The 137,381-nt window shown below is 35.9% G+C and overlaps 5 protein-coding genes and 1 non-coding gene across 8 annotated transcripts; 3 read left to right on the top strand and 3 right to left on the bottom strand.

Annotated features, from left to right (window-relative positions):
• Nucleotides 1-16,811: 16,811 nt before the first annotated feature.
• LOC104599368 (PPR superfamily protein) lies at nucleotides 16,812-18,680 on the top strand. Its single transcript, XM_010261878.1, has one exon. The coding sequence runs from the start codon at nucleotides 16,812-16,814 to the stop codon at nucleotides 18,678-18,680; it is 1,869 nt and encodes a 622-aa protein (XP_010260180.1).
• Nucleotides 18,681-27,812: 9,132 nt separating this feature from the next.
• Nucleotides 27,813-52,734, bottom strand: LOC104599175 (glycosyltransferase BC10). Of its 3 annotated transcripts, XM_010261595.3 has the most exons (11): nucleotides 52,380-52,734; nucleotides 50,792-51,328; nucleotides 44,822-44,920; nucleotides 42,778-42,878; nucleotides 42,605-42,676; nucleotides 42,245-42,335; nucleotides 30,635-30,715; nucleotides 28,755-28,817; nucleotides 28,546-28,668; nucleotides 28,411-28,449; nucleotides 27,813-28,318 (listed from the first exon to the last, which is right to left on the bottom strand). In XM_010261595.3, exons 2-11 carry the CDS (start codon nucleotides 51,173-51,175, stop codon nucleotides 28,190-28,192), a joined length of 1,182 nt encoding a protein of 393 aa, XP_010259897.1. In that variant the 5' UTR covers nucleotides 51,176-51,328; nucleotides 52,380-52,734; the 3' UTR covers nucleotides 27,813-28,189. The 3 variants fall into 3 exon arrangements, with proteins under 3 accessions (XP_010259897.1, XP_010259898.1, XP_088754424.1); XM_010261596.3 differs by lacking the exon at nucleotides 28,411-28,449; XM_088898298.1 differs by lacking the exon at nucleotides 30,635-30,715.
• An 8,267-nt stretch (nucleotides 52,735-61,001) lies between these two features.
• On the top strand, nucleotides 61,002-69,369 carry LOC104599174 (NAC domain-containing protein 92-like). The gene is made up of 3 exons (XM_010261594.3): nucleotides 61,002-61,731; nucleotides 62,887-63,158; nucleotides 68,541-69,369. Exons 1-3 carry the CDS (start codon nucleotides 61,563-61,565, stop codon nucleotides 69,045-69,047), a joined length of 948 nt encoding a protein of 315 aa, XP_010259896.1. The 5' UTR covers nucleotides 61,002-61,562; the 3' UTR covers nucleotides 69,048-69,369.
• A 4,184-nt stretch (nucleotides 69,370-73,553) lies between these two features.
• LOC104599172 (uncharacterized) lies at nucleotides 73,554-111,777 on the bottom strand. Its single transcript, XM_010261592.3, has 15 exons — nucleotides 111,504-111,777; nucleotides 110,434-110,561; nucleotides 109,981-110,052; nucleotides 109,790-109,903; nucleotides 100,048-100,116; nucleotides 99,898-99,954; nucleotides 99,361-99,414; nucleotides 99,174-99,236; nucleotides 98,967-99,029; nucleotides 93,259-93,423; nucleotides 93,030-93,185; nucleotides 91,800-91,880; nucleotides 91,630-91,691; nucleotides 91,353-91,477; nucleotides 73,554-73,905 (listed from the first exon to the last, which is right to left on the bottom strand). Exons 1-14 carry the CDS (start codon nucleotides 111,661-111,663, stop codon nucleotides 91,378-91,380), a joined length of 1,344 nt encoding a protein of 447 aa, XP_010259894.1. The 5' UTR covers nucleotides 111,664-111,777; the 3' UTR covers nucleotides 73,554-73,905; nucleotides 91,353-91,377.
• LOC148802125 (U6 spliceosomal RNA) lies at nucleotides 88,901-89,000 on the bottom strand. The gene has a single exon (XR_016083343.1). It is a non-coding gene; the product is annotated as a U6 spliceosomal RNA (small nuclear RNA).
• A 13,751-nt stretch (nucleotides 111,778-125,528) lies between the features above and the next one.
• Nucleotides 125,529-127,022, top strand: LOC104599171 (sufE-like protein 1, chloroplastic/mitochondrial). Its single transcript, XM_010261591.3, has one exon. The coding sequence runs from the start codon at nucleotides 125,653-125,655 to the stop codon at nucleotides 126,769-126,771; it is 1,119 nt and encodes a 372-aa protein (XP_010259893.1). The 5' UTR covers nucleotides 125,529-125,652; the 3' UTR covers nucleotides 126,772-127,022.
• Nucleotides 127,023-137,381: the final 10,359 nt, after the last annotated feature.

Raw genomic sequence — 137,381 nt, 5'->3', positions numbered from 1 at the left:
GTCAATTTTGTTTTCTATACGAAAAAAGTGTTAAAGGTATTTTTTGAATAAAAAATCATAAGACTAATGGCAAAACAAACACTCCTTAATGAAATGTTAATTAAGTAAATAAATTGTAAAATATATGAGATGTTTTAATAAAATGAAAACTATAAGGTAGGTTTAAGTAAATATGTAAAACTATAAGATGTGTAGGAATGGCAACGGGGCGGAGATCATATTCCCTGTTCCCGACTCCAATTTTGAAATTAACCCCCCCAATCCCCGACGGGGATGCGTCCCCCACAGGGACCCGAATCCCCAAAATGTTTTCAGATAATAGTATTTTTTAAAATAAATAAAAATTTTAAATTATAAATAATGTTTTAAATATGTTTTGATATACATATATAAATAATATAATAGTATGTTTAATATAAATAGCATTTAAGGTATATATATATATATATACAAACACAATTAGGGTTGGGGCAAGGCGGGGACTTCAATCCCCATCCTCGACCCCGACCCCAACCGAGGATTCCTATTAATCCTCGCCCTCACCCTTGCCTCGCCAAAATAATCCCCACCCTTGGCCCTATCAAGTTGGGGAAGTTAGGTCCTCGTCGGGGATGGGGAAATTACCATCCCTAAAGGTGTGTTTTAGTAAATGACCTTAACAGAAACACACAAGAGTAGGCAATTGTTTTATATTTTCAAGTTTTTAAATATTTAATAATTATTCATATTTTATACACTACTTTTAATAAAAAATTTATAATACAAAAATAACAATAATTAATTTAAGTTAGGTTTATTCAAAAACTTTCCAATTCGACCAAATTGGATCAGTTTCACTTTGGTCATTTGTAAACCGACCAAAACCAAATGACCTAACCGTGGGTATATACTAATATTCTATATTTTAAATATAATTGTTAATATGAACAAGTGAGAAATTTCCCATATTTCTTAGTCTAAAATATTTTATATCATAAATCTAATTTTTAAATTTATTTTTAATAAATTCATTGTAATTTTTTAAAGTTCGGTTAACTTTTTAAGTTTAAATCTTTTGAACAAATTGACTAAACCAAAAAATCGACCCAAACCGATACAACTTGAGTGGGTCAACTTTCACAAAAGGTTAGTCAGTTTCAGCTGACCAACTCCCTAACCTAACCAAATCAATTTGGTTGGCCAAATAGTCTACGACTAAACTGAACCAACTCATGAACACTCATAATTTCAACTAAATTAATAGTCTCATATATGATAAATAACAATAGTTTAGTATCCAATAATTATTAAAAATTTATAGTGGAAACACACAATTATTGAAAATATATCGATAATAAAAAATACAATGATTACATAAATTACAAAAATACAATAAGTACTAAAAATATATTAACTTAGTCAATAAATAGAGTAATTTTAAATAATAGTTTAATCTCTAATAAATATTAATTAGTAACTTATAACAAAAATAAAATAAGTACAATAAATTGAATTTAAAGTTTAAATCATAGTAATTTAATCTCCAATAATTATTGAAAGTTTTCTGTTAAATAACAAAACAAAATAAATTTATACATAATTATTGAAAATACATTTGTCACAAAAACAATAAATAATTACTGAAATACAATAAATATTAATTTTAGTATATATAATTATATAATAAATACAGATTAAAAGTTTAAACTTATTATTAATAAATATTATTTTTTTGAAAGTTATTTTCTTGAATTATTACTTGATATGAGTGAAATTAAATATTTACATTATTATGTAAAAATATTAAATTATTATTAATTTCAATATTATGTTATAATTACTTTTTTTACTTTTTAGATTTTTTTAGATTTAGTAAATAATTTATTTATTTTAACTATTTAAAATCTAGTTATGTTAAATATTTTTTATTTAAACATTTAGTTATTTAAATACTCAAATAATATGTAAAATATTTACATTTTAAAATATTAATTATTTATTGAATTTAATTATCCATAAAATCATAATTTATACTATTATTACATAATTTCATTATTAATTTTGTAATATATTAAATTGTTATTAATTTCAATATTATGTTATAATTATTTGTCTACTTTGAAGATTTTTTTTTAAATTTATTACATAATTTTGTTATTTTAACTATTTAAAATCTAGTTATGATAAATATTTAGTTATTTATATATTTAAATAATCTATAAAATATTTTAAATATTTTATTATTTATTTAAAGCTATTATATATTATTAAATATTTGAAAAAAAAATAAATTGATAATCCGGAAAAACATAATTTTAATTGTTAGAACATAATTTCGTGATATATTTTTGTAAAAATATAAATTTATGTTTTGTGTTTTAATAAATATATTAAAGTTATTATATAATTGAATATTTAAATAATTCTTAAATTTTTTAATCCAAACTTTCTTCAGATATATATAGATAAAAAGTAGGGGAGAGGATAAATAGGAACTAGAGATAATTTAGGAGATAAACTCTCTACTAAATTAATGATAAATTTGGAGATAAAAAGGAATTAGAGATAATTTAGAAGATAAATAGGAATTAGAGATAATTTTAGAGAAAGTGGGGGAGCTAGTTTAGGAGAAATTTTAGGAGAAGACATTATTTAAGTTATTGGGGAAGTGCATCTCATTGATTGTTTAAAAAATGACATGGAATAAAAAAACAAAAAAAAAGAGAAAAAGGAGAAAATTTCTTGACTGCTTTGTTTTAATATATTATCCGATATCTCCGACTCTTAAAACCCTAAACACCCGATGGTCCTGATCGACCATTATCAACACCTCGACCACTAGATCTGACACCACCATCAGACCTAGGACCTCCCAAAATACCTATCCATAAAATTTTAGCTCGAAATTCCTTTATTTACCCCTTCATCGAGCAAAAATTCCATTTTGATGCCTCACATTAGCCTAAACACTCATAACCCATATTCCCTTGATCTTGACACATCTGAAATGATCAAACCACACCGTTGAACTCCGGGTACATCAAAACACCTGCCCATAAAGTTTCAACCCCAGACTCCCCCATTTGCCCTTTTATCGAACCAAGATTATGTTCTAAAACATCCCATTGACCCAAATTTTTATGACCTTAGCCCCCTGAACTGATCAAACACCATCATTAGACTTCGAACACATTAAAACACCTGCCCATAAAATTTCATTTATGAGAGATGCACCACTATGAGATGTTCTTATAATGCTAGGATGATGATCTATATTTGAACAAACATTATAGCATCTCAACACGTTAACAAATGGGAGCTCTTGGCTAGGCGGTGGATCATGTCTTAGGCAAGCGGGTTGAGTAATTAATTTAATTAACAAATTTAAGGAGTGGTTTTTAACAATATGTTTTAATTAACCATAGATTTAATAAAATTTAATTAATAATAAGTTTTAATTGGTCACTTCCATTGTTTTAGTACTCTCACTTAACACCAAATTTTGGTTAACACTTAGGCTCAGTTTGGAAGGAGTATAAATGCAAATATGTAGAGTGCAAAATCTTATATTTTGTATGTATTTGCATTGTACATATTTGCATTTGTACTCATTCCAAACTGAGCCTTATGAAAATTAATTGGTTATTTGTACATTACCAATTAATATAATTAATAAACTTTTCAATTTTCTTGTGCATTGCAACGGGCGCTGCTAATATATATATTTAAACCAAACTTCTTCATTTGATCGAATAGAGAACACTGTTCATCTTATTCCTCCCAACAGCAAAACTAAACCTAGCGGCAACGACTCTCCCTCTCTCTCTCTCTCTCTCTTGTCTCTCTTGTTCTTTCTTTTTCTTTATTTCCTTTTTCATTTTCTTCTTCTTCTTCTTCCCGTTTTTATAGTCGCCATCACACCAACCCTTCTCTTTCCTCCTCTTATTTCTTATCTTATATTATCTTCTTTTGCTTCTTTATTTCCTTCTTTCTCTCGTTCATTTTCTTCTTCTTCTCTGCCCTCCCTGGTTTACATTGAATAGAGCACCTCTGCCATCCTCTCTCCTTTCCCGCCTCTCTCTCTCTTTCACACACACACTCCCTCGTGTTTTCTCTCTTTTCCTCTCCCCATTTTCTCTTCACTGAACCAGCAACGACGAATAGAGCATCATTTGTCTCGTTTCTCTTCCCTTCATTTTACTCTATGCTTCTCTGTTCAATTATCACCCCATCATACCCAAACGTTGTCACTGCTAATAGCTTTTTCGCTGATCTAGTCAACCTCCAAGGTATTGCTTATCGTCTTCATATTCTTGCATTATTGGAATTAATCCTCCATTTTACTCCATTCCCTATATCGTGACATGGACCTACGAACCATCACACTCGGCTTTGAAGCTCTTGTGCATTCTTCCAATAAATTTGACTCATCCTTGTAGCGTCATCTCTTGTTTGATGGCCATACCAACAAATCACATAGTTATTATGTCTTCTTGCTTGTAGGAATCATCTTAGATTTATGGAATTTTGTCTCTTATGTTAGAATAATTGATAATTAGCATTTCCCTTTTATTTCCAGACATTACTTCTTTAGGATTTAATAAGTTTTTCCTACTTACTATCAATTTGTTTTTATCTAGTGTTTATGGAATCTCACATGATAGTCACAACCTTGTTACAATTATGATGGTGTTTGGTATAGACTAGTGATTAAGCACATGCGTTGCACGTGAGAATTTTTTTTCATATTAATTACTTGAATTTTAGATATATTATAGTTAAGATAGAAATTGAAAATTAATAAAAATAACAATATGATTAAAAATAAACTTAAATATTTATTATTCAATTATGACATCATGGGTTTCTTTGAAATGTTGGATCACTGACCCACCATCTATATAAGAAAATAGCTTTTCTTTTGGATTAGTTTTAAATTAGGGAAAATTATAGTTGAAGCCGATTGTAAATTTAAAATTAGGCTAGGGGTTCGTCTATAAACCAACACAACTTTGACAATCGGCTCTACATTTCAAATTATAAAAACCCTCGCCATGTCATCGGAGGCATATGTGGCTATTGCCAACATGGGACTCTTAATCCATGTTGGACATAACAAAAAGCTTATACTGAAATTGCCCTTTAATATTGAGTGATTGGAAAATAAAAAAAGGGTTTTTAGTTTATCTCTCTCTCTCTCTCTCTCTCTCTATATATATATACCTCACACTTTCTCACTCAAAGTCATCTTTAACTACTCAACGACTATGTGATTTGAAAATAAATAAGAATGGTTTTTGGTTTCTGTATTTACGTTCTCTATATCAATTTCTCTTATTCTCTCTATCTACCTATCGTTCTCCCTCAATCTCTCTCATTCTCTTTCTCGGTCGATCTCTCATTCTCCTTTAATTTCTAACGTTCTCCCTCAATTTCTCTCCCGCTCCCTCTCTCTTTTCTTTTTTAATTTTCTTACACACTTATATGGTATTAATCATACCATATAAAAGAGCATGATACCAACTTGGTATGGTTCAAAAATTATTACACCAATTTAATAAAAATTCACAAGAAGCTCTTGGCTATAAAATTTACACCAACTAGAGAACGATAGAGACTGAGGGAGAAGGAGATATTGACCAAGAGGGAGAATAATATAGAGAAAAAGAGAGAGAGAGAGAGAGAGAGAGAGATGCTTTGATTTGGCTATAGATCGAATATGAGAGAGTGGGAGAGACAAAGGGAGTAAGAGAGAAACTAAAAACCTATTTTTGGTATATGTTTTTTGCTGTGTTCAACATGGACTAAGAGTCCCATGTTGGCTAGGGGTGAGCATACTTCGGTTTAAACAGAATAACCGAACCAGAATTTTGGGTTTGATGTTTTTAGGTTGGTTAGTTCGGGGATTCGGTTTCGGTTTTAAACACCAATTTATTAAAGTTCAGTTTTTGGTTTCGGTTATGGCATTTAGCAATTTAGTTAACCGAAAAACCGAACTTACAGGGGTAAGTAGGTAAAATAGTTTCCCTCTTAAGTCTTAACCTTAACTCCTAAATTCCCAAATCCTATTCCTAATAGAAATAACAATTTCGAAAAAAAAAATGCAAAACCCCTTCCTACTTCCCCTTCGAGACTTTGTCTTCCCACCCAGGCGTTGGCGACCTTTTGGCTAGGCTTCATCTTCTATCATCTACCACCGACAAGTGGCGAGCGACGACATCAGTTAATCTAGCAGCGGGCGACAACAACGAGAACGCAAAACCCCTTCCTGCTTCCCCTTCGAGACTTTGTCTTCCCACCCATGTGTTGGTGACCTTTTGGTTGGGCTTCATTTTCTGTCATCTACCACTGGCAAGCGATAAGTGGCGACATCAGTTAATCCAGTAGTAGGCAGCAACGGTGAGTTCCTGTTTAACTTCTCTAGTGAAGACTGAAGAGTGAACTCTGCTATCTCTACAAATGTATGCACCCAGTAAACATCTACAAATGTACGCACCCAGTAAACATCTACAAATGTACGCACCCTGTTTAACTTCTTTTTTTTTCGCTTCTCAGGAGTTATCAAGTCAAGTTTTTTGAAGTTATGATGTTTTGCATTTTGGTGGGATCAGTGAATGACCCACCTATTTGAAGTTCAATTTAATCAAAACAACCAAATTAACCAAAAAAAAAAAATCGGTTTGGTTTGATCAAACTTCGGTTTTAGTCCAGTTTTCAATTCCACTAGTTCGGTTTTGAAAAGTTTGGTTTGTTCAGTTCGGTTTTAAACCGAACAAACTGTTTGCTCACCCTTAATGTTGGCAATAGCCACATACATGGCGAGGGTTTTTATAATTTGAAATGTAGAGCCGACTATCAAAGTTTTGTTGGTTTTTAAATATACAACTAACTTTGACTATAATTTTCCCTTTAAATTATATAATTCATTTACATTATATCAAATATATTTTTTGACTTATCACACTTAATTTTTGTTTGTTAATGGCATCATTTGACTCAAACTACTAACCAACCATCTAAAAATAAAATTGTTTGATTTTTAGGTTAAATTAAATTTTGTATTACATTTCCATCATTGATAAAATTATTTCTTATGTATAAAACTTATTTTTATTCAATATAATGAATGCACAATATTAGAGATGTACCCAGTAATTTAGTTTTTATAAATATATAACATTAGATATGTGCACAAAATTTTTTCTATCTTTTTTTTATTATTTTTGTGATTCTTTGTATTTTCTATTCTTACAAATTTTATTATTTGAATATGACATCATTTCATTTCGAGGTATATTTTGAATTTGACATTCCATTTTCATCGTTAATAAAAATACTTATTGCATTTTATAGTTATTTATTTTAATTTTTATTATTTAATTATGGATTATTTATTAATCCATTTGACCCCCAATGGTCGAATTGCTTACCCACCACTGGAAGGGAAGAAAATGGTTTTGTTTTCAAAATATTTATTTTTATACTATTAAAATTAATATTGTGGATTTAATTACAAGAATTTAATGATGAGAAAAATATATCTTAAATATAGGTTTTAATTAGAGAGAATAAGAAAATATTTTTATTTCCAATTGGTTTTAAATTTTATATTCCATTTCTGTCATTAATAAAAACATTTCTTATTTATCATACTTATTATTGTTTAATATGTATGTTAAAATTGTTCAATTTTTTTAATTTCTATTTTTCCATTTTATCTATTTTTTAATTTTATTATTTAATCGTGGCACATGGATTAACTCATTTGACCCAAAATGATTTAATTTTTTACCACCTAGATGAAAACATTATTTTTTCTAGGTAGATTTTAAAAGTATAAGCTTTTATGTTATTTGAATTATTAATTTATTATGAATTTAATTGATAGAACTTAATGATGAGAAGAAACAAAAAGGACTTAAATATATGATTCAATGAACATGAATGCAAGTTAATAACTTAAATATTGGATTTAATGAGAGATAATTGAATGCATTGAATATCTTTAAATTACCTCTTTTCAACTCATTTATTATCAAGAACAGATTACCCTATTTGCCCTCATTTTTTTATCAATAAATTTAAACATAGAGGGGTAAATTTTGCCCTTATAAATTCCAGAAATATTCTTAAGGCCATTCATGCTTTTTAAAGTAGTATAGATGTAGCTTTTGGAAGAAACGATGCCAACTCAGTGCGTTTAACAAAAAAAGGCCTAAAAAGTTATTTGGTTGAGCCTTTTATTTGATAAATGGCTCTCTCGAAAATCGTGTGAATAATTTATTAAAAAAAATACCAATTTTGATGTTTTCCATTTTCAAGACCGATTTTTCACTATTTGGCTTATATGGCACCTAATGGCGTCTAGTGGCGCTAAGGTGTAAAAAAATCATACAAAATATTTAAAGCAAATTTTGTTTCATTTTTCAAGACAAAACCGTACAAAATGTTTATCTTATAAACGCCATCTACCAAACAACCTCTATATCATCCTGAGTTGCAAGTAGTTGGTATCTTCTCCTTAATTAATAGTTTATATTGCTATAGTTAATTAGAATAAATTCTACTTCAATGATTAACCATTCAGGTTTAAGTTAGTTACCTAACAACTTTGATGTGCGTCTGAATTATTCAATCAAGCTTTCTTTTTCTACTTCCCCATGTTAGTTACTTCAATGATTAACCATTCGTTTAGACTTCCCCATGTGGACCCACCTTAGTCAATCAAGCTTTCTTTTTCTAATTTATTTTCTTGAAAAAAATAAAAATAAAAAGTGAAAAATAAAACTAAAAAGTAAAAATAAGTAAATGAAAAAAATAAAAAATAAAAGTAAGTATAATTAAAGATAAACCCTTATATATAATAGTAATTAAGTAGATAAATAAACCAATAATAACAATGCATTTTTTATGTTTAAGCTTGCTTTGGAACCCTCATGTAGGCCCCACCTAATGGGAATGGAAGAGGGATGCCTAACCCCTTCCCTCTCCCATATGAGTCTTACATTAATTCAACTGGTGCCTCAGGTTTGGAGTCATTGGACCAAAACAATTATGAGTATAATTCTTGAGAGGCCCATCACTCCTAGTTCAATCAAATGGTGAGTGACAACTCTAAATTAGCTCAAGTTAGCCATTTCCTGATGCTCACAATGGCTATTTATATAAGTGGAGAAGGGTTCATTCGTGCATGGAATGAGAAATTCCAGAATATTCTCAATCTTGTTAACTTACACATCCAAGTTGATTCCATGGGGACATGCGTTAGATCCCAAGGTGTGGGAATTGAATATGAATCTGGGAAAAGTATAATGGCCTTTATTGATGTTATCCTACCACGTGTCGCATGCAAAACACCTTTGTATTTTTGCACACTTGTATGACATTTTTGTTGCTTGTGGGCCTTACTTTTGTGTTGTGGTTTAGTAGCTTACTTTATATTATGGCTTGGTGTTTGTTTTCACATAATGTTTGGGAATTGTGGTCAATTCCTGGATAGGTTCTATTTTAGGTTGCTTGAAGTTCTAAGAACTTGAGGAACTTTCATTCCCAGCTTCTTCTAGATTGGAATAAAGAGGTAAAGAGGTGAGGGTCTTAGGAAAATTAATATACAAGGCCCAATAACATTTCCTCAAGCCAACTTATAGAGAAGTTGGAAGCATTTTTCACAAGCTTTTAGAAATTCTTAGCAATCTTTCTTATTAGTTTTTTGTTAAAAAGTAGAGTTTGGATCTATCGGCCACAACCCATTGCTGACCATGCTCATCCAACTGCACATTAAGAATATCAGTGACTATAATACAACTGATGTTTCGTACGTACAACTAGGTGAGTGTGACCAACAATGTGTTGCAGTAAGCAGATTCAGACTCTAGAAGTTAAGCCTAAACAACTCTCCCATTGGTCTACTATAGTAGCTTGGAGAAAGGGGTGCCTAACAACTTTCCTCTCTCAATCCATTTTAATCCTAATTTCTGGGTTGGTTGTCTTTCCTAAGTAGAAATGAAGTCACTATTCTATAAATAAGATTGTATTATTTAAATTGAAATGAATGCCCATTTCCTCTTAAAAATGGGTGGCAACTCCTTCTCTTTGAGTTGGCCATGAGCTTCCTAAAGTTAAAAATTGGTGATTCCACTAGGAAAGCAAGTTTTGAACCACTATTGAATCTTGTTGAGGTCAACTTTTTATCTAAGTCATGTGTGCGATTAAGGTTTAGTCTTGCCTGGTAAGTATTGGTAGTTTTGCAATTTGGAGTAGCAAGTTTGTCTACCGCAAGGCAATCTCATGCAACTTTGCTTACCATGAGGTAACCTTGCCCAACCTTGCCTATCGCTAGGTAGCCTCACCTTCCATCTTTCAACAAGGTAGCCTTATCCAACCCTTGCTTCACCTATCCTAACCTTGCCTCACCTTGTCCAATCTTGCCTCAGCCATCCAAACCTCGCCTCACCCAACTTCACCTTACCTGGCACAACCTTTCCTCGCCCAATCTCACCTTGCCTAGCTTTGCCTCGCCTAACCTCACCTTACCCAACTTCGCCCAACCCAACCTCCTCTTGCCCAACCTTGTCTCACTAGCTCAACTTCGCTTATCCAACTCTACCTTACCCTTGAAAAATTTTGCTCTTGGTCCCTCCTTATTTTGGTTTTTTGCGGTATTGGTTCCTCCTCACTCTTTTTTTTTCTTTTGGTGGCCTTTTTGAAAAAAAATTGCAAACTATTTTTTTGTGTGTAGGTGGTTGGTTATCTCTTTTCTCTTTATTAGCCTTTAACAAGCATCAAAAGAACTTAGTTGCTTCTAGATTCCCAAATATGGCCACCTAGAAACTTGTAGAATTACTTGCAAATTTAAACATGTAGCTGTGTTCCCCCTTTTTTCTTTGTCTCTTGTTTTTTATCTTTTTTTTTCTTGCATGATTGAACACTGACAACGTCGCATACTTTCATGGAATTAGAATTATAACTCCTACTTACCTATTAGAAGAATGATAGTAGGTGTGTGCCTATTTGGACATTGGTCCATACATGCTCCACCAAAACCCTTCAAACCAACCACCAACCAAAGAAGTCCATTTTTCCATTGGTGGAAGTTTAAATGCTAGTTATCTTGTTGGAGCCTTTGAGTCTAAAACCCTCTTGATAACCTTAGGCATTGCACCTAGAAAATTCATGCATAGCAGACTTAGATGGAAGTAGAATAGAAGATCCTTAGTGTAAGTAGGGCTAGGACACCAAGAGTGTTGCATTATGTGGTTGCCATTCTTAGAAGTAAAATAAAGTAAAACTCAAATCCTTTTAGTCTATTTAGAAACCAACCATTGATTTTCCCCTAAAAGATAACAAAACACCTTTTAAATTTTCAAAAGGTTTCACCCAAGGCCAAGCTTTAAATAATAATCCATTAAAAAAAAGAAAACCTTTAATTAAATGTAGAACTCGAAGTAAATGAAAACCAATCTCAAAGCTCAAAATCAAGTTTATAACCCTCATCTAAGACCAATATCCAACAAAAAAAATCATGGGATTAGGACCAAAATCCAATCCAAAGCTCTTAACTAAAAACTTCAAATTAAAACTCTCATTTAAAATGCTTAAAGGGATCATCTTTTTACTCCAAGATGTCATTTCCTACCAAGGGTAAGTAGATGCACAAGTCTATGAGTTCACTCTTTAAGAAGTAGAATTAAAAAGCCACTTTGACCTTCTTCTATGCCTTCAAAAGTCCTGGAGTATCTTGATTAGTATCAAAAGATACTTCTTTCCTTGCTTGTTTAGTGGAGCCCAAGACTAAGTAGATGCATGTCTTTATGATTTCACTATTGAGAAGTAGCATCAAAAGGCTAGTTTGACCCTCTTCTATGCCTTCAAAAGTCTTGAAGTATCTAATGGTACACGTATAGTAAAGGGTCTAACCTTTCCTTGACCGAAATCAAAAGATATTTTATCCCTTACCTATTTAGTTAGATTCAAGGCTAAATAGATGCATGATTTTATGAGTTCGCTACTAGGGAGTAGCATCAAAAGGCCACCTTGACCCTTTTCTATGCCTTTAAAAGTCCTAAAGCATTTATTAGGTATGCATATGGTAAAGGGTCTAACCTTCCCTTAACTAGTATGAAAAGATACTTCACCCCTTGCTTGTTGTAGCGTCAAAGACTATTTTGATCATGAAATCCAGAGGTATTTGGTAAGTACACATACGACTAATCATCCTTTAACCAATATTAAAAGATATTTCTATATGCTCCAATAGTGCACATGTCTTTTCAAATATGGTTTTAAAATGTATCTTGTAATTACTTACTATTTGATTGGGTTCTAAGTAGGCCATGGGGTCTAAAAGCTCTTAAGTGGTGCTCAAGCAGCAAACGATGGATATCTCGGCCCCTCAACCTCTCTTTTTATAAGAAATTCAATGGCTATGGTTAATCTCATTCAAGTGGAGTTGAACAAACTATCAAGAGTTGAACCAAGACTAAGAATCCCAAAAAAAAACAAGAATCAAAATAAATGATGGTCAAAATTTAATTGATAAGTGGAGACTGGATTCAGTGAACCTTCGGTTCATGGGGTGCGTGAACCCTTCAATGAGAGAGAGACGACCACGTCGTCTAGGCGAAATCAAGCTAATGTTAACGGGCGTTTGGACGTTAGTTAAATGAACCTGGTTGAACCGGATAGAAAAAGACAAAAGAAACCAAAAATCATTCATTCTTTTGAATTATTTAGGATTGGGATGTGAGAATTCATTCTTACTCCATGCCATTTTCTCCTCGGAGCCCTAACACAGAAAGCAATCCATCAGCGATTTCACTACACAACTGATGTCTGTGAACGGGGAATCCACTGACAACAAGAAAGCAACCAACAATAAGCATGCTTGTCTTCTTTCTATTCTTCTTCGAATCTTCTTATGGGGAATTCTTTTTCTTCTTCTCCTCCTCCTTCTTCCCTGCAAACTTAATTTTTTTTTCCTTTTTAATACTTCTAAAGTCGGTGTTACCCCTAAACTCTTTCCTATTTGAAACAAACATCTGCATCCCCAAGTCAGTGCTACCCTGATCGAAGGCAACCTATCAAAACCCCAAAAACGGAACTGGATCCAATTCTCTATTGCTTTGGTGCCTTTTGTCTAATGCAGAACAACTGAATTCCTTGTCCATTTAATGCAGTTCTATGAGACTTACGAGAGATGAAAACCTAGAATTTGGAACACAGAAATGAAATCTATAAAAGCAATTCTCTTACTAGAATTCCAAGATTGAATGCTATATGAGTTCATCTCACTGTAAAAATTCCAAAATGATTTTTATATTCTTAATGCATGGTTGTTCACCGTACATGAGTTATGCATGTACAGGTTTTTTATGAAACTAATACAACATTTTACCTTAACCTTAGAATAAAAAAAGGAGTTCCGATGAGAAAAAGGGTTCAGGTACCACCAACTTCAGAAGCATTCACAAACAACAAAATAAATAATAGTATAAAGAAGTGATATCGACATTAACTAGAAACCCCTTGCAATTTCTTGCGTTGAGGAACACCAGAGCTTTGAATCTGTCGTCATACAGTGACAGGTACTAGTGTTCCGGCGAGAGACGGTAGTTGACGGAGATGGATGACAACGGAGACAGTACGTGCTAGTGGCAAACAAAGCTGTAGTCATTGAAAATGGGAGGAAGACTGAAAAATTCCTTGTAATTAAAATGTTTATAACTTTTAAAGTATTTTTGTCCTTTTGTGTCTGGTTCGACCGGATTTTTTCGATTAACATTTAAAGGTCCATTAACGTTAATCTATAGTACTTTAAAAAGCACAAATAGCCTCAAGAATATTTATGGAGTTTTTCAATGACAAAATTTACCCCTCCGTATTTAAATTTATTGATAAAGGATGAAGGCAAGTAGGATAATTTGTTATTGATATTAAATGAGTTGAAAAGAGGTTATTTTAAGATACTCAAATGCATTTCAATTCCCTCTCATTCAATCCAACATTTAAGGTATTAACTTGCATTCACCTTCATTTAATCATATATTTAAGGCATTTTTATTTCTTCTCATCATTAAATTCTATTAATTAAATCCATACATAATAAACTAATAATTCCAAAAACATAAAAACTTATACTTTAAAATCAACATTGGAAAAATAATAAATGTAAAATTTAATATCATATATTTGACATATTAAACAATAATAAGTATGAAAAATAATAAATGTTTTTACATTGATTCATGGCGTTTGATGAGGTTTTACATTGAAAAATAATTCCAATGTTTTTACATTGAAAAATAATAAAATTTAATATCATATATTCGACATATTAAACTTTACGTTTGATGAGGTTTTACATTGATTCACGACGTAAAACTCCACTCTATTCAAACACACACAACACTAAACCGGAGTGGAGTTTTACATCGATCATGATTACACACTCCTTCCAAATATTGACAAAATAGAAACGATGTAAACTTTTACATCTTTCTTGATTTGCACCGATTCCAAACGCAACCTAATTAAATCTTATATTTAAGATATATTCTCTCATTAAATCCTATATTTAAGACATATTTTTCTTATCATTAAGTTCTACTAGTTACAACCAAATTAAATCTCATATCTAAGGTATATTCTCTCATTAAATCCTATATTTAGGATATATTTTTCTTATCATTAAATTCTATTAATTAAATCTACAATATTAATTTTGATAGTATGAAAATAAATATTTTGGAAAATAATTTGAAAACAAAACTATTTCTTCCCTCCCATTGGTGGATAAGCAATACAAGTATTCGACCATTTGGGGTTAAATGAGTTAATAAATAATGTTATAATTAAATAATAAAAATAAAACAAATAAAATATATAATAGAAAAAAATTGGGCATATCTCTAATATTGTATATTTATTATGCTAAACAAAAATAAGTATGAAATGTAAGAAGTATTTTTATCGATTATGAAAAGGGGATTCCAAATTTAAAATCAACCTAGAAATAAAATGATGTCATAGTCAAATAATAAAATTTTTAAAAACAAAAAATACAAATAATCACTAAAATAAAAAAAATATTGAAAAATTCGGGCACATAGCTAATGTTATATATTTATAAAAAATAAAAAATTTTCTACATCTATAATATTATGCATTCATTATTTGAACAAAAAATAAGTATTATAATAATTCTATCAATGATGAAGATGTAATACAAAAGTTAATGTCAAGATAGAAATCAAACTATTTTTCTTTTTGGGTGGTGGGTTAGCGTTTTGAGTCAAATATATTAATTGATGATATGATAGTTAAATTATAAATTTTTAAAAAGTAAAAAAAATACAAGTAATCAAAAGAATATATAAAAAATATATATTAATTATGACAAACAAAAATCAAGTGTGATAAGTAATAAATTATATAATATAGATGAAATATATAATTTAAAATTTATAAGTAATAAAGTGGTATTAAATAAAAATAATTGTCACAATAAAAATTAATTTTATTTATACTAGAAATGGAATACACAATTTAATAATAATAATAATAATAATAATAATGATGATGATGATAATGATGATAATAATAATAATAATTGTTTTTATAATTTAAAATTCCACATACAAATGCATGTGCTTATTTACTAGTAACTTTTAAATATGCCTACGTGATCGTCTCTCATTGGTGGGTTCATTGAATCCGAACTCTCAATATTGCACTATAACCTCCAAAGATAAAACCTCTTATATTGCATTTAATAATGGGAAAAGTATGGATTTGCCCAATGCAGATTTTGATTTACTATAAACATTTAAATTCCCGTGAACATCGATTCCGAAATGACACCTATCCCACTGTACATTCAACCTATAAATTATGACACTGAGGGTATAGTCATTCTCCCTTTAATAATCATTATTTGAATCAATCAATCAATCACACAAAATACTCACTATCAAACCAATAGAATTCTTCACTATACAGTGTAACAAGTAAATATATAAAGAATATCAAGTACATATAAACTCATACAAGCATGATCATATAGAAACATAAATATTTGATATCTTCGTCTTCCATCGACAAAAAATCATCTGATACTTTATATTCAAAAATTGAATTCACCAAGAAAAACAAAAGTATAGCTGCTGATATGCTATCAGACATAAGGGAAGAATATCAAGAGCTTCTCAGGCACAAGATCAAAGGTACGATTCAATATTTTTAGGTAATACCAGAAACAAGGAGTTCTAAAGTAAATCAGGAACATTAAAATTCAAACTACACCGTCAAAAACTCGTGAGCATGATGTTGGAGATGCTGAACCATATATCAAAAGCTCCTATTGCCTACTAAAGAAAACGGGATAATGGCGAGCACATCCTGAACTCTAGATTTGATTCACTCACCCAATCTCTTAATAAAGAAGTGTTGCAGAAGTCATTCAGAAATCTGGGGTACAACGACTATAAGACATCTCTCGCCCTTCACATATTTATGACAGTAATTACAGAGATATCAAGCACAGGGATCACATTTGCAGATTGGAATGAGATTACAACGGTAATAGCAGTATAGCCATTACCAAAACGAAACAGAAAATGATTTTGTATGATAATGGAGAGAGGAAAGAAAGAGTAAAGAGATACTCCTTTCTGAACTGATGCTCGTTTTGAAGTTATAAATCAAGAAAACAGAGAAATTAGAGTGAAGAAACATGAAAAAATCTGGGCATCATAAATGTAAAGAAGGGGTAGGGTTGTCTTAACAAATTATATAAGCATCCGACCACACTGATTTTAATGGCTTTATATGCGACAATGCATCAACTGATCAGACGGATCCACCTGCTTACACAGGGCGAAAGAATCAAATTCTCCATTTCAAATGCAGGACCCACATTATCGGTCTCAGTGACTCATGCCAGAGTTCGGGATCTGGTCTCGGAAGGCCTATTTTACCAGACCCTTAAATTCTACAAAGAAGAAATTCATCCCTCTGGACTCCATGGGAACGCCTCCATTCTTCCTACAATTATCAAAGCCTGCGCTTGTGCTGAATCTTTGCACTTTGGCCTTCAAATCCACTCTATTGTCATCAAAACTGGGTCTGATTCAGAACCCATTACCGCCAACTCTCTTCTCAGCATGTATGCAAGGTGTTCAAACGTTGAATCCGCACGTCAATTGTTTGATACAATGCTCATAAGAGACACCATCACATGGAATTCAATGATTACTTGCTATATCCGAAATGGGTATCACCATGAAGCGATTGAGGTATTCAGACAAATGGGTTTGGCAGGTCTTGAACCAAAGCCCGAGTTGGTCGCTGGCATTTTGTCGGTTTGCGCCCGGATGGGAAACTTAAGATTAGGAAGACAAATTCATGCTAGTCTCGTCCGTGGTGGAACAGTTAAGTCATCTATTTTCTTATCGACGGCTCTTTTGGATATTTATTCCAAGTGTTTTCACTTGGATGTTGCTTTCAATGTATTCCATCAGATGACAGAGAGGAACGAGGTTTCTTGGACAGCTATGATTGCTGGGTGCACTTCAAATGAAAACTGTAATTTGTCAGTTGAGGTCTTTCGAGCAATGCAAGTTGAAGGAGTTAGACAAAACCGAGTGACGCTGCTTGCAGTTTTACCAGCTTGTGCTGAATTAGGAGCACTAAAGCATGGAAAAGAGATTCATGGGTATGCAATCCATCAGGGGTTTGAGTCAGAACCGCATTTTGAAGCAGCTTTGCTAGACATGTACTGCAAATGCGGTGCAGCACAGGGCCCTGGCTGGCTTGTTTTTGAAAGATCAAAAGGAAGAGATGTTGTGATGTGGAGTTCTGTGATTAGAGCCTATTCCCAGATTGGGAATATCTCTAGAGCAGTTGAACTTTTCCGTGAAATGCAGATGGAGGGTATCAAGCCTAACTCTGTAACCCTGCTGGCCATTATAGCTGCCTGTACCACCCACCTGTCTACAATGCACGGCCGTGAAGTTCATGGCTACAGTTTAAAATCTGGCTTGAGTTTTGACATCTTTGTTGGCAATTCCCTTATAGATATGTATGCCAAATGTGGATATCTTGATGATGCTCACCAGATTTTCAGAGAGATGGACACAAAAGATTCCGTGTCATGGAGTGTTCTAATTCGGGGTTATGGATTTCATGGTTGTGGTAAAAAAGCTTTGGAGCTGTTTCATGAGATGGAGCAGAGATCAGTTGTTCCTGATGCAGTCACACTCCTTGCTGTTTTGTCTGCATGCAATCATGCTGGCCTCATTGTAGAGGGACAGGATCTCATTGATCATGTGGCACGACATAACAATGTTCCCTTGACTTTGGAGCATTATACATGCTACATTGATCTTCTTGCTCGATCAGGGAAGATTGAAGAAGCCTGTGAGGTTTTGAGCCATATGCCCATGAAACCAAGCTCAACCACTGTTAGCTGTTTGGCATCAGCTTGCAGAGCCCATGGTCGATTAGACATTGCAGAAATGTTGGCCCATCAGCTCATCAAACTGGAACCTGAAAATGCTGCAAACTATACTTTGTTGTGTACAGTTTATGCGGAATCCAGTAACTGGGTTGGGGTGGAAAAAATAAGGCGGATAATGAGAATAAGAGGCATAAGGAAAGGCACTGGATTCAGCAAAATAGAGACTGGAAATGGAGATTCTTTCTAGCAATAATATGGTTATTCTCGGTGAGATCAAATGAGGAATTAGTATCTTCCAAGCTGTTTTATTTAACGAAAGAGAAATGTCTTTTGCCTCAAGTTGTTCTTCCCTTTGCATGAGGATAAATGCATTTCTTTCCACATAGTTTCTTCAAGAAAAGGTGAGATCAGAAGACTATTGTCATGCCCTTTAAACTAACAAACTTTACCAACAGGTGATGAACCTTTCATTGTTCCTACTATATATGGTCCACTGGTTGCTACTTACACATTTCTGATGATTACTAGTCCTCGTATTTTTCTTTCTGTACTTGCCATGTACTGTGCCTGGACGTTCTGGTCACCTTCAAGGGTTAGGTCTGTATCCAGTCCTTCCCTCCCAAGACCCTGGATAGCCAGGAATAACATTTGGTAGTGGGCCTTTTAAAACCTAACTCTCAAATGTGGCTATTTAGGCTTTTCTGTTTCTTTTGATGATTCACTTCCTCTTACAAATGTAAAGAAAAATTAATTCAGGGTTTCAAATTTCTTTATTATATTGTTTTAGAGATAAGTAGGGTAACAAATTGTATTCATTATATGAAGTACTTTGCTCTGCTTGACCACCATGGTGGTATGGAATGGTTAATTCACATAGTTAGCTCAAAGAGCATATTCATCAACCAGAGACTGTTGCAGGCATCTTAGGGTTCTTCTCAAATGTAAAATGATGTCATGGACAAGTGCTTCATAGATGTTCCTCAAGCAAGTGCTTCATAGATGTTCCTCAAGCAAGTGCTTCATAGATGTTCCTCAAGCAAGTGCTTCTATTTGAGAGAAGTATGTTGCTATTTTAACAATATTACCAAAACAACTTAAAACATGCACCAATAGATTTTTTTTTTGGGACTCGTTTCATCGGGCTCTTCTCCGCTCAAAACTCTTTCATTTTTTTTTCATCTCCCTCGCCTTTCCTCTTGTCTTCTAATTTTCAATGTTCATTGTGAATTTGTGACTAACCCTAAAACTGCTCTGAAGCACTTGTACTATCTCTTTTGTTGTTCAGAAAACCTATCCAAGGAGGAGGTGAATTGGGTGTTTGGATCTCCTACCCACACATGGCTACAGCTGCACATTGAGAACATCTCAAGTATAGCTGTAGTATCCTTTGGGTAGGTATGGGTAGGATTCTTGTAGGCAAGAGATTTGGATTGGTGAATTGGGTTCTAAAAGGATTTCCTCCAACTAAAACCTTCTAAAGCTAATGAATGCAAAACTAATGAGAATAGAAGGTTGTGTGTGTAATTCAATGTAAAGCAATTAACAAGATAAATAAACAAATAAAGGAACCAACTGTAGAAAATAAAACATAAAGAGATTTATAGAGGTTCAACTAAACCCAGGCCTACGTTTCTCCTCAAGTAACTACCTGAGAATTTTCACTAAACAACTGGACCTTTGAGTGCTAGTAAAATCTTATAAATAATTAGACTTATGGGTGCCAACTAGACCTGACTAGTTGAACTTCTAGATGTCATCCATGTTGAGAAGATGGAGGTTAATATTGTGATTTTACCTTTATTGTACTTTATCATTCTTGTAATATATATATAGATCAATTTCTTGCTTGCTTGATACTCTCTCTCTATATAGTAATCACATCTCGCTACTAAGATTCACTACGTCCTTCGATCGGTAGAAGAGTGTAGGGATGTTTTGATCAACTCTACCTTCTGTGAGAGCAACTAGCAAGGGATATTTCATTAGATCTCACTTGGGAGACTTTAGATCAAGGCCAAACTTCAAATCTGGTGTCACCTAGACCTGACCTCTCTTCCCTATAAACACGTCTTGCTTTGGTGAAGATTTGAAGGAGTTTTGATTTTCTTCCTTTGACAACTGCTACTTACAATTTCCTTTTTTGGATTGTCACTCATCTAGACTCAAGTTTTAGGATTAGCTTGCTTTTTCTAAGATCTTTGATGATTCTTGGTGTAAGCTCGATGGGGTTTGGCACTATGGAGTCTGACTCCAAAGGTTCGAGGAAAACAACGATTGGGGAGTGATCTTTACATATGGGGAGGCTAATTGCCTCTTCTCCCCTCTTTCAAGGAACCCTATTCATAGACTCCTTTGTAGGTTTTCCCTTTTGGAAAATCCCTTTTCAATTTGTTATGCCATTACTGGATTTGCATCACTTGGATTGATTAGGATTTTGCCATGTGTCCATGCGATTACTTCAACACTTGTGTATGTGTGAGGGTTTACACTGCTATAGTCTTCAGGTCCTTGAGGGAAACATGATGGAGGGATTGAGTGTTAGGTTGTGATGGGGGACGTGAGATTGAGGAGTCAATTTGTGGGGCTACAACGGTTTTGTGTTGTGTAGTTGAGGTGCTCGCATTACATGAATTATATTGTGACATGAAATATATTAGGACTCTTCTGCGATATGAAGTACATTAAGGTAGTGTGATGAGAGATTGCAATATGATAGAACATTACCAAGTCTCCATGCATTAAAAGTTGGAGAGGACAGGACGCATACATGTGGGTGACAACTGCGCTGGGGCATGGTGCCATTATCCCCATGTCCCAATGCATTGCTATTATTTGTGCAATAGCTACTTGTGAAGTTTTACAATGGGTCACTCATCGCAGGTAGTGCGATGTCTAATTCTATCTACTTACATCTAGTGATTATTTGACTTTTCTTTGAGGTATTCTTCTTGATTTTTGGTGGCTATTATCAGTTATTTTTGTTGTTTTCTTAGTTTCTTGGCTGAATATGGGATCCGAAAGGAGTGATTTCATCTCTGTGAAATTCCATGGAACAAATTATGTTCTTTAGAAATTCCATTTCTAAATTTTTGTTTAAGGAAAGGGTATGTTAAGTTATTTGGATGGTACCACAACCATCCCTAATGTTACGAATGCTAAAGGGCTTCTGCAATAGTGGAAAGTCAATAGTGCCTAGATAATTTTTTTTTTGGATATTGAGTTAGATTACTATGGATGTAGCTATTCCTATGAGGGGTCTGAAAATTGCTAAGGAAATTTGTAACTACATAGAGAAGTTTTATCATTAGTCAAATATGTCTAGACAATATCAGATTTAAATGGACATATTTTGTGATCTCTTGTTTTTTTCTTGAATGCTTGACAAATGTTTAAATTTATGTTGATGTACATTTCTTATATTGAAAATAACAGTTTTTGGTGTCATGAATAGATCTATGAAAACTTCATGAAGAAATTTGGGAAAAATATAAAATAACAAAAAAGTTGAAAAATGTATTTCTTTTATCTACCTATAAAGACTTAATAGCTTAAGATCTATAGATGATCTATCATATCTATAGAGCATTTAACTTCTTTTATAATATATTTTTATTTTTGTAGTTTTAGAATAAATAATAAATATTAATTATTTATGTTGCTTATTTAAAAATAAATAATAATTAATTATAATTTTATGATCTAATCATAAGTACTTTTTATTTTGTAGATCTATGAATGATCTCTCATATCCATAGAGTAATTGAAATTTCTTCTTGAATAATTATCTTTTTGAATTTATTATACAATGTTTATTTACTTTTTATTTTTTGTAATTTCCAAAACTAAATGATAGATAGTAATTATTTAAATAAGAAATATTATTAATATTATTTTCACATGGGAAGTTGTGTCAATGCATGTTTTCTCGTTGGATACAAAAGTTGGGCTTTTCCCATCGCTTAAAACATAAGAATTGTAATTTATAAATTACAATTAAGCATAGGGTTTTTGAATGAAAATTACAATTGACTATGATGTATTTCTTCATAAAAACATTATAATACATTATTTTAATGCATGCATACCTCATCAAGGCCTTATATTTATAGTGTTATTAATGCATTTTTGTGATATATTGAAGTATTTATAGTGTTTCCATAGGTATCCATGTGTATCTTAATTTTTCTTCAATGTAGTAAGTGAAGATATTTCGTCTGTCAGCAAAAATATATCATTGATCTTGTCACACTAACTGTTATATCAACAACTTGTGGAATTGCTCATTTAAAGTTTAATATAAAAACTTTTAATAGTTTATATTCATATACATTTGTTATACATATATACCTTAAAAATAGTTAGTTTTTCAAAACTTTTTAATTTTTGGGTCATTTTAAACACAATAAAATGGTTATAGATTAAATTCGAATCCAATCCAAAGTCCAACATAATAATCTGATGTCAGTGTGGATCTAGAGATTTCATAATTGAATGTGGATGCAGCTAGACCTGATCTGAACTCGATCTATTTAGAGCCATACTACGTACATTATATGTGCACTTGGTGTAGATCCAAGGTAGGCCTGGCTCAAAAGAAAATAGTTGCTTGAGTATGGAAATTTGTAGGTCTAACCAAGTTATGCTAAGTTATAAATCATCATCCCTAAGTAAAATGAGTTTTATGACATTTTTAATTGGGCCATTATTAGTTTTATTATTTTAGCTAACTTTTATATGGAATGAAAATGGTTTGTTTTATTACTCTTAATAATTTTTTACCTTTTCTTATTAATTTTAATTATCGTATTAATATTAGTTATTTTTAAATAGAATTCAAATGTATTTTAATTTTAAATTTATGAACTACCATTTTTATTAATTTCTTAATTTTTAATATTTTGTAGATAAAAAGTGCTAAATTTTAATATTGTTTATAAGATTTAGTAAATTTTTATTAATTTTAGTTATTAGGTTTCAAATTATAATTTTCTGATAATTAATCATTTAAATAAAATTTGAATATGAAACAAATAAATGGAATTCAGATGATAGTAAAATTATCTCTTTGAAATAGAATAGGCTAATAATGGAATTTTTAGGTGATTTAATTAATTATGATAATTTTATTAACTAATTTTTAAGCTATTATTTGTTTACAGGCTAGGATGGGCCTACATCAGCCTTGAAGTATTAGGCCCAAGCTTGGCCTTAAAATTTGTGGACCTGATGCACTCTCGGGCTTGAACTAGAATAAAATAATTACCCCAAGAAAATTTTTTTTGGTTTATTAGATTAATGAAGAGAGGAGAGAGAATAAAATAAAAAAAGAAAGAGCGAATGAATTTTAGGCAATTTAATGGAGTAAGAGGAGAGAGAATTAGTTGAATGACATATTGGGGGAGAGAATTAATGGAATGATGAATGAGGAGAGATAATCCAAGGAGTTAATGATAAAGAGAAAAAATAGTTAATGAGAAGAGATAACTTAAAGTTGATTGGCTACTTGAGTTATTTTGTTCAATTTTAAAATTAACATGACAGGCCTAATTTTAATATATACTAGTGGGGACCCGTGTGATACACGGGATTTGTTAAGGAAAAGTGAAATAACAGAAACTAATAATTATTACAAGGAAGGAATGTAATGTTGTTTAAACTAATTAATCTTTATTTTAGTAATTTGTTACAAAATAATTTAGTAATTTAGTAATTACTTAATACAATTATTGCTAATTACCTAATAAAATAATAAAATTTTCATATTATTTGTTACAGTTCTATTAATTATTAATTATTAAATGTTACAATGTTTTGTAAATATTAGTTAAATATTTAAAATACTTTAATATTAGTAAATATATAAAATTAGGTTGTAATCATAATTAAATTTATCTATATATTAACTTTCTTAGTCATAAAATTAATCTAAGCACGAGCATGAAGTTTAAAGCTGTAGGTTGGGCTTGGATGGATCCTTAACCTAACCCAACCCAACCCGTCCAAGTTGTACGCCTAAGAGCAATGTGACATTTGTAATTGGACTGAACCAAACTAAGTCCAATTTGTATTTTTTAGATAAAAAATATTGATAATGAACCAAAAAATAAAGATCTTTGACCAAATTTTGATAATGTATTTATAGTTTTTAAGGCTACCTGGTTTAACCCGAACCACACCCCAAAGTGTAATAATATTTGTTTGGGCTTGGAACAGAGACATACTTGCCCGCGTAAATTATAAAACTATGATTTTTTACAAATTATTATTTTTATTTAATTTTAGTCTTGTATAAAAAACATAGTGGTTTCTTAGCTCAGGCCTTTCCCGCTAGGGTTGTCAATAGACTCCAAAGGTATGATACCTGATTCGGCTCTGAATCTAATTATCCCATATTTGGATGTTAGACCTTGCATCTAACTAATAATTGGATTAGATGTAAATTTAACCTTATCCGATTTGATTAAAATCCAAGTCCAATAAAAATTATTATTTTATTATTTTATGTATACATATAGATATTATGTACAATTATATACAATTTATAATTGATAAATTAAATACTTTATATTCATATACATTCGTTATACATATATACTTTAAAAATAATTAGTTTTTAAAACTTTTTAAAATTTTTGGTTATTTCAAACACAATAAGATGGTTGTGGATTAAATCCAAATCCGATCCAAAATTTGACATAATAATCGGATGTGGATGTAGATCTAGAGATTTCATAATCAAATCTAGATGCAACTGGACCCGATTTGAATTCGATTTGTTTATAGCCCTATTTCCCACATTACGTATGGTGTGGGCATTATGAGTGAGCAAATGGGTAGGTTGTACCCGAAACCAACTCTGAATCGGCTTTGAACTAACCCTACCCAATCTAACCCCTACCTAGGTCGGTTCTAGAGTCTAGGGGTTTACCCTACTCGAACCAGCCTTGGTTGGCCTTAGTGGAACCGGCTTTGGAACCGAACTTGCCTTGAAATAAGCTCCAAAATATTTTTAAGAATGTGAAGATTTGAACCCAATCACTCATTGTTACGAAAACCCTGATCTCACTTCACCATTGAGTTACTTAAGTAATTTGATCACATTTTAATATTTGAATGTGTATAATAAATAATGTAAAGGGTAACATTTATAAAATTTAAACCATATGTTAATATATCATAATAATCTACATATTAAGTTACTCAATTTAATCAATAAACATAATACAAGTTTTAAATTATATATTATCATTATTGAAAATCAACTTTTTAAATGGCGTGTTTCATTTTTTTAAGAGGGAGCGTAAATAAAGAACAAGTTTCACGTGTAGATCTTAGAACAGGCCTTGGAACCACCAAGGCCAGAACCAACCCTAGAACTGATCTTTACAAGTAGGTTTTAGTTCAAAAAACTTGGAATTAACCCCTATAGGGTAGGTTCTAGGTTCTGCCATGAAACCGAACTTAATGGACCCATGCTCACCCCTAGTGGGCATTGTACAGATTCAAGCTAGACCTAGCTCAGAAGAAAACAATTGCTTGATTCTGAAAATTTGGAGGTCTAACCAAGTTGGGCTAAGTTATAAATGATTATCCTTGAGTAGGAGTTTTATGAAATTTCTAATTGGGTCATTATTAATTTTATTATTTTAATTAATTTTGTAATTTTTATATAGAATGCAAATGGTTTGTTAATTATTATTAGTTATTTTTAAATAGAATTCAAATGTATTTTAATTTGTAATTTATGAACTACTTTTTTATTAATTTCTTAATGTCTAATAGTTGTTAGATAAAAACTTGCTAAAATTTAATATTTTTTATAAACTTTAGTAATTTTTATTTATTAGGTTTCAAGTTATAATTTTTAACAATTTAAATAAAATTTGATTATAAAACAAATAAATGGAATTTAGATGAAAATAAAATTCTCTCTTTGGAATTCAATAGGCTAATAATAGAAGACACTTGTAGAAATATGCTAAAATAGGTTAATGATGGAAGGGGTGGGACCCATTTCTTAGAATTCTCTTCCCCCCATTATTTTATGTGATTTAACTATTTACAATAATTTTTCTAACTAAATTTTAAGTTGTTAGGATTCGTTTAGTTCAAAGTTGGAATCAGAATTGGGATCAAAATCCCTATTCCGACAAACCAAATGGACCCTTATTTGCTTACGGGCTGGGTTGGGCCTGAATAAGCTTTGAAGTAAGGCCTAGCTTGGCTTTGAAATTTGTAGGCCTGATGCAAGTCCAAGCTCAAACTAGATTGAAATAATCACCCCTAAGCAAATTGCTTTTGGTTTATTAGATTAATGAAGAGAGAAGAGAGAAGAGAGAAGAGAGAATAAAATAAAAATAAAAAAGAAACAAAAAATAAAAAAGGAAAAAAGAGATAATGAATTTTAAGCAATTTAATGGACTTATTGAGAGATAATTAAAGGAAGTTAATAAAAAAAAAAAAAGATATTAAAGGAGTTAATGAGAGAGATGAGAGGGTTAATGGTGAGTTAATGAGGAGAGATGAAAGTCTTGAAGACATAAAATCGATTGGCTACTTGAATTATTTTGTTCGATTTCAAAAAAATGCAAAAGAACACAAAATAGATAAATAATAGGGGAAAAAGGAGAGACAGGATGATAGGTATAAATATGTATGTATATATGTATTAATATATACATAGGTAGGTATAAATATATATTATATAAATAAAATAATATATAATTATATTATACATATAATATATGTGTTATATATTTTATGTTCATGATTTTTATCAAACCCCAAATTTTATAAACATCAGACACAAAATCATGTCTGGATGACAATTCAAATGTTGAAAACATTATTTTAAAGTAAAATATGTATTAATATGTAGATAGGTAGGTAGGTATAAATATGAATTATATCAATAAAATAATATATAATTATATTGTACATATAATATATATGTATTAAATATGTTATGTTTATGATTTTTTATCAAACCCCAAGTTTTATAAAAATTGGACCCGAAATCATGTCTGGATGATAGTTCAAATGATTCCATCATCCAGATCAACAACAGGTTGAAAACATTAATTTAAATTAAAGTTAAATATGTATTAATATGTAGATAAGTAGGCAGGTATAAATATGAATTATATCAATAAAATAATATATATTATATTGTACATATAATATATATGTATTAAATATGTTACGTTCATGATTTTTTTATCAAACCCCAAGTTTTATAAAAATTGGACCCGAAATCATGTTTGGATGATAGTTCAAATGATTCCATCATCCAGATCAACATTTGACTTTTAGTTTGGATCTAGTTAATGAAAACTATGAGAGAGAGAGAGAGAGGGGGGGGGGGGGTCACATATTTAGCTTTTACAAATAAAATAAAAAATTTTGCATAAATCCCCAAAATTTTCTATTTCCAAAATAATTTAACATAAGCAACACAAATGGAAAAAAAAAAGAGAAAGAAATGGACAACAGAGAAACAGCAAATCATTTACCCTAGAGGAAGCGACACCACCAGGCAAGTTGGCAGTAACATCAAGCCTCCGAGTCAATTAACCCTATTTGCTCTGACAATCGCCCTTCTATTCTATGAATCTGAATCCGGGTCCGAGGCATCCAAGCAATCTACAGCGTGTCATTTTACAACATTGCAATATATACGGTTGAAGCAGCGACAGACAGTAGGATGGGTCGGCAGTCGTTGATCCAACCAAAGAATAAAAATCATTAAGATGTGCATCATGTCAGCGTATAGTTGGAGAATAATTGCATCAAGTTATCCAGTGCTTCTGGGTAGAATTTCCTCGCAAATAGATAGCATGGCCGCTGCATACCATTCCACAAACAAGGTCTTATCTGCACCTCCCTCTGCAGAAGCTCATGAGAGACAACAATTGCTTTTAGAAGTTGATAATAAAGCATTCAAAGCACATTAAACTTACTAGTAATATTATTATTACCCTTCTATCACTTGTAACATGCAGAGTCTCATCGATAGACTGTAAATGACAATAACACCAAAGAATCGCATAAATCAACCATGAAGTAGATCAAATGTACCAGTGGGATTATAAAACCAAGGAACAAAACCATACCGTAATATTCTTCAGGAGCTCGTAGGTAACATCCCGTGCCCTGTAAGATTTTGGATGCCACTTTGCTTCAGACCAGTCAACATGTGTCACAGACCAATTTGCAATCCCCTGTGGATCAATCATCTGCAAAGTACACAGTAAGTTCCTTAAGTTTAGCCAAATAGGAAATATTGAGTGAAGATTACAGTAAAAAAGTCTACTGTGCGCACATAGAAGAAGGTTGGCAGGTAGTGCTCATCTGCATAACAATTGCGCCCCTCCTCCATGCCTGGCTGTGAAAATAAAATATATTAGAATCAGCACACTTGTTAATACAAGAAGGTATAAACCATCCATACTTTCCAAGTCAAGATAAATTGATAAAGCACAGTATACGTATTGAACAGCATTGAAATTCATTACACATTTCAAGGTAAAAAGGAATCGAAGGAAAAACTACAGATGTCCCCATGCACCACAAAAATTATGTCTTTTTTTTTTTTCTTTGGGCTTTGTGGATCGTGTATGAGACTCAAACTATCATAAGATGAACACTTTAAATAGAAAATGCCCCTTGGGCACTCAGACATTTTATTAAAGAAGTGTAATTATTGGCTTTATATTAAATACCCTGTTCGGATAGGTCCAAAATTAGCAAGCTTCTTACCTATTGGTTTACTAGGGAAGTGGGCAGGAGTCTGTTTTGGGAAGCTTTGGCAGGGAAGTGTGATTTCAGTGGTCTTACTCTACAATGATTAAGGCATATCCACTGTTTATTCCCCCTTCCCAAATCCCGCTGCAACTACATATACTCCAACAGTTTTCTCTTTAAAGCTTTGCGAGTCACCTTTCTTGTCATCATGTAGTCAGTAGTCAGTACTTAATAGCACAAGAGAAATGGGGATATCTTTGAAAACAAGTATAGCATAATAATGTCCAAAGATCCATAGAGCCTGTTATGGACGCATTCCTCGGGAAGACGTACCGTCGCCACCGGCAGCAACAGGCACCTGACCCACCAGCAGCAGCAGCAGTGATTCAATGATTCTCATCCTACCCAGTTCGGCAACAGCAGCCTTATCTAGATTAGATTAGATCATCTTGCTTGTTCTTATCTTATTCTATTGCTCTATTCTTATCTTGTTAGTAGCTTATCAGATTAGGATTAGCTCATCTTATCCTTAGCAAGATAGAACTGGAAGTCTCCCTATTCAGCAAGGAGACTCCCTTTGATTAGGACTCTTGTAATCTCCTATTTAAGGAGACCCCATTATTGAATGAGGATATCAAATTTCCAGTCAAGAAAGAGAGTAAAAGGAGAGTTCGGTGATCTCTTGGACAAATCACCCTCTAGGACGCCAAGATAGGTTCAGCTAGGAAGGGGAGGAACAAGGGAAAACAGGAGCTTTTCCCCATGGACTGACCCGTGACGCGATCCTATTCCGGGTCCATAACAGAGCCATTCACAAGGAGTTAAGGGAGCAGGGCAACCTTCCATTTCTTATTATGTAACTCCTTTTATATGCAACTGACATGCTCTCATTTTTTGTTCTTAGGAGCCAAGTATAATCCAAGCATAGATACTTGTTACACATGGTATTCTTGCAGATGCATTTGAAATTTGCTAATGCGAAAGAATATTTATGGAGCAATTGCTCTACATTAATTGATGAAATATCTGATTAAAACATTTCGCATGGATAGATGTACTATTTTAAGAGATCATGCATCATATAGCTTCTATAGGTTCTGGGATATGGTTTAGATACTCTTTAGCTTCTGTATATGCATTTCCAGCTGAAATTTTCTGCAAATGCAATGAAAATTGTCTACTAAAAGTAAAATACAAGAGAATAGATAAGGCAGGGAAAAGGAGGAAAGCAAAAGAAAAGCAGAACTATATGCAGAATTTGCTAGAGCAGGAAGCCCTTACGAAAATGATAAAACAAAACCAGATCACTGTTAGGACCAGCCAGTGAAAAAGACAAATTCATAAGTCTAAATTGAACTCTTTATTTGAGAAAATATAAAACCTTAGAATAAAAATACATATGACAAAAATGAACTAAAATTCTCAATGACTAAAAATACACTCAAAGTATGAAGATACCTTGCAATAAAGCTTGAATTTCGAGTAGTAAAGACTGTCTGCCATAACTATCAAGGCATGTTGTCGTTTCATTGAGAACCACTGCAATACAATATTTCAGTTAAAACTTACCACATATATTTTGATAGAGTGTGTTTAGTTCATTGCTCCATTTTCACACACACACACACACACACACATGAACAGGGAGAGAGAGAGAGAGAGAGAGAGGCCTGCAAAATTTTCTGATCAAAGGGATAAACATTCTGATTGAGAGGCCTGCAAATTCCTTTCTGATAAAAAAAATGGTTTTGGATCAATGACTAGTAAGAGTGAAATTACTGAGCCCTTGACTGAATGGACCATGAATGGGGCAAATTATTCTTTTTTTATTTTTTGATTAGTAGCCATGAACTTTATGAGATATGGTAATGTTAGACAGTTTTGTATGCCCTTAGCTTCAATCAGAATGATGTACTTTATGAGTTTATTGTAAATGAATAAAGATACATATTTGATTCATGTTCCCTTGGTATGTTTCTGTGTAATACCCTTAAACTGGACACTTAATGAGACTCGTGTTAGTTTAGAATGTTCACAGCCAGTGGGTCGGTCTGGGGAGACCTATCCTGACAAGGCTGTCACTGTAGTGCCACCAAGTCGGTTGGGGTGGCTTGTCTTAGCTGCCAGGGTGAGACCCTAGGCGCATACAGTGTAGGATTAATTGAATCTTTGAACTGGACCAGATTTCCAGTATTGCCCTGGACCTTGGAGATTGATGGGCAAAACTGAAAAGTTACACCCGACCCCTAGACTCGATTATGATACTACATTAGGTGTCGGATTGGGCTGTCTTTGATGTACCAATCAGTGAGATCCTTAGCGGGGGTCAAAACCTGGGTATGTTGGGACAGTCCGAGAATTCATCTGAGTGGGTGATCATAGTGACAGGATCAGCCCCTTTGTCGGACAAAGGTAATGATCGGGGATGCACTCTCACTGATGGAAACCAAGACTGCCGGCAGCCGATTTCAACCGTTGAGATTTGTTTTGCAAAATATATTTTATATAAGATATAAAAGTATATATGTATGGTTTCTAAATTGTTTGCAAGAAGGTTTTAATTCCCGGGATCCATATAAGTGGAGAGTGCAACACTGTTCCTTGCAGCCGAGGGAGAGGTCCTCTCTTGTCGGGCAGTGTATGATCATTATGGGCTGAGAGGTCAAGTGTAAGACCATTGAGGATAATGCCTGATGGGCTAATCTTGCATTTGCCCACAGTCCCTGGGTGTTACAAGGTGGCTTGGCCCAGGGACCACTTAGTGTAAGTGTTGGGCCCATAGAGCTCATTTGATGGGTTTCAGGGGGTACACTGTCTTCAGCAGTGCATTCGGCCAGGCCTTGTAACAAAGGCTGGGCTGAACCCATGTGGCTGATGTGTAGATCAATGCTTGGGTCCCACGCCATACAAGGAAGCCCAACTGGGCAGCAATTTGGAAGGTTTTTTGAGTACATAACCTTAATGGGCCTTAAGCCCATTTCGAACTGGGCTGATTTGATTAGTCATTTAAAGGGGGCAAATTCTGAAGTGGGTCAGCTAAAAGGATTGGGCTTAGACCCTATCCACTCAGAGAGTCCAAGATCTAAATAAGATTTAGATCTGGAAACCTCCTAATTAGATTAGGAGACAACTGATCTGATTTGCAGATAAGATAAGGATTATCCCTTATCACTAAGGGACTTCTAACCCAAATATGATTTGGATTAGCAACTCCTAATCTGATTAGGAGTTGATCCCTTTGAGATTATAAAAGGGGAAGGGGGCAGCAGCCTTTTACATCATCAACAGCATTCTTCTCTTAAAGAAAGAGAGATTGAGAGATTTCCTGCATACTGTGAATTCTCTCCTGCCGCCACCTTCCTGCCATTGCCATTCCTTCAGTTCGATCTCCAGTTCTTGGGAGCAATCAAGATTGGATCTTGATTTCAATCTTTTGTGAAAAGATTGGTTGGAGCTGTACTCAAGTCGTCCAGTTGATCCTTACGAAGGATCAAGTTCTTTTGAAGAACGTTGCTGATTCTACTCCACCCTGCACTGCGCCATCTTCAGTGGGAGCAGATTTTGGATCCTTCCTTGGGCGTGAACACCTCCATTAGGAGATAGTATTTCTCCGTATCAGGTATAATCCTCTCCCACTCCTTTTGGTTCAGATCTGGTTCAGTTTATGGTTCAAGATTGATCCATGAAAATATGATTTTCTAAATGGGGAATACGATTCCCAGTTGAAGGGAGAGATAAAATTTTTGAAATTCGCCCCTTATTCCGCAATCTTTGGGCGTCCATAGGATGGATCTCTCATCCCTTCAGGTAAAAGAGTATTATTTACAATGTGTACAGAATATTTAGGTTAGGTGAGAGGGATGTTCCTAGTCACCCATACGATGATGATTGTTTTATACAGAAACTTGGTTAGCATCCCTGATTCTTTTGTTTTCTTTTAATGATAATAGCCTGTTTCCCTAGTTGAAGTATCAAACATTGGAGGTTATAATAGCATGAAGAAAGAACTAAACATTAAATGTAGAAAGCAATAAAAATTACAAAGCCTATAGAAAACAACAATATGGAGCCCCTATTCTTGTTATAGGAGAGGTAGATGCAAAGAGTATGTTATGTGCATGCGAATGTGTAGATTAAAGAATGGACAAAAATACATGAGTAAATATGGATTTTAAACCCAGATCATCTAATCAATGAACCAAATTAGCCTTCAAAGTTAGCATGTCCCATGAAATCTTCTTTTTTTTTTTTTCAGATATATGTTAAAATAGAGATTTGTGGAGAATCTCCCCCCTCCCCCCTCCCCCCTCCCCCTAAAGATTCTCCTATAAAAGCAGGTCTAAAAACCATTTTTAATGTGGAGAATTTGTGACTTGATGTATCTTATTAGTATATTCCCTGTTATACATTACATTACCTGTATTCTGTATTCTTTGTTTTCTCTTTCATCCCCCTGTATGGGCATTCTTGTAACTGTACATATCTTTTAATATATAAGAGACTCTTTGAGGTGGGGGTCGACAATTCTAGACACCTCTGAGATTATTCTTGTTCTCTTCTCTATTCGGCTAAGAGTGTTGACATGGTTTCAAAGTGGATTGCTTTCTGATCTATTTTCTCTTCTCTTGATCTTCACTGAAAGCAGTAATCATATTGTCTCGTCTATTCAGATTTACTTCCCTCTCTGTTCTGTGAAAGAGATTAGGGCTGTTTTGATCAACCCTAATTGTTGTTCAGTCTACTTTGCGCAACCAGTGGGAGAGATTTTGTTAGATCTCTCTTGGGAGATCTTGGGTTGAGGCCAAACATTGTCACCTAGACCTGATCGATTCACCCTACAAACATCTGATTTGGTGAAGTTTTTCAAGGAGTTTCTGTTACAGGCATAGCACATAAGTCAGTACTCAAGCTTCCCATCCAGGAGGATTTGATGTAAGAGAGAGGGTGATAGTGGATGGAGGAGAGAGAGTGATAGTGGAAGGAGGGGAGAGAGTGGTGGAAGGAGTAAGGGGACAAGTGAGGAGGTGGACAAAATCTAGAAATTGATTTGTACAGGGCCAGAGGAACTAAAAAAAGGAAGGAGTCAGAGAGAGCTGTTGCAGCCAAAATGAGTGCAAGCGTGGTAAAGATCTATTTCAGACATTGGATGGAAAGGATGTAGAGAAGGAAGAGGATACTTATTGTATCAGGAAGGGGGAAAAAGGAAAAAAAGAAGAAAAAAAGATCTGAAGTGGAAAGGCTAATCTCGGACATTGAGGAAGATTTAGAACATAGTGGTAAAGGGGATAGGAGGAAGGGCCTAAAATAATGAGACAAAGGCTTCTTCATGGGTGTTTAGCTATTTTTGTCCCGATGAAAATTATTAGCTGGAATGTAAGAGGTCTAGGGAGTGCAAGAAAGAGAATGGTGATCAAAGACCTACTCCAAAGGGAAAAACCCGACATTGTGCTTCTACAAGAAACCAAACTGATGGAATTAGATGGGAGATGGGTTAGGAGTTTCTAGAGGTCTAGAGGTGTAGGTTGGATTGTAACACTGTGGAGGGAGGACGTGGTGGAAGCAGTGGAAGAATTGATAGGCAGATTCTCCATTTCCATTAAGTCCAAGAATGTAGAGGATGGGTGTGTATGGGTTCTAGCCAATGTTTATGGCCCTAACTCCTATAGAGAGAGAAATGAAATGTGGGAGGTATATGCAATCAGTAATCCCCAACAGGCAATCACAACAAGCATGAGAAAATTTAATGGTTTTATTGAAGATTGTGACTTGAAGGAAATACCTCTGCTGCAAACCAATTATACTTGGTCCAACCTTTAGGAAACCCCTTTGTGTTCAAAGTTGGACGGGTTTTTATTTAATCTAGCTTGGGAGAACAGTTTGGAAAACTTGGTTGCTAGAGCATTACCTAGGATCACCTCTGATCACTGTCCTATCCAGATAGGTACCGAGTCTTTTTCTACTAGACCCAAACCTTTTAGATTTGAAAATATGTGGCTTACCCATCCAGATTTTGTGAAAAAAAAGTGAAGGAGTGGTGGGGTGAGGAGGTGAGGGGGGTAAGATGGAAGGGGGTTAAGTTTCATAAGAAGTTAAAGAGGTTGAGAGCCAAAATAAAAGAGTGGATAGAGATCAGTTTGGCAGAATTGAGGAGCAAAAAATGAGCCTAATCTCGCGAATAGAAAACTTGGATGAAAAAGAATCCCAAAATGGTTTGACCGAGGATGACAAAGTGTTAAGGAGTCAATTGAAAAAGGATCTAGAAGAGGTGTTATTGAGGGAAGAAATCAGTTGGAGACAAAAATCTAGACATAAGTGGATTAAAGGAGGTGATGAGAACACTAGATTTTTCCATGACTTGGCCAATAGGAGATGAAGAGAATTTTGTGACCAAGCTAGAGATAGAAGAGGAGGTGATTACCAACCAGGATGGCATAGCCAAAAAACTTGTGGACCACTTCAAATCAATCTATAGAAGACCTTTAAGTGAGAGAGCAATCGTGGGAGGGGTGGAATGGCCAAGACTTGAGGACAGAATGGCAAGGTGGTTGGAAAGGAATTTTGAGGAAGAAGAGATTAAGAAAGTTGTCTTTCTAATGGATAGATCCAAGGCTCTAGGTCTAGATGGCTTTACAATGGATTTTTATCAAGATTGTTGGGAGGTGCTAAAAGAGGATTTAGTTGAAGTCTTTAAGGAATTTGCAGACAATCATGTAATAAGCCTTGGAATCAAGGCCTCCAAGGCCACTTTTTTGGCCTTGATCCCTAAGAAGATTGATTCTAACCACCCAAAAGATTTAGGCATATTAGTCTGGTGACAAGCATCTATAAAATTCTGGCTAAAGTGCTTCTTTGAGGATCAAAACAGTTCTCCCTTCTATCATTAGTGAAACTCAGGGGGCCTTCATTCAAGGGCAACAAATAATAGATCAGATTTTAATAGAGAATGAGTGTGTGGAGGAAATGAAAATAAGCAAAGAGGTTTTGTTTGTAAATTGGATCTTGAAAATGCCTATGACTTGGTGGATTGGGAGTTTTTATTTGGGTGCATTAGTACCTGTCACTACTCTATTCTGGTAAATGGTGTGGTGAAGGACTTTTTTTCCTAGCTTGCAGGGGCGTCAGGCAAAGGGATCCACTCTCTCCCTTCCTTTTTACCTTAGTAGCTGATGTGATTAGTAGGATCATTACTAAGGCCGATAGAGAAGATGCAATTAGGGATTAGAGAATAGGGAGACACCAAATCCCAATCACCCACCTTCAGTTTACAGATGACCTAATGAACTTTTGTGAAGGAGGTTTTAGCGAGAAGGTAGCAAACCTAAAGGAGCTAATCAAAGGATTTGAAAGGGTTTCTAATCTTAAATAAATTTGGAGAAGAGTTGCATAGCGGATATAAACTTGGAGGTTGGGGAGATTGACGTTATTGCGGAGTGTCTTAAGTGTTCCATCTCTTCTTCTTGGCCTATGTCCTACTTAGGGCTTCCACTAGGGGCAAATCCTAGGGAGAGCTGATTTTGAACCCCAGTGCTAGAAAAGTTTGATAAGAGATTAGCTTCATGGAAGAAGAATTACATCTCTTTGGGAGGGAGAATGAGAGAATCACCTTAATAAGAGCTACTTTGGCTAACTTACCTACTTACTTTCTGTTTGTTTTTAGGATACCAACTAGGGAAGCTAGGAAACTGGAGAAGTTGATGAGAGACTTCCTGTGGGAGCCGGGGACAAGAAAAAAATGATCATTTGGTTAAATGGGAAATTGTTTGCAGTAAAGAAGAGGGGGGTTTAGGACTTGGGAGGGTGATTGAAAAAAATCAAGCTTTGTTAGGGAAATGGCATGAGGTGGTGAGAAGCATTCTTGGGAGCTCAGAGAATGGATGGGATGCTAGTGTGTCAAGGCAAGCTAACCTGGCAGCACCTTGGAAGGCCATTCACAACACCCTTCCTTAATTTCTCAATTTTATCAGGTATGGAGTTTGTTCTAGCAATGTTGTTTGCTTTTGGGAGGATATCTGGGTAGGAGACACCCCTCGAAAGGACCTTTTCCCTTTGTTATTTGTTGAGTTTTGGGCTGGTATAACATGTTTTTTATTTACATAGCATAGTTAGGGAGTTATTGGGCCTTAGGCCCATTAGTTTATTTTTTAAGTTAAGAGTGTTTTTTAAGTTCTCACAAGTAGCCTACTTACTAAGGGCATACTTGGTATCAGAGCAAGTTTAAACATTTCTTGAGCTGCTCCATCATGCATCCCTAGGTCGGCAGATTGCATGATAAGGTAAAGGGCTAATTGAAGACGTCAGGTAAGCCCAGTTTTTGGATTTTTTTTGTGGAATTGCAATCCCTTGTAGCTGGTCTAGGGTTTTACACCAAAATTAGGAAGAACTGGAGAAGGGGGGAGAGTCCTATTTTAGTAGGAGTGTAGGACTCTTCAATTTTGACCTAGGAAGTGGTGCTCTAGTCCCAACCTTTTTGGAGGTCTCTGGAGGGAGCGACAGCCTCTTCTCTCTCTTCTCCCACTCCCGCGGAAAAGTGAATCTTTGGAGGGAGGGGCTTCTAGGGCTCTAGGAGGGTGTTTGAGGTTTCTAAAGGAGATAAATGCCTTCTTTTTCATCTCAAATTGATTTCTTTGTTGTGTTTGGACTATTATTTCTTTGCTGAAATGGCCTCGAATAGAGTTGATAATGTTCCTGTGAAACTTGATGGATCGACCTATGGGATTGACACTGCTTTTATAGCACATGGGAATAAGAAATCTTCTAATAGTTGTAATTCTTCTATTAAAGGTGATTCTCTGGCATCTATGGTTGAGGAAAACATTCAACAACTGGTAACATCTACTATTGGCTTATCTAGTGAGTTCTCTGGTTATTTTTCCTCTCCTTCTCATGTTTGGATCATTGACTCTAGAGTTACCAACCATATAACAGGAGCCTACCCTAACCAACCAAGTAACCTTATTGAAGCCCATCACAAACATATTGTTACTATCAATGGTGAAAAATTAAACACCATTGGTAGCGGTGATTTGTCTCTTAAGCTTTCTTCCATTGTGTCATTCCCTCTTACTAAGATCTTTCTTGTTCCTAATCTCACTACAAATCACATTTCTATTGGCCAATTAGTTGATGAAGGTAACTAACATTCTCACCTTTTCTCATGATGGATGTTTCATTCAGGACCAGAACACTGGGAAGGTGAAAGGGAAGGGGTGCAGGTTAGGCTATCTGTTTGCTTAAGGTTGAGAAGTCTCAAACAACATCATCTTATTTCAGTTCCTCCACTTCTAGTTCCTTTCTGAGTCACAAAAATAATAATCGGGACTTGTGGCATAAATGTATAGGTCATATACATGCTAAGAAATTAAAGTTTTTGTTTGATTTGGGTTATGTTAAGAACAAAGTTCCTTCTTTGTAGACCTTTGATACATTGTGTCAAAGGATATGTCCAGTTTGGGCCGTTTGTTTGGTTGAAGTTCGAGAAGTCTCAAACAACCTTTGACACAAGATGGCTGGTCATAAGAAGGGACATATCCTTTTTTTTTTATTTGGGTTTTGTTAAGAACAAAGTTCCTTCCTTCTAGACCTTTGATACATCTTGAGTCGAAGGATGATGCTATCAAAATTCCTTTGATACATCTTCCTCTATTCTTGGTAATATGTCTTCCATTCAAAAGTTGTTTGGCCGTCCCCTGTATTTATCTATGCTTCATGTTTTTGGATGTGTGTGTGCTTTGTTCATCTACCCTTTCGTGAATGTTCTAAATTGTCTACACAGTTTTCCATGTGTACCTTTGTGGGCTACAATCCTAACCACAAACAATTTCTTTGCTATGATCCCTCTATTCATCGTATTTGTACTTCACATAATGTTGTTTTTCTTGAGCATATCCCCTTTTTTGCTAAAATTGCTAGATCACCTACACCGTCTATTTCTATTTTGCCAAACTTTCATTCACAGGATGCTCCACCTCCTTATGCTGAGAAGGACCTTCTTGTCTTCTCTTGTAAGTGGTTACGTGCTCCAGTCCCTGCGCCTGCAACTCCCCTTTCTCTCAGTTCAGTCATCATCTCACAACTACTCTTGTAATTGATACTTCTATTTCTGCTACTACTATTAAAGATACTCCTCTTACCTCTCCGCCATTCTACTCATATCTCTAGACCTCCTAACCACTATGGTTTTCCTTCAAACAATAGCTCTTTGTCTATTGTTTGGTTTTCTATAGATATTTCTCGCTCCTACTAGGAAGCCAACAGTATCCCTCATTGGAAGGAAGACATGGATGCAAAAAATCAGACTTTACATAAGAATAACACTTGGGACCTTGTGCTTATTCCTCTAAATGCCTCCATTGTTGGGAGCCATTGGGTTTACACTATTAAGCTGAAATCCAATGGATCTCTTAATCGATACAAGGCTCAATTAGTTGCCTAGGAATATAGTCAAGAGTATGGCATTGATTATGAAGCCTCCTCCTGGATACTACAATGATTCTTTTCTAGTATGTCGCTTCAAAAAAACCCCTATATGGTTTGAAATAGGCCCCCAATCATGGTTTCAATGCTTTTGAGATGTTGTAGTTGTTGTTGGATATAGCTAGAGTTCCTTTGATCACTCTCTCTTTGTTAGGCAATGGTCTCAGGGTATTACCATTCTTCTACTATATGTTGATGACATGTAGATTAGTAGATTTGATATATTCAATTTAATTTTATGTTCTTGAATATTTCGTAAACCATAGTTTTCAAGGCGCCAAGGCGAAGCTATAGGCATTGGATTTTTTTTATGTTGAAAACATAGATCCTAGGGTAGTTCCCTAGGTACCATAACCATATTTCCTTAATAATTATTCATAAGAAAAATATAAAATTCATATTAAAGTATAGAAAATCAACATATTCATGAGAAGAAAAAAGAAGGAAAATAAAATTCAAAATATATAGGGGATGAACCCTTCTTTTTGTTATAGGAAAAGAAGAAAAGAAAAAGTAGTAGTAGTAGTAGTAGTAAGAAGAAGAAGAAGAAGAAGAAGAAGAAGAATATATGGAAGAATAAAATGTTAAACATAAATATGTATTGTTTATTGCATTATTTTATACAATACTAATTTTGAATATTATTCTTTTTAATTTTTATTTGGAGTTGTTAAACATAAATATGTATTGTTTATTTGGATTGCATTTAGACAATAAAGTTAATAAAAGTTTTTTTATTTCACTTATTATCATAAAAAGCTAAGTGACTGGGTAGTTTAAGAGCTTAAGCACCAAGCGCTATTGTGCTAGTTGATTTAGGTTTGAATCACCCCATTCCCATTTTTAGTAGAAAGCCGCATGTGTGCATGTATCGTTGTGTATCGGTCTGTATTGGTGCATATCAACCAATACAATTCGACATGGACTGATATTAGGGGTGATCATGGGCCGGGCCGGGCCAGGCCTGATTCCGGGCCAATGTCACTCATATATAAAACATTACATATCTATATATTAAATGACATAACATGCATATAAACTTATTTTATACATTATATAATATAAAATATTACATATATAAATTATACATGTCATGTTATAATATTTATATATAAAATATATAATATAATGTAAAATAACATGTATACATTATACACAAAATGTGTAAGTTTAAATATATGCGGGCCGGACCGGGCTTGAAGTATTAAGCCCAAGCCCGACCCTAAAATTTGCAGGCCTGATGTGGGCCCAGGCCTGAGCCAGGCCTGAACACAAAACCCAGGCCCAAGCCCGGAATTTCCAGGTCAGGCTTGTGTGGGCCAGGCCGGGCCAGGCTGAAATGATCACCCCTAACTGATATGCACTGGTATCGGCCTGATTCGAAGAATTGGTAGGATACACCTCCAGTCATAGTGTATCTTGTGTCGGTTAATAATGATATCGATACAATACACTCCGTACCAAACACATTGTATCGATATTTCAATCCTTGGTTCAAATATCATTATCGTGTATCATATCGGTAAGCTTGGATACAAATACGTATCACAATATGCTTTGGATGCACATGGATACAATGGATGTGCTTGGATACATTAGGGAAAATCTTACAAATCCCACAAATACATCAATAATAATAAATTTAAAGTTGAAATAACTATGAATAAGGTATAAACACATAGGAAAATGAAAACCTTGATAGTTTAATATGAAGAGATACATTACAATCAACAATACCATGAGTCTAGAAAATATACATATCAGACAATACATTAATAACAATACCTCAAACAAAGTTTGAGCTTCCAATCTACTAAAAGTTCACTACAAGACACATTAAATTGTTGTTGGTTCAATGAGTTTGATAGATCCATTTTATAGTTCTTCCTTACCATGAAAACCATTTAAAATATATAAATATATATTTTTTTAATTTTCATATTTTTCCTAAAAATTAAGAAAGTTTTTGTTTTTTATATAAATTATTGTTAGATAAATGAGCTTAAAGATCATTGATAGATCCATTTATAGTTCTTTCTTTTTTTTTTAATAAAAATCATTTAAAACTATAAAGAAATCATTTATAATTTTTTATAATTTTCTATAGGTTGTTGGGACAGCCTATAGAAATTTCCAAAAAATTGGGAAGAATCAGCATTTTTTACCTATGCCAGCGGTTAGGGAGCTATGGTGGTGGTTACAACCGCTACTATAACCTTTAGTGGCAGTCATGATTGCTGGAATAGGTTGGATCATTTTCCACAAGTTCCACATACCCACACCTTTGAATACCAATATGATACGCCCTGTATTGGGCATATCATGTCAATATTTTAAACCTTGGTATCATGCAGTGTCCACTCTTGTATCAAACACATATCGTGCCTGACATGGGTATAGTAAGCAAGCAAGGGTATCTAGGAATAAAAGGTCTCAGATATCTCAGATATTAAAGAAACATAGGTCCGGGTGACTGGGTCCCTAATGTCAAGTAGAAACAGATACACATTATAGTAATAAATGCATATCAAAACGTTGAAAGATAAGCCCTGATCTGTAAGTCAAGTAAACATAGAAATACATGAAAGAGTATACCTGTGCTCCCTTTCTGAAATCCTTCTTTTCAACTTCAGGCAGCATGTGCTTTGAATATCTTCCAGAACCATGTGGGCCAGGATCCTCAAAGCTGGAAAGCAAAAGAGAATGTGCATTAATATGATAGAGATTACATATTTGAACCTTCTCATCCAAATGGGTAATTCATCTTATTTTCAATATTAAGAACTTTCATCTTATAAATAACATCTCAACAAAACTGCAGTGGAACAATTAACCAAGAATTAGATGTTAAATTGTCAAACCAAATTCAAATTGCAATTGACCAGCAATAATCAGCAGAATGATTTATGAAATATATCCAAAACACACTCCCATTTAATAATACAATAGTCTTACCAATCAATAAAGCTGATATTGGTATCCATAAGATAGTTATACACATAATCGAAATTATGCAGTGGTACACAGCTGCAATACAAATTTACAAGTAATGAGAAAACTAATCACAACAATATCAAGCACAATTAAGAAAACATTGATGGAATGTAAGCAATTTGGTAACCAATAACCTGTCAGAAAGCAAGACAAAATGTTGGTTATCAGGGTCTTTGAGTGCATTTGCCAAAAGCCTCCTCTCAGCATCGACCATAGAAACTGTTCCCCATACCACCTGCATATATTTTGTTCATATCATCAGAAAGCTACTTGGCATAAAATAAGCCTCCAGCTTTCCCACTGAATCCATAAAAAATATATTCCATTCTCATACCAAAACAATAACAACAACCACAGAGATAAATATAACTCCTTACATCGAAAGCATTGACTATTTATTTTAAAGATTTCCTTTTTCTTAATCGGTAATCAAATGTTTACAATTATGTGTAAAGAAAAAAAAAAACCCAAAAGAAGCTTTAGAGTATACCACCTTCTATACCCAAAACAACAGATCACCTAAAACTACTAGAAGATATCTACAACAATCTTATAGAGACATTTTCACATGCTCTAGATATTGCTAGAGCATAATAACTACAAGGTGAAATAAATTATTTGAAGCAAGGGGGAGAGGCGGTTTACTTTTCTAGGCTAAAGTCCTTGTGGCAGGAGATAGATCACCTTGAGGCCGACCAGTGGGAAAGTCTCACAGATACAGCTACATATCAGTATTGGGTAAGAAGGAAAAAAAAAAGTTGAGCTTTTAGCTGGTCTAAACCCTGAATGTGATACCATACAAGAAGATATTCTCACACATGAAAATATTCCACTAGCACAAGCTAATTGACTAGTTCATGGTGAAGAGAGTAGGAGATTGTAGTGCTGGTTTCAGCAAAGACCAGACCTACTGGTGCTAGGGAAAGCAATGAGGACCATACTGTTATAGGTGGATACAGGAATTTCCTGTTGTTTGTGGATGATTTTTCTTAGTTCTCCTGGTTGTTTGTGTCTAGTGCATTCTCATGATGAAACTACCTGTTGCAATTCATCAGTTCTATCAAATTGTTCTTAAGGTTCAAATAAAAGTTCTCAGATTCAATATTCCAGAAAATAGTTTGAAAAAACATTGGCTTCTTATTTGTTGGAACGTTGAGTTATCAATAAAGCACCTACATATTCTTGATGCACATACTGTGCGAGAACTGGTGTGTTTGTGATCTTTGGATTACAATGAGAAGCCATTTATGTTATATTATGATTTATGACAATCAAAATAGCATCAACATTGCTCACAACCCAATTCCGTAATGATAGAACCAAGCATATAGAGTTGATAGGCATGTTATTAAACAGAGGATCTCTTTGGATTAAGTCTGATTGCCATATGTTACTTCTAATATGCAGATAACTAATGTATTCACTAGCAGAGTGATAAAATCTGAACTAGAAACAAATTTAAACAAGTTAGGTATGATTGACATCTATACGCAGCTTGAGGGGAAGTATTTCTTTTATGGTTAACAGTAATTTTTATTAAAAGTATAAACAAATAGAGAATTTATGAAGTTGAATGACCCTCATTTAGGATGACAAACCACCCCACTCATGCAAAAAAAAAAAAAAAAAAAAAAAAAAAAAAAAAAAACACATTACATGTGCCCAAAACAACCGTTCTCTATTCACCCCCTGTTTTTCCAACCCATCCTTCTTGTCATTTGTCAACCTTCTAACCCAATGGAATGAAGAGTTTTAAGTCCTTGGCCAGCTTCCATATATCCCTCGTATTGTTGCTATTGTACCCTAATCCTTGGCTCTATTTTACCAAAATCTAGCTTGTCTTTGGGTCCACCTCTAGACTAATGTATGTATCAGTTGTTGATCATTACATCAAAGTATATAAAATACTAAATTCAGGGCAACTAGAAATCAATTATATTGGGTTTAATTCCTCGAGGGGACTTGTAATTACAGTAGGGGGCAAGCCAGGGCCAGCTGATTATTAGGGTGCTTGGTGAACTGCTTTTTACCTGTTGTATTAGTAAACTCACTGATTGCTAACAATTTCAAAAATATAAACCATTAAATCCATCGATGCAAGTTCCAGAAGAGAAAAAATAATATAGATTGGAAACAGAATGTTGATTTCCGCAATTTTTGGAGGGACTCTCACCATACCTTATCACTGTGGATGCCCCGATTAATAAAATAACGGCTTACATGCACTGGTTTTTCTCTAGATGCATGTACATAAACAGTGAACCTGTCCTCGTGCCCCTACAAGAGCAAAAACATGGCCATTCAGGTGATATAGAGGGTTCACATAACCAAGAAAACAACAATTTTAATCAAAACTAAAAAAGAATGTCACATTTAGATAAATGAAAACCAATGAATAAATGTGGTCAAGAAAAAACATATACTTCTATTATCATTGGAGGGAAAAAAATAAACAAAGGATTAAATGCAAAATTAAGTTTATGTACAAATACCTTAGGCTTAGTTTGGAAGGAGTACAAATACATACAAAATACAAGGTTTTGCACTCTACATATTTGTATTTGTACTCCTTCCAAACTGAACCTTAGAAACAAGAGGTTTTAAAATAAGTAGGACCAAAATATAATATATGCTATGTAAATTAAATAATAATAATAATAACAATAACAATAGCAATAATAATAAGGGACAAGGGATACTCAATGGAATAACAATGAAAATAACAAATAACAACAACAACAATAAGAGTGCAAATTTGGGTAGACTTAGGCTGTGTTTGGTTGTAGTGCAAATAATATGCAAAACTATGTTAGTGCAAATGATTTGGGTGCAAATTCTGATTTATTTTTGTTCCAAATAGAAGAAAGTTGAACAATAAAGGTGTTGTGATTATTAAAAGAATAAACAGCAAAAGGAAAAAGAACTGAGCAAGAAGAGGAAGAGAGAAAGATGAGGGAAGAGGGAGAAAAAGAGTTGATTCTATTGTAACTCCCTTCAGCCCTATCTTATGTGTTTTACTAAGGTTGAAAAATAATTGTAGATGGAATTACATGAATGCCCCCAATAGGGCGTCTGTGTTGGTAAACAAAATAAAAATAAATAAAAGATGGCTCACATACTCAAGGCCCAATATAAAGAAAAACAACTTAGAAATAAAACCAATAAAAGAAGCAAGTTAAGGCCCATCTGGCCCAATCCTTCTTCACTCCCCCTCAAGCTGCGCATAGATGTCGATCATGCTCAGCTTGCTTATATCATGCTGCAACTTAACCTTTGGAACCCCCTTAGTCAAAACATCTACTAATTGTTCCTCAGAGGCAATAAAAGACATGCATACTTCTCCTGAAGCAACTCTCTTCCGTATTACGTGCCTATCTACCTCAATGTGCTTTGGTTCTATCATGATGCACTAGATTATGAGCAATGCTTATAGCTGTTTGATTATCACAATACAACACCATAGGCTTATCATAAGCAACGCCCAAGTCCTATAGGAGAGATCTAAGCCACAACAACTTTGAAACTCCATGGGTCATAGCTCTATATTTTGCTTTAGTTGAAAATCTAGCCACCATAGACTGCTTCTTACTCCTTCAAGAAACAATGTTCTCATCCACCATAGCACAATAACTAGATGTAGATCTCCTATCATCAATGCATCTAGTGCAATTTGCATCTATGCATGCTTCCGGTTTCATGTGACCATGTTTAGCAAAAGGAAATCCTTTTCCGAAGGTACTCTTCAAGTAGCATAGTACTCTCTCTACAACAGCCATATGTGTATCCCGAGGAGCATGCATAAATTGACTAATAACATTGACAACATAAGATATGTTAGGTTGAGTCATGCAGAGGTACAATAGCTTCCCAACTCAATGTTTTAAAATGCGGGGGCGTGACGCGAGGCGTTCCACTACCTAGAGGCGTGAGGCGTAGTTCAAAACGCAAGAGGCATAAGCCTCCCGAACACAAAGAGGCGTAAGCCTCCTTAAGAGGAGGGGGGGGTTAGGAGGAGGATGAAGAGTAAGGGGGATCTCATTTTTTCTTTATTTTTAATAAAAATCTTTTAAATTAAGAAGAATAAAGATGCATAACATTAGTTGAAAGGGGGGGGGGGGGGGTCTTGTCGGGGGCAGGGGGTTTGGGGGGGCTTCGCCCCCCAGCTGAAGGAGTAGGGGGCAAACCACTTTCTTTCCCCTTATCTTTTCTTCCCTTCCCTTTCCTTTTCTTTTCTTTCCTTTTCTCTTTTTTTTCTTCTCTTTCTTTTTCTTTCTCTTCCTTTTCTTTTCTTTTCCTTTCTTTTTTTTTTCTTTTTTTTTTCCGTCTTTTTATATAAGATGTGCATGAGGCGCATGAGGCGTACGCCTCTAGCACGCCTCATGAAAAAAGCCTCTTGCCCTGAGGCGTACGCCTCTGAGGTGTTACCGCCTCTGGCATACGCCTCTGGGCATTTTGAGAGCGCCTCGCCTAGAGGCGCATACGCCTCCCACGCCTTTTAAAACACTATTCCCAAGTAACCTTTGAAGCACTCCCTTGTCGACTAGCAACTCACCATCAATAGCATAAATCTTATGATTTGATCAATAGGGGTAGATACAGGTTTGGCACCAAGTTTCCCTGTTTCAATGAGAAGGCCAACAATATACTTGCATTGGGAAATGAAAATGCCCTCCTTAAACCGAGCAACTTCAATTCCCAAGAAATATGTCAATTCATCCAAGTCCTTAGTTTCAAACTCTGTATTGAGGAAACCTTTAAGGTTGCTCACTTCCTCAATATCACTGTCAGTGACTACAATGTCATCCACATAAACAATAAGAAATGTCCCCAACATGTCTCTTCTCTTAACAAAGAGGGTATGGCTTGACTAAATCTAAGTATAACCAAACTGAATTAATGCATTCTGAAATTGCTCAAACCATGCCCAAGGAGACTGCTTAAGACCATATAAAAGTTTCTTTAGTTTGCATACCTTCCCTTGCATAGAGGTGTAAATCAAGCCGTGTTGGGCCTAGGATTTTAGGTCCACGGGCCGGCAAGGCACGGCACGACCGAGCGGGCCGTGCCGCCCATGGCTCGCGGGCTGGCACAACCCATATATATATTTTATATATATTATAATTATATAATAATATATAGTATATAACATATTAATAAAATAAGTATTTTTTTATTTTTATTATACTAATTTATTTAATTATTGCATATATAAGCAATTTTATACACAAAATTCATATAAAATTAAAATTTTAAGTTTTTTTTTGTCAATTTTTCTAAATAAATAGCGTTGGCCTGATACACGGCCCGACCCGACCCAAGGTTCGTCTCACGGGCCAGCCCGTCCTGTGGCACAGCACGGCACGGGCCCACATGGGCCTGGCCCAACCCCCAAAATTTTCACTGGGGAGGGCGGCACGGCCCGTGATGGCCCACGGGCCAGCACGGCACAGCCCGCAATTTGTGTGGGCCGCCCACAATACACCTCTACCCATGCATCTCTTTCCCATACATCCCAGGAGGGAGAGTATACACTTCTTCATGGAGATCCTCATTCAAAAAGGCATTCTTCATATCAAATTGATAAATGGGGCCAATTAAAACATGCTACTAAGGATAAGAGAACCCGCACTGAAGTCATCTTAGCTATAGGAGCAAAGGTCTCCAAGTAGTCTACTCCATACATCTAGGTGTATCCCTTTGCTACCAAGCAAGCCTTAAATCGCTCAATAGACCCATTGGCATGATATTTGATGGTATAGACCCACTTATATCCAACTAGTTCCTTCCCCTTAGGCAACTCAACAATATCCCACATGTCATTCTTATATAATGCTTCTATTTCAGCTTCCATAGCACCCCTTTATTCTTGTTTGGCTAATGCTACTAAAATGGATTTAGGTCTAGGCTGGGAAGAAACAAAAGCTAGGAAGGAACAATAAGATGGTGAAAGGAGTCCATAGGAAAGGTGTTTAGAGATACATTGGGTTGTACATCTCCTTTTACCCTTCCTTACTACAATAGGAAGGTCTAGGTTTGGAGAAGTGGATGGGGTGACCGAACCCGTTGTCTCTTCAAGAATTTAAAGTGTAGGAGGCTCTGTTATAGTAGTGGGAACAACTTTTTTTTTTGATAAGTAGTAGTGGGAACAACTTGCTCATCCCTGTGCCTTTGCCTTTGGTGCCATCTTTGAATGATATTAGGAGTAATGAAGGTAGGAGGAGGTGGAGGAGGAATAGATGAACTAAGTGTAGAGGATGATTGGACAAAACTGGAAGAAGACTCACCTAAAGTGAGAACTGGGAAAGGAATAGATGAACTAGGGAGGTCAAAAGCTTCAATTGATTGCTCCCCCTGAGGTGGATTATAAAAAGGGATTGACTCGGCAAATGTGACATCCATAAAAACAAAGTGGGTGCCATTAATTAGATCATAACAACAATAACCCTTCTATTTGGAAGCATATCCAAGAAAAATGCACTTTCGAGCCTTGGGTTCAAACTTGTGCCTTCAAGAACTGGGGATATGAACATAGCAAGTGCATCCAAAAACGTGAAGAGGGAGAGAAAAGACAAGGAAAGAAAGCATGAGAAAACACCACTCTTACACAACAACTGTAGCAACAAAAGACTTAGTTGCTACACACAGGTCAATCTTCCACCTCACCAAACTCTTTTTGGCCTCCCTCCTCATCCCAAATTTCTCCCCCTAACGCTCTAGCGACCTTTCTCAAGCTTTCTTCTTTATTGAGTAACAAAGAATGGTAAAAGCATCTCATCACACAACAGCTCCAAGAGCAATGGGTAGGAAGATAACCATTGGGCTGATATACCCAGTACCACTGAAAAAGAACATGAGTTAATAGTTACATATTGGCACCAAATCCTAGCTAAAATATCTGCTAAACTGATGGCAGTCCTAGGGATCCGTCTAAACAAGCAATTCAGATTGGAATATAAGGATTGAACTTCTATTTAACAGGTATCTTAGTCCACAAGGTCCCTTAAATGTAGATAGTGACCAGCTTATATGCAATGTAAATTTAATAGCAATAGGAATGCAAATCAAGGTACACTGAGGATTGGAGACCAAGAGATAACTCAATGTGACCTCTTATATTGCCTTGGTTCAATAATTCATAACAAGGGATAGATTGAGGAGGGATGTCGCCCATAGAATCGGAGTAGGATTGGTGAAATGGAGAGGTTGGAGAAACAACATGATCAGCAATGTTGTGTAGATCAGAGTGTTGGTAGTCAAGAAACAACATGTCCAAAAAATAAGTGTGGCAAAAATGCAAATGCTTAGATGGATGAGTGCAAGAACTAAAATGGGCAGGGCTAGAAATGAAGTCATTTGAAGGAACCTAGGAGTAGCTCTAGTAGGTAATAAAATGAGAGAAGATAGGGGCTAAAAGAGCTAGGAAAAGACATAAAATAACATGGGTTGACCCATTGAAGTAGTAAGAAATGATTTAAGTGCTTATAGTTTAGCAACAGATAAGCAATGAACAGAACAAAATGGCAAAATAGGATTCATGTAGCCAACCCCATATAGTTGGGACAAGGGTTACGTTTTAGACTAAGGGCCTGTTCGTTTGCCCTGAAGTCTGACATCTGAAAGTGCAATAATTACATTAAGAGGTATATTGGTATTGGTGAACTTTTCTTTCCTTTGAACTCTAAATGCAGATAATGTTGTTCTGAATTCTGAAAATTATCAAATATCCATTTTGACCCCATATATGAGAGTTTTTGTTTATCTTTTTGGGGGTACCATCGGAAAACAAAAAGTTGTATGATTGCACTTTAAGAAATAAGAGATAAGAGGAAACGAACAACCATTTTTCTCTTAAAGTTAAAAGATTCCTCTTAAGAGATAAGAGTTAAGAGGAAATGAACAAGCCCTAAGTTTGAACAAACCAAAATGGGAATGCTGACTGAATGCATGTGCCACTTTCCACAGAATCATTTCAAAATGGGAGTTCAAAATCAATGTATGTGCCACTGACAGCAGAGTAAGATAAAAATAAAGTTGTGTACAAAGTAATTACGGAAGGAAGAACTGAGAAGGAACTAATATCATATATTTGAAAGCCCATATTTAGTAGAAAGTGAAGAAGCAAAAGCATAGTAACAAAGAAAAACTTACACTGAAGAACCTATCCCACAGCCTTTCAAAAGGCAATGAACCAGGAGTCAAGAACATGAAGGCAATTTTGGCATTCTTTGTTTCAGGAAAAGTCATCCTTAAAATATCCCTAATGACAACGCGAGAAGCGATCTCATCATCAGTAAGTTCCCTAGAGAGAGAAGGTGGAAGCCATTCGACAAACGACTTGCAACCATTTGAAGAAAACATATAGCAGGCTACAAAGCCTCGTGGTGGATAAACATAAGCGCCAATTAGCAACAAGCTCACCAAAGAGACCAATACAATTATCCACATAGGCCTTTTTAAAGGAGGTCGGTGGCGCGGCACAGTCATTATTTGCAAATCTCCAATGCCTAGCCGCCACGCCTTTGATGCCTTCATTTAGACTAATGACATTATAACTTCAGAACACCTTCCTTATTTCATATAAGTCTAGGCCCACCTTGGAGTAAATATAAGCAGATCACTGTTTTCCAGTCTGCGAAGTCCACAGCTCCAACAAAATACCTTCAGCCAACTAACCTATAAAGGAATCTGAAATTGAAACCAAAAAAGAAAAAGTATTAGAAGTGCAAACATGTAGATTGCACACTTTCAAAAGCTAAATAATTCATTATGAAAGAACAATGCATAGTTGTATTTGTTTGGATTCAAACAAGTGTATGCCATTCTCTTTTTTTTTATAAGTAACAAGTGTAATCCAAGTAATTTCAGCCAGAAAAAAAAAACAGAGTACAAGAGCCTACTTACCCAATGTCATTTGTAAACCTATTGCGAGGAAAAACTTAAAAAACACTCTAAGGTTGAACCACTCAAGAAAAAACAAGCAAATCAAGCAATAAAATACCTCTAACATTTATCGCTATTCAAATCCAAAAGGAGAAAAACGGTTTCAAACCACTCAACAGAGAAAGAAGACGGCAAATAAGAAAGAAAGAACACATTAAATGCTTCCATTTCAGCTTCTTCACATGCTCAACTGCATAATCCAACTGAAAAACCAAAGAAATAATTAAGTGATAACAGTTACAAGAAAAGCCAAATCTATGTAAACGAAGAAAAATCAAGATCCATCATCCACACTTCTAAGTTACCCAACCAACTTATACCGTAATTCAAATTTGCACCAACATTCCGCTATTAACAAACCTCAAATTTTATCTCTTCCCCTGCTTTCCCAGGCTACATACTCGAAGTCAACTGAAGAATCAAAACATAACAGAAAAATACAAACAAATAAAATCGAAACGTCATTCTAATGAATCTAATCCTCAAAAAAAGTATACCCCACATTCCTGGACATCCGTAACCATCAGAACCCACCTCCAAATCTTCTCGGGCAGCAAACCAATCAAAATCAAAACCAAGGATTTACAGTTCAACATCAATCAACACAAAAACCAAATAGAACCCGATGCCACCAAAATCTACAAAACCTCCAAAAACCAACCCAAAAGTTCAGCTCAAACTCAACACTTTCCAAAAACCCAGAAATCTCTATTCACTCAACAATTCAACGTTTAAAGAAATCACCACTTCAAATTCAATAACCAACACAGCAATCAAGACAAATGAGTAGCTCTACCTGATCACTCCAGCTCAATCCAGCTCGAAAAGATTCCCAACTCCCGAACTTGAATCTTGATTTGAAGATCTAAACGGAGAATTCCTCCAAAAGATCTTAAGCTCCAATTGCTGGGATTCAAGATCTAGGGCAACAAAAGGAGACCAGAAGAGAGAGAGAACCAATATACAAATAAATTAAAGAAAGAGTTCGCGTTCTGTTTGCTGTCTTTTTTTTTCTTTTAATTTCTCGCAATCGATTCAGTCTTCTCTCTCTCTCTCTCTTCAAGTCTCACCTGTACAAGCAGCCGTTGCGCTCGGTTCCAAACAAGAACACTTCAGCCGGCGAATTATATTACAGAGTTTGTTTATTTTATTATAAATTTATTATTATTACGTGCTTCGTTTATAGAATTTTCCACGCATACGTATATCGTATCTCTTCATGCAATTGACTTTTCTTTTAACGTAAATTACGATATCACCCTTGCTCATTTTGGAAACCTCCTAAGACCGCCTTCGGTTGCGGTACAAATTTCTTCATTTACATTGGGTAAATGCACGGGAGTGCAAAAGAGATGGGTGTAAATGGGCGCCTCACATGCATATCCACCGTGCATGGGAATATCTCCCGTGTAATAATTAATAAATACGGGAGATGTTGGTAGGATGTGAGGAGCAGATCCGATTTCTACTTTTGCTTGATTGAAATTTGACTTTTTCTCTTTTGTAATGAAGTATTGCCTCCAATTAAATGAAAGAGAGTGAATCGATTAGATATTTGAACGGGACGAATACTTAGAGAAGAAACCCCTATTCTAAATTTCTAATTTGTATTCAATTCAATATAGCCTGTGACGTAGCAACAAGACTAACAACTGATAGCACACAAGAATAAGACGAATGAGAAAACTGTTGGATTTTAATCTCATAAGAGATTAAATCTAATGGATTTGATTGGTCAACTACATGAGAAATTGCACCTATACATTTGATTTAAAAATCAGTTTTTCTCTTACAAAAATCCAGTTTTGAACTTGTCCCACATTGAAAAATTATAAGTTTTGTTTTCAGTATTTCAATAGGAGCTGATTTACACTCCTTAGAATTAATAGAGGAGAGTATGGGGATTCGATACCACGCAACGCATGCGCATGCATGTGCGTGGCGCAATGAGACGCACTTTGCTCGCACCCGCGTGACTCACGATGGGTGGCTTTGGTTTTGTTGCGTTTCTGACCGTTGATCACCGTTGATGAGATCAACGGTCACGATTTGATCGGGTGTGATCAAGAGGCACAATTCAAAAGAAGGTTTCTTTGGAGACTCTTCAACTTTGTTGGTTGTAGATTCTCGCCCAAGGCTCTGTTGTATCTTGAGAACGAATTTGCCAGCAAACTCAGTAAAATTGAGTGGGGGCAAATAACGTTCTAAAGACAGTGTCTTCAGACACGCCTCAGAGCTTCTCCTCCAAAGTTATAGTGACCCCATCTTCTCCAACAAAAACTAGTGCCACAAGGAGAGAGAGAGAGAGAGAGAGAGGAAGATGATGGTCCAACCCCAAAGATCCAGAGGAAAATGGTGGTGGTTTGTAAAGGTTGGTGGTTAAGAGAGAGAGGAAGAGGGGAGAATAGAGAAAGTCGGCTTACAATGAAAAAACAACATTAAACCATTAAGCATTGGGCATTTGGAAAGAACAAACCTAGTAGTGGCACAACTATGATGGGTTTTAGATATGTTCATGGGCCGGGTTTGGGCTTGACTTTTGTCAAAATTCTAATGCACCCGGCCTGAAACCTAAGCTTGACACAGTGTAAAATTGAATCCGAAGCCCGCCCTGTGAATAAGTCTAATGGGTTTAGGAAGAAGAATCCTCTGCATCAAATGATTGAATGAAAATGAATATACAATGTTAGATGATTGGGCCTTGGGCATTTGGGAAGAACAAACCAAGTAGCAACATGGTTACAATGGGATTATGAAGAATGAAGAAGAAATGTATCTCTTATATGGCTTGGTTTGGAAGGAGTACAAATACAAATATGTAGAGTGCAAAACCATGTATTTGCATTTGTATTCCTTCCAAACTGAGCCTAAGGCTGTGTTTGGAAACGATGCATATGTGTGAATGCAAGTATGTAGAGTGTAAAATGGTTTATAAAAGGCTGAGTTTGGAAAGAGTATAAATACAAATATGTACAATACAAATGCATACAAAATAATACAAAATATAAGGTTTTGAACTCTACATATTTGTATTTGTACTCCTTCCAAACAGAGCCTATAAATTGCAAAGTTGGGTTAGCTTTGCATAGACAAATTTACCTTCTTACCAAACAGAACCACTTGAAATTTACTTATTTTTTATTGATGTACTTTTACATCTTATTATCAATGTAAATATCTATTGGAAAATGTGTTTTCTGCCATTTGTCAATGCATAAATGTAGTGTAGCCAAATACGAGCAAAAGTGAACTAAAGTGCAAATTTACACTGTCAATGCATAAATGTGTGTGTGTGTGTGTGTGTCTGTGCAAGGTTCGATGTATCAATCTATATCAATCGATACGTATCGTGTCAATGATTTCCTGATACACCCCTACAAGGATTGTATGGATTGTATCAAATCAGGCCATGATTCAGAAGATAGCCAAAACTTAAACCGACCCCTATAAACCGGTTTTGAAAAAATAAATAAAACATAAAAAAAGCATTAATATCAATGTATCAGCTTGTATCCATACTTTGAACATTGCCTAAACTCCAAAGCTTCTAAACTGCTTAATTTTTTTGCTTGATCAACATCCTTTGTTACTGAAAAATCAGTATAAGCATGCCTATTCATATGACATTAGCAAAGTCTTTGGTTTGGGGCGCATCTTATATGACTCCAACGCGTCAACAATTAAGTATTTTGTCTTGTTGAAGCAAAATAAATAAATAAATAAATTCTCTTAATAAATACCACCTCTCTTCGTAAGAGGCAACAAAACTTTGCCAAAGCTTTGAAATAAATTCGATAGGGTAGTGTTTTAAAAACCAACCAAAAGGATGAACTGTTTTTGCATGGATCAGCTCAGCTCATGGCACATCATCAATTTAAATAAAATATATAAATATACGTACATATATTTTATTAATTAAATAATTTATAATAAATTTAATTTTAGATTTTGAAAAGTTATCTAAAATTAAGAAAAAAATCATCCCAATCAAACAATCTAACATAATATAACCCGAACCCGACCACTAAGAGGGTGTTTGGGAAGTCTTTTTAAGGGGTCTTTCAGGCTTTTTCAAAGCTTGGAAGACTTTGTATTGAGCTTTTTCGTTTGACAACCACAAGATAGAAAGCCAAAAAGATAGGCCCCCTAAAAAGCTCAAGAAAGCTGAAAATTGTACGAAATCCAAAAGCTTCATTTGAGGCTTCTGGTCTTTTTGAGCTTATGAGTTCTTTCTTCATTTGAAAAAAATCCCTAGTTTCACTCTCACATTCCACCATTAGGAATCTGAACACATAGGCCTCTTAAACAAACGAACCTCCACATATTTGCATAAGCCAATGTGTAGGTGGGGCCCATAAGTGATAAATACACATTTGAATGCATTAGTGGGTCCCATACATGACATTTCCAAGGTGTATTTCCATTTAAATGCTCAACAATTATTTGTTGTGATATATGTGTTTCCAAACATTCTTTGGGCCCTTTTACTTTTAAGAAGATCTATAAAAAAATTGCAATCAAACAGTCTTTGATCTTTGAAAATTTACCCATAAAAGTTCATCAATCTTTTGAAGTCTTGAGCTTTTGGAAGATCTTCTTAAAAATACTTGCCAAACACCTCCTAAGTAGAACGAGTCAATGATTGAATGGTCAAGAAAATTGGGCGCAAAATCAAAATTGAGTGACCATTCCCATAATTTCTTTCTTTGACTTTAACGAGTTACGGAAGTGGAAACCATAGAGCTCGCATTTCCCCTCCTCCCACCGTGTTTAGTCAAAGGGTTAAAGTTGGATGAATTTGAACATAAAGAATTAGCAAAAGAAGAAACTGAGTTCTTCATTTCCAACTGGCCTATCAAGTCGATCTAGACCAAATTCTGCAAATAGCATCTCATTTTTGTGAGCTAATAAGGCATAGGTGTTCACCATTGAGAAGTTGAGCATCTTTGAGGAAAAAATAGTAGATACAAAGTTTAAAGCATCGATATGTATCGGCCGATATATATCAGCAAGTGGTTATCAGAGCCTTTCCAATACGCCCTTATAAGAGGTGTTTTGAGTCGACAAATGGTTCAGGGGTAAACCAATCTTAAACCGGCCCCTTTGAACCATATTCAAAAAAAATAAAATAAAACAAAAAAAACAAAAATGAGTACCGAGCAGGCCAATACGCCCTACCAGTGTATCGCCCTGTATCGATACTTTGAACCTTAAGATCATTCAACAGGTTGCAGTTTCTGGATACTTGCAGGAGATGTTGGGAGAAATCTTGTGTTGGCCTTTGAATTTGTGCTTTGCTGAACTTCTCTTAACTCGTCATTGTGGAGTTAAACATTCTAAATCTAATATGCATGTCAAACATGGATTCCTCTGATTACAAATTTACAATATCAATATTAAAATTATCGATCCGAAGCCTTCAAAGCTTCCCAAACAATGTCTTACTCTGTGAGATGAAAGACCCATGAACTGGTTCATTAACCACTCCAAATCCATACCACCATATCAATATTAACCATGTAAACATAAAAACATTAATCAGGGAAAAAGTATTTTTTAAAACCATCAAATTCGGTGGTGAAACCTGTCGGAGGTGTGCATTCAGGGCTTGTTGCTGACGTTCCAAGTGAGGAATGGGGTGGAGTTTAGTTCAGTTGCAGAGGACTCAATAACGGCAGTTTTGGAGTCCAAACTGCCGTTAAGTGCTCGGCTCCCGTTAATTTTGAAATGTAAAAATTGAGATGGCGTGGCCCAATGGTATTGGAGGGTTCATGTAAAAAGTGGATCCAAGGGTTCATTGGACGTGGGGGCGGAAACAGGAAATTTTTATAAGGGGCCAAAACCTAAATGAAATATAAATGGACCATAGGGAGGGCCAACCATTGAGATGGACAGTGGGGGGAGGGGAAATTTTACATAAACAACTGTATTACTATGAAGATTTTCTGAACCATAGGGGGGGCCATGGCTCCCCTGGGTCCCCTTGGCTCCGTCCCTGATAGGATGTGAGCTCGGGTTACATGGGGCATTAATTTCCTTTTTCGGGAGTGAAAATGAATGGAAAACAATCTTGAACTCAAACCAGATTTCCTGCCCACTACTCCCTACCCAATTGTGAGATGTGTGGCTGCAATTCAAGGTAGGTAGTTATGTCCCATGGTAATAAATGTGTTTGGTTCCATGACCATTTTTTGAAGGAATATTTATACTTTGGAAATAGTAAAAGCAAGGTTTTTAAAATCGAATCAGACAACTAACCGGTCAGGGGTCCAATTCCTGGGTTGAATAGTCTGATTGTTCAAACTGAGTGAACGGGCCCCCGTCCTAACAAAAAAATTAAAACCGACTAAACCGTTGAATGGTTCAAATGGTTCAACCGCCCGAATTAATGATTTACTGACCAAATCAACATTTTTGACGAAATAACGGTTCTGAGGTAAAACGGATCCGGTCACCTGACCTATTCCCGATTTTTTCAATTCAGTTTTGAAAACCATGCAGGTAATGGGCTCTTTGTATATATTTTTTTATTATTATTTAAGCCAATTAAGTGTTATTAGGCGTCATACTATTGCAAGAAGGAAACCTAATTTTGATGTTTTTTGCAATGATAGATTTCAAGTACTCGAAAATATTTAAAGGTACTTAAAATGCCTCAACCAAACAAGAAAAATTTGGGGTGAAACGGCCATGCCGTTCATGTGATGTATAAACGACAATAGTACCAAAGACTGTCGTGGCTTTTTATCCACCGTTAGCGATTCCTCCTTTTCAAAAGAACGTGGAAATTCCAACTAACTCAATTGCAAAATGAAAACCAACATATATGATATATTGCAAGGCAAACATAATGAGAATTTGATTTTTTTTTTTTTGGCTGTACGCTGTAGAGTGTAGACAGCCTTTGTTGTCTACAGCAAGGTTGTGTATCGGGTGAATGGATACTGTATTTTTATTTTATTTTTTTTTCACAATCAGTTTAGGGGGCCGGTTTAGGTCTCTTCCATCCCTTGAACCAGTTAGACCTCCGATACACTCACTGTAGGAACGTATCAGAAGGGTCCCAGAATGATACGTATTGACTGATACATATCAATACTTTGAACCTTGGTCTACATAACTCTTTTAACATGATACATTAATTGAAATGCCATGTAAATAGTGGCATTTGAGATCTTATTTCCTGTGACTGTGGTCACAGAATTTTCTTGCAACCTCCGATGGAAACTAGTGGTTCTTTTGAAAAATGCGGCAACGGTGGTAATTGAGATCACTCTAACTGTTACTACATCCTTAGCCACTGAATAAGATCGTCTTTATTTGGAACATCTTCAATAATAATAGAGATATTTCCAATACACAGTTGTAGTGTCCTATAAATAGGGATGTGAAAATAACTTGTGGGCAACAAATTCGAGCCTTTCGCAAGTTAGCATGATATCATTGAGCCAGTAGAGGACTGATCCTCTCCTCATTGGCCAGCAGGGAGAATTTGGAGGACCAGTCTTTGTCATTTATGGAGCCAACAGAGGATCAATCCTATCCTCACCGGCCAATAATATACCTATTAATTAAGGCTATATTTGGTTTGAAGGAAAAAGATAAAGAATTTTATACAAGGTTTGTATAAGATTCCCTATTTTTTCGAGTTCATGTCAGCACCCCATGGCACATCTCAACTGTGTTTCGAAAATATCTTCCAATGACAAGTAGGGAAGATATTCCCAATACACACTAACATGTGCATGTGGGACGCTAATGTGATCTATATACTTTTTCTTTCAAACCAAATACAACCTAAAAAAATTTTGATCACAATTGCTAATTTGCCCCCATGCACAAAAAGCTTCAAAACAGCCAAACTTTTCCCAAACAACAGCAATAATACTTGCTAACATTAACATTTAACTTGTGATGCCGAGGGATTCTGTAGACAGGCCAGGCTGTTATATGCGGACAGCCAAAGTAATACTAGGTTTTGCTGAGTTAATGGATGGATATCCATTGGACATCCGTAATTGTTGATAATAAAAAAGGGGGGACATGTGTCACTTATCAATTACCAATAAGTGTTATCAGGCTCGGATTAGATTTGAATGATCGGACGGCCGGCCAAATTCCAAAACGGTTTGGTTCGTGGGTTGTTGGTTCTTACAAATGTTGACTTGGTTGGTTAAACCTACATCATGTTCATAACAATATATTTATTATTTTTTTAAGCCCATTTTGATAATATAGCTAGATTTAGAAAATAATTTAAGATATTCACTATTCTTTGTAATATTTTTTCTTTCATTAATTTTTATTTGATTGAATTGAATAGATAAATTAGACAATCTATTGTATATATTAAAGAAATGTGGTCACGCAACAGCCATCCCCACTTGGTACTTCAATTTTTTAGAAAAGAGGATCTCAAAAGTGGTTAATTAATTTTACATTTAAATAGAATAATTATCTTAGAAGTGGTTTATTCAAATACATTCAATCCAGTTTGAAATGATACAAAAATGTGGCTATTTATAAAAAACACATAAAAGACCTAAAATGAATTTAGCAAATAAATAGTAAATACCAATTAAAATGGGTTATTATTTATAAATAAGACATTATTTAATCTCTTAGATCATATTAAAAACAACATAAATTAATCGTGATTTCCAAACAAAGTAGGTCTGAATAGATTGTGAATTACAAAGATGTAAGACCCGTATTAATATTTCTAATTTAATTTTTTATACTTAAATAGTAAATTTCAAATTAAATGATACTATAGTTGCCCCGTACATAGTACGGGGTCATTCTCTAATTAAATATTCAATGGAATGCATTTTATACATTCATTTTAGAATTTAGGGTTTGGATATTCGATTTACTAACAAAATAAAACCTGAACCAGTGACGAAGTAAACAAAATGGTTCATCCCAAGGTTTTTAAAATCGGACAAGACATGAAATCATTCTAGGGGACCAGTTTTCAGGTCGAACAGTCCAACCATCTGGTTCGAACGAACAACCCATTCTGACTTAAAAAAAATAATAAATAAATAAATAATGACCAAAAACCACTGTCCAAGTTGACAGTTGGACCACCAGGGTCAGAATGGTTTGCTGTGATTCACGGTTTTTAGCCCAGCGTAGGGGAACAACCATGGCATTTGAGAACGTAAGGGGCAGTAGTGTAAATGCAAGGTAGAGGGAATTGTTTAATATATAGTTCATCAAACCAGAGCCAGAGGCGGCCAAATACCTTGTATGTCACGACCATTAGTTGGTAAAAGCTTCAGGAACACACTGTCCTGTCCACACACCAAAAGCTTAAAATTCAAACTTGTTGATGCCAACTAAGAAAGGGAAGCTTCATATACTCATCCATCCCCACCATTTCTGTTGTCGGATCTTCATCGGAGAAGTGTGTAGGAGAGGACATCTTGCATGTGAATTGATGGCTAGCTCCTTAATTAGAGCTTCTCGGCCAAATGCCTCTGAGAGTCCCTGACATACCCCAGGTTCCTCAAATTTGGCGATTTCGATGGTGTAACAAGCTTTTTAATTGTTGCTTGGATTTGGGGTTCAAGTGAAATGATCCTTCGAAATCAAGGAAACCCAGATTGTTTGAGCAACCCAAGAGACTTGTTGAGCTGATCATATTCATATTAATGGCTTCTCCTCCAAATGATAGTTCTTAGCTAGAGACTTGTAGCTCAGCTTCAGAGACAGGTCAATCAGTCTCAATAAGGCCAGAGATCACTAGGCTTTTCAGCTGAAATTGATGGTCTTGTTGTTAGTTGAGCGGTTTGTGTGATTGGGTGTGTGGTATAGCTCCCTAAATTACACCATGTTCAAGTTCAATCTCTATGTGATATAAAAACTTATGATATCATATTCATGAACGCCATGGATTAATTTATAGAAGCTTAAGGGTGGTAGCTGAAACGGTTCAAGACCAGAAGAGTTTGTGAACAGGAGAGGAGGAGGGATGGATGGGGTGGCCAAGGAGGAGTCATTGCCTCCGGGATTCAGGTTTCATCCCACTGACGAAGAACTCATCACTTACTATCTCACCCACAAGATATCTGATGCCAATTTCACTGGGAGAGCAATTGCAGATGTTGATCTCAACAAATGCGAACCGTGGGATCTCCCAGGTATAGTAATCTCAACCCTTAATTTGATTCATCTCTTACACCCATCATCATCTACCAACCTGGTTTATTGCACTGCTGGTGCAACAACTCTTGGCTTACACCAGGCTTCATTGCTTTCTGGTAAAATTTAAAATTTCTCCTCAAATTTGGGCTTATGACTTACACCAGCTTGTTGAATCTACAGCTCTGGAAGCTTTTAATTAAGTTTCCTTCATGCTCTTAATTTACCCAACCTGGTTTATTGCACTGCTGGTGCAACAACTCTTGACTTACACCAGGCTTCATTGCTTTCTGGTAAAATTTAAAATTTCTCCTCAAATTTGGGCTTATGACTTACACCAGCTTGTTGAATCTACAGCTCTGGAAGCTTTTAATTAAGTTTCCTTCATGCTCTTAATTTACTCACAGAGCGCGCCTCACACCAAGTTGCAGCTATATGCACTGTGAATATATAGAATTACGAGAGATAATCCCGATGTGCGCGCGCGGCTGAAACCTGCAAGTACTGTAAGGTTGGTGTGAGGCGCTTTACGTGAGGAGAAAATCCGAACTCTAAAATCAGTGGTCTAGAGTGGGGATTTGTTCCTCACAATATAGCACCCCTCATACCAACCTCACAGAACTTGCAGTGCATATTGGGAATATCTCCTGTATTTGTATGAACCCGGGATCTGCTGATCAGCATATCAGAAACATTGGTTGTACTTTAAAACATTGATATTCTCAATGTATAATTGGATAAGCATGACTAGCAGCAGATATATACAGACTCTACTTGTATATGGTCATTCATGCATGGAGAGATTCAGTATGAACAACTGCAATGTATTGTGACTTTTGAGGTTGGTCTGAGGCACTCTTTGTGAGGAACAAATCCTAATTCTTGATTTTAAGGCCATGAGCTGTAGTGCAATAACCTGAATTTACTCCTAGTTAACACAGTGCTCACATCAACCTCACAACACATCCTACCCTGTATTGGAAACATCCTCATGAATAATGGCATGCAAGTAGGGGAGACGTTGCTGATATATAGCTAGGTCGACGTTCTGTGAGGTTGGTGTGAGGCGCGCTATATGTGTGAGGAGCAGATCCAGACCAGTGGTGCAATTTCTTAAGACCTGACACAAACAAAATTTTCTCTCTCATGTGTAGGGAAGGCAAAGATGGGAGAGAAAGAGTGGTACTTCTTCAGCCTTCGAGATCGAAAATACCCAACTGGAGTACGCACAAACCGTGCAACGAATGCTGGATACTGGAAAACAACTGGGAAAGACAAAGAGATCTTTAACTCTATTACTTCAGAGTTGGTTGGAATGAAGAAGACATTGGTTTTCTATAAAGGAAGAGCTCCCAGAGGAGAGAAAACCAACTGGGTCATGCATGAATACCGACTCCATTCCAAAACCATCTTCAGAACTGCCAAGGTAAATTAGCTTACTCGTCCCTTCGTCAATGATAACGATTAATTGGATGTTTATCATATATTGAGTTGCTTCTGATGAATTAATAGATCATATTTTATGGACGCAGCATTTGCTCTGAGCTATAAAATCTCTAGAGACAACATATTGTCCCCTATAATTAATAAGATTACAGATACTAGCTGCATGCATGAAAATACATGCTCGTCTGAAGCGATTTCAAACCTTCACCCAAACAGACAAACAACCTGTGTTAAAAATAAATAAATAAATAAGAAGAAGTTCTTCCACTTTTTTTCACGATTGGATTGACCCAAGTTATAATTGGGTTGGAGTCGATTTTGATTGTTTCAAATCGATCAATCCAAACAGACTATATGTATAATTGTTATCTTTATTTTGGGCAACTATATATAGATAGATAGATAGATAGATAGATAGATAGAGAGAAATCAAGGTTCAAAATGCTTCTATAATGTGTGTTTTAGGGTTTGACCTGGTTCAGGGGGTAGAAAGGGCTTAAATTTATTTTTGCCTTAAACTGAATTAATTTGAAAAAAACACTAAAAAATAATTAAGAATAAACTTCAATATACATGTTGATATATCCGAGTATCGGCCTGTATCGATATTTTGAACTTTGAATAAAATATAGTAACTTAGAGGCTTTAATAGAGGGGCTTTGTGAATAAATTGTTTGGGCTAAGCACCAAAGCACTAACCTAGTTCCACATACACTTCCACTCACCAAAAAAGAAAAGAAGCACCAACTTGGTTCATAACGTGAAGAATTCTAATAAAATGGAGCTTATGCAGTTCTTGGAAACTTCGCCCTAGAGACAAGGTGGGGCCATTCAATTCTTGAAAATTTTATACAAGCAAGATGGGACCGTTGATGGAAATTTGTGAAGAAGATAAAAGGTGGGCTAAGTTTCTCATGGGGCGAATAATTCCAAGAACCATACAAGCGCGTTGCATGCTAGCATTCCCGGTTGGCAAATTTGGATTTGGTCGTACCTTTTGGATCATTTTCTTGACTTTGTGAATTGGACGGTACATATTTGTTTGACGTTTTGGCGTAACCTAGCCTAACTGGTTAAGGAGGACAATTGTTTTTATTATATTATAAAAGTCAATGGACATTTGGACTGACCTCTAAATTTCCCTCTATTATTATTGGGAGGTTGCCTAAGAAGGATAATTGTACTTGGAATAGAATCATGGCTTTAAATATTACAAGATTTTGCTGAATTTTGATTTCTCATCTTATTATTATCATTTTATGGTAAAGGGCTTTATTTTTTTTGGGGTCATTTACTAGAATATCTATCCTATAGTTTGCATTTTACTAAAACATCCTTTATAGTTTGAAATCTATTTTTTTAGTAGAGAAAAATAAAGTGGTTGTTCATGTTTTACCAGGGATCAAAATGACATTTTTTTTTTGTTTTTACTTTCTTATGATTAAATTTATTTGAATGGATGTTAGGGTTAAAACTGTTATTTTCACTTTCATCTAATGGAACTTCGATTAAGTAAATTGATAACAAACTATAGGGGATGTTTTAGTAAAATCATGAAACTATAGGGGGTATTTTAGTAAGTGACCCTTATTTTTTTATATTTTTTAATAAAAAGGGCCGTAAAACCTCAACCTTTCAATTGATGGGAGCTGAAAGCTGATATAAGTGGGCTTTACACCTGTTATAGGGGTTATAGCCTGGGTCCTAGTCCGGTCCATCCAAGGTTCCAGGCTTAAAACATAAGCCCAAGCCCAAGCTTATATGGGCCTAGACCAGGTAGGGTCTGATTTTGTAATATAATTTTATAAACGTTTATTATATTCTGTAATATAATTAATTTTTTATTAATATTGAAATTTAAAAATTAATAATTGTTTTCATGAATAATTAAATTAATTATTTTAATATTGTGATTAATTAAAAATTCCCAAGATACAATTACCAATTTATTGTTTATATATTCATCATTATTTCAGAATTACCAAAGTTTAATACCAATTACTATTTTTAATAATTAATTTTAGTGACATATTACCAAAAAATTAATTATTTTATTAAGATTAAAGTTTAAAATTTAATAATTATTTGTATGAATTATTTTATTACTTTTTAATAATTCAAAATATTAGTTTTATTAATGAATCATATTACTGAATATTACTATTAACAACAGTAATATTTTTTATAAAATAAGAAGTATAAGATTTATTAATTCATATTTAAGAATTATTAATGATAATTATAAAACTATTCATGATTTTTTAAATATTAATTATAAAATTTAAAAATCATTATTAACTATTTTCTTTTGAATAATTAAAAATACCTTAAAATATTATTTTTTATTAATTAATATTATTGTTAATAACTATAAATTAAAAATAGTGCTATTAATTACCAGCGGAGACCCATGAGCTGCATGAGTTTTGTTAGAAGAATTTGAAGCAAAAGGAGCTAGGCTTGTAGCTTGGGTTGAGTGGGCCTAACCTGAGCCCAACCCATCTCAACCAAAGCTTTTGCACAAGTTGGGCTTGAGTTTTAGAACTTTAAGCTGGTTTTAGGCCAAAAAACTCAAGGCTAACCTAAACTCAAGTTGGGCTTGGGTTGTGGCCTCGGGTAGTTCGTGCTCAATTCAACCCAGTTGATCTCATACCAACATTTTATGATAGACTAGGCTCTATAGCTCAATATGCCTAAGCCTAAGTCTAGCTCAAGATGTTAGGTTAAGCTCAAGTTGGGCCTAAGTTGGTAAACACAGGCTGAACCTTGGGTTGTTAAACTCGGGCTTGGGTTAGTAAATTACCAGTAATTATTATCATTCTATTTTTGTTATATATTAGTAAATTATAAATAATTATTGAAAACTACCAATAATCTTTCTCTTACCAACCTAGCCTTAACCTAAGCTTTAACCCAACATCTTGGGTTGGGCTTAGGATTGGATGTGTTGAGCTTTGTGGCACAATTTCTAGGTAGAATATATTGATAATATACAGATATGTATATCACAAAATGTTGGGTGGGCTCAAATTGATCAAATGGGCTCGGGCTACCCATGCCCTCAACCCAAGCTCAACCTGAATTTAGGTTAGACTTCAATTTTTTGGCTTAAGTCCAACTTAAAGTTTGAAAACTCAAGCCCAAACTATGCAAAATCTTTGGTTGAGTTGGGTCAACCTCGGGTTAGGCCTATTCAACTTGCACCTTAACTCCTTTTGCCTCAAGTTATTTTAACAAAGCCCGTGCATCACACAGGTCCCCACTAGTATATATACTAAAGTAGAAACATGCTACATCATGGCTTGACCTTTCTTCCTTACCCCAACCAAAAACTCTTAGACACTCTTCATTTTAGCCTTTCTTGCTCCCTTATGAGCCACCTCATCACTCCCTTCTCCCTCTCTCATAATGAATTATTTAACTTTTTTAATTAATTACCGATATTAATTAATATTATTTTATGATATTTCTTTTATTATTTAATTAATTAACAATATTAGCAATACATCATTTAACAATATTTATTAATTAATTATGGTATTTATTTAATTAAATGTCATAATTAAATACTGTTACAAAAATACATCTAATACTTTTAAATAATTAAATAAATAACATAATTAATAAAAATATTGTTAATTAATGAATTAATAATTAATTATATCAAATACTGCTAATTAATTAATAGCATTTTCACAAATACTATTTATCAATTAAATAAATAAAATAAATAAATAAATACCATAATTAATAATAAAAATATTGTTAAAATACCATAGTTAATTATGGTATTTATTTATTTAATTAAGGTATTGTGGTAATTTTGGTATGCTTAGGGGTTTTTTAGTCAATTCAGGTTTAAGGAGGCCAAAACAAAATTCTAATCTAATGCTGGGTATTTTGGGTTAAAAAAAATGAAGGGTGGAGATGGATTTGAGTATATAAAATGGTTTTGTGTGTACAAGCCAATGAGATTAGTCAAAATATAATCTTTTTATATGGAGAGCAAACACGGGTATTTTTTACTGAAATTTTTTATAAGGTGGGGTTTTTAGGCATTTTGAATCAATTGGTGGGGTCAGATTGGCCTAAATAGGCTTAGATTAGGTAGATGTAGAGAAGTAGTGATTTGGTTAGTTTATTAACTTTAAAATAAAATCTTGATGTGATGGAAGGGAAAATGAGGGAATTTTTTGTTAAAATTTGGCAAGGTTGTGTTTTTTAACATTATGGGTTGATTGGTAGCTGGCGTTCTATGAATGTTTTTGTTTCATTTGTTTTGAAATCGTCATGTCATATAAACAAAAAAAACAAAGGTTTATAAGACAAAAACAGTGCAAATGTTAGGATGATGTTTGGTACATCTATCACTACGTAGGTGTTTTGAGTTTACATGTTAATTTTCTGTTTGGTTGATAGTGCTGCCACTTTATCGTCATCGAGGTGCTCTGGGTTTGAATGTCAATTTTTTGTTTGGTTGAGATTGTTTTTTACTGGTAAGATTGTTTTAAATTAAAATAGTTCAATAAATGCCGTCACATCTGCGCAAGCTAAGCATCGGCATTTATTAAGGTTGGAATAACCAAAACCAAACGTGGAAAGTGGTGCTTTCAGATAAAGTGTTTATCTAAAAAACATCCATTCATAAACGCTAATAGAGTCAAACACATAGGGTTAGTATCATTGCCATTTGTAACGTTTTAGGTTAGTCAACACAAATTTTATAAATGGCAACTCCTAATCCGATGTCTATATTTTTTTAGTGGAAGTGGTTATCTAGTATGATGTGAATACAATTTCTCAAAAATTTATATTGACCAACCTAAATCATTACAAGTAGAAATGACAATGATACCAAATACAACCTAGATTTGCATATAAATGTTAATTTATGAGTAATAATGAGTCAATCATCAAAAAACATTTACTTTTTGGATGAGAGATAGTATAATAAGGTGGTGTCACACTTAATATAAATATCTCATTTAAATATTTTAGGTAGCAATGTCAATACCAGACACAATGATCAAAACACTTATTTATCAACATTAGTAACAACCAAACAAGTTTCACGTGAAAGCTCCTGTGTTGAACCTCTTTCTCTCTCTCTCTCTAAATGTTTGAACCTGAGATGGAAATGATACTAGACACAATCTATGATACATGATAAAATCCATAGATGAAACCATGTTTTTCAAACCAGAACTTCAAGAAGATGCTTTTGGATTTTGTTAATTTTTGAAACTAACAATTTGTTTTCAAAGCAGAACTTCATGAAGCAATTTGTTTTCAAACCAGATTACATTAGAAAACACCCAAAGATCTCTGTTCATAGCTTGTTAATAATGTTGTTGTTTGGCAGGATGAATGGGTGGTCTGCCGAGTCTTCCAAAAGAGTGCTGCCGGTGGCAAGAAGTATCTCCCCAACCAGACAAGATCAAATCCTTATAACCTCGAAATCAGCCAAAGCGGCGTGGCACCCATCATGCAGGCCGACACATGTCACTTCCCGGTTGGAAGAAACTATTTAGGTAATGCTGACTTGGCAGAACTTTCAAGGGTCCTACGTGGCACACCAAATGGTAATATACCAATCCAGTCACAGCTAAACTATCCAGGTAGCTGCTATACAATTTCAGGGTTAAATTTGAACATTGGAGCTCCAACACAACCAGCAGTTTGGAGGACAGTGACACCAGTCTTGAATCAACAATCCATAACCACAGATGCATCTTCGTCCCTGTTAACCAATTGCATGCTTTCATCAACTGATGCTGGTTTTAGTGTAGACATGAATGCAGCTGGTAACAATAGGTTCCAACATATGGACCCAGGTGTGGAACTTGAAAACTGCTGGCCTCCCTACTAAGAGAGAGGGGGTATACTTGAAGCTCATTAAATGGTATAGTATATATAATTCAATATAGTAGTTGAAGCTTTTCTTTTCTTTTCTTTTCTTTTCTTATTCATAAAATATATACAGTTTGATGCAAAGTTGTTTTATGGTTATTAATTAATTTTACGTCCCCAATTTTAAGTGGGTAATGAAAAATATGTTTCTCCAAGATTTTTTTTTTTGTGTGGCAATTATATGTAATAAATAAGTGTAAAGGGATTCTTTGAGAAAGAAGATTGGGATCACTTACTCTATTTACAGACTATTTTGAAAGGAAAAGGTTATTTGCTTATTCATTCAATGTGACAAAGTTTGTCTTATTCATTGTTATTGATAAATACTTAAATAGTTCAACAAAAACAATTTAATACATGTCATCAGATAAAAACACAACAAATTTGAGGAAAAAAAATCACTAATTATATTATCTGCCTTCTCCTAATGTTCCTTGGCAAGGATGAAGAACTCTCAAGTTGTATCAACAATGTGGTTGTGTCCTTGAGCAAGCAATGTAAAAAAATCAAGTATTAACAAAAATTACACTCAATAGAAAACTAAATCATTTTCTTAATATCCATGTAACAAATGATTGAAGCAAATCAGACTTAAATCTAAAACTAATACCACCTAATTCTAAAGCTAAATTTTACAATAATGTTAATATGAAAATGAAAATTGCATAAGAGAATCATAAGACAATTTCAGGTCTAAAGTTGAAGCTTAAAAAACATGATAGATTTTTGAGATGGGGTTCAAGTACAAATGGACCCCAAGCTGACCAGCAAAAAGTTTGTCATTTCACCTGTATATATAAAATATATGTGGTGCTCTGCTGTCCCTCACAAGTAAAATTTTATTTAAGTTGGTGAATGTTAGATCCCCAACAGTGATACCACCCAATTTCTTCCCTTTTTTTTCTTTGAAAATCAAGATAAATATGTTATTGATAGTAATGGATAAGTATAGAAATTTACAGTTTGCCCTGTTTACAAAGATTTCTGTACAAAACAAAAACAAGCAAAAAATAGGAAAGTATGCATGCAAAAAGAAATTAAATTAAGCATATCTGGAAGGGAGACATCCCTAAATAAATTGAGTTTCTATCCAAGACCAAAAAATCTCCACTATTTTGTTGATATCACTCCTTCATATCTACTCATCTGTTCAAAAATATGAGAATGAGAGTTCTTCTCCAATCATATAGACCATATATTGGCATAAGGAACTAGAGCCTAAATCACCTTCCTCTTCCTATTTAATCCCTTTACATTTCATTATTCTAATATGCTCAAAAGGTACTGTCGAGCCTTCAAAGAATAAGATCAAATCTTGGTACTACTGTTCATAACCGTTTTTGGATCAGTTTATCATGGAAAAAATATAAGGGGACGTGGTAATTTGGCTTTTTTAGTTTATTGCTTCAAATATTCAGTCTTGGTGTCTTACTCCTAGATATTATACTGCTTTTCTAACCAACATGATGTGTAAATAAATCCAATCATTGTCAAGAAATGCAATATACTTTTTAGATAAACAATTATAAAAATACAATATGATTATCAGCTCACTTGAAAGGAGAGAGAGAGAGAATAGGTCTGAAGACCAAGGTTCAAAATGTTGATATGCCTCGGGAGGCGTATCGATATGTAGATACATTCGGAAACATGTTTTTATTTCAAAACTTGGTTTTTGGGGAGTTAAAATAGAAGTATTTTTATTAAAAAAGAGTGAGATCATGAAACTTCTGTAAACAAGTATATCAGAACAAAAAAGATATGATACGATATGCCCGATACGAGGCATATTGTATCAAAATTTCGAACCTTGCTGAAGATAAATGATGGGTTAAAGGTCCTCAAATCTGGGTATGGGGCCCTTATATATAGCAAATTGGGTCTCCCATGTTCCAAAGTCATCTTATATTTTACTTTTCCTATTTTATCCGTATTATTATTATTCTGGTATTGGCCATTATTATTCAGGAATGTTCTTTAACTGATTAGTACTATTGCTCTTTTGTCCATTGTTTGGGTACATGCCCTTATTTATATCAAATTGGACCTCCCATGTTCTAAAGTTTATTTATATTTTACTTTTTCTTATTTTACCCTTTTAATTAATATTTTATCCCTTAACATACATGATACAAGCTCTTTTTGTAAATACTTTATGGATTATTCTATGTAAATGCTCTTAATGTCTTGGAATGTTCCAAGGGATTTGAAAGGCTTTAGATGGTCAATTTCCCATTTTCCATACCCACAATCCCCCAACCCAAGTGAAGGCGAGAATCAATTCTAAGTTAGCTTTTTGGAATTGGGGTCACTAAATTTTGGAGGAGAAGCTTTGAGGCATATCTGAAAATACTGTCTTTAAAACGTTATTTGCCCCTACTCAATTCCACTGAGTTTGTTGTTGGGTTATAAGCAAATTCGTTCCAAGATACAACAGAGCCTTGAGTGAATAAACCTTCTATGAAATAGTAGCAAATCGAACAAAGAGAGACAAGAGTGATTTTTGAAAAACTTGTGTGAATTTGCTTGATTCACGCTCCTTAAATAATTTTTGAAGTCATGGAGCAGAGGAAGGTGTTGGTTCAAAAAAGTCTCATTGAACAATCACAATTTCAAGCATTGTGATTGTTATAAAAATAGTTAACAGTTAATGACTATTAACTTTGAATAGTGCCTCTTGATCACATAATGACCTTGAAACATCAACGGTCAACCTCTCACCAAAAGTCAAAACCGCCATTCATGAGCAAAGTGTGCCTCTAAAGAATCTCATTGCGTAGCATACACTTGTGCATGCACGCAAGTTTTGTAATTTTCCAATGTGGGACAAGTTGAAAACCAGTTTTAGTAAGAGAAAAAACTATTTTCCAAGACATGTGTCTAGGTGTATTTTTCAAATAATTGATCAATCAAACCCCATTAGATTTAATCTCTAATGAGATTAAAATCCAACATTAGCTACATCGAGTTAGAGGCCTTCACAACTGAACCAATTGGCATATTCTGTGAAGCTGATATTTTAAACCTTTTTTGAGGAACAGGAACCATTGGAAAAGCAAGGAATTTGTCAAAGCTTCACTAAAAAAATTCAGATTCTATGTTGAAATACCGATCAAGGACTCATGATCAGCCTAAAGTGAAAATTGGGGACAAGATCTCCTACAATGCACACTCTGAAAGCATGGGCACCCAGCCCTATACTCAGACCATTTTCCCCACATTCAACATACATGTATCAGGGGATATTCCTGATGTGTGACTGGATGTTTTGTGTGCAGAGTTTTTGCTTCAGGAGATCATCAAACCATCTTCCAAAAGGAAAAAACAAAAAACCAAAAAATAAGAATCAAACCATGCTACAGTACGGCACTTTGGAAGTTTGGTGGTGTCAACAATCATTCAGCATTTCAGCAAAGATGGCAATCTACTAGTGCACAAAGCTTGACTAGAAGGAAAAATTAGCAGCAACCTCAAATAACCTTTATTTGAAATTTGGAATCAAGCAATATGCGCTTTTTGCGTATCACATGCATCAATACTATGAAGTTTGAACATTAGTTGGAATCCATATTTTTGTCCATCGATTCTATAGAAATCGTAATGAAATTAGGACTATTTCATAACAGCTCAAGTGACAAAACTGAATGATTTGTGGATTTATATTTTAACGAATAATAATCAAAATTTCGTTGCAACCATGAGGAAACAAAGTGACAATGCAACAAGTCATTGAGTGCAGATTACATCAGCCGCTATCAAACAGGAGCTACATTGAATTTTATTTTTTGGTTAGAAACTTCAAATAAGGAATTTAAGACCCCAAGAAATCCAACTAATCTCTCTACTCTAGTCATGAGTTACATTCAGATGAGTAACAATTTAAGTGTAATGGAATTTCCTTGCACTTTATCAATTCTCACTACAATGTATCAGGTTTTTTCTTTTGCTCTTATATATAGCTTGAAGAAAAAAAAATGGTAATTTAAAAGTTGATTTGAACAAAGTTCGTGCTTCTGTCAATACTTTGAACCTTACATTTGGCACGAACCAATAGGTCACCAGCAGAAAGGTATCAAATAATCTAAAGTTAACATTGTACCCTTTCTTCCATTTTTATCCCGATGTTCTTTTTATTTTCCTTGATACATCTTATCATAGGATCAACCGTCATCAAGCTGGGAGGGCCAAAGAGTAAGTTCCCAGAGCCATGACCGGTTCCCATGTCAACCAGTGTAGTTTTCATTTTTCAAAACCATGCCCAGAGCATTTCTCATATACTAAAAAACTCTAATTCTCTAGTCTCCACGAACAGGGGAGAAATTCAAATCGAGAACCCATGTAATGTTTCGAAAGCAGATTCACAAAAAAGTGAACTTGCTGTAAAACACAAGGTTGTACGAAAAGCAATAGAACAGGAGAGCTCTTAGTTCCTGGGAAAATCAAACAAGGAGATAGACGAGTTACCTTGCTGTCAAACAAAAATAAAAATTATAAAACTACCACCATTATAGAAATTTGTTCTACCAAAGAGAAAGAAGACGAGACCAGACAGCTACCGTGCAAAATCCTTACAAAATAAACGCAAGAAAAGAATACAGCACAACAAATAAACACAAGCCCCCAAAAATTTCTAGACTTTGGTATAGTTCTTTCCTTTCGCTGTTTTGTTTCCTATTAGGAGAGTGAGTTTCAAGCATTTCTTTCCTTCATTTACAAAACGCGCTTTAACTTCTGACCCAACATTTAATTTCACAAATGAAGACCAAATGCTTATAGCCCCAAAAATACATCGGTCCTGTTGAAAATTTCCCATATCTCTGCACAAAAGAAAACGAGTTCATATTCAGTATATATATTACAGGATCATTGGAGAAAAATAGGTGGGCAAAACCATTTAAATAAAATTTGCATATCTAAAGGTTAGTTCAAGTTCTGATAGTTATTAATAAATCCCCTTCAATATGTTCCTCTTAGACTACCCTATGTGTGAAAACTGGGCCTATATGATGATTACCAAATCGAACCTTTTCATATTTGACCCGACTTTTGTTTATCATTTCATCAAATTCTTTTTATACCTTGCTAGTATCATCATTTCACTAACTTCACATAACGAAATTCCAAAATCTTTTAGAGGCAAAACCATTGCTTCCTTGATAATTGATGAACTAAATAGTCAAAGCCAGTCAATGTGATACAAATAAATTCACGTAGTTTGGAAATTTTTTTTCTGTAATAGGATGCTTGATATCTTAAGGCACTAAGGCTGCATTTGGCATTCCTTATTTTAAGGACTTTCTCCTTTTAGCATTTAAAATGCCCCTATGAACGTAAAAAGGAGATAAGTCCATAAAATAAGGAATGCCAAATGCAGCCTAAATCTATTTGGACACAAAAGGTAACTAATAACCAATTATGTATGTTGCATGGTGCAGAAAGTTGATCTCATCTACCTGGCAGTGTTAGACCGGAAGAGCAAAACTAGAACCATTAAAGCAACTCACAAGTCAATATATGCACATATTATAAAACCGCATTTTGATAGTAAAAATATAGCAGATATCATAAAGCCAAAATTCTACCATACAAGATTTTTAACGACTCAATTTTTGGCAAGAGTAAGAAATTCCATTTTTTATTAAATTTCATTTTTTCTACTTTTTCCAAAAAAAATGGACAAAATGAAAAGAAAAAAAAAAACGAAGTACTACATGAAACTGCATATGCAATTTGTGCATTGTGCAAATTTTCAGCTATGCCACAATCTAAGGGAAAAGATGGCATTCAAATTATCTTCTCAAACATAGTAATGCACTTCTAACACTTCGAGTCTCAACTTAACAAAGCCTGGTCCCAACCATATGTGGTTGCTCTATCAAAGTTCAAGGACAATATCCATTACTAAATCATGCACGCTCAGATCATTTCTCCACTCAAAAATGCTCATCTAAACCCTTCAAATTGCTTTGAATAACTTGGTCTTACTAGTGCAGTATGTGGCCTTACTACGCACATTGTCAACCAATCTTAGTCTAGTTTCCATCAATTATCACCTATTGGCAATGTTAAATGAAGTTTCCTTGGTATATGATCTTATCACTTGCTCTTCGCTCAACAAACATAAATGAACATCCGATATACATGATGAAATCTATCTTTTTTCTTATATATAACATTTCTGGGTAACAAATAACCATTCAGATGTACCCCCCATAGTGGTTTAAAAGGTGCACCTGGGTGCAGAGGCTAGGCGCATTTCAGGTTAGGCTCCTCTCCCAGGTCTAAGTGTGCTTACATCATAAAGACGCTCACTTCTGCACCTAGTCATGCACCTCAGGCCAGGTGCCATGCAGCCCAGGCAAGCGCCTTATTTAGGTTTTCAAATTCTTTTCAATTGTTTTATGTTTTGAGTTTTATAGACAACTATTATAATATACGAAAGGCCTTTTCTTTTATTTTCTTCAATTATTTGTATACCATATCATCATCATCATCCATGCTTTATCCCAACTATATGGGGTCGGCTACATGAATCTTGTTTTGCCAATCCGTTCTATTTAAAATCACATCCAGTATTAAATTATTAGTGCTTAAATCATTTCTTACTACTTCTACCCATGTTCTTTTTGGTGTACCCCTAGCGCTTCTAGTCCCTTCCACTTATAACAAATCACTTCTTCTAACTAGAGCTGTTGGTTGTCTTCTACGCACATGACCAAACCGTCTTAGCCTACTCTCTCTCATTTTATCACTTATTGGAGCTACCCCTAGGTTTCTAGAGATGGCTTCCATTTCTGATCCTATCCTTTCTAGTTTTTCCACTCATCCATCTTAGCATTTGCTCTGCCACACTAGTTTTCTTGAACATGTTTCTTGAATGCCCAACACTCTACTCCATACAATATAGCTGGCCTTGCAACTGTTTCATATAATTTTCTTTTTAATCTAAGTGCTATTCTCTATCACACAAAAGTCCAGATGCACCCCTTTATGTTGCCCAATCTGCTCTAGTTCTCTGGGTGACATCCTCATCAATCTCTCCCTTGTTATGAATTAATGAACCAAGGTATTGGAAATGGTCACATTGAGTATCTCTTGGTTTCCAATCCCAAGTGTATCTTGGTTTACACTCTTATTATTAAATTTACATGTAATATACTCTTTTTTGTCCTACTTATTTTAAAGCTTCTTGTTTCCAAGGCATTTGTCCATAAGCTTAATTTTGCATTTAATCCTTCATTAGTTTCATCAATTAAAACAATGTCATCTACAAACAACATGCACCATGAAACTTCTTCCTGAATATGTTTAGTCAATTCATCTATGATAAGTGTAAATATATAAGATCCAAGTGTTGAACCTTGGTGAAGATCCACTGTAAAAAAATTCTGAAATCTTTCCCATTTGTGTTCTAACATTGGTTGTTGCCCCCTCATACATATCCTTAATTAGGTTTATATACCTATTTTGAACCCCTTGCTTTTCCAAGACCCACCATATGATCTCTCTCTCTAGGAACTCAATCAAAGGCCTTTTCTAGATCAATGAACACCATATACTAAACAAAATAACCCAAGCCCAAGCCAATGAAGGCAAACCAGTCACCTTACTTTTTGGATAAGTAAAAAAAATTGCAATATTAATAGCCACAAGAAGTAAACAACACAAGCATCCTACGTACCTCTCGCTTAGACATTAGAAAAGTTAGAAATCAATTACAACTCAGACCAATACAAACTGTCCCTATTTACCCCTTGTTTTTTTTTTTAAATAAGTTAACTGATTTCATTAAAGGAAAGAGTGGTACACAAGAAGGTGTACAAATACAAAGCAGGGGCCAGACCCCTGAGAATTACACAGGAGGAAAATTTTCACAGTACAAGGTCTCCAGAATGACTCCTAATTTTGCTAGACCATCTGCAATGGCATTTAGCTCCCTTGGGATCCAGTATAGAGAAACATTCGTATGAGCCAAAGGTCCCTTGCCTCTGTTAAGAAGTGACTAAGTCTCCAAGGTCCAGCCTCCTGTTGTCCCAACCATCTTATAGTATTTGCTGAGTCACCTTCGATCGAGAAGTTCTGAGTACCCAGTTTGCTGACTAGGCAAATTCCTGTGAGAGCTGCTAATACTTCTGCCTTTGTGGAGTCAGCTATCCCAATCGGTCCACTGTATACCCAGCAGGTGAGTCCATTTTCATCTCTTTGGATTCCCCCTATGGCGGCAGCTCCAGGGTTACCAAAAGCACTTCCATCAAAGCTTAGAGTCCAAGTTCCTTCCCTTCTTATTGGGGGAGAACTCTCAGGGGGAGTGGGATAGAAGGGGAGGAAATCAGAAAGTTATACACATTTCTGTTAAGGTCATTAACATTGATTCCTGTGAACTCCTCTGAGCTGGAAGCCCACAAATTGCAGTAATAAGTGATGTGGTTGATCAGCTCACCCTTAGATTTTATCTTATTTTCAAACAGTCGATTGTTCCTTTCCTCCCAAATTCCCCAGAAAACAGAATCAAGTACTATCAGCCAGTAAGTCTTACCTCTCTTGCTCAGACCTCTTCCTTGCCACTGTGAAATCAGTTCCTGAAGGTGCTTAGGAGCCACCCAACTAACTGTAGGAAGAAGTTCCAGATGTTGCTGGCTACCTGGCAGTGTATAAAGAGGTTGTCAGTTGTCTCTCCCTCACGGAGGCAGAGGATACAGACGTGAGGGGAGATAAAAAGCCTACTTAGGTTTTTCTTCCACATTAGCTCACAAGTGTTTACTCGATGCAAACAAGCCTCCCAAACAAAGAAACTCACACTTGAGGGGACAAACTTGCACCAGATCTTCTTGAAAGGGAAATCACTGCCTCAGTTTCCTGCAACCAGAACTTCGAAGAAAGACTTGGATGAGAACTCACCTCCGGGGTGGGGTTTCCAGACTCAAGAGTCTTGGGAGTTTGGGGAAATGTAGACTTCTCTAAGAGAGAGGAGGAGGTCAGTAAGCTCACTGATCTCCGGTTCCCTTAAGGATCTTCTGAGGTTCAAGTTTATGTTGCTTTCATTGGGAGAATTGGGTAGGCACTGAGAGATGGTTGTACCTTTGTTTAGGGTAAGGTTGTAGAGCCTAGGATCAGATTCTGCTAATATGGAGTGCTCCACCACAGATCCGTCCAGAACATTATTCATGTTCCATTACCCACCCTATATCTTATGAAAGAAAAAAAGAGGTTGTGAATAGAAGAGATACCTTTCCAGGGCTTTGAGGAATCTGATCGGTTTGAGCGGAGATTGCAGTCCCAACCGTTTACATTTAACCCATACTTGCTGGTATCATAACTGCCCAAAGGGAGTTTGATTCAATGGGGAATCTCCACAGCCATTTACCAAGGAAGGCATTATTCTTCTCTTTTGGGTGTCCAATTCCCAGCCCTCCAACCTCTTTTGGTTTACAGACTTGACTCCAATTTACTAGATGCCCTTTTTTTTTATAATCTCGCTTCAAAATTGAATTCATGGAAAACTTCTACTTTATCTTTTTTTTTTTTTATCAATAACACCAGCTTCATTAAATTAAAAGAAAAGAGGGAATATGAATACAAGAGGGGAGATAAAATATCTTAGCTCCCCAATAACAGAATACAAAGAGAAAAAAATTAAAAACTAGCCCAAAAGACAGACTCCCTATTCACCCCTTGCTTGGCCAACCCATCCACAGATGAGTTGGCACTCCTCTTCACCCAGCTGTATTGTATCTCAATGTCCCTACACAGCCATAAGAACTGTTTCTTTTCATTGTTAAAGTTCCACAATCCACTGTCCTCTTTCTTCAACCAGCTAACCACCACCTTCGAATCACCTTCCAAGATCAAACGGTTGATATTTAATTCCTTTGCTCTTTGAATTCCTTCAAGCGCTGCAAGGATCTCAGCCCTAAGAGAGTCACCTTCTCCAATAGGGCCAGAGAATAAAGCAATAACAATCCCTTCCTCATTCCTGAAAACTCCTCCAACCCCAGAGGGCCCTGGATTCCTTACACTGCTGCCATCAAAATTCAACTTTATAAAACCCGAGGAGGGAGGGGACCAAGAGGGACAAAGAGCCCTCTTGCATCTAGCAATGGAAGCAATCTCTTTCCAATTTCTTAGCAAGTCATCCACAGGAAAGTCTGAAAACAACTTCAAAGATTTTAGCCAGTGGGCAGCCCTTAAAAGGATTAGGTCTAACAGTACTTCCAGGGTTCCTTCCTTGTCTGAAAAAATACGTGAACTTCTTTCTTCCCACAATGAACAGCACACCACTGCCCTAATACTCCTCCACATAGTCTTCCCTCACTTCTTAGGCCATCTGAAAAAAGGAGAGAACAAACTTTGGACACTCTCCAGAGGATACTAAGAACACCCAAAGCGGGAGAAAACCCACTCCCATACAGTTTTAGCAACCTTACAAGAGACCATGAGGTGGTAGCTAGATTCCCCATCAGCTTTACAAAGAGTACATCTATTAGGAAGTAGACAATAGTTGGGTCTCTCTCTGAAGTAAGTCAAATGTGTTCATTCTTTCCAAAAAAATTTTCCAACAAAAAAAGCCAACCTGATGAGGAAAAGGCCTGCTCCAAATTTCTTTAGCCGGAAAGGACAACCCAAAAGGGATAGGAGGCTGAGTTAAGGTTTCAAAGAATGAAGCACAAGAAAAAGTACCAGTGCTAGAAGGTGTCCAGAATCTAGTGTCTTCCTTAGCAAGATTTAGGAAGACATTCTCAAGAGAGGCTAGCAAAGTTAACAAGCTGTCCAAGTCTGTATCCCTAATTGCCCTATGCAAGCCTAGGTTCCACCCAAAGCCAGAAGTGGAGTCTGAAGGTACCAAGAAATAAGAGATAGGTTCATTTTTCAAATCTGACATAGCATACAAGGAAGGAAACTAGTCCTTCAGAGGTGAATCCCCGACCCAAAGTTGTTCCCAGAATTTTATTCGGTTACCAGAATTTAGACCATACCTGATCCAAGGGGAGAAAACTGGAAGCAAATTGTGAATGGATTTCCAAGGAGAAGCAACTAAAGCCCTTGCCATGATTCTAGGATCCTAGCCATTGTCTTCCAGCCCATGTATTCTAGCCACAATCTCAGTCCACAATTTATCCCTTTCTAATGAAAACCTCCACAACCATTTCCCCAGCAGAGCCATATTCTTTTTCTTGAAGTTACCAATCCCAAGACCTCCTAGTTTTTTACACCTAGTGACCACCTCCCAACTCACCCTATGATCTCTCTTCTCCTTGCTAGGCTCCCAAAGAAAATTCCTTATTAATTTTTCCAAAAGATTGGAGACCTTTAAAGGGATCTTAAACAATGACAGATAGTAGACAGGTAGGTTAGCTAGGGTAGACCTAATGAGAGTGACTCTCCCACCTAAAGAAAGATAATTTCTCTTCCAAGCCACCAGCCTCTTCTCAAACCTCTCCACTACCGGATTTCAGAAGCTTACATTCTTAGGATTGTCTCCTAAAGGGAGGCCCAAGTATGTTAAGGGCCAGCCCGAGATTGTACAACCTAGCTCACCTGCAAATACCCTTAGGTCCCTTTCATCCACATTCACTCCCACCACACAACTCTTATCAAACTTCACCTTGAGGTTAGATATTTGCTCAAAGAGTTGTATTGCCAACTTTAGATTCCGGATCCAATTAACGTCCCCTCCTTCACAGAATAGGATTGTGTCATCTGCAAACTGTAGATGTGTTAAATGAACCTCCTCCCTTCCTACTCTCCACCCTCTTATTAGATTCCTCGAGTCTGCTCTATGGATCAATCTCCCAAGTACATCAGCAATCAAGGTGAAAAGAAAAGGGGAAAGAGGATCTCCTTGTCTTAGACCTCTCAACGCAGGAAAGAAGTCAACCACAGTTCCGTTCACCAAGATAGAATAATGACAAGTCCTAACACAGCCCCAAATCCACTTACACCACCTGTGTCCAAAACCAAAACTCCTCAAAACCTTCAACAAGAAAGACCAATCAACAAAGTCATAAGCCTTCTCCAAATCCAATTTGCAAACCACTCCCTTCTTCTTTGATTTCCTAAAGCTCTCCAAGCTCTCATTTGCAATGAGAATCTAATCAATGATCTGTCTTCCCTCCACAAAAGCACCTTGGTTGGGTGCAATAATAGAGAGAAGCACCTTCTTTATCCTAAGAGACAGCACTCTTGCAATAATTTTGTACAAGCTAGTCACCAAACTGATAGGTCTAAAATCCTTTGGTTGTGATGCCTCTTTCTTCTTTGGGACCAAAGCAATGAAAGTCGAGTTCAACCCGAATTTATTATTACCCTTTTGTGGAACTCCTCAAAAACTGATCTAAGATCATTCTCCAAAATATCCCAGCAATACTGGTAAAAGGACATTGTGAAGCCATCTAGACCCGGAGCTTTTGTCCTATCCATTGAGAATATTGCTTCCTTTATCTCCTCCATATCAAAACTCTTTTCTAACCTCTCTCTTCTCTACACTTGGAATCGGCCAATCCAATCCCTCCAACCACACTCTCCCATTCAGAGGCCTTCTAAATATAGATTTGAAGTGGTTTACTAGGGCCTCTGCAATTTCTACCGGGTGGGACAACACTACTCCTTCAACTTCCAATTTAGAGATGAAATTCTTTTTTCTCCTCCCATTTGCCACTGAATGGAAAAACCTTGTGTTTCTGTCTCCCTCCTTTATCCACTTACACCTGGATTTTTGCCTCTAGCTAATTTCCTCCTTAACCAGGATGTCCTCCATCTGCCTCCTCAAAACCCATCTCATCTTCCTTTCTTCCTCTCCAAAGGAACCCATTTCTTCCTTTAGGTCCAAATCCTCAATCTGCTCCATCAAAACTTGTTTTCTCTCTTCTATTCTTCCAAACTCCAGCCTATTCCACTCCTTTACTAGATGCCCTTTTCTAACACCTCCACCTTCCCAAAGGAAATCTCTTGAAGTTTTTCGATCTGTAATATAATTTTAGCAGGGATCTGAAACACTAAAAGGAAATAGACAGCCATGTTTGCAAGGGAAGCCTTAATGAGGGTAATTCTACCCCCTTTTGAGAGATAGCAGCTTTTCCAAGTAGCTAACTTCTTTTCACATTTTTCCATCACTAGCTCCCAAAAACTTGGATTTTTTGGATTCCCGCCTAGAGGCATGCCCAAATAAGATAGGGGGTGGTTTTCCACTCAGCAATTCAGAATTTCCTTGAAATTTTCCAGCAGGGAACCTTCAATTTGGTTTATAGCTGCTAGGCTACTCTTTGAGTAATTTACCTTCAACCCCGAGACTAATTCAAAACATTGAAGCACTCTTTTCACATTTATTTATATTATTCCTTTATTTTTTTCTCATTGTTTTCACACCCAAAACAGGGGCACCACCCCATTGTAGATATACATTATTCCTTGCTGTTTTGGACATTTCTCCCCCCTTTTTTATGCCAAAAGAGGGGCATTGACCCATATTTTTTGTTTGCCTTTTATTTATATTAATTGTTATTTTATTTGCATTACACACAAATTCATCAAAACAGCACCTTAATATTGTTTGGTAGTTGAGAAATAATTCATTATTGTTTCTCATTTATTCAGTGTTAATCTATGAGAAGTGTTGTGATAGAGATAGACTGCTAGATAGTTAAGAGATTGTTGGGGATTCACCTTCAAGTAGAACCATGAACACATTTATTCCTATTTTTTTCTTTCATGGTTTGTTGTCTTTTCTATGAAATTTCTTGGTAAATGGTAATGATTAATGAATATAATAATAATTTTTTAAGCATGTAATATGAATTGTTAAGTACTTGACTTTGTAAATTATTTGTAAACAGTAGAATATTCATTTATTTCTTTTTTTTTATAATTTTCATTTATTTCTATTATTATCAACTGTTTATAATTGACTTGACTTTATAGTCTACATTTGAATCTAATATTGGATATAGAATATGGATAATATCATAATAGATAGTTTATTTTATTTCTGAACCTATTATATTTTTTTTTTTAGATTTGATTATTGATAGTTGCAACTTGCAATCGCAACTCATTAGTTTTACTTTAAATTTCTGATTTGAATTTGCTAGTTGATATATGGTTATTGAATGACAATAACTATATGGTTATTGAATAACAATAACCAATACCAATTGCATTTTTTATATTTTTATTTAAATTGATAAGTAATTTATTTTCTATTTTCTTATAGAGCTTCAAAGAGTTGCATAGGCTTATTGTCAAGTAGAGTAAAGAGATGGGAGGCAACACTCGAGAGAGCAAATAGGAAAGGCCCAGGCTGGAAATATTGTTATTTACAATATCCCAATAAAACGAATTGTCACTAGCAAATTTGTGGCAAGTGACAAATGGAGGGATTTTCAGAGCAAAAGAGCATATAATTGGTGGTAGGAGAAATGCAAAAGGTGTAATAAGTGCCCCAAAGAGGTAAAAGAAGAGATACTAACATATATGCAAAGAAAAAGGTCAATGAAAGATGACATGGTTGAAGTTCAGGAAGGGAGCAGAATTCTAGAGTTTGATGGTGTTGAAAATATTATGGAAAATGAAGATGAAATGGGAGATGAGGTGCAAATAATTGGTGGCGGTCACATTTACATTGCTAGCGGAAATGTAAGCTCACCTTCAGGTTCAAGATGTGGATCAAGTTTTAAACAATTCCCCATAAAAAGGCAAAAGGGGCATTTGGATAAATTTTTTCCTACTAACCTAAAAGAGGTTGTGAATTTGAGAAGAGAAAAAGAAAGATGAAATAAACCATCATTAGTGATACATATAACAAAGAAGGGAGAGAACAAGTATAAATAAGTATTGCTAGATACTTTTATCAACCTAGTATTTCACTGAATGCAATGCGCTTGAAAAGCTTTAAAGCAATGGTAAAGGCAATAGGGCAATATAGACTGGGATTTAAAATCCCAAGCTAGTATGAGTTGTGAGTTCCTTTCTTGTGTCTGATGGATGAACAAATAGAAAGGATATGACCCTTACAAAGGACAATGTTTATAGAGAGCATACATGCTTTAGGTTATGTAAAAACAGTTGAGAGGTTATTTGCCTTGCTTGACAAAATGGTGGAGAGAATTGATGAGAAAAATGTTCCCCATGTTATTACAAACAATGAATCAAATTATGTTTTAGCCGGTAATTTTATACTTATTACTATTTCCATTCATTTCTAATTACCTTTCTTTAGCCTTTTCACATGTTAGAATCATAGTTCTTAAGTTCTTTTCTTAAATTGTTTTGTTGTATTATTACAGAAGTTTTTGATGGCTAAATATCTTCATTTAACATGGACATTGTGTGCTGCCCATTGTTTGGATCAATGTTTTAAAACCCAATTTGTACCAAACAGTCATATTGTTAGACCTAATAACCGAAGACCATTCCAATTTTTTAAAACCCTGATCTACAAGTTTATGAAAAACCGATAGAACTAGTCAAAACCTGGTGGAACCATTAACAACTAGTCAGGTTTTGACGATTCAACTAATTGGTAAATGCTCTAAAACTTAAAATGCAAGTCTCAAGATTCAAACTCGCAACCTATCATTTTGCTAAGCTTATTACCATTAATCCATCTTGTTGTTTGTGCTTGAATTTGTGTTTCTAATACATATTTTATTAAATATATGTATATTCACATAAAATGTAGATGGCAAGACTTGAACCTTGAACAATTGAGGTTAAAAACAACGCATTAAACCATCTATCCCATACATAAGACATGCTATGTTTTACAAAAAGTTCTAAACATATTAAAACATGTGAGTCACGGTCAAACTGTTTGACCTGCGGCCCAAGAAGCATTTTGGTTTTTGTGTCCCATCTAGGTTTTAAAACGTTGACTTGGATTTAATATTAGAAGACATTGAAAAGTTACCTACCATGAGAAGCATTTTGGTTTTTGTGTCCCATCTAGGTTTTAAAACGTTGACTTGGATTTAATATTAGAAGACATTGAAAAGTTACCTACCATGAGAAGCATTTTGGTTTTTGTGTCCCATCTAGGTTTTAAAACGTTGACTTGGATTTAATATTAGAAGACATTGAAAAGTTACTTACCATGAAGAAAACAATTGGGAGGGCAATTGCATTTACGAAGTACATCTATAATCATCCTAGATTTTTTTGACAAATAATCATCCTAGATAATTGAACCTAATGAGGAGGTTCACAAACCAAAGAAATTAATTAGGCCAACAAAAACCCACTTTTCTACCTCCTATTTTACATTGCAAAGTATATACAAGCAAAAGAAGAATTTGAGAGATTTGTTTAACTCAAAGGAATGGAGTGATAGCAAATGGTTAAACTAAGCAAAAGGTAGAAGGGCAGGGGAGATGATCTTGATGCCTGCATTTTGGAATAATGTCGTCTTTACACTTAAAGTGTGTGGTCCTCTTGTTTGTGTATTAAGGTTTGTGGATCGTGAAAACAAGCCTTCTATGGGTTATACTTATGAGGCTATGGACAGGGCAAAGGAGGGCATTGATAGAGCATTTGGTGGAAGGAAAAATATGAAGACATTTTTGCGATTATTGACAAGAGATGGGAGTGCCAAGTCCACAATTTTATTATGATGATGTAGAGAGAATTGATTCAGATGAAGAGGCTATAAATGGGCTTTATAGAGTAATTGACATGCTTGAAAAGGACAAGAACATTAGAAGTTTAATCATTGATAAATTTATCCAAGTACAAGAACATAGAAGGCATTTTTGGTTTTGATATGGCTGTCTCCTAGAGGAAGAAAAAGCACCAGGTAAATGATAGCATTGATTTAATAGTATATTTTATATTCTTAATATTTTTATTTAATCTATTTACTAATTTGGTTATTATTTATATTTTTTAACTGATTGGTGGACTTCATTTGATGCTTCTCAAATCTACAAAAGATTGCAATGAAAGTTCTAAGTATAACATGTCAATATGGTTGTGAGTGAAATTGGAGCATATTTGAGCATGTATGCAAAACTACTACACTAGAACACTTACATTTTTTGATATTTACACATAATTTTTTGAATTAATAGATTCATACCAAGAAAAGAAACCGGTTGGATCAGAAATGATTAAATGACTCCGTATTTGTTAAGTTCAACCAGCTGCATAAAGATAGTTTTGACTCACACAGCACCAATGGCCCCATTTCTTTAAAGATATTGATGACAGCAACCAATGGCTATTGGGGGAGAAAGGATGCGATGATGATGGGGCAGATGATACACTAACATGGGGAGATGTTGCACGTGCTTCTAGAGTTGAAGAGACAATAAGGAATACGATATCTATAAATTCTACTTCATAAGTAAGAGCAATACAAGCTGGTGGCAATAGACCAAGAGAACTTTAATTAGAAGATGAAGAAGAGGAAGAAGTTGATGTGGAAGAAGAAATGTTAGAGGATAATGTCGATAATTACAAATCAGATGACAATAAAGATGAAGTTGAACTTCCAAGTGAAGATGAAGAAAATGATTATTGAGTCTTAAAGAACGGATATTTTACCTTAGATTTTATTAGCTTGATTGTTTGAATTTCAAGTTTAAACTTTGTCTCTCATTGTCTATGTTGATTGTATTGCATTAATGACTTGATGTTGAACAGTTGAGAACTTGAGATGTCCTTCTTTCTCATTTTTGTTGGTATTTGGCATATTAATAGCATTTTTTTAATCATTTAATTAAATTTGAAGTTTAGGTATATTACATTCTTCAATTTTCTGATTTTTCAAAAAAACAAATGCGCGTTGCTTCAAAAAAGGTGTGTGCCTCGCCTTGCACCTGAGGCACATTTAGGCCTGTATCTTGCACTTTGAAAACACGCCCCCCCCCCCCCCACAATTTAACATACCCCAATCTAATTCTATGGTTGAAACCCCTCTACTTGCAATGGATAACTAAAAGTCAACTGACTAAAGTATATATACATATTTCCTTTTTGATCAATAACCAGATCAAAAGAGCTCCATTGATAAGCTAAGAAAATACAACAATCTAGTTTGCAACAAGAAACGAAAACTAGACCTTAAACCTTTCACATAAATTTAATGAAAAAACGTAAGATGTACCAATATATTAAAAAAAAAGGTCACTGCCCATTGATGGAAAATGTACCATAGATAATATAAAACACATGTGACAACTGTCAAATACATCATCTTGGCATCAATGCTCTCCCCAATGCATATTTGCTCTAACAACCCATCCAGCTAGATAATCTGTTGAAGAATTTGAACCTATCCAGTACATGTGAATCCCCATCAACCCATGTTGATCACCCATAATCTTGAGCTTTTAATAGGGATTCTGCTCTGAAAGGTCAAAGCCTATGGGCCCCTAGAGGACCAGCAGACTCCTACCTGTTGAATCACTAAAGCTCCTCCTACTTCAATTAATCCAGGTTGCCTAAGGAACGACCATCAGCATTAAAATTTATTATTCCCTATGAACCAAGATCATTTCTATATTACAATTCTTGATGCCAACAAGTTGGCATTTGGCAATACAACACTACCCTTGATGCAGAATACAGATCTCTAAATAAGAAAAAAAAAAAAGAATAGAAGAACCTAGGAGGCTAGGAGTCAAAACACCAGGACTTCTATAGGAAATTAGGAATCAGAACCTAACAACTTCCTGGAAAAAAAAAACAACACTGAACAAAATTTAGCAACAACACCAAAGAGAACAAATCCAAAAGAAAAATTTTACTTTAGGCTCAGTTTGGAAGTAGTACAAATACAAATGTAGATTGCAAAACCTTGTGTGTTGTATTATTTTGTATGTATTTGCTTTGTACTCCTTCCAAACTGATGCTTAAGACTCAGTTTGGAAAGACTACAAATACAAATATGTACGGTACAAATACATACAAAATAATATAAAATACAAGGTTTTGCACCCTAGATATTTGTATTTGTACTCCTTCCAAACTGAGCCTAATACTTTTCCTCCTCATTTCTTTACATCATAGATCAGAAAAAAAGAATAAAGAAAAGGAAAGAGAGAAAAAATAAAGATAAAACATAACGGTTCCAAAAAAAAAAAATAAGAAAGGACTAAAAGGGAGTGGGATTGGCATCCTCCTCTATTGATATTTATAATGAGAAGAGGTTACAAAATTACAAAACTATCCTCATAAAGGTCAAGGACCCAAATTCCCTTATACTTAAAGTTTGTTCTTAATCATTACACATTTGCTTTTTGACAATTGTTCATTACCATTACACATTCTCTCTACAATCTCTATACTCCTCAAGTACATCATAGATATCAAACATGCTCAAACCTGCTGAGAATCTCAATGAGCTTGGGCTTTACCCTTGTTAAGAAGTCTAATAATTGATTCTTCCTAGTTACATAGGGAAGCAGATCTCTTCAGTTTCAAGTTTCTCCATTAAAAAATAGCAACCAACCTTTATATGTTTCATTTGGTCATATTGGATAAGGTTATGTGCAATATCAATTGCTGCCTTATTGTCATAATACTATTCACATGCTAAGAATACGTAAATTTGCAAGAATATGCTTTACCCATATTAGCTCAAGCGAATGTGATATGGCCCTACCCTGTCTCTGCACTAGATCTAGCTACAATGGATTGTTTCTTACTCCTCCAAGTAACTAGGTTGCCTCCCACCAAAGTATAGTAGTCTGATATAAACCTACTATCAACAATTAATCCTACCCAATCAACGTTAGTATAACCTCCACTTGTAAATCACCCAGATTAGAAAACAATAGCCCATTTCAAAGTGTGGACTTTAGATATCTATTTTCAATGCTACAAAATTTGGACCACTTCACAATTTGTGCATATCATCCTTGCATAGGGGCCATGCTATTCTTCTCTGTATTGTTCCCAGTGTTTTAAAAGCGCAAGGTGCAAAAAAGGCATAGGGGTCAATTTGCCTGAGGCGCAAGGCAAGGCGCGCGCCTTTTTGAAGCAAGGCACAAAAATGCTAAAAAATCAAAAAATGTCAGAAAATTCAAAAAAAATGCCAAAAAATTCAAAAAATATCAAAAAACATTAAACATGATATTACTAAATAATATAAAGTTAAATTTTAAAATAATGTTTTAAAATATCTATTATCTAAAAATAAAATACATAAACATAAGATGTAAAGCATATTCAAATGAGAATTTAAAAATAAAATCAAACATATAAAGCATTTTCAAGCATGTAAAACCTCTAATCTCTTTTTTCACTCAATTGCAGTACTTCACACATAGCTAATGTAGTGTAAAACATATTACATTCCTGATTCTACGAGCCACCTTTGTGCCACGTCCCTCAAGGCAAACCCAAACAAGTCCACGTTAGGTCTTAAATTCTTAGTTTTCACACAAAAAATAATGATTTTATAGTTTTAATTGCTTTTTAAGAAGACATTTTATTAGAATGAATGAATGAACAACATTACCAAAAAAGCGCCAAATTTTCAAAAGGCACACGCCTGGGCTGAGGCGCAAGGCACATCAAGCGCACGCCTAGGTGCACCAAGCATGCGCCTTTTGAAAGGGCTGCACCTAGGACCTAGGCGAGGTGCATACCCTGAAATGCGCCTTGCCTGTGTGCCTAGGCACGCCTTTTAAAACACTGATTGTTCCAATTCTATCGGATGTCACCTGTTGAGGATTTTGTGCAAATTTGTTAGTTACTTTTGTTTATTATTTGTTTAGATAGGAAGTGGGGACCTAATGCAGGAGCTGAAGAGGCAAAATTGGAATTTTATGAAAATTTATGTATTTCTGTATTTTTGGACATTAGGGGTATTTTTGTCATTTTGCAATTTTCTATTGGGTCCAATGGTAAGAGTTTATTTGTCTAGTTATGGTTTGTTTATTTTTAAAAGTTCAGTCATTGCGCAAGTAGGATTAGAGTTATTGAGTCTTCTTTGAATTTAAATAGGATATGACAGCTTTAGTTTGAGTTCTACTAGGATTATTGAGTCTAACAGTTTGCTCCTAGGATTATTACGAGTTTAGAGTCTATAAATATGTATGGACGTTTTACACAAAGGCAATGAAGTTTATTGAATTCTCTTCGGCTTATGCTAACTATGGTGAGTGATTCCCATGCCCTAGAGTGATTCTATGCACCCTGTGAGTGATTCCAAGTATTTTCTCTCTTCTCTCTCCCTATTTTCTCTCTTATTCCACCAAGAAGCCATTACAGCTAACAAGAGCATAACATTCTGATCAAAGAAAACCATTCAAAGGACTAGAACTGAACTGGTCCTACATCAGGACCACAGCATACTTGTTGGGACCCTTTGGAGTGATGTTTTTAAGCTTTTTATGCAGTTTTATGTGGGTAATTTTTTCCATAATCCATATAATATAAAATAAGGTACAATAAGGGATAAAATTGAAATTTGAAAAATTTTAAATATCCTGAATATTTTCCCTTACTAAACCTGAAAGAATTAGTGGAGAGGTGGAATAACTCAACCCCAAATTAAGGGGTAAGTTAATAGGTAAACCTGAGAAGAGTTTTAGTATTTGACCAATACCCTAGGCAGGCATAAGTTATCCTTTATAAAATGACAGCACATTGCCTTAATAGATGCTAGACAAGTAATAGTTTGCATTATGTTCATACTTTGTGTAGATTAAAATCAATCCTCCCAGGGAACCGAACCATCTTTTTCAATAAATAGATATCATTTACCTCTTTTCAAAAAAGACAAAATAAAATTTTGGGAGGGGAGAGAAGACTTTCATCATCAACCGAATAATTTCTATCGAGTCATTAATGATTTCAGACACCAAAAAAATTTCTATCCTATGAGAGGATTAAATAAATTACCTAGATAGACAACAAACAACCATAAAAGCATCGAACCTAATTCTTCAAAATTGAGCGAAATGATGTAGCCAAAATCAAATCCCTCTATGACACTAGTTCCTTCTTTCCTTTTCTTTTTACCCAAGTAACATTAAAATACTCTGGTTCATTCCAGTGCCTATTATGAACATGGAAACTGATTATCCACTAGTTGCAAGTATCAAGATTGCATCTTTCACTTATTTTGCGGGCTCTCTGTAGTTTAGTGGGAAATAAGGAACTACATTTTCTTTTTCTGGAAAAGCAATCGATTAATGAAAAAGAAAAAAAATAACCTTAGGGATTACCGTGACACATTTTGGAATTTACAAGAATATAAGACATTTTTGTGATTATGCTAGACAAGCTCTTAAGAAGTAAGAAAAATAGAATATATAAAGTATACCTAGAGAATATGCCAAAAGCATACATCAAATACTCGTATGGTGTTGCTTGTCAGGATGTCCCCGCTTGGCCCTACGGCGTGTATGATTTGAATGGGCACTTCGAGTGGGTTTTTTAGCCTTCTTACTGCAATACCAATAAAATAAATATCCTAAACTAACTTCAAGTATAAAACAATATTAAAAGGTAGAAAAGAACAATAAAGATGAAAAAAGCCATAACACATCCTATATCAATGACTTAGAAATGCAAAACCAACAAATAAAAGAATAACTAACCAGAAGAAAGTTGAAAACCACTTAAACAGAACAATTATTGGAAGAGCCAATAAAACAGAGGCCTGTAAAAATTTAAGAAAAATATTAGATGCCAAGCTAAAGCACATGCAACCTCTCCAGGAAGGATGATTGACAGACAAGATATGTATAAATGGCTACAAATTCCTTACCAAAAACCAAACCATTCTTTCAGTTGCAAGAGGTCGTGTTAACTCATGCTTTTTAAAATTTTCCTGTAAATAGCCTTGGACCTTAACAAAACGAAGAAAATATTGTGAGATGCTTACTGTACGTCCAAATAAAATATCAAAGTTAGACTATATTATATTCTTCCTCAAACTAACATAGTATATCCAACCATAACAAAGCAGTCTGTTCATGCTTTTGTGTTCTTCCTTTAGGAGACTTTGATATGTACCATTTTCTCAATTGTTCTTTCTAATTAATTTCTTCCTTCATGTTGCTACCCAATCCAAAAATAAAAAAGAAGGGGCAAGCACTAAGCAAGAACCTTATAGTTGAGTAATAGTGAACCATACAAAAGAAAAGGTGCACATACACCAAACTATAGAAGGCATAAGAAAGCCAGAGAGATCAGAAAATAAGGGTTGCACTCTCATTACAAGCACACCAAGAAAAAGGTTTAGAAGGAAGGATTTCAAATATATATTGGTTTTTCCATACATTCAGCTTATCACAACTTGAAAATTCCATAAATAAATGATCTCCCAATCCTTTTTCTTCCCCAAACCCTGACTGAGAACAGTGCACCTATGTATAATACAAAACAAGATGTGAATATGCGATTTCAAATCTTGTATTTGTCTATGTTTCAGGTTTCCATATATAAATCTGTGCAATTCTAGATTTACATTTTACTTTTAATATTTGGGAAAGTAGAAACATAATTATATGTTAACAAGGACCATAAACAAGAAATTTTAGGCTTCTTTGTCAAAAATTGTAGGTTCTTACACAACGGGCACTACCTCGTGAACTAGCTTTGTATTGCCTGTGGACTTATTTCTACCATTACTTTCTCACTATAAAATCATAAATTCAAGATACCCAAAATTTATTCGATCAGTTCTCATGAACACTTCCAAGAAGACGAAAACCAGACAAGTGGATTTCAACAAATCAACAAGAAAAGGTAGAATTATAATAAAAAGACATTATCCAATAGTGGTCCCAGCTATCTTGGGATTTGGGAGGGTGGACTGGATGTGGATCTAACCTTTGGCACTTATTTGCACAAAGTGGCCACTCTCAAACTCAAACCCCAATTTTTCATGCTTGTCAGCTCAAGATTTTTACCATTACACCAAGCAAGCAATTGCTCCTAAAAGACAGAATCACAATAAGATGTTAAAAACAATTAGAATTTCAAAAGAGTTTACCTGATGATGGTATATTCTTGAAGATTTGAGGAATTTTCCATAAGCATGAACAGCTTTCTTAGTATAAGGTTTCAATGCAACTCGTGCTTTATCAACATGAGGTCTTGCTGCAATTGCAACCTGATCGAGGTAAGGTCTGGTAAACTTCTTAGCTTCCTGCCAATAATGAAGACATTTCATTGGAATCATGGGGTGAAAAAAGAAACAACTTAACCATTACTAAACATACCTGAATGTAAGGATCTGCAAATTCTTGTACTCTGTAAACATGTGGTGTTATGGAATTCTTGGATGTCTCATAAACCTCAGCAGCTTTGGTGGTTATTAATTGAACATGTGGTTCAACATAGGTTGTAAAGGACAGCCATTGATCTTGGAAAGCTGGGATCCACCACTTCACACATTAAAACAACCATCAGATCATCCAATTCAACCACAAAGTATACAATATAGAACAAGAACCAGAAAACAACTGTTACATGGGATCTTCTTTCAGAAGGCTCTTGTAGGCAGAGCATACCCATTTTACATGAAGCATATGTCATTCTTTTAAATAGATAACAAAAAACTTTAGTAGAATAGGAAGAACATACCTAGGCACCCACTGATATATTTATTTTAAGAAAACAAGAAACATCATTACAAAGCCATTTTTTTTATCAATAACGCATTTCATTAATCAATCAGAAATAATAATTACAAAGAAGGAGATAAACTTTCTTATCTCCCCCAACTGAGGCTTAAGCCCCCATGAATAAGAATTAGAATTACAACTGAGCCCAGAACATAGATTCCCTCGTCACCCCTTGTTTGGCTAACCCATCAGCAAACAAGTTAGCAGATCTCTTCACCCAGCTGATCTTGACTTCCATGTCTTTAACCAGCCACCTAAACTTTCTCCTTTCATTGCTGTAATTCCATAACCCAATATTGTCTTTATTCAGCCACCCTACAACCACCTCCAAATCCCCTTCAATTACAAGTCTTCTTATATTCAATTCCTTTGCTCTTTGGACACTGATGGTGTGCAATCTGGTCACTCCTAGTTGGCACTCGTGTGGCTTCCCAAGAAGTACCTGAGACGAGGAAGAAGAAGAATCCTCGGGGGGTTCGCCCGACGGGAACACTCCAACGATTAAGTCAGTATTCTGAGTAAGAAGCAAGGAGAAGATAAAAGCTAAGAGTGAGGTAGCGCAAGAGATTTTCAAGATCATCCCCCTGTTCCTTGATACTAGCTCCTTATAACAGAAATCCGTTGTATCAGGCCCACAGGCCTCTGACAGGGCGGGTATAACCGCCACTGTCAGCCTACCGCAGCCGTTACTGACGGGGCTGAGGTGGCACGAGCGGGGCCATCGCCGCAGTGTACGTGCCTATCAGGTGTAAGGCACCCTCTGAAGGTGGCAGACATGACACTGTCTGACGAGGGATATGGCCGTTGTTCCCAGATTTGTCGGGTACGGTGGTTGGCAAAAAGTCTTCCTGCGATGTGACAGACTACCCTTCCCCGAGCTACCCTGTGTCGGGTTATCCCGTAACCGGCGTGCTGCCTGAGGCAAGCTATGCCGAGTTGGCTGACCCGCGGTGTCTATACCTCGAGGTGTCTAGAGATGGGTCGGTGCGTTCCTGTCTAGGAGTGGCCCGAGGTCTATTGAGAGGAGCTCGGGCCTCAAGAGAGGTCAGGGTACCCCGAACTCGGGACGCCCCGAAGTGCCTTAACCCCGGGGATGAGGTGCAGGTAAGGTGGCTCCCAACGAGTAGCTTATCCGCCCAGTTGCCGAGCTGAACTCGATGGGACCTTCCCTCCGAGTTGTGGTTGCATTCGTTGCGCTGTCATGTTGAGTCACTGTTTCAGCAGGGTCACGCCCACGTGTACCCGTGCTGCGAGGTCGGGCCAAATCACCCTCCATCAGACACCTTCCATAACTGCATAGATCTGTCTCTGAGAGAATCACCCACCCCAATTGGTCCTGAGAACAGGGCTGAAACATTCCCATTCTCATCCCTAAACACACCCCCAGCCCCTAAATGCCCAGGTTACATCATTACAAAGCCTTGGGTGATGAGAAAGTAAAAAATCAGACCCAACAGACCATTTTTGAACATCCAAGAGCTCTGATAATATTAAATTTTTTATCAGAAACAGTAACTTTCATTAATAAAATAAAGGAAACCAATCACCCCAACAGGAGTGCTGACCCCACACATCAAGCCCCTATTACAAAGCTGCCCAGAAGCAATCCACACTGGTTGAACCTTGTTTAGCTAAGCCATCAGCCAAGGCATTGGTTGACCTTCTAGCCCAAATAAATTTTACAGCAAAGTCCCTTATCAGCCACCAAATTTCCCTCATATTTTGTCTGTAACTCCAGTTCTCCAAACTTCCTTCCTGCATCCAACCTACTAACAACTTGGAGTCCCCTTCCACTTCAATCCAATGGAGACCCAACTGCTTAGCTAATCCCAGCCCATGGAGAAGAGCCAATATCCCAGCTCTTAAAGAATCTCCCGCCCCTATGTCCCTGAGAAAAGGGCTAGTACATTTCCTTCTTCATCTCTTAGAGCTCCTCCTATCCTGGACAGTCCCAAGTTGCCAAAGTGAACTCCCATCAAAATTCAGCTTAAATCTTTGACGTGAAGGTGGCATCCAAGTCTCCTGGATTACAGATTTAGGTCTTGAGGAGTTTGCTACTACATTCCAGCCCTTAGTTATATCATCAACAGAGAACTCTTTGTATAAATCCAGCACTTTTACCCAATGTGCTACCTTGATGGTTATGTTGTCAATCAATTCTTCCTTTGCCACTCTTGTTGCTCTCCAAAGAGTTCTCCTTTTCTTCTGCTATCTATAGAAGCTTGCATCAAATTGTCCTGCCACACTAGGGATCCATCTGCAACTAAAAAGAAAATAGAACCATATCCAAATACAACTAACACCCAGCAAGTCAGTCTACAATGTCCCAAGCATCTTTCTTATTTAGTGTGTTTATCCCAGTCCTCGTAGAGTCCCTCCATTCTAGCTTAGACAAAGCTTCTGATACATTCTTAGGAATGGACTAGGCTGAAATGGAGGCTAGGAAGGAATAGTAGGAAGGGGACAAAAAGTTGTGAGAAAAGTGTTTGGAAATGCAATGAGCAGTACATTACTTCTTACCCTTTCACACTGCAATAGATAGGTGAAGGTCAGAGAAGGAAGGTACTAGTGATGGTGGTATGGGACGTATCCTCTCTTTAGTGATTGGAAGTGTCGAAGGCTCATCTAGAGACGGGAGAACAAGTTGTGCATGTCTTTACCTTTGTCATTGGTACCACCTCTAAAGAACATAAGAACATATGTGTAGTAAACACAGGAGGACTAGGAGGAGGTGGAGTAGGGATGAAGGAGCTAGGAAAAGAGGACGACTAAATTACAGGGACCAAAGGAGTTGAAGAAAGGCTAACACAAGATTCAACAGAAGCTGACAAGCAAATAGGGAAAGCAAACAATTCGATAAAGGGATCCCCCTCAGAAGAATGGCCACAAAAAGGAGTGTTTAGAAGAGAGTTTGGACTTCAGAAGAGGGTTTCATGATCATGAATTGAACAGTGTTGTAAACCAATTACAAAGCTTGGAAGGAGTGTGTTTAGAAGATGGTAAAAGGGATATGAGAATTTGGACCCTATCACCTTAACATGTAATTCCTTTTTCTCATCCTTCCTCTTTTCCTCTTAGGGAGATATGGAGTACTCATATCCCTCCTAGGGTGGGTGGGTGATGCAGGGAAATGTTTCTAAAAAGAATTAATACTTATGAGCTACTGCAAAGAAAAAACCTAATTGGTGCCTCTCTTCCCACTAGTGCTCCTTCTACAAAGTTAATGGTGGTGAGAATTGCTATCACTTATTAATCTCCTTTTTCTTTTTCAATTTGGAATTGGTTCTTTTCTTTGTTTGGGTGCAGGTGGAACTCTCCGTCTTAATGTACAAAGCTTGTTTACTCCTACTTTCCTAAGCCAGCCAAAGAAGAGGGGAAAATTGCTTTGGAGATGCACAAGGGCAGCGGTGTGTTGGACAATTTGGAAAGAGAGGAATCATTGAACATTTCTTGGAAAAGAACAAAGTAGAGAAGCTATTACTGAAGTTGTTACTATCATGGTGATCCACTGGGTGAATCATTGAACATTTCTTGGAAAAGAACAAAGTAGAGAAGCTATTACTGAAGTTGTTACTTCAAGCGTACAAAAATGAGAGAAAAAAAAATGCAATTGAGAAACTCCACAACAATACATTCCTCTCTCTTTTCTTTTTGATACAAAGAAGATTTCCTTCTCACTCCTTTCTTTACAATAAGTTGTCATCAATCAAACAAAATCCTGAATGTAGACAGCCTTAACCTTTTTGGGTTTTGTATACGAGAAGGGAACCATAGTCAATCAAATTGACTATTTGACTGTAGACAGTTTTTATCCCTTTGTTCTTCATTTTCATTTGAAAAGAACCATAATCAGCCCTTGGGAATAAGACTGTAGATGGTTTAATCCCTAACCTATCTTGATAGAGGGACTACAATCAACCAAGTAAAAACACCTGGTTGTAAATGCTTTCTTTCCCTCTATTTCCTTTCTTAGAAGTAAAAAAGAAAGAGAGAAGATGCATAGCAAAAGACGCATAATATGAAGTATTTACAGAGACAACTTTCCTTTACCTACCTGTATTAGGGAAATTTCTTTTTCTCTTCCCTGTCTTCCCCTGAGAACTTCTCTTTTCTTCTCTCTTTATCTTGGCTTTTCTTAAGAATCTCTAAGAGTGGTATGTTCTAAGACACAATTTTCTCCAAAGAGGCCTCCAGTTCCCCTCTAAGGAACTTAAATAGGGAGTGGGGTAGTTATGCAACTACCCCCTCCCCCTAGGTGAATGACACCTAGCCTTCCCACTTAAAGAGAGGGAATTCCCGTACGAGACACCTTATTTAGTTTTGATGATTTAGCTAGAATACTAGCCAACCCACTAATTTGGGATATTAGCTATTTCAAGTTTATTTGGGTTTGTTCAAAAAAAAAAATTGCTTTCAACATGCAATAGGAGAGAAAGTCTCAGCAAAGTCAACCCCATACATTGACTGTACCCCTTTGCTGCCAACCATGCCTTATACTGATCAAAACTACCATCAGCAAACTGTAAATCAGAAACCACCTACTCTTGTCTCCCCACCATTAAAACTTTAAAAATTCCTCTCATCAGCTCTCTTTAACAATTTAGCGAATATCTCAACACCCAAAATAAATAGCTAAGAAAACAAAGGATCCCCTTGTCAAAGCCCTCTAGTTGCTTTAAAGAAATCCTTTGGGGAGCCATTAATGAAAATTGAAAATGAGTGGTCTTCAGGCATACCATCATCCAATTAATTCATCTTGCCCCAAAACACATCTTTTCCATCACCAACTGAAGATAACACCAATAAACATGATTACTGAAGATAACACCAATAAACATGATTATAAGCCTTCTATAGATCCAACTTAAATACAAATAAAAACCAAAAAATAATAATAATAATACACGTAAAAGTAGAATGTTATCCCAGCTATGTCTTGAATCTGGATCCATTAATTCATATTCAAGCAAGAGAGATGAGTACACAACAGGAACCGTAGAGCATGGTATTGCAGCCCACATTGTGTAGTTACTAGCTAGCCAATATTCTGGTTTAGAACTGATCATATCTTATAACTTAATTTTTATAATAAAAAATAAAATTCATTAAAAATTGATCACATCTCATGACTTTTGTTTTAATTTATAGTAAGCCATAAAGAAAAATCCATTCATACAGTACCATTAGAGAATCATAGGTCAAAAGCTAATGAAACAGAACATAGATTGTAAAAAAAAATGTGGAAAGGAGAACACCTTTTTTTCTCAATTAAAAAGGATAGGACATAATGCCTGCTAACTTACAGTTTTAACTGTTTCAATGTGGGGTAAAGCCCACTTCTCAGCCTGAGCTTTTATCTCTAGAGCCTGAAATAATTCAGAAATGAGAAAATAATCAGTTGATCCTATATATATATATATATATATATATAAAATAGACAAATTCTACAATCATTAGAACTAAGAATTGATCAACTCAGCTACACAAGTCATGCAATAATAAAATACAACCTTTTGGGTGGCAACATCCATGGCAGGCCTCCCATGCTCATTCCACTCTTTTTCCATAAAGGACTGCAAGTTGAGAAAAAGACAATTAAAAAAAGAAGCTTTTCCTTTTCTCCTTTTTTTCTTCTTTTAGTACAAGGGCATAAAGGCCTTGTCATATAAACATAGAAGGAACATGGCATCATTTTACCTGGTAATGAAGTAAATGAGTTGCAAGCCAAGATGGAAGCCATGCACCATGAACCTGATCAAAGTAAGAAGTAATAACAAATATTAATCAAATACATTTACTCAAATTGTCACCAAGACAAGAACTACATGAAATGCAATGTGGAGTAGTGCACCTTCTGCAACTGCAGTAAAAGGGCAATTGCTAATCATTATATCAAAAGTATAACCAACCAAAAATATACAAGAGAAGTAGCAAATGTGTGAATATCTGTGCACATGTATGGAGAGAGAGAATCCAATTGGTTTCAGATTACAGGTTCAATATTTCTGCTTTCTAAGGTTTGCAAAACCTACTGGATCATTAAACCACTGGGTTTCCACACACCATTCTGTCCACTTGAGTTTTACTAGTTTGACCAGTTTTATGCACTTACTAAACCAGGAAGTGAGCTTGCACGAACTAAAAAGTGGTTCCCTATTCCCAGGATTACCCAGTTCTTCTGGTCCAGTTTTTTATAACCATTAACAAAATTAAAGCACCAGCACTTAGTCTTACCTCCAACAATTCTTTAGTCTTTGAAGTGGCCTCCAACTTTGCCTTCATCATCTCTTCCTGTAGTCATTGAAAAGGAAATCAAACTTACATCACCGTCATATAGCATAAGAAAAATAAATAAAACCAAGAGACACCAAGTAACTAAAATACCTCTGCCGCTTTAAGGGCACGCTCAGTTTTACGAATTCTGCTTTTCTGTCCATCATTGATCTTTTGGAGCTGTACCAGCAAGCCAAAGATAAAGTTAACAAACGGAGTAATGTCAGAAATAATAATATCAATATCTCCATAATAGAACACCAGCTAACCTAGTTCAACTGAATAAGTGAATGTAACCATGAAAAGACATGAAACTATCATTTCAGTGATAAGAAGTATATAGGAATAAATAAGAATGAAACTCCCTATTGTGTAAGTGGTTGTGGAGGCTCCCTCTGGAACTAGAAACTATCTATTGCATAAGTGGTTGTGGAGGCTCCATCTGAAGCAGGACAGGTTGTCACATAAAGTAATTTGCTAGTATCCATGGTCTGATGGAAATTTGTTGGGGTGCTAGCTTTTCTCCTAGGGCAACTATGGCCTCCCCTTGGAAAGTTATTTTTAGCATCATGCTGGCCTTAAAAACTATTATTAAGTAATGTAGGCATGGGCAACAAATTTCTTTTTTTGAAAGGACACTTGGGTGGGCCTTGGCGCAACAGTTGGGTTGCTCCATTTCGACCTGGGTGACCAGGTTCAAATCCTGGAAACAGCCTCTTTGTATGTGCAGGGGTAAGCCTGCATACATCTGTCCCTCTCCAGACCCCACATTGGCGGGAGCCTCATGCACCAGGCTGCCCTTTTACTTGGGTGGGATTTTTTCTCTAAAAGACCATTTTACTAATCTCTATGCTTTATCCTCATACAAATCAGAATTCAGAACATATTTCCAAGTTTTCTATATCCACAGCTTCTAGGTCTTAGGGAAGGGGAGCTTGAATCTGTGATCAACCTCCTGAACATTCTTGAAGCTACCTTCCTGGACTCATTTTACTTGGATAGTAATATTAGGGACAGCCTCACTCTTGGTTACATTCTCTTGTGCTTCATTCTTTTGTGTGCTTTTACATCCCCAAAGTTTGCTAACTCCTCCAATCACAGGTGCGGAGTAGATCAGTCCCTCTCAAGGCAAGGATTTTCTGTTGGGAAATAGTTCTCAGGAAGATAAACACTTATGGCATGTTTCAGATGTAAACTTGAGCTAGGAGGAAGAAGAAGAAGAAGAAGAAACATTTGAATATGTGGGATGTGTAACTGTTCACTCCCACAAAGAAAACTTTATATTAGGTGACTAAATTACATATATGCCCTTAGTTATAGTGCCCAAATACAAATAAATGAAAAAGACAAATGAGCCCCTACAAACAAAACATATTCTCCTCCCAGAATTAGTGCTTTTTGTTGGGAAGCTTTCCTTGAAAAGTGTAACACTTGTGACCTACTTCAAAGAAAAAGGCCTAATTGGTGTTTATCCCCACACTGGGGCATCCTTTGTAAGAAGAATGGTGAGAATTGTTATCACTTACTGGTTTCCTGCCCATTTGTTTCAGAGATCTGGTGTTGGTTTTTCTATCTTTTTGGTTGCAAGTGGACCCCCCCCCCCCTCAAATGTACCAAGCCTATTCCATTCTACTACTGTTAGGGGGCTGAAGAAGAGAGGGAAAATTCTATGGAGATGTGTAAGAGCAGCTGTATCTTGGACAGTCTGGGAGGAAAGGACTCAACAGACCTTTCATGGGAAAGAAAGAAATAAGAGTGTAATCATTGAACTAATTTCTATAAGGGTGGTTCATTGGGTTAAGACTTTGCAACTTTTTGAAAACTATTCAGGAGATATCATCAGGAAGTGGAAAGAAGTGGCTTGGTCAGCTCCAAGGAAGATTTCACCTAACCCAATTTGGTGCCCTCCAGCTTCGGGGTTCACTAAACTAAACTTTGATGGCAGTAGCGAAGGAAATCTAGGCCTGTCGGGTATGGGGGGAGATTTCAGGAATGGTGAAGGTCGAATTATTGCATTGTATTCTAGTTCTATTGGATGGGGGGACTCTCTTAGAGCTGAAATATTGGTTGTTTTGGAAGGGTTAAAAAGAGCTCAAGAGTTAAATATCAGAAAACTGATAGTGGAAGGTGATTCTAAGTTGGCTATAAACTGGCTAATGAAGGATGATTCTAGTTTGTGGAAGTTTCTAAATGAGAAGAAGAAAGTTAGACATCTCACTCAAAACATGGAAGTCAAGTTTCAATGGACTAAGAGGTGTGCCAATTCCTTGGCAGATTCATTGGCCAAACAAGGGGTGGGAAGAGTCAATTTTTTCTGGGCAATATTGTAATCTGAACTGTATTCTTGGGAGGGTTAAGAGTTTTTACCCCTCCTTTTGTATCTTTCTTTATTAATACCCATTAATAAAAGTCTTTGTTATTTATCCAAAAAAAAAAAACAAAACATATTCTCAACACTCCACCTCAAGCTGAGTATAGATATCTATCATGCCCAGCTTGCCAAGATTGTTGTTGAGTTTCAATTTGAGAACCCCCTTGGTCAACAATCAGCTAAGTGGGTGACCTTGATTCTGGTTCCTTCCTATCTTCCAACCTCTCACTACTCCTTCCATGCCTGCCTTAGAGAGATCAAACCATTGAAAACATCTGCGACTAGGATGAAAAGGAAAGGGGAAAAGGGTCACCTGCCTTAGTCCTCCAAACGCTGGGAAAAAATCCTTGACTACCCCATTAACCAATACCGAAAAATGGCAAGAACTTATGCAGCCCTTTATCCAATTACACCATCTAACTCCAAACCCACAACACCCTAGGACCTCTAATAAAAAACTCCAATCCACAAAATCATAGGCCTTTTCTAAAACCAGCTTACAAACAAAACCTTCATTTCCAGACTTTCTCATATCCTCCACACACTCATTAGCTATTAAGATCTGATATGTTATTTGTCTCCCTTGCACAAATGCTCCTTGGGCTTGACTAATGATGGAGGGTAGCACTACTTTAATCCTCAAAGATAACACTTTAGCCAGGATTTTGTAAATGCTAATCACCAAGCTGGTCGGCCTAAAATCTTTAAGATCATTTGCTTCTTTCTTCTTAGGGATTAGAGCTATGAAAGTAGCATCAACTCCAGGGCTTACTTTGTTATTGTCCTCAAATTCCTTAAACACAGCACAAAAGTCTTCTCTTACCACATTCCAACAATCCTGATAAAAAACCATGGTGAAGCCATCTGGCCCAGGAGCTTTAGATATGTCCATTGAAAACACTGCTTGCCTAATTTCCTCTTCTTCAAAACTTCTCTCTAACCAGATTGCTTGCTCTTCAAACAGCTTGGGCCAATTTAGGCCTTCCAGCCTTAGTCTATTATTCAATGCCTTCCCTACAATTGATTTAAAGTGATCCACCAACACTCTGGCTATCTCATCTTGGTTTGTTACTTCCTATCCATCCACTTCTAACCTGGCCACACAGTTTTTTCTTCTCCTCCCATTAGCCAACACATGGAAAAATTTTGTATTGTTGTCCCCTTCTTTGATCCATTTATGTCTTGACTTTTGCCTCCAGGAAATCTCCTCTCTAAGAAGAACCTCTTCCAATTCCTTTTTTAAACTTCTTCTCAAATTCCTTTCTTGCTCATTCATGATTCGTTGAGATTCTTTGGAATCTAGATCATCAATCATGGATAACAAATTATTCTTTTGCTCCTCTATCGTTCCAAAATGCTCCTGATTCCACTCTTTAACCCTGGCTCTCAATCTCTTCAACTTTTTGTGGAACCTTACACCTTTCCACTTTACCCCTCTCAAGTCTTCATTCCACCACTCACCCACCAATCGTTCAAAGTCCGGATGAGTCAGCCACATATTCTCAAATCTAAAGGGCCGTGGTCCAAAGCCTAGAGTTTCTTGACCTAATAGGATAAGGCAATGATCAGACATAACTCTAGGAAGAGTTATGGCCACCAAATTCCTCCAATGATCCTCCCACTCTACATTAAAAAGGAACCTATCAAGTTTGGAGCACAGAGGGTTTTCTTGGAAATTAGACCGTGTAAAATTAACTTGTAGAAGGGGTAACTCCTTTAGACCACAAGTGTTAATTAAGTCATTGAAATTTCTAATGTTTGTAGTAATCGTTCTTTGGGGATTATTTGATTCATTGCAAAACCTGATTACATTGAAATCCCCCCAAGCACCACGGGCCATCCCATAAGCCTTGTATTCCATACAACTCCTCCCACATTTCCTTCCTTTCTCTATAACTATTTGGCCCGCAGACATTAGTTAACACCCAAGTGAATCCGTCTTCCACATTTCTGAATTTTAAAGACACGTAGAATCTTCCTATAAGTTCTTCCACTGATTCTACAACATCCTCCCTCCACAAGGTAACTATCCCTCCCGAGGCTCCCCAAGGAGAAGCTGAAGTCCAGCAAACTCTTCTTGATTTCCACACACTTTTGACCCATCTTCTATCCAAATCTGCCAACTTGGTTTCTTATAACATGACTATATCAGGTTTCTCTCTTCTCAGCAAGTCTTTAATTGCCCTTCTTTTTCTTGCACTCCCTAACCTTCTCAATTCCAACGAATAATTTTCACTATAAGTCTCCTTTCAGACGCCCCTTAATAACCCAGTTCCATCTCACAAAGAACCCCTCCTTCTCTCTCCCCTTCCACTAAACTCGATATCACCCTCTATATCTGAGATTAGTCTCTCCACTTCTGATCTCTTTTTCTTTTTCCTTTGCACATTCCCCTCTGTCTTTTTAGCCAGCCCACTAACTTCACCCACCTCCCCCTCCAACCTAGAGCTTCTATAACACTCCTTGTTCTGAGGATTTGCTTCATGTTCCCCACCATCTAATCCCTCCTCCTTTGCTTTATACTCCTCCAATAATGCACAGATCTACTCGCATATTCTTTCTAACTCTTCCTCCTGCTTTTTCTTAACCTCCAACTCTCCCTCACTCCTCTCACCTTCACCATTGTTAAGCTCTCTGCTTCCCTCCCCGCCTAATTATTCCTCTTTGGATGTTGGAGTATCTGTTTCAACCACAGGAAGAGCATCAATAACTAAAACCGAACAAACAAAAGTACATGCATTGTTGGGGACCAGGTGAGCTTCCAAGGGAGAGGGACCGGCATAGGGAAGCAAGTCTAATCCCGTTTCCTGTGGTCTGATCTACATAGGAGATTTTTCGTAGGATATCAACACTTATCACCTTCCGCAACTGAGTTAGTCTTCCACTACTGTCAGGCTTCAGGCGATACATTACAGACCATTCCGGTAGAGTCTTTCCTTTCCAAACCAAAAACTTGTTCTTCATGGGCTAAAGGGCTAATCTCCCTTGCGAGTATAGACAAAACATGAGTCCCAATCGTACTAGCCTTCTGTCGTTCCATCGTAAACTTCGGGTCTCCCTCAAAACTTTGAGAACCATCTCCCTCATCCTCCTAAAATAGTACTTCTGTTCTGAAGTTGTCTTCCTTAGTGATGTCCTTCGATCTACTTAGATCGATGCTATCCAGACTCACAAAATTGTCCGATTCTAAATCGCTAAAGTCTTCATTCTCAGAGAAGTCTTTCCTTCTTTCCTCTAGATCACTTTGTCTAACACATCTTGGGTTACGCTTTTCTAGCGACGGTTTTTTTAATATTGCCGTCGTAATCCATTGTTTCAAACCTCCAACATGCATAAAGGTTGAACATCCTCCTATTCGGTCTGTTGATCTCGAAGTGGAAGAAGATAGATGGTAATAACCATCTATCGAAGGCACACCCTTAGTCACGTGCCTCTTTAAAATTTTCTCTTTTGGGTTTGGCCCCTAAAATGGGCTCCTTGTGTCCACCTGACCCGCCTTATATGGGCTTAATGTTTGCGGCCCATTGAAGACTTCTACCCCTGATCTTTTATAAGGGCCTCCTTTAGAAAGCCCAGTACCCACCACTTCTGATTTAGCCGGCCCAATTTTTAGAATTCTGGACCCACCAAATCTAGTTTTGTCTTTTCCCCCTGGCCCACCTGTTTAAACTCCCCATCTTCAGCATATTTTCCTAACCCTTTCTGGTCTTCTCGCTGAAAAGCAGGTGTAATTGATAGTTTGGGAATGACGCCACTTGTAACTGCATAGGCATAAGCTTTGGCAGAGGCCCAGTTGCTACCTTGTTGAGCATGTTTCAGACTTTCCTCCTTCTGCAAAGCTTTTGAACTTCTCAAGTTATGTTCGCCCTTTTTTGTATAACCTTCTTTTCCTTGCAGGACCTCCAATCCTTTGCTGCCACGTAGAACTTCATCTTCAACCTTTGCATCTTCCTCCTTTCGAGCTTTCCTCCAAAGTTCAGCTTCCATGGAGGAAGCCAACCAGACCTCCATGAAAGCTCCTTCTACCTTCACATTCACTTTCCTGGGATTATCCCCGGGCTTGACTCCATTCAACAATACAGCTGCAGACCTGAGGTCTCCCCAGAATGCACCATCCAGTTTTGCTCCACACAACACTGCTATCACTTCTGCAACTCCATCCTTCCAAAGATGGAAAGGTAAACCCACGATACGCACTACCACCCCATTTAAAATCGAGGAATCCTTTGAGTTTGAAGAAGGAGACCACCTGAAGATATTAATCGATCCATAATCATCCTGTAGACATACAGCCTCTACTCCAACTTTATTTTCAAGTGGATCCAGCAAGGCTTTGCACGTATCAAAGGGTGTTAGGATATATTTTGTTCTTAGTTTCAAACATTTTGTCAAAGAACCAGCAATTTCCTTCCACCCTCTAGTTGGATTATCGATTTCAACAGCTTGCTTGTTCAATCCCCTCTTTCAGCTGTTACTAACAGAGCTGCGTTAGTTCCAGTTTGCACCAAGGTAGAGTCACGTTGCCTAGGGGATTCAAGATTGACTACTGTTCTTGAAATCTCCTCTTCTTCCTTCTTTTCTGTACCTCTTTTCTTTTCTGCTTTCACTCTGGATGAAAATTCCTTCAGAGCCTTTGCTATCTCAATCCACCCCTGACTCCTCCTTCCTTCAGGAAAACAGACCAGTTGTTTCCTTTCTTGTCAAAGAATTCTGAAAGAGATATGAACAACCCTTTATGATTTCTTCTGCATTCCACCACATATCTTCTTCCCACCTTCGTGGTGAGCTCTTTCCAGCTTCTCTCCTTCCCGCTTGCACTTGCTTTTGCTACAAAGTCTGTGAACCATTCTACCACGTCCAATCCAACCAGCAGTACTAAAGCCTTTTTAGCTTCCCTGATTTTCAAACTAATCTGTCCTCTGATTTTTAGTTCCTCCATCAGAAATCTTTTCGCCTCCACCTTTAGAAATCTCCTCCACCGATTGGCATCCACAAAATTCTCCATTGTAGTCCCCACTTTACTTGAGGAACCTCTAAACACACCACCAGTACCTGCTAGTCCTGAGTTTCCTCCATAACTATCCAGTAGATCTTGTCTGCCCCTCAAACATATTCCGCATCTAACAGATTTCCTATTTCCCTATTAAATCTAATTAAGAAATCCAACAGTAAGAACCATCTATCAGGAGATCCTAAGACATCTTTTGTTTTTTTTTTTTCACTTTTGAAATATACTCTTGTAAGAACAGCCCACCCTATTAATCTACTTAGGGCCAAAAGCTTTGAGATTTTGAGCAACAACTAAGATTCAAGGTTCTTATTCAACCTCAAAATGCGTATTGTGCAGTAAAGACTCCATGAACTGTTGGTAACACCATTAGCCATTTCCAACTCCTCTAATGGCCCCAAGATTGGGGTGGCTCCAAGAATAGGAGCAACAATCAGCAGAGAAGATACAACTCAAGCATCCCACAGTTTGATGATTTCTACACATAAAAAAGGGAAGAAAACAAAAAGGAGGAAGAAATATTGAACTCATTACATTGATAACAGCTTTGGACATAGTTTTGAAAGTGGACCATCTAATCCATAAATTAAAAACAAAAAAATATTTTGGTCCCTTTCTTCTGATATCAAAATCATTTGCTCTTGTGCAGTTGATTGAGGTTACTTTTGAGCTCTTGCAACATGTCATCAATTCATCTTGGCTGCTACAAGCTTTCATTTCTGGAGGAAGAATTTTATAAGATATCCCTCCATTACTTTAACAGATGTGTCTGGGAATAAGGGAAACCTACATTCCGGATAAGACTAGTTTTGATGCAGATTCTTTCCTTCTTTCAATCCTTCACATTTACAGAGTCTCCACCAGTTTTGTTATTAATAATACTCTTAACATATTGGCTGCTATAAGCTTTCATTCCTAGAGGAAGAATTTTAAAAGATATTCTTCCTTTTCCACTTAATAGGTGTTTCTAGGAAGATGGGAAACCTAGTGTAGGGGCAGATTATTACATTCTTTCAGCCCTTCACCTTTAAAGAGTCTTTACTACAGATATGCAGTTTCATTTTCTTTCCTATTTTTTACTTGTAGATAACTGTCAAAACTATTTATAACTTAAAAGAAATTTTTAGTACAATTGAGGGTTAGAAGGTCCTGGATATGAACTTGGGGCTTCTTTTAAATGGATTAGAAGAATCGCAGATGGGTTGGCCGATGCATGGGCAAATAAAGGGTTGCAATGTTTTAAAACGCGAAGGCATGATGCAAGGCATTCCACTACCTAGAGGCATGAGGCGTAGTTCAGAACGTAAGAGGCATAAGCCTCCTTAAGAGGAGGGGGGATGAGGAGGAAGAAGAGGAAGAAAAATCTCATTTTTCTTTATTTTTTAATAAAAATCTTTTATATTAAGAAATATGAAGATGAAAGAAAAAACAAATTGGGGCTGCATTGAAAAGGGGGGGCTGGGGGTCTGGGGGGCGAAGCCCCTGGCCCACTTTCTTTCTCCTTATCTTCCCTTCCCTTTCCGTTTCTTTTCTTTCTTTTTCTCTTTTTTTTCTTCTCTTTCTTTCTTTTCCTTCCCCTTCCCTTTCTTTTCCTTTCCCTTCCTTTACTTTTTTTTCTTTTTTTCTTTATATTTTCTTTTTTCTGTCTTTTTACATGAGGCACGTGAGGCACATGAGGCATAGGCCTCTAGCACGCCTCATGGAAAAAAAAAAAAAAATGCATGAGGCATGCACCTCAGAGGTGTCAATGCCTCTGGCAAACGCCTTAGGGCATTTTGGGGGCGCCTCAGCGCGCGTATGCCTCCCACACCTTTTAAAACACTGAAGGGTTGCTAGAGGTCATTAATATTGGGTGGCTTTGTATGACAATTGGGGGTTGAGCCATCTCTATGGAGCTGGTGGTTGTAATCCATCTTTAAGTTCATTAATTTAATAAAATTTTCTGTTAGTGATTTAAAAAAAAAAAAAAAACTTTTAGTGCAATTCTGAAGTATTGCCTTCCCAAGAGGTGGCTAATCTCATCTAACCACCTTCCCATCCCTTGCCTTGCCAAATCATCAGTAGATTGGCATACCCATTCCAACTCCTGTATTATCTGATTCATTTCTCTTATGATATGTCTATATTTCAAGGGTCTCTCCTGATAATGCAGTTTTTCTATTAATTATACTTTAATATACTCCACATCCTAATGATCACATGCACTCATAAGTGAGGATTTCCCCCTTTGATCAAATAAAAATGTATATATTATCTATCAAATGGTAACTGATGCTCAATTAAAGTAGGTAATATTGCCCGAAAAAAGTTAAAGCAGGTATATGACAAGCACAGCTTCATTAAGGGTCACTGCCAGAAGAGATAAAGAAAATAATGTATTAATATTATTCAATGGTGATGACAATAGAATCTTAAGCATGATAAACATGCAATGAATATACATTATCAACAATCAACCACAACTACTTGCTTACATTCTGTAGTTTGGCCTCCAATTCACGCATTTTCTTCTCAGCTTCACTTGATCGGGCTTCCAAAGCATCCTTTTTTGTATTCTGTGTTTCTACTTCTTTTTTAAGTTTATCAACCTGTGCAAAGAGTAAATTTAAAATAATTCCACCACTTCTTTAGAAGTATAAAATGTTTTTCTCCCATCATAGAGGACCTGTTTCTCAAGTTCGCCTGCCCTTGCATGAGCCTTTACCACCTGCTCTTCAGCATCTGCAGTCCCTTTTCTCTACAAAACACAAGAATCAATTTGTTATAATTAAATGAAGTTGGAGATTTTCTCAATAGCCAGTCAAGAAAAAAAAAATGATTGTCAACATTTGAAAAATATTCCTTTTATCTGTCTACATGGACCATGCAGTTCTAGTGGGGTGAAAACTTTGGGACTATTCACTATTAGATTAGAAATACCATGGTATTATTAAATTACAATGGACCTAATTCAAGACCTGATTTGTAATAAGTTCATATTTGTTTTGCTGAACAAACATTTAAGAAGGATGCTGCTAGGTACAAAGTTAACTTAGATGTTTTAGTTCAAGGTAATTGATCTTGTGGATAAATTCCTCTGCGTTTTGATAGCTATGTTCAGTTCAATTATAAACCTTACCTGGAGCGCATCTATTTCAATCTGTAATGATGCAATGCTATCTGATTTCTCTCTAATAGTCTTTCCCATCTGTGCAATGGTATCATCCTTGCCCTTCAACTCTAGGCTTTTTTCATCAATGCTAGACTCTTCAACAAAAAAGAAATAAAAGGTCATTATATTACATATTTATTTTATCAGATTATATACATATGATACACTCCACAGCACAAGATGTATCACTACTGCATTAAAACCCAAAACCAACAAAACAGACAAAAAGAAAATACTGAACCAAATGTAAGGGCATACTTTCTTTGAGTAGTAATATACTATAACTCAGCAGCAACGCTTATAATTCCATAAAAAAAAAATCCTGTCTCCATTTGTGTAATGAACCATATCTTTAGAAACACTTTTTATGATGCTATTTAAAAGCCAAAGCCAAATTTCCAATAATATGATCATATAAACCCCTGGTAGGAATACAATTAGCAAACCTTTTATTAGGAATACAATTCCTGGGGAAAAAATCACTATTCAAACTTTTTTATTAGCAAACCTTTTATTAGGAATACAATTCCTGTAAATTGTTCATGATGACCGTTTTATGCAGAAAATAATGACATGATATTCAGGTACTTTGCGTTCCCAAAAAGATATTAAAAGAAATGCCCTGTAAAGTGTTCATAGTTACCATTTTATGCATAAAGTAAAGAAATGAACTTCCAGGTACTTTGCTTGAGGTCTAACACAAAAAGATATGAAAATAAATGCATGTTCTTTTGCAACACATCCAAACAAACCTACATTCTCTTTCTCACTCTTGTAAGTTGTAATATAGAAGATCTTAACCATTCCAAATAAAACGAAGAAAAAAACCTCTAAAATCTGCATAAACGAACAAACACGTGTTGAAATCCAACAGAAGTTTTCAGAAATCTCCAAAACTCAAATACTAAAACGAACATCTAACCACCAAACTAAACCTAAAAGACTCCCGGCAAGGGAAAAAAAGGAAAAAGGAGAAAAGAAAACTTCAAATATCAAGGAAAAGATCAAAAATCTGATAACGAACAATCAAAACTGACCTAGAACAGAGATCCTCGATTTAAGCTCCTTCAGTTTGATCAGAGACGAATCAGAGGCTTCCGATACAACAACTTCATCCTTGATTTCTGTCTCTGCCCCAATTCTCACAAAAATTAAGGCTAGAAAAATAGTCACAGTCAATAACTTGTAAGTCGCCATGAAAGCACCACCAGAGCTCTGAGACGAACGAAATTCCTCCCGTTGTTTCAGTTGCTGGTCATAGACCGGAAGTCCGTGTGTGAGCAGTGAAGAACCAAAGCTGGGAGAGAAACAAGAAAATAGATATTTATGTGAAACTTCTTCAATGGACACGTGTTAGTTATATTACCATGAAGTCTGTCTTGGGCACTAGACAGGTGGAGGTTAGAAGATAAAATCGAAATAGCATCAGCACCCCACATGCACATATCAGCGTGCATTGGGAACATCTTCGGTATTTATCTTTTGGAGATGTTCCCAATATACGGTTGGGATGTGCGGTAGGGTGCCGTTGTGAATTCGATAAAATGGAGGTGGCAAAAATCTGCGATGTATATATTCACCGATTGGCACGTGTGTTATAAACAGGACCACAGCTTTTCCACGTGCTAATATTTAGGGAGAAACTTGGAGTAGTTGGACAAATTCTTAGGTCCCATCGAACCGTCCGTCAGATGGGACCTATGACTTTTTGTTTGATGATCAATGTGCATATAGATTATTTCAGTCATTTTATTACAATACCCCTATAATTTAATAGATTTACTAAATTGTTTTACCAAAACATCGTAGAAAATGACAACTTTGGCCCTAACTAAATGGAATCAAAGAAAAATCAAAATAAAAATATCAATTTTATCCCTAATAAGACAGGATAAATCGTTGTATTTACTTTTATTTGGTCAATTTTGTTATTTATTTAACTCTTAAGCATTTTTAACTCATGATAATATTATTATTTTCACAAGGCAAAACAAATATTTCTTGATTAAAGATCGACTAAATAAATAAGTTGTAAATTAAAAGAGTATTTTAGTAAAATAAAAATTATAAAATAAGTTTAAATAAATCCGTAAAACTATAGAAGTGTGCTAGTAAATGAGAGTTCATATCTCCGTCCCACAACACCCCACACCACATCTCTACCGTGTACTAGGAACATCTCTAAATAATAACACCATCGGTTCTATACTATTATCAGGAGATGCTTTTAATACACAGCGAAGATGTAATGTGGGGAATTGTGGGGAGTTCACATCTGCCCCCCACAAGAGGGTGTCCCACATTATCCCACAGCACATCCCCGTTGTGTATTGGGAACATCTCTCGATGATAGTACCAGTCTCGACAATATCATCATCGGGAGATGTTACTAATACACGGCGGGGATGTACTATGAGACATAAATCTGAACTCCGTTGTGGGGTGGAGATATGAACTCAGTAAATGACCCCCGATTGGATGCGTCTACTTAATAAGAGTTTTCTGTGCCCCACAAGTGCCTAACACTACATCCCAGTCGTGTATTTGAAATATCTCTCATACTTGGTTGAGATGTATTGTGCGGCACTTGTGGGGCGTAGATGTAAATTCACTCAATGAACCGTTCAATTTTGACGGTAGGAAGTGGACGATCAATGAAATTATGAAAGTGCTGCTCATTGATGATGGACGTTCACGGTTTGTGACGACCCAATTACTTTGATTGACCTTAGTTATTTACGTTTACGCTGTATTTGGTTAAAATGTAAATAAAATTGCATTGATGTAAAATTATGACAGTGCAAATGATTTGATTATAAACTTGCACTGCAAACAAACACGGCCTTGTTTACGCACGTGAATATTACCCATCCAAAGTCGAAGATTCTGGAGGTCATTGTCGTTGGATATTTCAAGGCAAGGTTGATCCTACGGCTGGCATAATTCTATTTGGTCATACCCGAGATGCCATATTTTGACTTCAGTTCTACAGGATAGAGGAGCAGGATTTCATCTGCTATGCAATAAAGATAAAAAAAAAAAATTCCGATCCAACGGAACTGGGTAGAATCTTGACTTATAAGGTGTTACATTGATGTGAACTAGTGGATCATTTCATTTGATTCCTCTACAGCTCTCCTTGTGTAGTCCCTATTAATGAATTATTTTAAGTTGCCTTCTGACTTCTGAGCAACCACGGGTGTCACGTGGTCTATCTAACGCCTTGATTCCTCGAACTCTAATTATATTACAAAATTAATTTCAATTTATTAACTGGATGTTATAGGTGATTTCCGAGGGTTGAATTGAACAATAGATGAAAGTCCAAAGGGATGTCGTATACTGTTGCTGTGTATCAACGGAACTAGCCTGGTAGATGATATGAGGGAAAGGTGAAGTGGTAGGTGGGCTATTTTTCAGTCAAGGCCCATTTCATTTTGTATACGGATCTACTGGTAATGCCGGCCAAGTCATGACTCATGATAAACAAGTCAACTCCATTGCTGTGTACTCCAATTTCATTTTGTCGTCTATCATGACACCAAACAAAGCTTCCAAAACCAGCGGTTAGAAAAAAAAAAAAAAAAGGAAAGAGGAAGCTAAGATGGAGTTGGGATCTCCTACCTTTCAACACCCTACCAACTTGATGTGATACTCTACATCTTGCTATGATACCAGGGCCCATCATAAAAGTGGGAATTGTCATGTATGAGATGTCTGGTGTATGATGATGTTAGTAGGGTGTTGGAATGTATTTTCCTTTGATCAATTGATGAATAATTGTTTTTTCACATCTGTAAGATCCACTCACAACAGAATCCAGATTATTAGCTCGACTACAGGTTTCACTCAGGAGACTCCCTTTCACTTACCTTGGCATTCCAATTGGTAAAGGCGGATTATGCCCATTAGACTTTGATGATTTGGTGCAGAAAATTGTAGCTAAAATCTCTATATGGAAGAGTAAAATGCTTTCAGTGGATGGTAAGCTTTGTTAATTTGACATGTTTTGAATAGTATACCTATTTATGTGATGTTGACAATAGCGATTCTAAAGGAATTCTAGGGGTGAGCATCCGGTTTGTTCAGTTGAAAACCAAACCAAATAAATCGAAATTTTAAAAACCAAATTATAATAATGAAAACCGAACCAAAATCGAACTAGAGGAAACCGAAATAATCGAAATTGAAATTTTCGGTTTAGTTTTCGGTTATTTCGGTTAAAACCAAATTTCAAAAAAAGATATACTATATTATCTATTATACATATCATAACATATGATATATAAATATATATTATGAAATCAAATTTTATTTTATTATATATTAATATATATATATATATGTATATATATTATACATTAAATATAATATGTTATATATTACATGCTATATATCATAGTTTGGTTAATTCGGTTTTTTTGGTTAACCAAATTTCTAATTCTAAAAATCAAAATCGAAATATTTAAAAAAAAAACTGAACCGAATTAACCAAAAACCAAAATAACCTAACCAAAACCAAAATTTTTAGTTTGGTTTTTCGGTTTTAATTGAATAATGCTCACCCCTAAGGGAGTTATTAGGCAAACTGAATAGTTGATGAAAAGTTTCTTGTGGACCAAGGCTAGCATCATTGGGTGGCCTAGGAGAAGATAGTTCGGCCTTTTTAATGAAGGTGGGCTTCAAATTAAAAGTCTACATGTGGCGTGTTCTTTTTCATAACTCCTTATAGGAAAATTTTTTTAAAGCCAAGGTGCTAAGACATGAACATTTTTACAGAGCTAATTACCCATGTTACACCTCCCAGACTTGGAAATTAAATTTGGATTTAAAGGAGGATTTGGTTAAGCTTTCTAGGTGGATGGTGGATAGAGGGATGATCAGTTTTTGGTTTGACAAGTGGTTAGAGTGTGGCCTGCTGTGTTTGATAAAGTCACTCAAGTAAAGGGGCTTAATCTTCAGTTACAAGTTTGTGATGTCCTAGATGAGGGGGGAATTTAGCACCTAGACTAGGTTCGAAATTTCTTAACGGAGGATGTTCTTAACATGATTCAAACTTCAGATGCTAGGATCTCTAATCACCCAAATAAAACTGTGGTTAGCTGAATTGAAGGGTGAATTCTCTCTACACTCGGCCTAGTCCTTCCACAACTCTAGTCATCATCAATCAGTGGATTGGCACAAGGTGGTCTAGAATGTTGTAGTCATAACAAAGGTGAGCATCTTTATCTGGAAAATTCAGGTCGGTGAGGTGGGTGTGGATGCTGATATAAGAGAACTAGGAATTCCATTGGTGTCCAAATGTTTTTGTTGTTGACATCTATCAGTGGAGGATGTTAATCATGTGATGGTTTGTAGCTGTTTTGCTTGGAAAGTTTGGTCTTACTTCAGTAGATTGATGGGATTGCCTTTTAGGGGTGATGAAAGTATCAATGAGCTTTTTTTTATTGGTTTGAGAAGCCTCTAGATTTTGGAATCAATGGGTTTGTGGTGGGTCTAATAGCTTGTTTTGCCGGTTGGGAGATTTGGAAGGAAAGAAATAGACACAAGATGGAAAACAAGTTCCATTGTTCTCAAACTATCATTTGGGTGGTAGTGAGGTGGATCTATGAGGTTTTTCCCTTGCTGAATTTTGAGAATGGGGTGAACTTTAATCAACAGATTTTTTTGAGAGGATTGGGGTTAACGATCCAACCAATCAGTGGAAGAAGTGTTAAGGTGGTTAATTTGAATTTCGCACCTGATGGTTATATGAAACTTAATGTTGATGGTGCATCTAGGGGTAATCCTAACCCTTGTGTGAGTGAAGTGGGCTAATTATAAATGGAGAGAACGATTTCGTTTGTGCCTTCTTCAACAGCTATGGTAGTGAGACAAATTTGGTTGCAGAAGCTTCGGCCTTGCTAGATCGTTTGCGCCTTGTGGTAACTTTGGGGTTAAAAAGAATTATCATAGAGTTGAATTGTAAAATTTTGATTGATATTCTTAATGGAATTTGTACAACCCCTTGGAATCTTTGGTATTGGTTTGTATCAGTTAAAGGGCTTAGGAGTAGGTTGGATTTCTTTTGTGTACATATTTACAGAAAAGTTAATCATCCAACGGATGCTCTTACAAAACTCGATTGTCTATCTTCACAACAAATAGTTTATGAGTCCTTTGATAGTCTTCCTTCACATGTACAAACATTTATTACTGTAGATGGTCTTGGTATTTATTTTTTTTTTTGAGAATTCATTAATTTTAGGCTACCCGGACAATTTTCGTTATTTATGAGCTGGGTTTCCTTTGTGTATAGTTTCTCGAGGGGTAAGGCTTTTACGCCCCCCCTCCTAGGTCATTCTTTACATATTAATAAAATTTGTGATAGCCACCCCTTCACTAGGTGTAAAAAAAAGGTGATTAGGAGAAATTTTGGTTCAAACGTTCCTAAAAATAAAAATTCTTAAGAAATTCAAAATTTTCTTGTGGAGAGTTTATTAGGTGATTAATACTGATTGGGTTAAAACTGTATCAGATGGGTATCATAGAAGATGACTTGTGTCTCTTTTGTGGATCACAACAAGAAAATATAATGCAAATCTTTGTCTTTTGCCCTTTAATTCGATCAATTTTATTTGCAAGTCCTTGGACATTCTTGTTGGATGAGAACAGGTGCAAGGATATTTTGGAACTTTTATATTTATTTCAACAACAAATCCCTAATAAGGAAATGTGCTTGAGTATTATTTCCTGGGTATCCATAATGATAATCAGTGCACTTTTGGTTTGTGTTGTTTTGATGAGGAAAATTCTTTATTATGGCTAAAGGAGACAAATCTGATTTTTCGTAGGATGCTACTAAAGTTGAATTTAAAGCAATTGAGGTGACTTTGAATTTTGCTCTTCAAAATAGCTATAAAGAAATTATGATAATCTCAAATGCGAAGCACATTGTGTTGTTTGTGGATGAAAAGGAGGATGTTGTGAATTGGTCTTTTGCTAGCCATATAGATAAAATAAACTCTATTAAAATTTTTTGTTTCTTTGAAATTTTTATATAAGCCTAGAACTATCACTAAACCAGCCCATTCTATCGCTCAAAAAGTTAAATCTTTGGATGGGGATATTTTTGTTTGGTCGACCCCCCAGGGTTGGATGGACGTCAATGTTTGTTTATAGTTTGTGGTATAGTATTTTATTTACTTATAAAAAAACAAGTGTCATTTAATGTGATTGATTTAGGTCACTCATGTTGACTCTATGCTTCCCATGAAAAGAAAAGGAACAATAAAAGACATTAATAGAGGCAAAGTAATGTATTTTTCATATGAAATATATACCATATATAAACAATGTTTTAACAACTAATTTGTAGGTCGAATTGTTTTTGTCTTTAGGTCATGGATCACCAGTTCACCCATTTAAGTCAAACATGTCAAAATGTTCCATGTCATATCTCTCTATATAAATAAAATAATTATTCTATTATTAATATTTTTATTTTTATAAAGTTTCTAAAATAAAAATTATTTTTGTATATAAATGTAGATTAGTGGATTTGATAGATTCAATTTCTATTATATTCTCAAATATTTTTATCTTTATAAATAATAAAGACAATGTTATTTAATGCAAATTAAAATATTAATTAATAATTTATAAAAAAAATTAAGACACATATAATGTGCAAATTTATAAGTTTTAAGTATTAAAATAATTATTTTACTATTAATATTTTTTATTTGTACAATTTTTTTTTAAATTAAAGATCATTTTTTGATATATATATATATATATGTGTGTGTGTGTGTGTGTGTGTGTGTGAATTTGATAAATAATTTATTACATTGATTCATAAAATATTAATTTTAAATATTATTTTTTTATTTGTAGTTGGAGTTATCGAATATAGGTACATGTTAGATTGCATGTAGAAAATATTGTTAATAAAAAGTTAATTTATTTCAATTATTGCCATGAAGTAAAATATGACTTAGTGGATAAAGATGGGTGCACTCTGGGCGATGCCACGTTGGACGACCTAGGTTCAAACCATGCCAGGTTGTATATTGAATCACTATGCATGTCCACTATCAGATTCAAGTTCGACCTCTAAAACTTTCCATTGGAAGTTTGATGAATCTCTCATGGATTAAAAATGTTTAAATTCAAACTTCTTTGAATCCCAAAGTATAAAACAAATTTTTAAGTGAAAAACCATAACATGAAAAGGAAAGAGAAGAAAATAAGTGAGAAAGAAAATAAAAAAAAAAAAGAGTTTCAAGAGAGATTTTGAGATAGAAAGAGTGAAATCTTTGTTGGGACCAATGGCCCTTCCCAGGAGGGGATGAATTGAGTTGGGCTTTTAAAAATTTGAATTTAAATGTAAATTATTTGACTATCAACAAGTCAAGTTCAAAACCCTTCCCCTAAAATTGAAGCTAAGCATTATTGACAATAAGAATAAAGACATGCAAAATAGTAGGCCTAGTCAGTTTACTTTAGTAGCTGATCAAAATGTTACTCAATGATTAACACGATTTTTGAATAAAAGACCGGCAACTACAACCACACGATTGTTGTGGTTGAGCTGATAGAGGGTTTCTAGCTGGCGATTATTAGTTGTTCTAATATTGAATACTATAAAGGTTGGATATCACATATAATCTTATCCAATGATTGTGAAATGTTGGATAATGCCCATTTATCTATCTAGTGGTTGCAAGAGGTCTTGTTAGCACATAGAAGTCAAACTGTATAGTGGTAAGTTTGTCAGTGATACCCAAAAATATGTTGTCCAATCTAATACCAGATCCAATTATCTTGGAGTCAAATGAGGTATATGCTATATCGGATCAGATTCGGATGGTGCAAATAGAATCTGATTAAAAATTGGACCGAAATTGGATGTACTCCCATCCAATCTGATAAAAGTTTGACTCTAATATATATTTACATTTATATAATATATTGTTTATAAATTAGTGTAATATATGATGATTCTCAAGAATATAAGGAAATTTGTTCCTCAAACCCCAAGCCCTAATACGACTGGACTAATTCCCCTCTCCCATTTGTAAAAGACCTAAGGTTTTTCATTTCTCATTTTATTCTTCCATTATCTTCTTTGTCTGAGACTCTTAGTGGCTCTCTACATTGGTGCATGTTGTGATGAACAAGACAATAAGCGATGCCACGACAGTGCCCATAGATCGAGCTCTCTTCCCACTTTCTCTTTTCTATATTCATTTCCCTTTTTCGATTTCTCATTCTCTATATTGGTTTAAGCTATAATGGCGAGGGAGAGAGATGGAGATGATAGATCCAAGTCATCTTGAAGAGTGAAGGCTTATCTACTCCAAGTCTCCCAAATGAACATTAGACCACCTACCACTAAAGAGTAAAGGCTTCTCTACTATGGTTCTGCTAAATAAACGACAGGCCGCCAGACTATCGTTATTTGTCATTGAACCTTTTGCTACTAAACCTTAGTTATGCTAGTTTAATCTTGTTATTTTCTCACCTAGACAAAATGACGAGTTTAATCTCATTTTCTTACTCGAATGCATTGATCATACATCTGATCAGATTTCAGATTGAAGTAGGGTACAACTAATTTCTTATTGATATGAACTCAGATTTAGATGAATCCAATCCGAGTTCAACCCAACTATAGGCCTAGGTGGTGTGCCTAAGGTGAGGACGTAGGTTGTGAATAGTTGGAACTTTGTAAATCTCGTAAGTCTTGTGTTAATTTACTATAGGACTTGTTTATATTGTATGTGCATCTTGTCTACAACACTCATCTATTCATTGTTGCATTCATCATAGAGAATGAGACTTTAGGGAAATTTATTAAGAACACAATTCACCCCCTTCCTTGGGATATCATCATCATGTTTTAATTGTACCAACTCATACTCTAGGTTTGCATTTGGCTTCTTATAATATATACTTTACTAATTGTATTGTAACTAAGATCATTCACCAATTGAGGTATATTTGTGAATGACAAGAAATCACCATCTACATTGTAGTTCACGAACACATAACCACCACTATATATCACTAGTGGTATATTCAAAAAGTATCCACCATAGTGTATGTTGGTAGTGAATATATTACTGGACATCTGGACAAAAAAAACACAAATATCATTATTAAAATCATATGCACATCATTAACCTAAGAGAGACAACATTCAAGTATAGTAAAATCCTTCCTCATTTATCAAGCATGCTATTAATTAGAGGTTTTGAACCTGGTCATTAATCGAATGCAAGTTCTAACATCCAAATCCAAGATAATCAAATTCGGAGTCAAATCGGGTATTGGACTTTTAGAGTCTATTGACAACCTTAGTAGGCAGGGCCCAAGCTAAGTAACCCCTATGCTTAACCTGAAAGTCATATACATGTATATTTAGATAACAAATTTTATATTAATATATAATTGAAATAACTGTATATTTTTATAATAGATTAAGATTAAATAAAAAAATTTAAATTGTAAAAACCATAGTTTTATAATTAATATGGGCAAGCTTGTTCCTATCCCAAGCCCAAACAAATATTATTACGCTTGGGGTGTAGGTCGAGTTAAGCCAAGCAACCTTAAAAACTGTTAATACACTATAAAAAATTGGCTTGAGATCTTTTATTTATTTATTTTTGTTCATTAGGCTACACAATGGGGTAGCCCATCCCCCATATCTCCTTTTGATTAAATATTAATAATTTTCATCTAAAAATAATTAAAAACCCCAGAATAATGCATATATGGGTTGTACTTGGTTTGATTTAGTCTAATTATGAATGCCACATTGCTCTTAGGGTGTAACTTGGGGGGGTAGATCAGGTTGAGGATCAACCAAAGCTCAACCTAAAGTCTTAAACCTTGAGCTCAAGCTTGGATTAATTTAATTATGACTACAACAAAATTTAATATATTTACTAATATTTACATAAAATTGTAAAAATCTAAGACACAATATGAAAAATAATTATAATTATCAAGAAATTAACTAATAAACAATTGAAGCTGGAACACTCAAGTCTCCCTCTTTAGCTGGTAAGACATATTTCTCATATTGGTATCTTTTCCATCTTTTCATGCAACAATCTTGCAATAATACATTTTTCATCAATATTTGATTTTGTTCCCCCTTTTGTCATCAACAAAAGGGAAGGGGGTAAGGGGTAATTATAAATCTCATCATTTATCATTTATCAAACATATAATGAGAGAGGAGATTTTCTAAATGAGGTTGAAACAGTTGGAATCATTCCAAGTTGGGATTAACACCTCAACACCAAATATTAGCAAATGCTATTATCTCAAAATGAATCTATGAACAATGAAGCATAGGAGAGAAGCATAAATATCATATAAATCATATTGTCATTTGGTGAACATCATTCCACATATCATACCACAATGAACATTCTCGTCAAAATAATAATATAAGATAATTAAGCTCAAATGAGAAACAATGCAAAGGTCATATATCAAATATAAATTAGACCAATCAATCATTTATCTAAGGTTCATTTCACCTATTTTGTCAAGGAGGCAGTGCCTTGACCTTCTTGAGCATTCATATGTTTTGAACAATAATATGCTCTAGGGAGTTAAATTTTGGTGCTCTCCCTTTCATAGATGTCTCTTTCAGTCCTCAACATCATTATCTCTTTTTTTGAGCTCCAATAATTTTTGAGCTAAATGATGCTCTAGGGGTTTAAAATTCTTAGGCTCCCCTTTTACAAATGCTTTTCTCAAATCATTGCATCATTTTCTCTCTCTCTCTCTCTCTCTCTCTCTCTCTCTCTTTCCTTCTCATCAAAACACATATGTATAATTGCTTGCTAAGAAGATATATAATAGATCAATTGGATATAGGGATGCAAACATATCAGATCGGATCCGAATCAGGGTATATTCTAATTCGATAAGACATTGTTCATGTCAGATCCGATCCAGTCTGATCGGTCTTGATTTGAATTTGAATCCTACTAGTAAGTCAGATCTTCAGTCCAATCCAACTTGTTTTCTTTAAAAATTAATAAATTATTAAAATAAAAATAAAATATACTAATTTAAATAAAGTAAAAACAAAAATACAAGTGTTTTTTTTTTTAATTATTTTCATCATATATACATGTTTTTTTTTATAAAAAATAAATAATATAACAAAGTTATAAAAATATAATACAAAAATATATTTATAAATAACACAATTTATATTTATAAATATGTAATATGTATCAAATCAGATAGGGGGTGATCTGAATTTGATCCAATTTCTGATCGAATCATATTATCCGATCAAAAGATCCAAAAATAGGTGGTCCGAATTTGACCAAATAGGATTGGATATTGGATAAGATTGGATTATGATCCGATCCATTTGCACCCTTAATTAGATAATGCCCGCATCATCTTTGCCAATTGAATATGGAAATATGTTAAGTTCTCATAGCTCAGTATAATTTGGAAATATGTTGGATTCTCAAGGAAATATAAATTTTTAGTTACCAATTTGAAAAAATATTGATTGATTAGGAATAACAATGGGGTAGGTTCAGGACAAGGCTTTCTCATTCCTCATTGGGTCCAGGAAATCCTCACATTTTGCTCGCATTGAGGCAACCCCCTAAAAATGCATAAAATTTAGGTGTAGGGGTGCAACTTGGGCAAGCCCAATTCGAAATTTTACTCAACCTGGGATTGGATTTTTGGTCCTCGGACTGGGTTCAGGCCCAAAAAGTCAGGCTTTTTTATTTTTTGGGTTGAGCTCGAACCTAGCCCTCAGGTAGCCCGAGCCTATATATATATGTAGATTTTGCATACATATTTACATATATACATAAATATATGTATACATATTTGCATAAATGTACATACATATGCATAATTTTAGAGTGAGTTCATTGACCAACCCGAGCCCGACTGAGGCCTAAACCCAACCCGAGTGCATCAAATTACAATGTGTGCTGGGCTTGGGTTGGGAAAACTGGGCTTGACCTTGGACTTAGGCCGTAAGCCCAAATTTTAGGGTCGGGCCCGGGTTGACCATAAACCCAGCCCAGCCCGCCTGACTTGCACCCCTATTTAGGTGTCTTTTAGTAATGGATGATGGGAATCTTAGGGTATTTTAGAAATGAGATTGGTCACTTAAGGGTATTTTAGAGATGCGATTATGGGTTCCTAGGGTTTTGAGAATTTTAGAGAAACTTAGGAACATTTTAGAAATCAATAATAAATCAGATTAATTTAATAATTTACTACCAGGTTTGGGGGGTTATATGCCAACCCCTTCCCTAGTTCGGGGCAAAAAAATTTTCCTTATCCATGCTCCATCCCTTTTTAAGATCGAGGAAATCCACCCCATTTGGGGTAGGGTAAGGCAATGCCTCTATTCAATGGGGAAAATTGCCATCCTATGATTGATCCGGTTTGATTGCCAAATTTGCTACATATTTTTTTTAGAAAATATATCTTGAATAGAAACACTACTAATTAACATGTTTTTTGTTAAAACATTAACTTCACTATTAATTAAAATTTGAATAAAATGTTTTTCATTACATTTTCAAAAACTTTTTGTTAAAAGTTCACATATTTTTTTATAATTTATTTGAAAATTTCAATAATAATTTTCTAAAAGTAATTTCCTATGAACATGAATTGTCTCTTATAGCTCGACTACAACGAACTTAAGTTTTGGAAGCATTGAGTGGTAGATCAAATGGATTAGGTTGTTTCCCTAGCTTTGTCAATTTCGTAGGAGAAGAATAAAGCATAAGAAGAAATGCACTAAGAGCCCAACAATTGCTACACATCAAGAAGACAGAGTTCATAGTTCGTTCTTTTTGAACATCTAAAAATCGTTTGACCCGCTAACTTCAATTACTAGTTCGTATTGAATTGGACCGATTTGGTTTGATTAGTTCAACTTGGGTATGCAATTTTGAAAATAAATGAGCAAATGAGAGAAGTGTTGACTAAAAGATAATTTTATTAATTAGAAAAAGAAGGGTAGATAACACAAAAAAGTTATTAACAATTTTGTTAATTAATAGAACAAATTGATAAAATAAGGGAAATTTTTGAAAATTAGAAAACAACAAAATAAAAAAATTTAAAACTGAATTTTTAATTAATTGATAAATTAAGAGAAAGTTTCACTAAAAGCAAAAAAAATTAATATATTAAATGTAATATTTAATGAGAAAATATTAAAAATAAAAAAACTATAAATAAGGGAAAATTAAAAATCAACAAATAATTAAATAACTTGTAATATATTTTATAAAAAATTAATATTTAAATAATTTTTAAAAACTTAACATAATTAAGAATGATAAAAAATTGTTATCAAACTTTGCAAAAATTGTTTTATTAGTTAAAACTAATACAAATTAATAAAAATAATTTAATTAAAATCAATAAAAAATATTTTTAATTTAAATTAATAAAAAAGTAACTCTCCCTCTCCCTAATCCCTTATAGATTTTTGGTCTTTTCTAAATTTATTAGACAATACCTAACCCAAGAATAATATTGAGATGAATAGTATTCAACTTGGTCCAATTAGAATTGTTCTAGAGTAAAAAATTAACACAAATTTATCTAACAACACATCATAAGGCCACTACCCACAATTTCTTTTAACAACATGCATGCATCGGGGCCCAAGTATATATATATATATTTATATGTGATATATGATATATGATGTAGCATAATATGACATACAACTTGCATGTATAAATTTACATTTAATATAAAAAAAAAATATATTGCGGGGTGAGATTATATAGTGTTGGGCCCAGGCCCGGCCCTAAAATTTTCAAGCCTAATTCGGGTCCGGATTGGCCAGTTGGGCCGGGATGGAAATGATTATACCGTGGCTTTCTACTTTTCTGCCTTTACTTCTTGTAAGATTCTTGTGCTTGTATTTTGTGGTTCCAAAAAAAATTTTAAACAAATCATATCGATGACGTGGCCTTCTCATCTACCGTTAAAAGAGCACTCCATCCTTTTCAGAAGTAGAAACCAGGTCTGCGAAATATATAGTTCATCCCTCGACTATTCTGCGGCTCTGCGCAACGAGTTTACAAACCCATCGTCTCCGTTCCATCTCGAATCGCTTTCTTCGTCTCCCACCAAAGTTTCTCTCTCTCTATTAAGGTTTGTTGACTCATGTCGATTCCCTCCTCATTTCGTGTATTTTCGCCTAAAGTTCCACAAACTATCCGTCTCCAAATCCCAGTTCTGAAAACCCTGATCCCATCAACGTCGATTCCTTCAAAATTTCCCTTGTTTTCATCAATTTCAATACAAAGACTACCAACCAAACCTGTTTCGGCTTCTCCGTCTTCATCTTCTTCTTCTCTGCAATCCATTGAAGAGCTCCCACCGAAGCTTCAGGAGATTGTAAAACTTTTTCAAGCGGTGCAAGAACCCAAGATGAAATACGAGCAGCTCATGTTCTATGGCCGTGGCCTCACTCCTCTTGCTGCCCAGTTCAAGACCAACGAGAACAAGGTCCAAGGATGCGTCTCTCAGGTCTGGGTAAGGGCTTACCTTGACCCGGATAAGAACGTCAGATTCGAGGCGGATTCCGATTCGGTCCTTACCAAGGGACTCGCTGCCCTACTCGTTCAAGGGCTCTCAGGGAATCCTGCACCGGAAATTCTGAAGGTTTCGCCGGATTTCGTCACGCTACTGGGGCTCCAGCAGAGCTTGACTCCTTCCAGAAATAACGGCTTCTTGAATATGTTGAAGTTGATGCAGAAAAAGGCACTGCAGTTGTATATAGAGTCTCAAGAGAGTAATGGGTCAAGTTTGAGAGCGGATTCTCAAGTGGAATCGGTGGGTACAAGTGGAATCGGTGGAGCTGAGGCTAATAGTCAAAATTCAATGGAGGGTACTAGTGGAATCAGCGGAGCTGAGTCGAATTCTGAAGTGGGTGGTGAAAATTTGAAGCCGGGTACCGACGAAGTTGATGAAACTGAGTCAAATGGGAGAGTGGGTTTGGGGAGTAGAGGAGAGAGGATAAGAGAGAAATTGGATAGGATGCTTCGTCCTATAGAATTGGAAATTGAAGATATCTCTCATCAACACGCAGGGCACAAGGGAGTTGGGGGAAGAGCAGGCGAGACACATTATAATGTAAGAATCGTTTCTAAGGAGTTCGAAGGGAAGAGTCTGGTGAAGCGGCATAGGCTTATCTATGAGTTGTTGCAAGAAGAGTTGCAAACAGGATTGCATGCGCTCTCAATAGTGGCAAAGACGCCCTCTGAAGTCAGTGGGAGATGATTTAGATCATCCCAACAGAGAAATGGTCCCTTTTTGCTATCCTTCTCAGTTCTCGAATTTTGTTGTTTCATTTATATGTAGTTTTTTTCCTCCCTCTTCAACATGTGTAAAGCATTACCTGGAGTAACTTAATAAATGCGATAGATTATGGGCGCATATATCGGCTTATTCAAATGTATAATGACCTGTATTTGAGTTTTGTTGAAAGAAAGTTATTAGAGAACCAGCATCATATGTTCAATTGTCTTGCCAATTTATGCACTTGCTTGATTTTATTGACTTCTCTGTAGTTCCAGTGAGTTAGGTTTAACCGGTCTATAAATGCGTCAAATCTTTATATGTTAGACTATTCCATGGTAAAGCATTTATATTTGTCTTGGTTTCTTAGGCTGCATTTGGCATTCCTTATTTTAAGGACTTATCTCCTTTTTGCAGTTAAAATGCCTCCAAATGCAGCCTTAGTCTCATCAACTGAGCTATAGCAAAAGGTTCATGGCTTGCAACCATTCTCATAACTTAGGATGCTGTTCAAATTGATATTTTTTCAAGCAAGTAATTCATTAATCAAAAACAAATACTCATCCAGCCCATGTTGAGGACCTGTACATTAGGACTATAAACAGACCAAGTATCAGAATCTAAATGTATGACCAAAATATCCATATCACAAAACAACTTATACAAGGGGCACCAATAAAATTTTTATGAACACATACCAGGAAACTAACATACCTTGATCCCATTCACAATTTCCTCCACCTTGGAAGCCTTATTCTCAAAAATACATGCATGCTTTTCCCTCCATATACTCCAAAAGACAACAAAAGGAACTCTGTACTCCACACTATATTGCTTTGTTTGCTAAGTCCTTCAGTTCCCTGGAGTCTAACAGTATCCCTTCTATCACACAAGGATGAACTTCTTAAGGCACAATGTTCAGGGAGTTGGTCATTAAAGAAAAAACAAGCACATAAAGAAGCTCTCTTTCTCTATCCTCTTTCCCTTTCAAGTATCACGGTATGGTAGTTCTTCTTAGTCTGTCAACCTTCCCATGTTGTTTTACGTTACAGGGAGATGTAGATGAGAAGAGAAGTCTTATTTACAGTCCACACCTGGAGACTGTTGTGAATAATTGTTGACACAATTCAGAAATTTCTTCGTGTGTAGTAGTTCTTGAGAATACCTATTGCTTGGTTTCAACTCCAATAGACTCAAAACAAAGAAAAATCTGGACTTTAATGCTGTTCCTCAGAGTATTCATAGTTCCATTGCTGCCATTGACAGTATTGGTTAGTTCTGTTTTTGCTAGATTCATTGTGCTGTTCTATCACCTGAGACTCTCTGCTCGAAGCACAATGGTGTAGTCGGGAATTTTGGAGTTCCTGATTATGGAGGAACCATGATAGGTTCTGTTTTTTACCCCGGCAAGGCCTCCAATGGTTGTACTACATTCAAGGGAGACTATCCTTTTAAGTCCCATTATTCTCATTCCACCGTTCTTCTTGATTGTGGAGGTAACTAATTCAGTATTGCATCCTTGAAATCTGATGCCCTACAGTAATTGGGCAGTTTTTTAGCAGATAGTAGCTAATTTATAATTTTCTATTGATTAAGTTGTTATGAAATAACTTTTCTGCTTTTAAGTGATGCGCAGTTGTTTATTTCTAGGTTCATGTTTTTGGACTTTCTAATGTTGACTGTAAAACAAGCAATTTCCTGTGATCTGGAGGTGTCAGTTTCTGCATCCTCATTCAGATTGCCTGATTTCTGTCTTCTGATTCTGGTATCTGTTTTTTTTTTTTTGTTTCCATTCTATTAGTTTTTCTATCCCCTTTCCATGTGTTTATCTCTCCTTTTTTTTCCATTGATAAACTTGACCATCCATGAAGCAGCTCTTCATTTCATTCTTTCATTTTTTTTTTATGTTTTTATTTTGAGAAGTTCATGGTATTATGGGATAAATGTTAATTTAATGGACCTAAAGTGAAAACCTCAGTAACCAATTATTTTATTGCACTGTATGGAATGTCTTTCATGTTCATCTTTTTATTATTATCAATGTTTTAAAATGTGGAGCCATGATACAAGGCATTCCACTACCTAGAGGCGTGAGTCATAGTTCAGAATTTAAGAGGCGTAAGCTTCTTTAAGAGGAGGGGGATGGGGAGGAAGAAGAAGGAGGTCGAGGACAAAGACAAGTCATATGCATACCAGAAAGTAGAAACAACACAGGTTTGAAAGCTTTAGCAGGATCGCTTTGAGAGTATTTAAGCAGGTTCAATGAAACAAGAGGGCTTGAAAAGGAGGCAGAAGAAGAAAATCAACAGGAAGTCCGGGAATTAAAGTTATAGAAAGAGGAAGAAACCAGAACAGAGAGGTTAGACTTGAAGCTACCTCTGATTTGCTTCATGGTAGCTCCAAGGTTGGCTGTACATGATGGGTGTGAAAACTGTGAGAAAAAAATGGTGGTATTGTTGAAGAATAAAGTGAAAGATTGGAAGGAGATTCTGAATACTATTGCGAGCAAAAAGTGGTGGTATTGATCGGTCCTAACCTTGTGAACTCCAAGACTTGAATCCAGGCGGAGCTCTCAACTTGGGCTTGGATTCCAAGCAAAGGGAGTCTGGTCTGCTCACCTGAATGACACAATCCGAGGTGCAGGGAGCTTCCATTGAAGACCCAGGAGCTGTCGGTTGAAGATCTGGAGGAGGAAAGTGATGTGGATTCGTACGAACCATCCAACATAGGTAACATTGAGGAAGATGTTACAAACAACAGAGAAATTGAATGAGGAGAAGAGCTTCCATACGAATCTCCTATTTGTGGAAGATGTTACAAACAACAAAGAGATTGAGACCGAAGCTAGTATTATAGAGAGGGTGAAGGTAACTTTAGCTGAAGTAAGGAAGTCTGCGTCTCCCAACGAGAGAGACTCAAAGCCAAAACCGCAACTAGCTCGGAGACTCGGTAAAGAGGGTTCAAATCCATACTTTGGAAGGAAATCGGATTCACCAGACATGGAAGAGCATGGAGAAGGTCCTTCCATTCACAGTCTGCTTCTTGGCCCTATTGTCCAACAAAAGGTTCTCACTATGGAGTACGGAACCTCCTATTGTACAACTTTTTGTTCCAGAGAACCATCCCAAACCCCCTATGTTAGGTATCCTTGTCAATTATGTTTTTGGTATTGATAGTTTCCTTGTGTGTGGTATAGATACAATGGCTCCCTCACCTATTTCCCAACAAGGCATTGAAGGGAACTAGTAAGTCAGGATTGGAAAGAATATTGGAGAATGAGGCTGATAGAATCTGGAGTTTGGTCTGGGGTGAGTTAGAGGGTCTCAAGAAGAAAGAAACGGAAAAAGAAGATAGGGGTAAGTTGAACTTATCTGGTCAGAGGGAAGAAGAGGAAATAGGGGTCCATGGTGGTGAAGAATTAGAACTGGGTTTCAACCAGGAAGAAGATGGGGCAAATGAGGTAAGGGTCTATTGCAGGAAAAATGAAGAAAAGAAGAAAAAGAGAAGGAAGAAGAAGTCAGAAGTGGAAAGATTGAGGTTGGATGTTGAAGGTGATATTGAGTTCAGTGGAAGGGGTGAAAGGAGGAGAAAACAAAACTGGGGGAGGAACAAGTTAATAAGATTGTTACCTTGAGCAAACATTATGAAAATAATCAGTTGGAACGTAAGAGGACTTGGGAGTGTGAGGAAAAGAAGAGCTATCAAAGATTTACTTAGAAGGGAAAAGACAAACATTGTGTTGATACAAGAAACTAAACTGATGTAGGTGGATAAGAATCATTCAGGGTTCAATGGGTGTTAGATGGTTTGATAAAAAAAGGGTGTTAGATGGTTTTTCATTCCTTCTTGTGGAGCCTTTGGGGAATGGTGACAATGTGGAAGGATGATGTGGTAGAGTCAATAGAGTAATTGATAGGGTGATTCTTGATATCAATGAAATTCAAAAACAATAAGGATGGTTTTATATGGGTTCTCAACTTCTCACCAATGTTTATGGTCCAAATAGATACCAGGAAAGAAATGAAATGTGGGAGGAATTCTATGCTACTAGGGGCTTATGGGATGGGTTGTGGTGTGTAGCAGGGGATTTTAATGTGGTGAGGTTCTCAAATGAAACAAACAACTCCAACCAGCAGGTTACCACTGGTATGAGGAGATTCAATAATCTTATAGAGATTTGTGAACTGAAGAAAACTCCCTTGTTACAAGCCCGATTCACGTGGTCAAATTTACAGGAAGTGCCCTTATGTTCAAAACTAGACAAATTTTTGTTAAATGAACTTTGGGAATCCCATGTAGAAAACCTGGTGTCTAGAGCTTTACCTAGAGTGGAATGGAAAGGGCCAAAGGGGTAAGATTTCACAAAAAATTAAAGAGATTGAGAGAAAGAATTAATGATTGGAATAGGGAGTAGTTTGGAAGAGTAGAGGAGCAAAAGATTACTCTCTTGTCTAAATTAGAGGAGTTGGATGAAAAAGAAGCCCAGGGGACTCTTGTCACAGAGGAAAGAGCGGTAAGATGTAGGGTTAAGAAAGAGTTGGAAGAAGTGCTCATAAGGGAAGAAATTTGTTGGAGACAAAAATCTAGATGCAAATGGATTAAGGAAGGGGATGGTAATACAAAATTCTTTCATGCCTTGGCAAATGGGAGGAGGAGAAAAAATTATGTGGCTAGGTTAGAGATAGGAGGGCCAGAGATAACCAATCAAGAGGAAATTGCAAAGGTTTTTGTGGACCATTTCAAAGCCCTAGGATCAGATTGCTTTACAGTGGCCTTTTACCAAGATTGCTGGGAAATTGTGAGAGATGACTTGGTCGAGGTTTTTAAGGAATTTGTAGAGAAGCATAAAATTAGCCCAAGGGTGAATGTAACCTTTCTAGCTCTTAATCCAAAGAGAGTCAATGCCAGTCACCCAAAGGACTTTAGACCATTCAGCCTCGTAACCAGCATTTACAAGATCTTAGCCAAGGTCCTCTCATTAAGTATTAAATTTGTTCTCCCAGCTGTAATCACTCAAAATCAAGGGGTTTTCATTCAGGGAAGCGGATAGCTGATCAAATTCTAGTAATGAATGCATGAAGGATTTGAAAAGATCAAGAAGGAAAGGTTTTGTGTGCAAGTTGAACTTGGAGAAAGGTTATATGACATGGTGAACTGGACCTTCCTTATCAAGGTGGGGAAAAATTATGGGTTTGGATCCCAATTACTCACCTATAGTTCGCTAATGATATTATAATTTTCTGTGAGGGTGAAGAGCAAATTCTGGTAAGGTTGTGTGTAGGAATCTTAAACAAGGAGGATTGGGTAGTGGTAGTGTGGATAAAAAAGAATAAGGTTTTGCTAGGGAAATGGTTGTGGGGGTGGTCGATGGAAAGGGATAGACTATGGCATGAAGTAATAACCAGCATACATGGAAGGTTGGGATGTAGGTGTATCTACCAGAGCTACTCTGGTGCTGCCTTAGAAAGCTGTTCATAGCATTCTGCCTCACTTTCTCCACTTTGTCAGGTATGATGTTTGCTTTGGGTTTTTTGTTAAACTCTGGGAGGATACTAAGGTTGGTTCTCGTCCGTTGATGGAACTCTTCCCCTCCTTATACTTGGTTTCTTTGTACAAAAATGAGTGTTTCAAGATTTGTTGTTCCTCCTTTAAATCCTGTGGGCCTTAGTTGGGATAATGAACTTGTGGGAGTGTTTCAAGATTTGTTGTACAAAAATGAGAGTGTTTCAAGATTTGTTGTTCCTCAGTTTCTCCATCATGCACGCTTGTATGGCGTTTCTTTGTTTGCTGAGTCTTTACTTTTTGTACTGCGCCTTAGTGCTTCACTTTTATCTCGCAATTTTATGCTTGAGGGTTGTGGTCTGCAATGTGCGGATTTGGCTTCGTCAGAGCAAGCCCATGCTCACACCGTTCCAACAGCCTCTCCTAACCTTGCATTGGGAATATTTACCCATGAAGTAAAGTACATAAGTAGGGAGATATTCCCCATGCAAGGTTGTTCGAACAGGCTTTACTCTGACTGAAGCCGGACTCGCAATGTGCAAACAGAACGCCCACAACTCTATATTTACGGGAATCATCCATAGTTAGCCAGTGGTTAACGACCAAGATTGCTCTGTACACCGTAACTTATCCGTGGTATATTATATGTTGTAATGTGTTCACAATTGTTCTATACTACTACAATCCTGATATATAAATCCATCCTCTTACATGTTTTTGCTACTGGTCTCTGTGTTCGGTCTGTTGCAGTATCCCACTCGGAAGGAGCAGATTTGGTATCTAAAGGAAGTGGTGAAGGTGTTGATGGAAATCATGAACTTAAGGAGAAGGAAGAGTCAGTTCCTTGTGAGGGTGTGGGGGAGGAGGTGGAGAGAATTTGGAAGCTGAGGCAATTAGAATGAAGGAAGGTTACTTGAAAGAGAATCATCAGAAAAAGGGTTTGCCTAGTGAGGAAGGAGAGAGTGGTGAAATAGATGATGTTGAGAGGACAGAATTGAACCCTAAAACAGGAAGAAATTATCAAGAGGTTGACCTGAGGAAGGAAAAGAGAAGAAAAAGGAGTATAAGAAGAAAAAAAGAACTGAGGTGTTTGAGTTTAGCGGAAGAGGAGAGAGGAGGAAGAACTCTAGGTAAGGAGTCGAATTCAGGAGGGACTATTTTGCAAGTTTATCCATGAGAATTGTCAGCTGGAATGTGAGAGGATTGGGAAGTGCGAGAAAAAGGAGGGTAATAAAGGATTTATTAACAAGAGAGAAGCCTGATCTTGTTATGGTGCAAGAGACAAAGCTCTCTGAGCTAGACGGAAGGTGGATAAGAAGCTTTTGGAGGACTAGGGGTGTTAGTTGGTCCTCGGCTCCATCTTGGGGAGCATTTGGAGGAATTGTCACCATCTAGAAGAATGAGGTAGTGGAAGCGGTGGAGGAGTTAGTAGGTAGATACTCTGTCTCCATTAAATTCAAGAATGTGGAGGATGGATTTTGTTGGGTGCTTACTAATGTGTATGGCCCTAACACCTATAGAGAAATGAATGAATTTTGGGAGGAATTGTACTCAATTCGAGGTTTATGGGATGAGCCTTGGTGTTTAGGAGGGGATTTTAATGTCCAAGATATTTAGAAGAATCTAGAATCTTGTATAGTCAATCACAACAAGCATGAGGAAATTTAATGGATTTATAGAAGATTGTGAGCTAAAAGAAATTCCGTTAATGCAAGCTAGATTCACTTGGTCCAATTTTCAAGATAATCCTCTTTGTTCAAAGCTGGATAGGTTTCTATTCAATCTAGAATGGAAAACTATTGGGGAAATCTGGTTTCTAGAGCCTTGCCTAGGGTTACATCAGACCACTGCCCCATTAAGATTGGGGTGGAATCCCTAATTAGTGGACCAAAACCATTTAGATTTGAGAATATGTGGTTAACTCATCCGGGATTTGGAAACATAGTGAAGGATTGCTGGAATGAGGAGATAAGGGGAATAAAGTGGAAAGGAGTCAAATTCCATCAGAAGTTGAAGAGACTGGGAGTCAAGTTGAAGGAGTGGAATAAAGATCAATTTGGTAGGGTAAAGGAACAAAAGCTGAACTTATTCACACAAATTGAAGAGCTGGATGAGAGGGAAGCCCAAGGATTGTTGAATGAGCAGGATAGCGAATCAAGAAGGCAATTAAAAAAGGACCTAGAATAGGTTCTACTCAAAGAAGAGATCTGTTGGAGGCAGAAGTCAAGGCATAAGTGGATTAAGGAGGGAGATGAGAATATTAGATTCTTTCATGAGTTGGCAAATGGTAGGAGGAAGAACTTAGTGGATAGATTAGAGGTAGAAGGGCAGGTAATTACCAATCAGGAGGAGATAGCTGGAACCTTTGTAGACCATTTTAAAGCTATCTTTAGAAGGACATTGAATGAGAGGGTGCCTATAGAAGGATTGGAATGGCCGAGGTTAGATGGAGAAAAAGCAAGGTGGTTAGAAAGGAACATTGAAGAAGAGGAGATCAGGAGGGCAGTGTAAATGATGGATAGATCTAAGGCACCAGGTCCGGATGGTTTTACTATGGCTTTCTACCAAGATTGTTGGGACATTTTGAAAGAGGATTTATGTGACGCTGTTAAGGAATTCACGGAGATTTTTTGGCCTTAGTCCCCAAGAAAATAGATGCTATCCACCCTAAGGATTACAAGCCAATTAGTTTGGTAACTAGCACTTACAAAATACTGTCTAAGGTGTTGTCTTTGAGGCTGAAAGTAGCTCTCCCATCCCTAATAAGCCAAGCCCAAGGGGCATTTGTTCAAGGAAGACAAATAATAGATCAAATCCTAGTTGCTAGTGAATGTGTGGAGGATATGAGGAGATCCAAAAGAAGAGGCTTTGTTTGTAAGTTGGATCTAGAGAAAGCCTATGACTTGGTGGATTGGCACTTCTTGGTACAAGTAATGTTGTGGCTTCGGGAATAAATGGTGCAATTGGATTTTTGGATGTGAGTTCATGCCATTAATATGTCCTGGTTAATGGAGTGGTGAAGGACTTTTTCCCAACTTCTAGAGGTATCAAACAAGGGGACCCACTATCACCCTTTCTCTTTACTCTAATAGCAGAGATGCTTGGTAGAATGATCTCAAAGGTTGATAGGGAAGAAATGATTAAAGGGTGGAGGATAGGTAGGGATGGTATTTCGGTCACCCATCTCCAATTTGCAGATGATATTTTGATTTTCTATGAAGGGGACGATATTGAGAAATTGAGAAATCTCAAGGATCTGGTTAAGAATTTTGAGAGGGTGTCAAATCTGAGTGTCAACTTTGGGAAGAGTTGTGTAGCTGGGGTTAACTTGGAGGACAGTCAAGTGGAGGCTATACCAAGAAGCTTAGGGTGTTCTATTTCATCATGGCCTATTACCTACTTGGGGCTTTCGTTAGGGGAAAACCCTAAGGAAAGTAGTTTTTGGTGTCTAGTGGTGGAGAGGTTTCAAAAGAAATTGACTTCTTGGAGGAAAAACTATATTTCTTTGGGGGGAAGAATCACGCTGATAAGAGCCACATTAGCTAACCTACTAAACTATTTCCTATCTGTGTTTAGGATACCACCTAGGGAAGCTAAGAAGCTAGAGAAGGTGATGAGAGATTTCCTCTGGGAGCCGGGAGAAGGTAAGAAGGATCACTTGATAAAATGGGAGACTGTATGCTAGAATAAAGAGGAGGGGGGATTGGGGTTAGGGAATTTGATTAAAAAGAATAAAGCACTGTTGGGGAGTGGCTGTGGAGGTGGCCAGTGGTGAGAGAGAGGCTCTGGCATGAGGTGGTGGGTAGTATTCATGGTTGCTTTGATAATGGGTGGGATGCTAGAGTATCATGGCAGACAACCTTGGCAACTCCTTGGAAAGCTATTCATGGCATCCTTCCTCAGTTTCCCAGTTTTGTCAGGCATGATGTTTGTAATGGTAACTTTGTTCTTTTTTGGGAGGATACATGGGTCGGGGAGGCTCCATTGAAGGACCTTCTTTGTTCTCTGTCTCAAGGTACAAAAAGGAGGCTGTCTCAAAGTTTTGCTCCTTTATGAATAATCCATTAACACCGAATTGGGATTTTGGGTTTCGTAGAGGCCTAAGGGAAGAGGAAATTGTGTCCCTAACAAATCTGCTAAGCCTACTTGATACAGTGTGTTTGGACCCTTCTGAACCCGACAAATGGATCTGGACACCCAAGCCAAATGGATCATTCTGTTGCGTTTCTTTCTTTAAATCCATTACTCAATCTAACCCCACTCAGCTTTTCCCTTTTAAGGAAATTTGGTGTAGGCCTGCTCCCCCTAAGGTTACGGCTTTTTGTTGGAAGTGCATTATGGGAAAATAAACACCTTAGACGTTTTACAAAAGAGAAGACCTTATCTTTGTCTTTCACCTTCTTGGTGTATCCTATGCAAGTCACATGGTGAGGACTGTAACAATCTACTAATTTCCTGTTCATTTACTGCAAAGTTATGGGAGTGGCTCTTCTCATTGTTTGGGTGCAGGTTGATTAGGCCAGCGGATGCAAGCTTGATTTTTGATCCTGCTTTCCTCCCTTGGCAGCACAGAAGATGAAGAATTATGTGGAGGTGTGCAAGAGCAGCGCTGCTTTGGTCCGTGTTGGAAGAAAGGAATACCAGAACTTTCCAAGAGAAGGAGAGAAACTTAGAAGAGATGAAGGACTGCATTCTAAATAGGGTGGTCTTATGACTAAAATCACTGGACTTATTTCATCTTTTCTCATTTAGTGATATTTGGAGGAATTGGTTAGCAGTGGCTAATTGTTCATCTAGAAAGACTAAAGTGAGTATGACTTGGGAATCCCCTCCTGAGAATTTTTTGAAGCTGAACTTCGGTGGAAGTAGTCTTGGTAATCCAGGTCATCAGGGGTGGGAGGGGTACCGAGGAATGAGGCTGGGAATGTGGTTCTTATTTACTTGGGGCCAATAGGAGTTGGAAACTCCATTAGGGCGGAACTTGCAGCAGCTATCCAAGGAGTACAGTTAGCTGTGCAGATTGGTGTGGAACATCTGATAATAGAAGGGGACTCCTTGGGATGGCCACAAAACCTGGACTCTATAGTGTG

Source organism: Nelumbo nucifera, chromosome 2, assembly GCF_055504915.1.
Source record: "Nelumbo nucifera cultivar China Antique chromosome 2, China Antique-T2T, whole genome shotgun sequence".
In the NCBI taxonomy this organism is placed as follows: Eukaryota; Viridiplantae; Streptophyta; class Magnoliopsida; order Proteales; family Nelumbonaceae; genus Nelumbo; species Nelumbo nucifera.
This window is presented reverse-complemented; position numbering and strand designations above follow the sequence as displayed.

What these genes read in the sequence shown, in the direction of transcription:
- LOC104599368 (XM_010261878.1), top strand. Translation starts at nt 16,812, where the DNA reads ATGCATCAACTGATCAGACGGATCCACCTGCTTACACAGGGCGAAAGA.
- LOC104599175 (XM_010261595.3), bottom strand. Translation starts at nt 51,175, where the DNA reads ATGAAGGCATCAAAGGCGTGGCGGCTAGGCATTGGAGATTTGCAAATA. An exon ending in ATTTCAGAAAGGGAGCACAG is followed by an intron (nt 30,716 to 42,244) that starts GTATACTCTTTC and finishes ATTGTATTGCAG; the next exon opens with TGGTTCTCAATGAAACGACA. An exon ending in ACCTGCCAACCTTCTTCTAT is followed by an intron (nt 28,669 to 28,754) that starts GTGCGCACAGTA and finishes TGTACTTTGCAG; the next exon opens with ATGATTGATCCACAGGGGAT.
- LOC104599174 (XM_010261594.3), top strand. Translation starts at nt 61,563, where the DNA reads ATGGATGGGGTGGCCAAGGAGGAGTCATTGCCTCCGGGATTCAGGTTT. An exon ending in CGAACCGTGGGATCTCCCAG is followed by an intron (nt 61,732 to 62,886) that starts GTATAGTAATCT and finishes TCTCATGTGTAG; the next exon opens with GGAAGGCAAAGATGGGAGAG. An exon ending in CCATCTTCAGAACTGCCAAG is followed by an intron (nt 63,159 to 68,540) that starts GTAAATTAGCTT and finishes GTTGTTTGGCAG; the next exon opens with GATGAATGGGTGGTCTGCCG.
- LOC104599172 (XM_010261592.3), bottom strand. Translation starts at nt 111,663, where the DNA reads ATGGCGACTTACAAGTTATTGACTGTGACTATTTTTCTAGCCTTAATT. An exon ending in ATCGAGGATCTCTGTTCTAG is followed by an intron (nt 110,562 to 111,503) that starts GTCAGTTTTGAT and finishes TTTTTGTTGAAG; the next exon opens with AGTCTAGCATTGATGAAAAA. An exon ending in AGACTAAAGAATTGTTGGAG is followed by an intron (nt 99,415 to 99,897) that starts GTAAGACTAAGT and finishes TACTTTGATCAG; the next exon opens with GTTCATGGTGCATGGCTTCC.
- LOC104599171 (XM_010261591.3), top strand. Translation starts at nt 125,653, where the DNA reads ATGTCGATTCCCTCCTCATTTCGTGTATTTTCGCCTAAAGTTCCACAA.